At 42.1% G+C, this 126,576-nt stretch overlaps 2 protein-coding genes across 2 annotated transcripts; one reads left to right on the top strand and one right to left on the bottom strand.

Moving 5' to 3' along the window:
• Positions 1–5,769: 5,769 nt before the first annotated feature.
• On the bottom strand, positions 5,770–17,180 carry LOC145345603 (cellular communication network factor 6-like). Its single transcript, XM_080193437.1, has 5 exons — positions 17,170–17,180; positions 14,076–14,365; positions 11,369–11,623; positions 8,224–8,417; positions 5,770–6,045 (listed from the first exon to the last, which is right to left on the bottom strand). Exons 1-5 carry the CDS (start codon positions 17,178–17,180, stop codon positions 5,770–5,772), a joined length of 1,026 nt encoding a protein of 341 aa, XP_080049563.1.
• Positions 17,181–48,626: 31,446 nt separating this feature from the next.
• rfx6 (regulatory factor X, 6) lies at positions 48,627–122,645 on the top strand. The gene is made up of 19 exons (XM_080193323.1): positions 48,627–48,840; positions 49,534–49,690; positions 49,961–50,084; positions 50,402–50,463; positions 50,879–50,956; positions 53,660–53,687; positions 58,718–58,825; positions 64,693–64,770; positions 64,889–65,002; positions 66,458–66,507; positions 77,478–77,637; positions 77,730–77,874; positions 78,714–78,823; positions 78,931–79,048; positions 84,208–84,330; positions 89,115–89,321; positions 95,006–95,512; positions 97,607–97,819; positions 122,392–122,645. The coding sequence occupies exons 1-19, from the start codon at positions 48,627–48,629 to the stop codon at positions 122,574–122,576; spliced, it is 2,781 nt and encodes a 926-aa protein (XP_080049449.1). The 3' UTR covers positions 122,577–122,645.
• Positions 122,646–126,576: the final 3,931 nt, after the last annotated feature.

Below are 126,576 nucleotides of genomic sequence, written 5' to 3'. Positions count from 1 at the left end.
TAACTTATTTTTTAACAGTGACCCCCTTCTGGATTCTTCCACAAGAGGAAACAACCTTTCCACATCCACCTTATCAAGACGTTTCACGATCTTGTATGTCTTCAATCAAGTTACCTTTTGCCCTCATAAGCTCCAGCAGATTGAAACCTAGCCTGCCCAATCTTTCTTCGTAAGATAACCCTCCCATTCCAGGTATTAGTCTAGTAAAACTTTGAACTGCTTCTAATGTATTTACATCTTAAATAAGGAGACCAGTAGTGTGCGCAGTACTCCGGATGTGGTCTCACATGCCCTGTATGACAAATTTGTTTTGATCTCATTACAGGGAACAGTTTTCTTTGTTGATCATTTTTTCTGAGTGGAGTTGGCTGAATCTGTTACTTAATTATTTACTTTATGTTCTCTGATCAGAAATTGCTGAGGCCATTCATTATCTTTTTTGGTAGGTAAGCTTTTGTATCTGCATCAGGCTGCTGGCCTTGAGAATTCTTCCTGATTAAAAAGCAAGAATTAGATGCCACTTAAGATTCCTAAACCTTGAATCCAGCCCCATCAGTAGATAGCTATATGGCTTCAATGTTTTCCTTGTGTTTAGTTAACTCAACTATGAAAAAATTCTTAAGGCACGCAACATGTGTTGGTCAGATTATCATTTGAACCAACAATATCTGCAATAAAAAGCATAGTGTGGTGTAGAAATCTATATGCGTTCTCAGCCCCTTACTATATCCTTATATACCTATGATTGTGTGGCCAAATTCCCCTCCAATTCGATTTTCAAGTTTGCTGACAATACCACCGTAGTGGGTCAGATCTCAAACAATAATGAGACAGGATACACAAATGAAATAAAGAATCTGGTGAACTGGTGCAGCAATAATAATCTCTCCCTCCATATCATATAAAATGAAAGAGATTGTCATTGACTTAAGGAAACATTAAAGAGAATATGCCCCTGTCTACATCAATGGGGATAAAGTAGAAAGAGTTGAGAGCTTCAAGTTTTTAGGTGTACAGATCACCAACAACCTGTCCTGGTCCCCCCATGCTGCCACTACGGTTAAGAAAGCCCACCAACGCCTCTACTTCCTCAGGAGACTAAGGAAATTTGGCATGTCAGCTGTAATTCTCACCCACTTTTACAGATGCACCATAGAAAGAATTCTTTCTGGTTGTGTCACAGCTTGGTATGGCTCCTGCTCTGCCCAAGACTGCAAGAAACTGCAAAAAAGTCATGAATGTAGCCCAATCCATCACGTAAACCAGCCTCGCATCCATTGACTCTGACTACATTTCCCACTGCCTTGGTAAAGCAGCCAGCATAACTAAGGACACCATGCACCCTGAAAATTTTCTCTTCCACTTTCTTCCGTCGGGAAAAAGGTACTAAAATCTGAGATCATGTACCACCGACTCAAGAACAGCTTCTTCCCTGCTGCAGTCAGACTTTTGAATGGATTTATATTGCATTAAGTTGATCTTTCTCTACACCCTAGCTATGATTGTAACACTACATTCTGCACTGTCTTGTTTCTTTCTCTATGAACGTTACGTTTTGTTTGTACAGCACACAAGAAACAATACTTTTCACTGTATGTTAATATATGTGACAATAACAAAATAATAAATCAAATCAAAACAAAGTCTCCCTTAGTTCAGTAACATATCTGCAGGACACAAAGAGGACTTAAAACTTTTGGAGTTTTGCTAATTCAATGGAGTTAGACTGTACTAAACAGTACTTCTGAAGAGATACTACGACTGATAGCAGAGCCTCAAGGTTTTCTGGTGCAATGGATTGTGTCTCTGCCTCTGAATCAGAAGCTCTGGTTAAGTACCACCCCAAGACTTGATGGTCAAGAAAGGTATTTTCATAATGCAGTTAAACAATAACAGTATCAATCTGCAACTGTTTCCAACATATGCCAATGGCAGACAGTAAATGCAGGAGAGATTCGTGATCAACGACACCCCAGATTCTGTATCCCGCCACCCCCCCAACCACCCCCCCCCCCGACTCCAGAAGTCCTCAAGAACCCACCAGCCAACTCCCCCGGTAACCTCCTGATTCCTCCCAACCTGACCTGCTTAGCCTTCACCACCTGCTTCCTCTTCCCAATCCCTGATTCCCCGTCCTGTGTCCGATTCCCCTTTAACCTGATTTGCTTAGCCCCTACTATCAGACTCCCCAATCCTAGATTCCCCCTTCTCTAACCTTGATTCCTCCTTAACTAGCTCCCACAATGTGACTCACACCCAACCCCTGTGTTCATACTTGAATAGACCCAGATTTGATAACCCCTCCTGATCCAATCTGACCTACCCTCAATCAACCTCAGAAGGGGTTACGGAATCTGGGCATCGTTGATCAGCGAAAAGTATTGTTTCTTGCATGCTATACAGACAAAGCATACCTTCCATAGAAAAGGAAACAGAGTGCAGAATTAGTGTTACCATCATAGCTAGGATGTAGAGAAAGATGAACTTAATGCAAGGTAAGTCTATTCAAAAGTCTGACAACAGCAGGGAAGAAGCTGTTCTTGACTCAGTTGGTATGTGACCTCAGATTTTTGTAACTTTCTCCCGAAGGAAGAAGGTGGAAGGGAAAATGTCTGGGATGCGTAGGGTCATTAATTATGCTGGCTGCTTTCCCAAGGCAGCAGGAAGTGTAAACAGAGTCAATGGATGGGAGGCTAGTTTACGTGATGGATTGGGCTACATTCATGACCTTGTGTAGTTCCTTGTGTCTTGGGCAGAGCAGGAGACATAGCAAGCTGTGATTAAACCAGGAAGAATGTTTTCTATGGTGCATCTGTAAAAGTTGGTGAGAGTCATAGCAGACATGCCAAATTTCTTTAGTCTTCTGAGAAAGTAGGGGCATTGGTGAGCTTTCTTAATTATTGTATCGGCATGGGGGGGGACCAGGACAGGTTGCTGGTGATCTGGACACCTAAAAACTCGAAGCTCTCTATCCTTTCTACTTCACCCCCATTGATGTAGAGAGGAGCATGCTCTCCTTTACCTGTCCTGAAGTTGATAACAATCTCCTTCGTTTTGTTGACATTGAGGGAGAGCTTATTGTTGCCACAACAATTCACCAGATTCTCAATCTCATTCCTGTACTCTGTCCCATCATTATTTGAGATCTGACCCACTACATTGGTGTCATCAGCAAATTAGAAGATCGAACTGGAGGGGAATTTAGCCACACAGTGTATATGGCTTACATGGTGTATAAGGAGTGTAGTAGGGGACTGAGAACACAGCCTTGTGGGGCACCACTGTTGAGGATGATCGTGGAGGAGGTATTGTTGCCTATCCTTATTGATTGTGGTCTGTAAGTTAGGACGTTCAGGATCCAGTTGCAGAGGGAGTTTCCAAGGCCCAGGCCACAGAGATGAGATGAGTTTTGTGGGAATTATAGTGTTGAAGGCTGAGCTGTAGTCAATAAATAGAAGTCTGACGTAAGTGTCCTTGTTATCTAGGTGTTCCACGGTTGGGTGCGAGGCCAGGGAAATGGAAAAGTTCTGGAGGGGAATTTAAACCCACACTGTTTGCCTCAGGCAAAATGCTATTACTGAGTCAAGGTTGGGAACTTCCAAATACTGAGTATCTATAAGTGAATCTAGAGAACAGAATAATAAATCTGTGTATCAATGTGCAAAACAATCAATATTTCAATCTGGCATTTGCAATATATATTATTCAATATATATTTTCCTGTCAATATGGTGTAACCATTACAAATGTCCATATGTGAAGCCTATTTATCAAGATGCTCATTAAAATTACAGACAAACATATGAATTAGGAGGAGTAGGCCACTCGGCCCCTCAAGCCTGCACTGCCGTCATTCAATAAGATCATGGCTGAGCTGATTGTAACTTCAACCCCATGCTTCCTGTATAGCATTAACCTTTCACCTTTGTTAACCAAGAATCCATTTAGCTTTGCCTTAAAAATATTCAAAGACTCTGCATCTACTGCCATTTGAGGAAGAGTTCCAAAGGCTCGCGACCCTCTGAGCAAAAAAAACCTCATCTCTTTCTTAAGTGACCGACCCTTCATTTTTAAAAAATGACATCTAGTTGTTGATTTTTTGACAAGAGAAAACATCCGTTTCACATCCAATCTGTCAATACCTTTCAGGATCTCAAAGATTTTGACTAAGTCACCTCTTTTATACTCCAAAGGATACAAACCGAACCTTTCCTCATAAGACAACCCACCCATTCCTGATATTAGTCTAATAAACGTTCTCTGAACTGCTTCTAATGAATTTGCATCTTTCCTTCGATAAGGAGACTACTGCCCTGTACAACTGAAGCATAACTTCTCTACTTTTGTAATCAATTCCTCTCACAATAAATGATAACATTCTATTAACTTTCCTAATTACTTGCTGTACCTGCATACTAGCCTTTTGTGATTCATCGACTAAGACACCCAGGTCCCTCTATGCCTCAGAGCTCTGCAGTCTCTCACCATTTAGATAAGATTTTTTCTATTCTTTTTGCTAAGATGGACAATTGCACATTTTCCTACATTATTTTCCAGGTTTTTGTCCAGTCATTTAATCTATGTCCCTTTGCAGCCTCCTTACATCTTCTTACATCTCCTTACATCTTACTTTTATCTTCTTTTGGCATTTTTGAAATTGACTTTATAGGAGAGAATTTGTGCCGAACTGTAGGAAGTTCAACAGAAATTCAATTTAAAGAATACCACATGCAAAGAAAGTACTTTTACAGAAATACTATCCAAATCCATGCTATTTTACAAAGTGGCAATGGAGCAAAACAGGTCTTTGTACAATGAAGCAGGTACTCAGTCTTGTGGAAGTTGTGACATTTGATATATATCCTTAGGCATTTTGCCGCTGTAGAACTTATTCTCCTATATAATTTAGATGCATAAATGTGGAAATGGTGGAAGCAAATTCACATTCTTCTGAGACATGTACAATTGCTTTTTTCTTTCCCTCAGCTCTCAATACTTTCCTATCTACCTTTGTGTCATCTGCAAATTTAGCAACCATATCTTCGGTCCTTTCATCCAAGTCATAAAGTGTAAAAAGTTGAGACCCCATCACATCCTACTAACTAGAAAAATATCTATTTGTGCCAACTCTGTTTCCTGTTTGCTAATCAAACTTCAATCCATGCCAATATGTTATCCCCACACCATGAGTTTTTATTTTATGCAATAGTCTTTGATGTGGCACCTTATCAAATGCAGTGACTTTTATTAATTTTATCTTCTTTTGGCATTTTTGAAATTGACTTTACAGGAGAGAATTTGTGCCGAACTGTAGAAAGTTCAACAGAAATTCAATTTAAAGAATACCACATGCAAAGAAAGTACTTATACAGAAATACCATCCAAATCCATGCTATTTTACAAAGTGGCAATGGAGCAAACAGGTCTTTGTACAATGAAGCAGGTACTCAGTCTTGTGGAAGTTGTGACATTTGATATATATCCTCAGACATTTTGCCGCTGTAGAACTTACTCTCCTATATAATTTAGATGCATAAATGTGGAAATGTGGAAGCAAATTCACCTTCTTCTGAGACATGTACAATTGCTTTTTTCTTTCCCTCAGCTCTCAAACATGGCATGAACTATATATGGGCAGAATATTACAGCCTCACTCATCCCAAAACTGTAAAATCCCACCCGATGTCAATGGACCTTTGCATGGTCTGCCTCTCGCCCGCTCCGATTGCCGTGGCGGGTGGGATGATAAAACGCCGACCATAGTGTGTATTACAATAGGTTCAGATCTGAGAATATGTCCTCTGAGTCAATACAGGTCTGTTGACATTTGCAAGATATGATCCACATCATCTTCCACATAACCATTTCTCCATCAGTGCAGTTAAATTCTACTTTCACAGTTTTTTCTTTGTTAGGAACACAGCAACGGTAATCTGAGCATGTACCACAGAATACTGGTCTGTATGTTCTTCTACTTGTGCAGCCCGAGAGAGCAAATCTTTCAGGCTTGGAATTCCGGAAAGTCTGTAGACACTTCTTGCCTTTCTAAGAGGAAAATAAATGAAAAATGTATTGCACATTTGTGTTCATTAATCAAAATCCATTCAGCCAGTAGTTATGTTATTTTGCAAAATTATTCAAGACCAGATTTCTCTGCATGTAATTTAGCTCTTAGCTCTATTTTTTACCACCAATGCATACAACATTGCCAATCTTGACGAGGCCACTAAAAGCAATTACTAAACTGAATCAAAAAGTTCCAGCCCTTGAGGTAAGCTGTCTGACAACATTGAAGTGGTGATGCCAGAAATTGAACCATACCCAGATTTTTTTTTACTCATTGCTAAATATCCTATATGCAGTTTCAAAAAATACATCATTCTGAAGGATTTTTAAAATCTTTTTATTCTTCCTTCATGTAAAAAAATATGGGAATGAGTTTGTTTAAATGTTTAACTTAAAACATTCACAAATATTTTAAGAAAACTACAGGCATAAAATGTCCATAAAAGCAGGACCATTCCATACAGCCAAAATCCACCCCTTCAATTTATTCTCAATCATCAGCAAAATTGTTGTTGACAGTACTATCAAACAACACTTACACAGCAATAACCTGCTCACTGACATTCAATTTGGGTTCCTCCAGGGCTACTCAGCCCCTAACCCCATCAAGGATTGGTCCAGACATAGACAAAAGAGCTGAACTCAAGATGTGGGGTGAGAGTGACTTGCCCTCAATATCAGCCCCAGTAAAACAATAGGAAAAGTTAATGTTAATAAGGGAGAAAACTATCCACTAGTTGGAATCATACCTAGCACAAAGGAAGTTATGGTTGATGGATGTCTATCATCTTAGTCCCAGGTCATCACTGCCGGAGTTCCTTAGGGTTGGGTCCTAGGCCCAGCCATTTTCAGCTGTGTCATCAATGACCTTCCCTTCATCGTAAGTCAGGGTATTGGCTGAAGATTGCACAATGTTCAGTATCATTTGTAACTCCTCATATTCTAAAGCAGCTTGTGCTCATTTGTTGTCCAACCTGGACAATATTCAGGCTTGGGCTGATAAATGGCAAGTAACATTCACACCACAAAAATGGCAGACAATTGATATCTCAACCGAGAGAAAACTCAACCATCACTTCTTGACATTCAATGGTAATACCAGCATTGAAGCTCTAATTATCCACATCCTAAAGGACTAATACTGACCAGAAACCTAACTAGAGCAGCCATATAAATACTGTGACTACAAGAACAAGTCAGAGGCTGAAAATTCTGCAGGGAGCAACCTGCCTACTGACCTTCCAAAGCCTGTCCATTCTAGAAGGCATGAGTCAGGATTTGCTGGAATATTCTCCAGTTGTTTTTTTCAGTTAAACAAATGCACGGGAAACAATTGTTCCTTGCTGCATTCTCCACGCAACACCTCAAACAGTCAGAGTTTGCTTGCCAATCAATTAGCATCTTTGTCTCATGCAACAAAGGAAGCTGCACCAGCCTAAAGCTGAGTGGAATTGCCTGGGCAACAGGGATGCTCCAAACATGCCCCAAATCCATTTCTGAAATGGAATTGGTGTTCCCTTTGAAATTTGGTATTTTCTGTCTGCTCTAATAAATGCAAGACAAAAAGCTTTAAGGATATGTCTCTTTTTCAGCATGTCTCTATTTTCCAATTTAAGGAGCTGGAGATGTAGATGCAAGAAAATAAATCTCCTCACAGGGAGAAGAAGTGTAGCATTTTGAAAGTGGTTGCATTTTGAAAGTGGTTCTTTGAGGCTTGGTAGGCCAACAAAGGAAGTGGTACCAGCCTAAAGAGGAAAAGCTGAGTGGAATTCCGCGGGAAACAGGGATGCTCCAGACACACCCCAATCCATTTCTAAAATATTAGGTTGTGCAAGAAAGAAGAGACCGTCTATCTGAATTGGAATTCAACTGAGCATTCAGGTTCACACATTCTGCACCCACTTGCTTTCTGAAAAGTCTTAACTTTCAGCTCTTCTCCAATCAGCAATTTCAAGTCCTGTGAATTCATGGGTTCATTACCTGCGAATCCCATCTGAGACTACCTGAGAATGTCTGTTATCATCAGATGGTTTTTTTCTGTGGTCTTTGTACTCAAATTAATCTTTTCTTTTTCTTTCTCTCACTCTCCACGACCCACCTCCCCATCCAAAGAAATACTGCTGATGTGACTAGTAGATAATTTCAGAAGTGATTTACCTTCATATTTTTCAATAATCTTGTGTCACAAGGTCGAATAAAGCACAGTCTATTTTCTCTCTCAAGTTCACATTTGCTGTTGTCATTTGTCACTCTGACTGAAATTCCCATGTCACAGGATTTTGAACATGAGCTCCATGGAGTTGTTTGAAGCAGACATTTCTTCCGCCATACTACTGGTCTTGCCTTATAAACTGGTAATATAAACAAATGTAGGCCTGAGACACACCAACACAGATATCAATTTGCTTTCAGATGCAAATTTAAGGCCCATGGTATTGAAGATGAGGAAATGGCACAGAAAGAGTAAGGTGGCTGAAAGATAGAAAGCATTGATTTCAAGGACTGTGATGACTTATGCCTTTTGGAAAAGCCTGTTTTTGCATTCCTGTGTAATGTCCTCTTTGAGACCAGGGAAACTGCTGAGTATTCAGAAAGGAGTAAATAGATTTCCTAGCAAGCAGCAAGAATTGCCCATGTGCCTGAGGTCGCCATGTGAATGAAAAGCAAAGGGTAAATAGAGATTAAATTGCAGTGGTGTTGGGTGTTTGGGACAGACAGGGCAGACAACTTAGAATTCATGTATGAGCAGAAACGAGCAAAGTTCTCATAAATTAATCATGTTTCCGTTTGGCAGTTCAGACCAGATCCTGTTTCTGAAGCAGGTCTCTGAGAATCACAGCATCATAGAAGTGTTACGGTGCATAAGGAGAATAGAGCAGAGACTGTGTTATATAGTTGGAAAGGACAGAGGGCCAAAAACCAGGTAAATCAGGGAATTGTGATTTGGGCAAGACTTACTGCTGCTTTTCAGCGTTGACAGAGTCAACCACACCATTAAAAGGAATGAAGAAGGGAATCTCTTGGGATTCTCTGCCACGAGGAGTGCTGTGATCTGAGTGAGACAGTTTGTAAGTATGTGCCTTGCTGGTGTCAACTGCATCCACGGCAGGAAACTGCAGGTGGTGAATACAACAAGAACAGAAATAACTGAGCGGGAAGCAAGAGCCCCCAGCTAATGGAGGTTGAACTGGAAAGACAGTGGGATTGTATGTGGTGCCACGTTTGTGAGGAAAGTAAAGCAAGTGCTTATAACTACATGTTGCATATCTTTGGTGTATCGACTACTTAAAGTGAAATTTACCTCTATTATTTGAAATTTATATTTGAATTATGTTGGTTTTAAGGTGGTAAGTGAAATCTTATCCATAGATTTTCTTTTTGTTGGTGTTGTGGGGATTACTTGCTTTTAAAAGTTATCAGTCTCTGTGGGGAACCTTAACAGCATTTTTCTCGGATTAGCAAGACATAGCTTGTATTATGTTTTTGGGATCTGCCTATACAGGAATGATTTAGGATAGAAATGGAAAACTGCTAACAACAGCAAATTACAGACCATTACAAACTGTGAGAAAGAATGGAGAAGATTACAGGATATAGTGAGATTAGGACATCAGCAAACACATAGCAACTACAGTAAAATAGTTTAGAAAATAGCAGATGAATTTGTGATCTAAACAATAACATTCTCAGTGGATTGTTAGGTCAGAAATGAAGAGATGCACATAAAAAAATCTTTAAAAGGAAGAATGTAAAATAACATAAAAAGGATTAATGGGTTTTATATAAAATAATTGCATACAGAAGTCATTTCAGTACTGAAGCATGGCCAAAATGTATTGTTAATTCCTTCACATTACTTGAAGGCATAAAAGCTTTGTGGAACACAAGAATTAATTGGATGTAACCCAACTCACCAGTTATCAGAACCGAGGAGATTGTCCAATATACGCTATACAATATACAATAATTATTTCATCATTTTAATGCTAAATTTACATGGCTTAATAAAGCATCATTTGTACGATTAATACATGTTCAGCTAAATGAGTTATTTACATATCATAACCACGTCTTTCCAAATTCTATTGAAAGAATGATAGAGTAGAATTTTTCCAATGGGGTTTGTGATTTTTCATGACTGGCATACAAAGAGCACCCAGGAGACCCAGCCATTGGTTGGGGGTATCTAATCTCAAAAAAGAGTCAGTAATGGAGATGTTGCTGTCTTCTTGCCAAATGCCTGAGCAAATTTACCTTCCATGCTTTAAAACCCATCCATTCCTGAACCCCTCCCATCAGCCTCAAAATCTTTCCCCATGCCACTTCTCTACCTGCAAACTGCTAGTGGAATCCCATAAAATTCTGCCCATAGATTTGGAAGGAACATTCTGTAAAGTGATAATATGTTTTCCAAAGTTTAATATGGAGATGTTTATATTGCCACGTACATTACTTCTTTGCTCTTTCTAATTCCAAACAGAATAAAGCTTGCAAGTCTGCCAAATTATCATGACGTCCTTTTTACTTCACATTATAATTTTACTAAATGGAGCTGAAATTTGTGCATAGAGTTAATGATGTTTACCAGACTGAAGCAATTCATTTCACCAAACATGTTTGGCTTTGCTGCCATATTGAATCTTTACAAAATAAAATCTCCTCCTTGGATGGGACAAGTTGTCCTGGTTACGTCATCCACATAATATTTAAACAAAATTATTCAAAGAAAATAAACATTAGTGTTCTAAGCCCAGATTTCCAAAACCTCCCATGCCTTATATAAATAATGTAACTTAAAAAGTAAGCAGTCTTAAAAATCACCTTTTTCACAACGATATTTTTTTAAATGGAAATGCTGAAATTTCACATTCCTCAAATGTTAGAATCAGCTATCCAAAGGCTGCAGTGTGAAGTATTTCTACGCCAACATTACATGGTCTGTACTTGCTGGCAATTTTTATTTTTATTTATTTGGATTTTAATTCCCAGTTTGCCCGCTTGATTCTCTTTTTCTTTCATATCCACACATTTGCAGGCACCTTCAATATCAATGCTACTCTGTATTTTTTTTCAGAGTGCAGCTGCCAAATGGGGCCTATGAGTATTCCAGGCTATTCTATCTGAAGCAGAAACATCTCCTTTTTAGCTGGCTAATAATTGATAAAGTCAATCTCACGCCTGTCAAACAAGTAGAAGAGCTATCCATTTACTCGGCTGAGTATCATCAACTGTGCTATTACTTTGCAGCTGAGGTATATACATCTCCAAACCCTTGACTGAGTGAGCTTATTTAATCACCTACCGGACATTACTCTATATGTTGCTACCTGCTGATTCTTCACTCCAGTCTTATCACAAATAGACTTTTCACAGCAATATTCAGATATCTTTATGGCCTTGGGATTTCTACACCGGCCAGTTGCCAATTTCTTTGTACAGGTGGGTGTACATCCAAATGCACCATTCACACATGTGCATTTATAGTGACAGTGTGGCTGGAATGTCTGCCCATGCCTGTAATAGATTCCATTTGACTCACACCCGACTCCAAGAGTATCTAAAGAAAGCAGAGTAGTTTGAAAAATTAATGAGTAAATATATAAAATAGATGTCAAAAATAAAATTGTCAATCTCAATTTTTGAAAACCTGGAAAGAGATAAGTATTTCACTATTATCATCATGGGTTGTGTAACATTCTAACTAACTGAATTTTGATTTTTGTGGCTTGCAAAATTACAATAATTGGGTAGTGAACTACCATGTTGAAAATAGGAGAGAGAATATTCTAGATGTTGGAAAATTTCTGCTTACTTGCTATCAGATAAGACATTGTAAAAATGACAGAAAAAGGTTTTGACAAAACTTTCACCAGCTTGTTATGTATTTATCTAGAAACAGTTAGCCACATACTCAAAACCCACCATTATTAGATGCAACTAAATGGATATTTGGGAGTTCTCTCACTTGGTTCTTGTATTTGAACAGAAACATTGTTGAAACTCAGACAAATAATTTAAACATTGGCAATGCTTTATTGGGAATTCTATTGCTCTCCCACCAAAGTGGCTATGAGTAGGTGAAATTTAGTCCTCGTTATTACTACAAGTTGAAATTTGTTGTGCTAGCACAGCACATAATTAGGCAGGCAATTGTTGCAGAATTTCTTTTTTCAAGCACAGTGAAAAATTTGCTGTAAGCATGCTTTTGCCAGTGACTTGGAATAGTGAAATCTGAAGGCTGCCAATTTGTTTTTTTTTTGTTTTTATTCCAATTCAATCAAATCAAGTCCAATTCAGAGTCTCAACAAGTTGAGACATTCCCGATCCAAGCTGACAAGACAGGGCTCTCACCTCCTGTCTTGGGCTTGATCTACATGATCCAAGCTGATTGGAGTAGGTGTAGCTCCTCCCCCAAGGCTAGATCTCATTTGCATTTTAGCCAAAAGGCCAAGATGCCTCTTTTAAAAATTGCTTCAAATAAAGCTAAAATGTAACCTAATGACTTCAACCAAGCACAGCATGTTGATACTGCACTTGATCTTAGCCAAATCGGATTTCTTCTGTTACTGCAGAACAGGGGCTCTGTGTATGAGCATTATTGGTCAAGTTCTACTGTTTGAAAATGTGGCACGTGCATAGATTGCTATCAAGTACAAAAATAGCATAACAAATTGCATTGTAACAATTTGTATTTTTAAAGTACACGATATAGAGTGATTTTTCTTTGACCAAAATTTAATAGTAATCCAGAGTCACTCAGTATTTAAATTGAGACAGTAATCATGTCCATTTAGGAGCTCAGATGATGTGAAAGGCACGAGAATGATACCATTTGCACTTTATGATGAACTCCCAAAAAATTCACCAGTTATACACAACCTATTGAGTTTTCTTGTTTTTGTTGAAAATCTTACAGGAGTAGAATTAGAAGGAACTTTGATTTTCCTACAATATTAAATTTATGATGTGGGTTGTGGACCTCTTAATTTCAAAAAATAGGCCTTGAATTGTCCAGTCATTCAGTCGCAGAGTTCAAGAGAGGTATGAAGCTTAAACATCCCCCACATTAAAAGCTCTCCCAACTGTCTACCCAATATCATTCTTCCATTCAAGTCTAACTGGAAGCAATCCCACCATTTTAGTTTTTACTATTCATGCACTTTTTCTTCCTCCTACTTCCCTTGATCATCTGGCACCCATTTTATAATGTTATTTCAGCACACATGCACTACCCATGTCATTCTGCTACGGCATTTCACTCTTTCTCACTATTTCACTTATTGCATTATCTGGTCAAGTTAGTAAACCAGAAGGCTCATGATAGGCACAATTCACACTGAAGTACCTGTGGAATTTAAAGGATTTTGCAACATAAAATTGGGAAAATACAATGGCTCAAAATTTCCCGTTTCACCTGCCACAGGAATCATGGGGGGGGGGGGGGGGAGGGTGGAGAGAGACAAAAAGTTTGGCAGGCCATTTAAAAGTCCGCTGAGCTCAGGCAGGAATTTCCAGTCTTGGGGTGCATGTGGCCTGAAAATCCCACCTATATGTTTGGAAATTGGTAATATTCATTCCATCACATCCCGAAATTTTTTTCCATCTAATCGGGATATGGTTGTTGATAGTAAGACCAGTGTTTATTATCTTTTTCCAGGGTCCCTACCATCACAGGTGCCAATCTTCAGCCAATCTGATTCATCCCACATAATATCAAGAAACAGCTGAAAGGGCTAGCTACCATGAAGGCTACGGACCTTCTTAACATTCCCATTGTTTCATCAGTGTTGGGGATCTAAATCCTGGAGAGTTCCTAGCAGCACTGTGGATGTAACTGCACCAGATGGACAGCAATGGTTCAACTCAGCGGTGGCTCACCTTCTGAAGGGCAATTAAGGATAGGCAACAATTGCTGACCTTGGCAGTAACACCCACATCCCTTGAAAGAACAAGAAATTCATTACTTTCATAAAAATTGAACCAGGAACTATTGTTCAGTTTCAACTTACATGCACATATTCCAAATTCGTACTTAGGTCTATCACCAGAATAGTCACAGTACAAATTCTTGTGAGGGTCACAAGTGTCAGCTTCAGTGCAGAGCTCTCCAAATTGCTTAGCACAGGTTTTGCAACACCCACAGCCATCAGTAACCAGGCTTACTCCAGGTAAACACAAAGGTTTGCGTGAGCACTTGCACGGCCATTTGCAAAATTCTCTGCGTTCAGGAGTATCTTCGAATTCTGCTGTCTTCCTTCCAGTTTTGACAATTGCTCGTTCCACTTGACCCTGTTGTAGCCTGCATAAGAACTTAGAGACAGTTAAAACTCTTGAGGAATGTGATCTTGTCTCAAGGGCGTACTGTCCCTACTTCTAAAAATCAAAAGGTAACGAAAAAATAACATTTAGTCTCTTGTCCTTAGGAACAGCTTCCACTTGCTTGTGTTATGATATCGATGCAAACCAGGCAGAGTCGATAATACCGATGCATAAAATCAGGAAACTTTAAATGTAGGTGGATTGCACCCAAACCACTCATTGTCATCTTTTCTGCAGTCTTTTTATGCTGGTTTAGGAATCAATTCGCCTGAATTAAGTCCGGCTCACAAAACTGACCTCGCCCCCAACCAAAATGTCAAGATTCCACCTCCAATTCTGCTTTTCTTTCACACACAGCCACTAATTGACACATTTTAAGATTTTAATCTGAAAAATATTGAAGGAACTGAATGTGAAATCCAAGAACTAAATTAACATTTTGTCTGTTCGGCATCAGGTCAATCTTGAGAAGCAGCAAGAAAAATGCATTTGAGATTGATGATAAACATCACCCGAGTTAAACAACTCTACATTAGCAATGTTCCTGTAAGATAGTGTTTTTCAACCTGGGTCCCCTGGAATTCAAAGAATCCCAGAGCATCCCTAAGTCATTTGAAAATTATACTAAATTTTTTGAGATATATTGTTCTAACATTTAATGAAAAATAATAATTCCTTCATTTAATAGTGGTTTGCTTTGTTTTCATTACTATTTTATAAATTTGTATGGTGGGAGAAAGGGGAGGAAAGAGAGAAGGTTGAGATTCCAAAGAATTTCATAATATGTTATTGGATTGCTGAACCAATGTTGCAAACCACTGCCGTTAAAAGCAATGGTGAAGATTTTTGAATCATATACCATCATTTCACCACCAGGTGGACTGTTTGCTCTTTGTATAACATTTCCTGCAAATTGTTCTGCACATGGGGTTAACCTGGGCCATAAAGCTATTCCAAACAACTTTCCAATGAACTCTGGTTCACAAAAGCATAATAAATGCTTGCTTTGTATACAGGCCCAAAGTCCCAAATAACGTTCTAACATAGCTACAGAGAACAAGATGTCTATTATGAAGACATGATTCCTGGAACGTACTCCATAAAGGAGAGGCAATTACATCATTTTGCCACGCTCGTTCAAGACATGGGCACAGACATCACCTGTGAGTCAGCTCTAGCAGGTTGCTGAAAAACTACAAGTTCACCCACAATGTCTTTCCATCTGTGAGTTGATCCCGGTTGGAAGTATTCTTAGAGATTTAATCACTTGACTTGCTGCGTTAAATCGTCACGTGCAGTCAAATGACCCTTTTGTCCCAGCCCCAGGATTGTTATAACAGATGTTAAAAAAAACAAAGAAAATGGGCAATGTAGTATCACAATGGTTAGCACTACTGCCTCACAGCGCCAGGAACCCGGGTTCAATTTTGGACTCAGATCACTGTTAGTGCAGAGTTTGCATTTTCTTCCCATGTCTGCGTGGGTTTCCTCTGGGTGTTCCAGCTTCCTCCCACAGTCCAAATATGTGCAGGTTAGGTTGATTGGCCATGTTAAATTGACGATCTTTAGTGCCAGGGGGATTAGCAGGGTAAATACATGAGGTTTCAGGGATTAGGGCTTGGGTGGGATTGTTGTCGGTACAGGCTTGATGGGCCGAAATGCTTCCTTCTGCACTGTAAAAATTCTATGATTCTATAAAAATGAACACACTGACACAGATTTTCACCAATCAGGAATTTTCCTGGCTTGCTACACCCGCCTTAATGCCCCAGATAACAGAATCATTGTTCTGGGGATTGGGGATTTGAGGGCAGGTGTGCAGAAGGTGTGCATGAGGCAGGTGTTTGTTGGATCTGGGTCTCCCGCTCCAGAGTCAGTTCAAGTGCTCAGGCGGGCTAGTTAAAAGGACCACTCCAGTCCCCCGACACATTGTCCCAATTGTTTTTATACAATGTTAGGCCCTGTAACTCTCACATTCCCTAAAAACTCAACCCTACAGGTAAAAATAGATCCTGTGGCAAATGAAGCTGGAACTTCCAGATCTGGGGTCCCGGTGCCAATTTTAGATAAAGCATGGAGTTTCCAGATTCCGAATCTAGGTCTCTGTTTTTAACGCTGCTTTGATTTCTCTCCTCACTTACTATGCCAGAGGGTCAACAACGAATGGCTCTAATCTCAGAAAATGTCACCCACAATGATACAAATTTACAGTATATGGTTCAGAACAACCAGTGAAAGTTATATTTAAACGTAAGTAACAAGATTCTCAGATTCAACCGGGAAGTAAGGTTTGATACTGCTCAGCTCAGTTACTTCAGGCCAGTTACCTAGTTATTTTTTATCAGAAATTACAAAGGCTAACATGGAGAAGGCATGTTGTTTTGATCATTATAGTCCATTCACTTATGAAGACATGACATTACCCCACTGCAATTGTTTCTCAAATCATTCCGAAGTGTTTTTTGCTCCACTACTCTGGCAGTTCATGTCATGTATGAACAGAAACTACCCTTTTACTAGCTTGAATAAGTATCCTCGTGTTCCATTCTTGCAGTTTATTCAAAGGTAAATGTTGTTCTTGTTCTATGTTCAATGCCATTTACTATCTTAGGCCATTTACTATCTTACTATCCCAGAGACCTAAGGCTGGTGAGATCAGAGGCATCATGCACTCTTAGAGGGGAGAGTTCAGGAGTGGTTGCCTGCCTCTCTTCTGTCCTTTAGATGCTGACAGGTCTCCATCTGATTCCTTGAGAAGGGGCACCTAGAGGGAGGTTGAGGTACCTTGTCACCATCGTCTGTAGCTATAACAAAATCTCACTCATGGATACTGTACTGGGTTGCGCATTTGGACTCATCTCTGCCAGAAACAAGTCATTCTGCTGGACAAGCGTCTCCATAGCACATGCCACTCTCGCCACAGAGATTCGCCTGTACAACTTTATCAGAAAGTAGCCAGACTCCTCCACTTCATGTGTCACTATGTTGAAGGCCTCCCACATTTCTGGCTGACTCTCCCTGCCTCTTGCTGAATATCAAGCATGCTGTGTAGGATCAGTCCCAGAAGCTCATTATCTGACTCAGACTTTGCCATAGCCTTTTCCCCAACAGTTAACAGTTTGACTGTCTCTGTCTTCCCCTGCTGAGGAATGGTGTCTATGTAATAAGTACTAGAAAGTGAAATCCTGCCTGAACTAACTATTAAACCCACTGAGGTGTGTGTCTCTGGCTGATGGAGGGTGCAGGATACTGCTGTGATTACTCCTTGGGTGCTATGTCTTGTTCACCTTCACCTTCCCCTTTTTTCTGCAGGCTGTTGGATGTAGTGGTGTTGGCCTCAAGCAGTCTGGCCTCACTCTCTTTTGGTGGCATCGCAATTGTGAGAGGAGAAAGTGAGTGGGACCATGCGTCAGCCTTAAGTTGCTCAGTACAGACATTAAGATTTGTTCCTTACTGGATGGAGGCCAGGCACCAACTTCACCATCTCCACATTCTGGGGCATCCTGCACTTCATATGGTATCAGGCCTGCACTGCAGCTCCTGCTCGTCCTGGTCAAGACAGCCCAGACAAGTCCTCAAACGATACGGGCAAAGGAATCTCCGAAGGTGGCACAGTTTTGTTGTCAGCTGCCACCTCACAACTCACTGTCTAAGGTACTGACACATCAGTGGGTCCAGTAGGTGATGAGACTTCTGGGTCACTCTCTGGTGAGCAGGACACATCTGATAATGTACATTGGGTGGAGGAGGGAACGTCCAAAGCCTCTGGCATGCGGGGGCCTGCCGGAAGCGAGGACTCAGCTGGCCCCAGGCTACATGCTGGGCCTCTGAGATCACTTCTCCTTCAGCTGCTGGAGATGCAGCAACAGAGCCATGAAATGCAGGAGAGGCTGATGGCCACACTGAACCAACTGTGAGGCTGTTAAGAGAAATCCCAAAGCTTTCAGGCGGACAAGCTATTGCCTGTCTTTCATGCTTCCCAGGCCAACACAGCAAGGGTGGCATCTGCAGTGGAAAGCCTGGAGAAGGGGATCCTCACCCTGAGTGGCAGGCTCCAAGCAATGGCTGAGTCACAGCAGGCCACAGCTGAGGGACTGAACAGGATCTAAGTTCTGCAGCCCATGGCTGAGAGGCTCAGGAGCTTGCAGGAGACCCAGTGGGACAGCACTGAGACACAAAGAAGTATGGCAGCAGCCCTTGAGAACATGGCCCAGTCGCAGAAGGCCATGACTGAGGGGTTGCAATTCAGGGCCTAATCTCAGAGAGCACTTGCTGTGGCCATTGAGAGGTGGCCCCTGATTCAAGTGGCCATCACTGAGGGCTTGGGTAGGACACAGATGGTCCTTCAGGACTGGCAGTACCAGGTGATGCCAAAGCTTCTGGAGCTCACTGTAAAAGTACTACCATCCCATGGAGTGACCTGGGGGCCCACAGGAACCACAAGGGAGAAGGAAGGGTTCGAGCCCATGCCAGGGCCTTCCAGCCAGGAGACTGTGACTGTGGTTACACTTTCTGACTCCCTGCCTTCCTGATACTAGGGCATCTCCGGAATGAAGGGGATGTCATGGAAACATCCCAGACACCTAGAAGCTGGCCAGAGCCCACGAGGTCCAGGGCCTCCAGATGCCTGCCAAGGGCATCACAGGCCACAGGACGAGGTATGCAGCTGGCCCCCTCCACCTCCGATGTACATTCTGGGGAGTCACTGAGACGTAATGATAGGCCACATAAAGTTAGGAAGTTGTAGTTGCACTGAGATGGCATGTGTGAGTGGCCGCGCTAGTTAGAAAGATATTTAAGCACCTCAACGTTTTCTGTTCACAAGTTTTTACATTGGAATGTCGTATTTAAACACCGTTATTTCAATAAAATGTTTTTTCACCACACACCTATGACTAATTTGTCTCAGATTTGCCTTGAATAGGAATTCTCTTTCATTGTTGATCACTGGAGGGATGCTTCATATTGATGTCAGTTGGGGAGGCCCCTCGAAGTTGTGTCACTGAGAATAGGAAGCCATTGGTTCCCCAGATCCCATGAGCCATTCCCTTCCGTCTCTCAACCCACACGCCCTGGGCCCTGTAAGAGGGTTTCAGATCCCTTGCCCAGGGCTCAGGTGCCAGCGTGCATGTGGAGCTCAGATAGAAGTCAGACTAGTTTGCACCAGGGCATCATCTTAATAGTGCTTTGTGAGTCGTCATTACCTTTCTGCCTGCCAAAAAATTCATGAACACAGAGCACCCAGGCCCACCACTCTGATGTAACAATGTTGCAGGAAATAGAAGGAATTTGGGGGGTGGGGTGGGTGGAGGATAGAACTCACGGACACAAACCCCCAGTGAGTGAACTGCCTGGTGATCAGGGCCTCCCTTGCCGTCCTCCAATACCTCATTTGAGCTGCCAGCCCTCCAGCGTCTGGTCTGGACAGTCACCTCGGCATGCTCTTTCTCATCTGCCTCCTCCCATTCTTCCTCCAGCTGGTCATCCTCCCCAGTAATGCCTGGCTGGTCAGTCTCCACGTCCTCCTTCCCCACCTCCAAAATGTCACCTCTTTATAGAGCCAGGTTGTGCACATGACCACCATGCAGGAAGAGATCACAGGGCTGTATTGGAGGGCCCCGCCAGAATGGTGCAGGCATCGGGATCGCATTTTAAGGAGCCCGTTGCACCTCTCCACTATTACGCAGGTGGCTACATGGCCCTCATTATAGTGGGTCTCTGCCTCAGTCACAGGTCTGTGCACAGTCATCAGCCATGTCCGAAGCAGGTAACCCATATCACCCAGGAGACACTCCCACAGCCTGGGCTCCTCCTCAAATGCCTCCAGGTTGTCTGAGCTCCTGACAATGAAGCTGTCCTGCACATTGCCTGGGTCTCTTGTGCAGACATGTAAAGTGATCATGTTATGGTCACACATGAGTTGAACATTCAGGGAGTGGAACCCCTTTCTGTTCATGAATTTCCGTGGACTCTGTCAGGGGGCCTTGAGGGCGACATGTGCAGTCGATGACCCTCTATACATTAGGCATCCCCGCACTGGCTTCGAACCCTGCAGCCCAGGCTTCCTGATGGGCCTGGTCCAGGTTAAATTTGATGTACTGTCCAGTCTGGGCATACAGGGCCTCTGTGATCCGCTTAACACAGGTGTGCACATACATCTCCGCTCAGAGTCTGGAAACAGCCAGTCACATTAAAGTTCGGAACGGCCGTCAATTTGACAGTCACCAAGAGTGGGATAGAGGGGGATGTAAAAGGGGTGGGGGAGTTGCACTATTGGTTAAGGAGAATATCACAACTGTACTCCAGGAGGACACCTAGGAAGGCTCACACAGTGAGGCTGGGTAGAGGTCAGGAATAGGAAAGGTGTAGTCACAATCTTGGGGTTTACTATAGGCCACCCAGTGGGAGATAGAGGAACAGATATGTAGGCAGATTTTGGCAAAGTGTAAAAGTAACTTCACCTATATTGACTGGGACTCACTCAGTGCTGGGGGCATAGATGGGGCAGAATTTGTAAGGAGCATCCAGCAGGGTTCCTTGAAACAGTTTGTAGATAGTCCAACTAGCGAAGGGGCCATACTGGACCTAGTATTGGGGAATGAACCCAGCCAGGTTTCAGTAGGGGAGCAGTTTGGGAACAGTGACCACAATTCAGTAAGCATTAAGGTACTGATGGATAAAGATAAGTGTAGTCCTCAAGTTAAGGGGCTAAATTGGGGGAAGGCTAATTACCAACAATATTAGGCAGGAACTGAAGAATGTAGATTTGGGACAGATGTTTGAGGGCAAATCAACATTTGGCATGTGGGAGGCTTTCAAGTGTAAGTTGATAGGGATTCAGAACGGCACACTCCTGTAAGGATGAAGGATAAATGTGGCAAGTTTTGGGAACCTAGGATAACAAGAAATATTGGGAGCCTAGTCAAAGAGAAAAGGGAAGCATTTGTCAAGGTTAGGAGGCTGGGAACACGTAAAGCAAGTATGGATTACAAGGAAAGAAGAAAGAAACTTAAACAAGGAGTAAGGAAGGCTAAAAGGGGTCACAAGAAAGCATTGGCCAGCAGGATTAAGGAAAATCCCAAGGCTTTTTATACATTTATAAAAAGGAAGAGGGTAGCCAAGGAGAGGGTTGGCCCACTCAAGGACAGGGGAGGGAATCTATGCGTGGAGCCAGAGGAAATAGGCAAGGTATTAGATCAGTATTTTCTGTCAGTATTCACCAAAGAGAAAGACTTGGTGGATGATGAGTCTGGAAAAGGGTATGTAGATAGTTTGAGTCATGCTGAGATCAAAAAGGAGGAGATATTGGGGTTCTTGAGAAACATTAAGGTAAACAAGTCCCCAGAGCCTGATGGGATATACCCCAGAATACTGAGAGAGACAAGGAAGGAAATCGCTGGGGCCTTGAGAGAAATCTTTGTATCCCCACTGGCTACAGGGGAGGTCCCAGAGGATTGGAGAATAGCCAATGTTGTTCCTTTGTTTAAAAAGGGTAGCAAGAATAATCCAGGTAATTACAGGTTGGTGAGCCTTACATCAGTGGTAGGGAAATTATTGGAGAGGATTCTTTGAGACAGGATTTATTCCCACTTGGAAATAAGTGGACGTATTAGTGAGAGGCAGCATGGTTTTGTGAAGGGGAGGTCGTGCCTTATGAGCTTGATCGGGTTTTCGAGAAAGTGACGAAAATGATTACTGAGGGTAAGGCAGTGGATGCTGTCTATATGGACTTCAGTAAGGCCATTGACAAGGTCCCTCATGGCAGAAGGTGAAGTTGCATGGGATCAGAGGCCTCCACATCCTTAGGGTATCCATGGTCAGTGCAGGTTTGGAGGGCTGAAGGGGTCTGGAGGCTTTGGAGGAATCAGAGGTGAGCTGGCAAGATGGATACAAAACTGGCTCGGTCAAAGAAGACAGAGGGTAGCAGTGGAAGGGTGTGTTCCTAAGCGGAGGGCTGTGACAAGTGGCGTTCCTCAGGAATCAGTGCTGGGACCTTTGCTGTTTGTAATATATATAAATGATTTGGAGGAAAATGTAACTGTTTGATTAGCAAGTTTGCGGATGACACAAAGATTGGTGGATTTGTGGATAGCGATGAGGACCATCAGAAGATACAGCAGGATATAGATCAGTTGGGCAGAGATGGCAGATGGAGTTTAATCCGGACAAATGTAAGATATTGCATTTTGGAAGGTCTAATACAGATAGGAAATATACACTAAATGGCAGAACTCTTCAGAGTATTGATAGGCAAAGGAATCTGGGTGAACTGGTACACAGATCATTGAAAGTGACATTGCAAGTGGAGAAGGTAGTCAGGAAGGCATATGGCATGCTTGCCTTCATTGGCTGGGGCACTGAATTTAAAAATTGGCAAGACATGTTGCAGCTTTATAGAACCTTAGGCCGCACTTGGAATATAGCATTCAATTCTGGTCGTCACACTACCAGAAGAATGTGGAGGCTTTGGAGAGGGTACAGAAAAGATTTACCAGGGTGTTGCCTGGTATGGAGGGCATTAGCTGTCACGAGAGGTTGGAGAAACCTGGTTTGTTCTCACTGGAACGACAGAGGTTGAGGGGAGACCCGATAGAAATCTACAAGATTGAGAGGCATGGATAGAGTGGATAGTCAGAAGCTTTTTCTGGGGGTGGGGGGGGAGGGCACCCACTAACAAGAACACAGAAAATTACAGCACAGGAACAGGTCCTTCGACCCTCCAAACGGCAACGACTATGCTGCCTGACTGAACTAAAGCCCCCTACCCTTCTGGGTTCCATATCTCTCTATTCCTATGAATTACTAGGGGGCACAGGTTTAAGGTGCAAGGGGCAAGGTTTAAATGAGATGCACGAAGCAGATTTTTTACACAGAGAATACTGGGTGCCTGGAACTCATTGCCGGGGGAGATCGTGGAAGCAGATAGAGTAGTAACTTCTAAGGGGCGTCTTGACAAATCACGAATAGGATGGGAATAAAGGGATATGGTCTCCGGACAGGTAAGGGGTTTTAGTTAAGTTAAGCAGCACAGTCAGTGCAGATTTAGAGGGCTGAAGGGCCTGTTCTTGTGCTGTAATTTTCTTTGATCTTTGTTCTTGTTAGTGGATGCACCCCAATCCCCCCCCCACCCCACTTCCACCTCTCCTGACCCCGCCCACCCCCCACCTACACCGCCCCTGCCACCTCCCACCCCCCGCCTTTATGTGCCAGGTCCTGCAACAGGTTGCACAGGTGTTGCACTGTCTCCTTTCAGAGGCAGAGACGTCGGTGGCACACAGTGTCCGACATCTGCTCCAATGACACTCGTGCACAGAGCTGCCGAGATCTCTGCTCCCTCCTTCTCCTGCGCTTCCCCTCAGGGTGAATGGCGGCCACCTCCTGCCTCTGGTGGTCATCTCCCTCTTCTTCTGCAAATGCTTAGGGCTGGGCCTCCTGTCCCCGCAAATCTTTCTCCAACTCCTCCTCCTCAGCTCCAGCAGCAACCAAAAGAACAGTGATATCAATTGGTTGCATCGCAAAAGCCATCTCGTCACTCTGAAGGGTGGAGTGGGGAGGGGGTGAGGGGGTTGGGGGGGATTTGGAGATGCAGAGGAAAACATGTCGAGGTTATGGAACACTGCTTGCCCCTAGCACATCAACAGTCACAGTTCCCTGCCCCCAATTCCCCCAGCCATATGCTCCCCACAATTACAGCCTCCCTAATTCCTCCCCGCCTGATTCCCCCAGCCATATGCTCCCCAATTCCCCCAGCCTCCCCAATTCTCCCAGCCACATGCTCCCCACAGTCACAGACCCCCCAATTTCCCCAGCCACATGCCCCACACAATCACAACCCCCCCAATTCCCCCTGCCATATGCTCCCCACAATCACAGCTCCTTGCAAAGTTGAGACGCTGCAGCAGTGCAATTTGCAAGGGCTTTGTGCACATAGCTAGGACCCAGCAGCACCGCAAGACCCGAGGTCAGTGCTAGGACCCAGGTCTGTGCTGCAAGTCAGACATCGGAGACTCTGCAGAGTAACAGCAACTCCCACCGCGCCCCCCCCCCCCCCCCCCACTCACACAGCTATTACCAACCCAAGAAAGAAAATGGCTGCAACGAAAAGATACCCAAAAGCAGCAGAGAGCCGTCAGATGTTATGCACTTACCTCCTCACTAACCCTCACTGATGGAGCACCCAAGTTGGACTTTTATGGAGCATGTCTGTTTCGCGCTGATTCCGGATTGGCGAACGTGGTTGTAAAGGGGGAAGTGCTGGTAAAGTTGGGTGCACAGCCCATTAATTCAATATCAATACATTCCAATGCATTTAAGTGGCCACCGTTCCCGTTTCGGGTGCGGTCCCAATCACGTCCATTTTTAGGCCGGTTAAACCAAGGCTTTACCTGATGCAACCTTTCAAAACCACCTCAGCCTTTTAGCAAAGGTGAAGCGTGAGATCAAGCTCAGGATAAGGAACAAAGCCTCATCCTGTCAGCTTGGATCTTGTTTATCCCTCATGCAGGGACCATAATTGGATTTAATTTGAATTGGCTTTATTGATTAGAAATAAAATACCAAAAGGTACCAATAAAAATATATTTTTTAAATTGACTGATGTAATCCATAGTCTTCCATGTAGTGGAAAAGACGAGAAGGAACAAATGTGCAAGAAAATTACAGAGGGGTGCAAGAATTATAAAGCAATTATAATGGAGGTCCTTAATAATGTGTATATAGTCTGGGATAGTAATATAAAGGGCAGAAAGGGGCAAGAATTCCTTAAGTGTTTTCACAAAAGTTTTCTATAACAGATGTACCTAGTCCAATGAGAGGGGAGGCATTGCTTTAAAGTTTAATGTCATAAGTAGGGTTACATTAACACTGCAATGACGTTACTGTGAAAACCCCTTAGTCGCCACACTCCGGCACCTGTTCAGTACTGAGGAAGAATTTAACACGGCCAATGCACATCACCAGCACCTCATTCAGACTGTTGCAGGAAACAGGAGCACCTGGAGGACACATGCAGACACGGGGAGAATGTACAAACTCTGCATAAACAGTAACCCAAGCCAGTCAAACCCAGGTCCCTGGCGCTGTGAGGCAACAATGCTAACCACTGTGCCACCGTGTCATCCTGGACTTGGTTCTTGGAAATGAAGTGGGCCAAATGGGTTAAATATCAATAGGAGAACATTCATGGGACAGGATCTTTGTATCATATGGTTTAGGTTCACAACACAAAAGAACAAAAACCATCTAGATTAAGAATAATTAACTGGAGAGAAATCAACCTCAATGGGGTAAGAGTGAAACTGGGCCATATAAATTGCAGCCAAAGGTTGACAGGAAAAATGGTGACTGAATAATGAACTAGCTTCAAAGAAAAGATAGTTTGGACACAGTCAAGGTATGTTCCCTTAAAAAGGAAGTGCAGGGTAAACAAATCCAGAGCTCCCTGGATGAAAAAAGATAGAAATTAGCATGAAGAAGAAAAAGTGTGCTTATGACATATGTCAGGTGGACAATGCAATGAAGAATTAGGTTGAACATAGAAAAGTCAAAGGAGAACTGGAAAAGCAATAAAAAAAGCAATGAGGAGGGATGAAACGAGTCTGCCAGCTAATTTAAGATGGAACCCTAAGTCTTCTAAAGGCATATGAATAGTAAAAAGGTGATAAATGGAATAGGAGAGTCTATTAGGGACCAAAATAGGGATTTATAAATGGATGCAACTGGAAAGGTTGAGTTACTAAATTACTATTTTGCATCTATATCGAATAAGAGGATGCACCCAGATAGGTTTGCAGAGAAAATAATTAATACACTAGAAGCATTTAAAATTGATATGATGTATTAAATAGGCTGTACATAATTAAAGTTGATAAAATATCAAGGCTGAATGAAAATGCATCCAGGGACACTGTGGGAAATGAGAGTGGAAATCACAGAGGTATTGGCTGTAATTTTCAAGTCTTCCTTAGACTCAGGCGTGGTTCTGGAAGATTGGAGAATCGTGAATATAGAATCATAGAACATCTACACTGTAGAAGGAGGCCAGTCGGCCCATCAAGTCTGCACTGACCACAATCCCGCCTGAGCCCCATCCCCAAACGTTTACCATAGCTAATTCCCCTAATACTAAGGGGCAATTGGCATAGCCAATCCACCTAACCCGCACATCTTTGGATTGCGGGAGACAACTGGAGCACCCATTTAAAATTAAAATAGCATCCACAAAATTGGAGAAGTTATAAGAAACTTAATACATGTTTTGAGAATGGAGGAAGTTTTGTAGTAGTGTTCCTCAGGAGTCAGTGCTGGAATCTTCCTGATATACATTAATGACCTGGACCATGGTGTACAGAACACAATTTAAAAATTTGCGGATGATACAAAACTTGGAAGCATTGAATGTGAATTGTGAGGATGATTGGAAGAACATGGAGAGACAATATAAAATAAAGAATACAACTTTAACGGGAGCGCAGGACCAGAGGGACTTGGGATTTGGGTGTATGTCATTCAGGTTGGAAGGCCAGGTTGATAGAGCAGTTAATAAAGCATACAGTACCCTAGGCATTATTAATATGGGTACACGTGTAAGGAGATTATGCTAAGACAACAGTTCAGCCTCAGCTGGAGTATTAGGTCCAGTTCTGGGTGCTGAACTTTAGCAAAGGTGTGAAGGCATTCAAGAGAGTGCAGAAAAGGGTCACAAGAATGGTTCCAGGAATGAGAAACTTCAGTTCCGAGGATAGAAAATGAGACTGTTTCTCTTGGAGAAGAGTAGGCTAGGAGGAAATTTGATCATGGTTTTGGAATCCTGAAGAGTCTAGACAAATAGATAGACAGAAAGTGTTCCTACTTGTAAAAGGATTGAGAACAATACAACGCAGATTGAAAGTAATTGGCAAAACAGGAAAAAAGCAATATGAGGAATACCTTTCACACACAGTGAGTAGCTGAAGCCTGGAATGCAATGGAAGTAGGTTTATCTAAGCATTCAAAACGGAATTATATTGTTATCTGAAAAGGAAGGATGTGCAGGATTATGGAGTTTCGGAGAACCGATGCAGACATGGGCCGAATTGCCTCATTCTACACTGTAAAAATCCAGTGATTCTGAGGAGCTTTAAACAGGTGGAAGTAAACACAAAAGAAAAAAGAAGTAAACACAAAAGAAGATCTTTCATGTAATTACTTGGTGCAATGGCCAAGCAGACCAACAGGAACAAAGATTTTTAATAGACCAGTGTTTGATGGAAATGGGCACTGAAAAGCAGCAGCAGCCCTAAGGCTTCCTCTTAAAAGGCAACACCACTAAGCTTCTAGTTCAGGATGACTTGCCCAGATTGGCTTACACTAAAAAGCATTTAAAATAGCTCCAAAATGTTAGACAAAACAAAAGAATAAAACAAAACAGTAACACCAAATAGTGTCCAATGATTCTGGAAGACTGCTTAAGAATGTAGGGGGCGATTCTTCCATCCCGTTGTGCTGAATTTTCAGTGCCGGGAGAATCAACTGTCTGCTGATTCGCAGTATTCACACATGCTATCCCGCCGTGCGTGCATCTCCCAACGCCGGATATCTGGTGCCATTTGAGTCATGCTGGAAATCGGCGGGAACACCAGGTAACTGATTTAAATCTACTTTTAATGTCATTCAAACTGATTAGTGGACCTGGGACGGAATTCTCCAGGCCCGCTAGCATCTCCCATTCCGTCAAGAGTATTTCACTCAATGGGGTTCAGACTAGCTCCCCACTTTCGGGAACTGGCAGGACAACCATGCTGGAGTAAAAGGGGGCAATCGAGGTGCTGTAGGAGGTCGGGTGGCAGGGCTGGTGTTCTCTTGGTATGGGCACCCTGGCAATGTGCCCATGCCAAGGGGACACCTTGGCACTGCCCATCAAGCATGCACCTCGGGGGTGGGTCCTAGGGGCGGTACCTGCTCTGGGTGAGGTTTATGGGCAATTGGTGGGGTGTGGGTGTCCGCTGTCACTTCTCCATGCTGCCATTGCAAGAGGGAGGCCAGCAACCAGGATGGCTGGGGAAGGGGTGTGGTCAGCGGGGGGCGGGGTGGGTTTGTCAGGGTAGGTCTACCTCCTGGGAGTGGGGGGACTGTCATTGCTGTGGGAGATGCTGAAGGTTAGGCAGTCTGAGAAGTGGGGGTTTCGGGCTGGTCTGCGAATGGACAGGGAGTTGCGATCGGGCTATGTGGAGAGGCTGGAAGGACAGCACTGCAAGGGTCCCACGCTGGCCAGTGATTGACAGATCAGGACCACTGCACATGCACAGATGTCCAGAACTCTCAGACTCTGACGTGAACAACCACCCCACCCCCCCAACTCTCCGGCTTTTAATGATATTCCTGATTGCGACGTCTGCATTGCACAGAGTGTGGGAGATTCTTGTCTGAAGTTGCACTGAAAAAAAAGTGATTTATGCCAGTTTTCCTGCGAATTTAACACTTAGCACAATTTTGGGAGAATTGCAGCCACAAGTTTTTCATATAGATAGGAGGAAGTAGTGAGATTTGACCATCCTTAAGTAGATTGGGATGTAAAAGGTAGTTTAAGTCCTGGCAGGAATCATTAAAATAGAAACTAAAAACAAACAAAAGAAGTGAGTAAGAAAATGGATGAAATCGCAGAAGACACATTGAAGTTGCCCTATTTCTGACAGAGTGAAGTGACAGCATAAGATGGCAAAGGAAAGCATGTGCAATTACTTTATTGATCAGTCTGCGAATGCATTCAACCAGTCTAATGGAGTTATCGTTCTACTCAAATGCTTAAATATTTCATGTGTACGCTTAATTACAAGTTGAAAAATTTCTATGTTGCAGCTGTGTCTATTGTTTAAGACATCGGGCCCGATTTTTACCATCAAGTTGTGCCCGTTTTCAGGAGTGAAAACTTGGTAAAGTCGGGTGTGAGGCGAGTAGCACGATCCACACCTACCTCTGCATTGGTTCTCCCTTTAACAAGGCCCAAAAATGGCTGAAATCGGGACTGCATCCGAAACGAGCGTGACAGCCATTTAAATGCATTTGCATGCATTTGCATTCATTTAAATTAACTTAATGGGCTGCACACCAACCTTACCGGCACTTCACTCTTTACCACCACATGTGCCCATCCAGAATCAGGGTGAAACAGCTATGCTCCACATAAGTCCAATTTGGGTGCGCCAGTTAGTGAGGAGATAAATGCCAAGCATCCGACGGCTCTCTGCTTGAGATTGGGGAGTTGGGAGGGGGCGTGGGGGGCAGGAGAGGTGGTTCCGACAGCTCTCCGCTTGAGATTGGTAGGGTGGGGTTGGGGGGGGGAGGACGGTTGGTCCGACAGCCCTCTGCTTGAGACCAGTGACGGGGAGGGGAGGAGGGAGAATCCGCTGCCACTTTGCCTGAGATCAGTGGGGAGAAGGGGGGAGGAGCCTGCGATTGGTCTGGGTGGCGGGGGTTGGGGGGGATAAGGAGGTCAGTAATGTTGTGAGGGTGGGGCAATGCCTGTTGGGGACAGGGGGAGGCATTACCTGGCCCTGGAGCGATGTGGCAAGGGAGCCGCATTCTATCATTTTTTTCTGCGCATAAGCAGTTGGAGGCACCAATTGGATTTTGGGTGCGTTAAGCCCCACCCACAGGCTTGTGCTGCATGATTCGGAGATGCTGATACTTTTGCAGGCAGAGTACATATGGAGGCACCCGAGAACAGGCCTAAAAGTCGGATGTGAAACACTCCCAGTTTCAAGTCCACACGTAGAATCAAAATGGTAAAATAGGGCACATCATATATCAAAAATAGCCTCAAACATTAACAAGTACGATTCTGGGACTCTGCACCAGTGCACACAGATTGTAATCATTTCCTCAGTCCTATTCATATGTGGTAAGTAAGTCCTAAAATGTTGAATCTCGATGACTTATTGGCAGTGCAAAATTACATACAGTGCAGATACATTCATATATGTATATTTAAAATGTGTGTGTACATATATTACATGTGCATATATAAAATGTGTGTATATATTACATATGCATGTATATATATATGTATTTAAAGAGAGGGGACCTTTGCTTAATGCTGTAATGCCCTTCGGTATATTGGAATCAATGAGTAATTGTTAAGTTTGTAATTCTTTTCTTAACTGCTTCTAAGGGTATTGCTGTAATCTCCCGTGGCTCGTCACAATCAACATGGCTGAATGACATTGGGCTAGATTTTACACTATCCATTGAAGTGAATGGGTCGAAAATCATTGTTGACTAAGCACAGAGTAGAAGCATTTCCAGCAATTAACCAGGCAAGGTCTCACCTCTATTATGTGATATTAGCAAAAAAGTCAAATGTATTCACAGTGCTGGTGTATTTGCATGTTTATGTCTACCCCAGTACCAAGTTTTAACAAACCTTTTAAAGTGACAGGAAACTTATCTTGTATTATAATGAGAGATTGCTGAATAACAAAAATATATTTAATGATCTCTACCCTTCAATGATTGACATAAATATCAGATAAATGGCTGGGGATCATTAACCTGCCTTGCAATGCTGGGATTGATTAGATTTTAATCCCCTTTCAATATGATTTATCATTGAACTTCATAGATTGTTGAAGTCTTTTGTGATTTCCACATTTTGGCAACTTTACTTTCAATAAAATTTAAGCATTTATGTCTTTAAATGTTTAGTTCAGCCTTGCTATTTAATTAGAGTGATACATATCTAACTTAAGACTGATTTACATAAACAATTGATGCCCTGTTTAGTCATTTTTTTGCTGATGTGAGTCAATTATTTATATGTTTATTACTTTGAATCAGAAACGGATCATTAGCAATTGAATGCTACAGGCATTTGCAGCTAGGTGAAGGGTTTTTAGACAGTAGGAAGAAATTTGCCCAGCAGCTATCTCTAGTTAACATGAGAGGAATTTTCACTAAGATCAGCTTTTATCTGGCCAGGGAAATTAAAATGTCCTCTCGCCCAAATTAAGCAGTTTGCAAGTCAATAAATAACTTGCTTCATTTCCAATTGTCAACCCATTTGCTGGCGCTTAGTAATAATGCATCCCTCAATTCTGGATTCATCTCCTTGCTGTGCATGGAAGCCACCACGTGACACGCAATTTGAGGGGCAGAGTTGTAACTGAGTGGGTAATTTCACAGAGGGCAGTGATTTCTCCCAGAGCCTGAAGCTTGATCAATCTCTATTTCCAAAAGTAAGCATCATCACCAAAGAAAGATTGCTTTGAAGACAACGTTGAAACAGCGACAATGCAATAGAGACTGAGGGGTTAGTGCGAGGATGTGAATAGCTGCATACAGAAATTTTCTGCAGCAATATGCCATTAACGCAGAAGACTGGCTTTGCAATATCACGACGCTAAAATGTGTCGAAATACGTTTTGTTTACCGGTTTTTAGCCACGGTGTTTTCTGGAAATGGGGAAATCACACCCTAGATTAAAATATATGAACATTTGTTTCGGAAATTTGTTCTAAAATAAGGTGGGAACTCCAATATATGCGCAAGTTTCAATCAAAAATTTAGTTTTTTAAAATTGGCTCATTTCCAAAACACAACTTCCTGGGAAATACACCATTTACTTTCTGTAAGCAGGACTACTGTACATTCTGCCTCACATACTGCTGCGATCTGAAAGACTTTCAGTCTGAAAATCCCAGCAGATGCGTGAAGCGTTTTGCACCTCTCATTCCATCTCACTGTTTTTGTCCATCGGCCGCTTGGTTGCCAGAACTAAATCCCCGAACTAAATATTGGGAATATTCTCCATGGCATCGGTCACCTTTCCATCTCCGTGTCGCTTAATAAATTACAAAGCAAATCTCATCGTGAACGAAACAATCGAACTTGTGGCATTTTCAAACCAATTAATACTTTCAGCCATTGCAACCGCACAGTGGATAGTTTCCAAGTACCAAACGCAATTTATGGGCACAATTTAAACAGCGGTGCAAGGCAAAATGCAAATGAAATTATTCCATAAGTATTCTTCATAAATTGTCCTGTGTCTCAAAACGTACAGTTTTTTCAATATTTTGTTTAGCAATCTATGCGATGGCGGATCAAATTAAAATGAAACATTTATTACATTCAACTTATTCACAAGAAGACGAGAGGACAGCTGCAGACTTGAAACATATAAGCGTGGAATAAAATGTTTAAAAATCTTACAACTTACCTGGTAAGTATTGATGAAAAGCAAGATGCGAAGGAAGAGAGCCTGCATGGTGTGAATTGAGAGTACGAGTTGGCAGGAGCTGGGGACAAGCTGTGCATAAAGACGTACCTCTGTCTTAAACCCACAGGCAACTCTGTTAGTTTTCATATTTCTGTTCATTCCCAGCAATTCCCTATGACCTTCCTGTTGTATTTCCCATTCATAACATCTGTCCTGCCAGCAGCCATACTTTGGGCACGCGTTTTCCTATTTAGAATCGCTTTAGGAATGCCATATAATTTTAATTTAATGGGGAATATTACCTATCAATATTAATATCAAATTCACCTATGCAAATCTATGTATATATTAATCCAGACTAACTTGCACTTACACAACATCTTTAACACTTCACAAGGAGAGTAATCAGACAAAAAATGGCACCAAGCCCAAGGGGGAAATATTAAGATGGGTGACTAAAACTTGGCCAAAGGAGTTTGAAAGGAGAGAGAGTTGGAGAAGTTTAGAGAGGGACTTCTAGAGCTTAAGACCTAGATGGCTGAAGTTATGGCCATCAACTATGAAGTGAAGGAAAGGTGGTGAATGAGACTCCAAAATTGCAGTAACACAATTGTTTTCCAGAAATATGGAGATCTGAGGCTTTGAAGGGATTTGAATACAAGGCTCAGAAATTTTAAATCTATGCATCGGTGAAGTGAGATCTAATGATTCAGTTGAACAGAACATGGCAGTGAGTTAGGATGGAAGCAGCATAGTTTAGACTGAGATTTATGGAAGTTGAGTATCTGGCCAGAAAAGCATTTGGCTAATCAATTCTGGAAGTAATAAAAGCATGGATGAGGGTTTCTCCAACAAATGAGCTGAGAGAGGTTGGGAGGGGATTGGAATAGTGAGGAAGAAACAGAGTTCTGAGTGGGGGCAAACCCTGTAGCTCTGGTCTTCCCAATCTTTAACTGGAGGAAATTCTAACAGAGCCAGACCTGGACGTTAGACAAGCAGTCTGACAACCCAAAGTCATTGGAGGGATTGGGTGTGCAATGGCAATGAGATAGAAACTGTGCCATCAATTTACAGTCATGCAGTTCAAAGTATTTTCTGCATTTTCCAGATTTTTTAAAAATTAGTTTATTGTCCATTGCTAATTGCCCTCCATTTCAGAGGGCTTTTGAGAGTCAACAACATTGCTTGGATCTGGAGTCACATGTAGACCAAACCAGATAAGGACAGCAGATTTCCTTCTGTAAAGGACATTAGTGAACCAGATGGGTTTTTATGATGATCGACAGTAGTTTCATGGTCATTTTTAGATTTTTAATTCCTGATTTTTAATTAGTTCAAATTTCACCATCTGCCATAGTAAGATTTGAACCTGGTCCCCAAAGCTTGTGTGTGTGTTTTGTGTGTGTGTGTGTGTTGGGGGGGGGCACGCGCAGGTGTGGGATTTTGCATGTGTGTGTGTACTATTTTTCTTAAGCTGCATTAACTACACTAAATACAATCATTTTTTGTACAATGCAAAGAAACCTATTTGTGTATTTTACAGTCACAGCACATAAACAGTTAAGCAATCACTGAATTGGCCAGTATATGCTTTTTAAAAAAGTCCTGTTGCAGTCAAGCTTGGAGGATAAAAAGGGGAGCCATGCTTCCCATCCTCACCTGACCGTAACATATCATATAATCTACTTGCTACTTGTATGAATATTGTATTGACTGTGGTTTATTATTTATAACATAATTGTTACAAAATTTATTCATTCTGCCAAAATCAATAAACACATTTTTCTGTGTATCAGTCAGTGCACATGCAAGTGAGTATAAAGATCAGTTATATTGTTCAACATTGCAAGCGCTTTAAATTTTCTTTACTCCCTCCTTTGAAATTACTTTACATTAATATTTATCACTTATCCCAAATGTTTTCTTTGCTCATAAAGACCTTATTAGTAAACTTCTTCAGAAAAGAACAGGACACAAATGTGGTCATGAATAAGATTAAAGCTATAGGGTAAGTACGACAGTGATGTACGCAGTCCTCGTTGTTCATAAATTCTCCCATGAGGGAGTTGCATAATATTTAACTTTTCTGAAATAAACTTAACAATCAAAATATATTTCCTTAAACTGTACACCTACAGTTTAAGCAAAGGGATTATTTTAGAAGATTATGCTCCTCTCACAGTACAACTTGGAGCATGTTTTTTGCAGTTTTTTCTGCATAGATTTTGAAAAAATACTAAATACCAGATTCTGCCTTCATAATAGATGGTTTGTGAAGGCACATAGGTGAAATTAACACATCTTTCTTTTAAAACAAATTGAGTATATAAATTGTTTAAAATATTTTCTTGCATGTGACAGTGATAGTGGTAGATATTAACCAATTCATTAACGGAAAAAAAGCATCTTAGAAATGATAATCATATAAAATCTATACAAATTAAAGATAAAACTGCTTGAAATGTCATTATTTCAACATTGTTCAATTTTGAAATTATGATTACAAATAATTCAATAACAAATGTTTGGGATGAAATTAGACAGTATTGCACCCATCTTCTGGCCAAATAAATGAGTGCAAAGCAATCCAAATTATAGAGAAAGCTGACCCCCATGCCCATGCACAAATAGTGTTGATAATATACCCAACTACATGTCGCTTCCAATGCTGCAGCAATATCCTTTTCAGCTGCCTTAAGCAGGTGTTAGGTACATTAAATGTGCTAACAAGGGGCTTAATGCATCTTTAAGACACAAACTGGAAATTGTTTTACCTTGAATGTAGCTGGTGTTGAGTCTTCTGAACTCAGATATGCCAGGTCCACATGTAAGTTGGCCAGAAACTACTGGAGGCTACCAACAAAAGTATTTTTTTAAAATTCTGAAGCTGAATGTAAAGCTATGAGGGGTGGAAAAGTTCTTCGCAGCTTCACATGAAAACTGCACATGTCTATAACCACCTCCTATCACACCCTCTCAGTTTCCAACTGCCTCCCCCCACCTATCGCCATCCTACCTCCAGATTCACATGAGACACTCAGTCACCATCCCAACCAGTTTAATTCACTTTTCCCACAATTGGCATTCTGATTCTGTTAGAGCAACTGGCACCTGCTGCTGACCAGGACCGCAATAAAGAGGCCGGTGGGCCAATTTGTCTTTGTCAGAGCATTGGCATCATTAGGCACAGTGGTAATAGATTATATAATCTCTACAGTGCAGAAGGAGGCCATCAAGTCTGCAACCGACCACAATCCCACCTTATTCCCATAAACCATGCATTTACCCTAGCTAGTCCCCCTGGCACTAAGGAGCAATTTAGCATGGCAAGTCCACCTAACCTACACATCTTTGGACTGTGGGAGGAAACCGGATCACTGGGAGGAAACTCATGCAGACATGGGGAGAACATGCAAACTCCACACAGACAATGACCCAAGCCGGGAATCAAACTCAGGTCCCTGGCATTGTGAAGCAGCAATGCTAACCACTGTGCCACTGCTGTACACCGAAGCAAATTATGCCCCAATTTGGGCATGATCCCACTCTAAGCTCACATATTCAAGAGACATTTTAAGAAGTCTATCTGGAGTTTCCTTGCAGATCCTCCTATCCAGCCACTGTAACTTCAGTGGGAGATTATCCAAAATCATGTTTACATTGGAAAGTAATTGCAAATTCAAAAACTCAAGGAAATTCCCAGTGATAGAACTTTAGCAAATGTAAAATAAAAGTCATTTAGAGGTTAAATTCTGATTTTGTACTCCTAGCTCGGAGGCTCATATGCTTAGAGTATGTGTCAAAAATTTTGCCACAAACTGTAGATGAAAATCTTGTACTTAGAACCTGCTAGAATTTCTGATACATGCTCTTGGCAGAAGAGGTTTCCTGCCAGCCTCAGGAAGTTGGTCAAAAAATTATGTGTGGTGCGGTGTGCAGTGGAATTTCAAATATGCTCTATTGGTCAGCAAGACTCACTACCAAAATGTGAAGCTGGAAAATGAACTCTTGAAAGGTATGCTACTGTATTCAGAATTACTGGATTAGGAAATGAATGGTTCCAGGCCCTGTGAATTTATACAGTTCATAAAGTCATTAAAGAAGACAACTTTTCTGAGTTCCCGCATAATCTCCAATATCCATAAAGAGAAATCAGTAAATGTATTGCTATCTCTGTTTTTGCTTAAAACCCATGTTGAATTTCCAGTCAGAGACATGAATTGGGGAAGTGGCTTTCATGCTTTTACTAAGGAAGGTTTACTATGTTTGTGACTAGCCTTCAATCAACCATTCTAAATGTGTACAATGCAGTATCAACAGTAAGCTAAGGGAAGTCAGTGTTGCTTTTAGAAAATATTAAACTACTCATTAAAATATAGTTCTGTTTTAATGTGCCTAGCATTCCAATTTTCCTGTGCAGGGATTTTTATGATTGGGATGCATTGAGATGATAGGTGATTAAAATGCTACTGAGTTTAACTTTGTGTTTTGTTCTAGGTCTCCAGAATTTGATGGATTATTCCATCTAGTTCTGAAGACATTGGAGCCATCACACTGTACAGTACAATGCATGCTGTCATGCAAGGAGGGGTAACTGTGAGGAACTTTGGTGGAAAGCCAATTTTCCCCAGAATCTAGTAGATTCTTGCTCTGCTGACAGTGTTGTTTGCTTTACTGTGACCTATGCAAGTAAAGAGGTGTACTCTGTTCCTTACATTTCTCTTGTAACTGGCAGATGGAGAAGATCATGTCCACTGCAGATCTGGTGGCACAGAAACCAAACTACACTTCCAGGTATTGGTTTGCAAGTAGATAGAGTTTTTTAAGTCCATGCCAGCAAAGACTTTCACCATGACAGTAAAGAATGAGATGCCCCTGTAGTTGTTGCAGTTTCTTCTATTGTATTTGTTTTGCATAATGTGCTGATTTTTCATCACACATCTGCAGTGAGATGAAGCCTATTTCCAACAGGGAAGGAGAACATTGTGTGACTATAGATGGAACTTTCCATGCTTGAGCAGTTGGATTGGGATTCAATCCTTGCTGGCTGTCTGTCTATTTCTGAAACAGTCTTTTGCTTTCTTCATCTCTATTAAAGGGCTTCTTCATTTAACTCATCCAGAACAAAAAGCTTTTGAAGTACTTCAATTGTTGATTGCAACATTTCATTTTTGTGCTCAGCCTAGTGGGACATCTGTTTACTTTTATGTGGTATCATGTAAGCTTTGTTTTTTGCATCAATGACAGATGTAATCTCAGCCGAGTAGGTCTCAAACCAATCCTTGTTGTGGGTTCTGCCTCTTCCAAATGATGCTACTGGATCAGCCAGGCTCCTTGCTGACAGCTTTGCAATTTGTAGGCCCATCTTAGCAGCTGCTGTTTAAGTCATTTATAATGCTGTTGTTCAGTCTTTTTAAACTTCAGCCCAATTCAAGCCCAACCAGTGGCTTCAGCCCAATCAATAAATGGTCAACAAATTCAAATGCATAAATTCAGTTTCAATATAAAACATGATTGTTTCCCTGACCCTCTCGCTCATTGCCTTCCTCCCACTCGTTGGGCCTCATGCTCTCCAATCCAACCCCACCCCCATTCACCAACTCTCTTCTACTCGCTGCTCTGTTGTAGGTAAAATGTTAGAATCCGTCATCAAGGAGGAAATAGCGAGGCATCTTGAGGGGAATTGCTTGAAAGAGCAGACGCAGCACGGTTTCGTTAAAGGGAAGTCGTGTCTGACAAATTTACTGGAGTTCTATGAGGATGTGTCTAGGGTGGTGGATAGAGGAGAGCCGGTGAATGTGGTCTTTCTTGATTTTCAGAAGGCGTTTGAGAAGGTACCTCACAAGAGATTATTGCAGAAGGTCAGGGAACGTGGAGTTGGGGGTAGGGTGTTAGCGTGGATAGAGGACTGGTTGTCAAATAGGAGGCAGAGAGTGGGGGTCAATGGGTGCTGTTCGGATTGGCGGTTGGTGACTAGTGGAGTGCCCCAGGGGTCGGTGCTGGGGCCTCAGCTATTTACCATTTATATAGATGATCTGGAGGAGGGAACCGAGTGTATGGTGTCGAAATTTGCTGATGACACCAAGATTGGTGGAACGGCAAATTGTGCGGAGGGTGTGGAGAGTCTACAGAAGGATCTAGATAGGCTGGGCGAATGGGCCTGGAAATGGCAAATGGAATTTAATGTTGGCAAGTGCGAGGTGGTCCACTTTGGTAGGAATAATGGTAGGAAGGATTATTACTTACGTGGCGAAAAACTGCAGCAGGCGACAGTGCAGAGGGACCTTGGGGTCCTTGTGCATGAGTCGCAAAAACCCAGCTTGCAGGTGCAGCAGGTGGTCAGGAAGGCGAATGGGATGCTGGCCTTCATAGCGAGGGGGATTGAATATAAAAGTAGGGAGGTCTTGCTGTGGCTGTATAGGGCATTGGTGAGGCCGCAGCTGGAGTACTGTGTGCAGTTTTGGGCGCCGTACTTACGCAAGGATATTTTGGCCTTGAAGGGAGTGCAGAGGAGGTTTACTAGGCTGATGCTGGAGTTGAGGGGGTTGAGCTATGAGGAGAGGCTGAATAAACTAGGCTTGTACTCGTTAGAGTTTAGAAGAATGAGGGGAGATCTCATTGGGATGTATAAGATGATGAATGGGATGGATAGGATAGAGGTGGAGAGGCTCTTCCCGCTCAGAAAGGACAGTAGGACTAGGGGGCACAGCCTCAAGATAAAGGGGGGGCGGTTTAGAACGGAGTTGAGGAAGAATTTCTTCACTCAAAGGGTGGTGAATCTCTGGAATTCTCTGCCCGTTGAAGTGGTGGAGGCTGCCTCGCTAAATATTTTTAAGACGCGGGTTGATGGGTTTTTGATAAGAGAGGGGATTAAGGGTTATGGGGAGAGGGCGGGAATGTGGAACTGAGCCACGACAGATCAGCCATGATCTTATTGAATGGCGGGGCAGGCTCGAAGGGCTAGATGGCCTACTCCTGCTCCTATTTCTTATGTTCTTATGTTCTTATGTTCAAACAATCTCACTCCTGCTCACCGGCTCTCAACCCATTAATGCCAAGTATGGCAACCTATTGTTGGAGCCTCTGCCTTTGCTCTTCAGTTATCCACCATTTTATTAAAGGCGATAATTAGTTTGTTGACTAATTGTGGTAGTAAATAACTACTAATTGTCTATAACAGACAAAAACATAAAACCCCTTGCTGAATTGTGATCCAGTTGAACGAAAATTGATCCAAGTAACCATACTGTTATTATCAGCTTCAGTAACGAACAGTAGGAAAACAATTGACATGCCTGCAAAATTGGAAATAACAAAATGCCAAGAAATACTGACGCTGCAAAATGATTTTTCCAGGTCAATGACCAGAGACACTGATTAACAGGTTCTTTCCAGTGTTAAAATACAAGCAGTTGGAATACAGGCAAGTGGACAATTTGCAAAGGATCATTCAAAACCTGCTGAGGAATATTTATACATAGGAACAATTTCAGAACTGTGACTGCATTATGGGGAGGCGATGGCTTAGTGGTATTATTGCTAGGCTATTAATCAAGAAACTCAGCTAATGTTCTGGGGACCCGGGCTCAAATCCCATCATGACAGATGATGGAATTTGAATTCGATAAAAAAACTGGAATTCAGAACCTACTGATGACTGTGAAACCATTATCGATTGTTGTAAAAACCTATCTTTTTCACTTAGGGAAGAAAATCTGCTATTCTTAACTGGTCTAGCCTATATGTGACTCCAGAGTCACAGCAATAAATTCTCAACTACTCTTGGACAACTAGGAATGGGCAATAAAGACTGGCCAGCTAGAGATGCTCAGGACCCATGAATGAATGAAAAATAAAACTCCATGCCATGTATCTCCTCTTTCATTTTTTCCAATTTGTTTTGAAGTCAAGAGCTCATTGCTCTTTTCATGATGAAGTTTAAACAGTTCATCAATTTTGGTTTTTAATTCTGCATTCAACCAATTATTCTGATTTACCAACAGTTCAAATCCTCAGTCAAGTGTTGTACTTTCAGTGACAGATTCTCAACTGTTCTCACCAACTCCTGTTTTTCATCAGCAAACTGCTTGTGAAATTTGGTTTTCTGTGTTCATCAGATTTTCCTTCAATTGTGTGTTATCAGCAACAAGTATTTGATTTTGGCCACAGTAGCTCTCAGGAACTGGTTAGGGTCGGCATGATCTACCACTTGCTGCAATACAGTTGTCAACACATTACTGACTCCACTAGCTAAATCATTTGCCAGAATAAAATCTATCCCTTGAATTGGTGATTTAGGAATAGTTCCCATCATAAAAATTCCAGTTACGATGTGACTTTGTGAATTGACTTAATACAAAGAAATAGGTTGATAAATTCCATTAATATCCTTAGTAAAACTTCTTCATTCATAAAACTGTCCAGAACACAGATTGTATCATCAGCCAGCATCAATGATTGATCAACTACTTCACCAGTAATCAAAGAAAAACTCTCTAGGTTTCTCTGAACCATATCCCTTTTTCTCATAGGTTCTGAGAGAGCACATTTCACCTGTACCACTGATACGGTTTTAACATCCATTTCTTTCTCTGATGCAACCTTTCCTGAGGCTCCTGTTATTGCGATTCGTCACTCACTTAGTTTCTAGCAATCTGAAGATGTCCTATATTGTTACAATGGAAGCACTTAGATCTCTGAGTCTCACTTCCACCCTCAGCATACTCCTTTCTGGTCTGAAGAGCAGTTTCTGGGGAATTCCCAGATGTTCCTTCTCTTTCCTGGCTACTTCTTTTCACTTCCCCACAATTTATCATTCTTGGGTCTGTGGGGGCGACAGATAAAGAGTTTTGATCCATGGACTAGCTCATAATTGTCAACAATTTCCTATCTAACCATTTTAATTCTCTAGTCTTCAACATAGGTTGTAACTACTGGAGGAAGTGAACCTTTAAATTCATTCTAAGAATCTCATAGGTTGTCTTTACCTTTAATGTCCACATCCAAAGGTCAAAATTACTTTGTTTTACCCTGTAAAACTTAATATAGGTTTACATAGGTTGTTTCCTTGTGTTTCGAAATTCAACTGTACACCTCAGAGAACAACTCTGGCACACTCAGATTAGCTTTTTATTTACTGTATCGTAATCCACAGCTACGTAACAACATAAAGAAAGATGGGAGCACAAGTTATCAAGAGGACACAAAGGGCAGGATTTTCCAACTGCACTTGCCCCAAGACCAGAAGATTCTGCCTGTGGTCACTGGACCGGACCTTTGCATGGTTCGTGTCCCACCTGCTACAATTCCCATGGCGGGCAGGGTGGGAAAACGCCACCCAAAGAGTCTACAGAGGATTTAGATAAGTGAGAGAGCAAAAATTTGGCAGATGGAACATGATGTGGAAAATATTAACTTGCCCAATAGGGCAGGAAGAATAGAAAAGCTGTATATTATGTAAATAGAGAGATTTGCAGAACTCTGAAATACAGAGCAATCTGACTGTCCTGGTATATGAATTACAACAAATTGGTCTGCAACTGGTTACTTATGGATGTGACAATCCTCAGAGGGATTTAGATAAGTGAAATTAATAGACAAAGATTTGGCAGATAGAACACAGTGGGGGCAATCTTACTATTGTGCACTGCTGGCCAATGGGCAGGGTGAGCCAAGAAATCAGGTTCGCGCCTGATTTCTCATCTCTTGTGATTTTGCCAGCATCATATGTGCGTGCGATCAGCATCCTGCCCATTTCTGGCAAGAGCTGAATAAGTTATTTAAAGTCAATTTGCATGTGACTTTAATGGAATTAGCGAGCCTGGGATGCTATTGTCGGGGATCACTTGATGTGTGGCTTCACCAGGAGAGCTTCTCTATTATGGGAATCACAGTTGGTACCAGCAAGGTGGACCAGTCATGATGACCTCTTCGGTTGAACCATTCAGACACACTCAGGGAGGTCAAGGGCAAGGGTGAGTTCCCTTTGGACAATGTCACCCTGGTACTCTGCAGGCGATTGGTGGGAGAGGGAGGGGACGATCGGTCAGGGCAGGAGGGTGGGGTGATATTTCTGGGTGGGGTGGGGCTCACTAATGGCTGTGGGGCCCCACAGTAGCTGGAGGGGGCTGGGTTGAGGTTGATTGCAGCAACAGGCCTCACAAGTCTCTCAGACTTGTCAGCTTCTGTTAGTTGCCATTGCGCATGTGCAGCCACAGAAGTCTGAACATGTGCAATGGTACCATTTGCTTCTACAGCAGGCTTACTGACAATTTATACCCTTCCCCCTTCCCCTATAAGCGAAAAAATGGTTTAGCCCATTTTCTTCCTGTACTAAGTGGATAAGCTACTGCATTTGAATTCACCCAAAAGCGGGTCAGATGCTCTCCCATTTTCACACCTGTCCTGAACTTAGAATTCTTTTGATAAGATCGACCCCAATATATTTATTGCAAAGGGAATGGATTATTAAAGTATGGAAGTTGGCTATATGGCTGATTAGTGATGCAAGGTGATACCAACAGTACAAATTCAATTCCCGTGTCAGTTGAGGTTATTCAGGAGGCCCACTTTCTCAACCTTGCTCCTCGCCTGAGGTGTGGTGATCCTCAAGTTAAATTACCACCTGTCACAGCTGTGGTCATCTGGGACTATGGTAACTGTAGCTTAATTTGTGATTAAAAGACTCAGAGCATTTACCTTAGCTAATCCACTTAGCCTACACTAGGGCAATTTAGCATGGCCAATCCACCTAACCTGACCACCCTTGAGCTGTGGGAGGAAAATAGAGGGCATAGTGGAAACCCACGCAGATACAGGGAGAATATGTCAACTCCATACAGTCACTCAAGGCTGGAATTGAACCCAGATCCCTGGCACTGTGAAGCAGCAGTGTTAACACTGATCATATGCAATGAACTTTTCATCTGCTCCATGGACACTAATTGTGTCTGTAGTTCCCCCTGTAGCCTTGTGGTAAAGATCACCAAACTCGTAAATCACAAACCTAGGGCAATGCTGTGGGGTTCTAGGTTTGAATCTCATCATGTTTGATAGTCAAATTTGAATTTCATTAAATAAATCTCTCTGCCCTGTCATCAGTCTGACCCTCAGTAGTGTTTCCCTTGGTCTCACAGTGATAGCTGCAGGTCTCCATTGGATTCAACCGCGATATCCTGTACTTGTGCTGTCCTTAATTAGACAGTGAAAGAGCAACTGCAAGGCATACAAGTTAGTCTGTATTTGCTGATGCTGCAATTGGAAATGGTAAACACCCTATACATCCAGTTTTAGTGCCCGGGCCCTCACTGAGAGTGATGCCCAGGTATCTACCTGCATCAAAGATAGCACAGAGAAAAAAAAAGCAGCACTATTCTCGATCCTTCCTACTCATTGCTCCCTCATTCCTGTTGTTCTGCATTGTCTGGCTGCCAATCTCTACTTGACTGGGGAGTGGAAAGGATGGGATAGAGCAGCAAAAGGAGTGGTGGTGACTCTGGTGATCAGTGGGGAGTGGGGAGGTGTCAAAAAGAATAGGAGCAAACGATGGAAGGAAGCTGACAAGGTGCACTTTACAATGGCTCAAATTATTTGGTATCCAGATCATTGGAGGTTGGATGGAAGTTGCAGGATATGTGTCAGGACCCTGTGGAAGTCTTGGTGCACACATATGCTGAGATTGCTTGGGAAGCTTAAACATCCAGTGGGCTGGTTTCTGCAGTGTTGGCCCCTCTGTGAATGTCTCAGATGCTGAGTTAATTGTCTGAGACTTGGACCAGATAAATAAGATCTACTTGAATCCTTACTCAGGAAATGTTATGCTGGTCTGGTTAATTCTTAACCTACCTTAGTAATTGGCCAGTGTCACACTGACATTGTCCCAGTAATACCCCCTGACTTGACTACCACCCCTAATCTGACTAACCAACCACCTGACTACCTCCCCATCTAATTACATACCCATCCAACCCATCTACCCTCCCCAGCTGACTATACCACCAGCCAGACCTGAGCATATCCACACAGCTAACTACCAACTCATCTGCTCACTGAAAGACTTGGGCCTTTAAAAACTTATCTGAACACAGGAGCTACTGTCATAAAACATGGGTTTGTCTTTTCTTTGTCCACTTTTTCTCACACTCAATATTTTCACTGTGAATGCCTGTGCTGACCCATTGATGCTTCAGCCAGGATTGGAAAACCTGCCTGAATAACCCTGAAAGAATTGGGCCATGGATTTCTTTGCGGACAACATCAACGTGCACAGTAATAATGAATGGAAGATTTGGGTCATTGACGTCAGTGGTGGGAGAAATTGAGCATGTGGCAAATGGGATCAAAGCTTATGGGGAGAAAGCAGGATTAGGCTATTGAGTTGGATGATCAGGCATGATCGTAATGAATGGCGGAGTAGGCTCGAAGGGAAAAATGGCCTCTTCCTGCTTCTATTTTCTATGTTTCTATGTGCCATTAGCAGAGTGGATTCCAAATTCCTGTTTGACAGCATGAATGAGAATGGACTGGCTTCATGGCTAGGGATCAAATTGCCAAGATTCCACCCATGGTTTGCACAAATAATGATGAATTTTAAGGTCCAAGAAATGATAAATAATCAAATCACAGAACATACAAACACAAGTATATAGGAATCACAAACAAGGAGTAGGAATCTCATACATACTCTTCCATTTCAGAATATATTGGCTGATCTGATAGTAACCTCAAATTTGCAACCCACTGACCCACCATAACTTATTTCCCCCTTTTTACCAAGAATCTATCCACTTCTGCCTTAAAAATATTCAAATACTCTGCTTCTAGCACCTTTTCAGGAAGAAGCGTTCCCAAGACTCATGACCCTCTGCCTCATTTCCGTTTTAATTGGGCAGCCCCTTATTTTTACACAGTGATCCCTAGTTCTAGATTCTCCAACAAGAGGAAATATCATTTCCACATGCACCCTGACAAAACCCTTCAGGATATTACATGTTTCTAAGTTCCAGCAGAAACACGCCTAGTCTGTCCAACTATTCCTTATCAGATAACCCACCCATTCCAGGTATTAGTCTGATAAACCTTCTCTGAACTGTTTCCAACACATTTACAATAAAGTAAACAATGCTGTACACGATTTCCAAATGGGGTCTCACTAGTCCCTTGTACAACTGAAGCATAACCTCCCTATTTTTGTGTTCAATTACCCTCACAATAAATACTAACATCCTATTAGCTTTCTTAATTACTTGTTATATCTGCATTCTAGCCTTTTGTGATTCATCTTGTGGAACATCCAGATCCTTCTGTACATCAGAGCTCTGTAATCTCTCATCACTTAGATAATAGGCCTTTTTTTCCCTTTTGCCAGAATGGATAATTTTGCACATACCCACATTATAGCCATGATTCTCCCATCGTGACTCGCAACTTTTCTGGTGGGTCACTGTGGGAGATGCGTCGCTGACCTTGTACCAGGATTTGCACATATGCCAGGAATGCATGCACATCTTCCAGAGCCGGCAAGCAGTCATCAGTCAGACCACGCTGGAAATTGGCGGGAAGGCATGAAAGTAATTTGAATATTTTTAAGATGTATTTTAAATATGTTTAGTAGGTCATTATTGGGAGCTTCTCAGTCCCGATCGAATCTCCCACCCTGCCAGGAGTACTTCATTCTGGTAGGGTTCAGACTAGCTTCCCACATTCGGCAATCTATTGGGAGACCCTGCCAGAATGAAGAGGTCCCCAGGGGGGAGTGGTGCCCCATGGGCATAACACCCTCGCAGTACCAGCCTGTGCCCTCTGGCACTACCCAAGAGGCACAGTGCCCATGCCCAGGCAGCACCTTGGCACTGCCCACTGATCATTGGGCAGTGCCAAGGGAACAGGCCTATTGTGGGCAGGGACTCGGGGCAGTCATTGGAAGTGGAGGGTCCCGATGCCACTCCGCAGAGAGGATCAGTCTGGGATGGAGTGAGGACAGCGATTGGGGTAGCTGGGGAAGGGGGTTGTTTGCTGGGAGGCCTGCTTCTTGGGGAGGGTCTGACCCCAGGGAGTGTCAGCAGGAGGGTGTCTGCTGGGATGAGGGTGGATGTGGGGATCGCCACTGCTGGGGGGGGAGGTGGGCTGGATATCAGGGCACTCCGGGGCGGAGGGGGGCAATCAGGGCTGGCCCAGGAATTGCTGAGAGGGCCACGATCAGGCCGTGAGGGGGGGCGCTGGAGGGGCAGTACTGTGGGGGTCCAAGCTGGCCAGTGATAGGGATAGTCTGACAGATTGGGACCACTGCGCATGCGCAGAATTCCAGAACTATCAGACTTTGGTACGAATAGGTCCCACACCCCTGGGTTTTTAATGATGTTCATGGCTGGAGCCTCTACAGTGCACAGAGTGCGGAGATTCAGGTGAGAAGCTGAATGACAAAACAGTCAGTGTTTAGAAACGTTTTCCCACCAATTCAGCACTTTTGGGAGAATTGTGGCCTATATTCCATTTGCCAGATCTTTGCCTACCTATTTAACCCATCTTTGCCTACCCATTTAACCATTGCTGCCTCACAGCGCCAGGGACCCCAATTCAATTCTAGCCTCAGGTGACTATGTGAGTTTGCGCATTCTCCCCATGTCTGCGTGGGTTTCCTCCGGGTGCCCTAGTTTCCTCCCACACTCTAAAGATGTACAGGTTACATGGCCATGATAAATTGACCCTTAATGGCAGGGAGATTAGCAGGGTAAATATTTGGGACTACAGGAAAAGGTTGTAGGCCTGGGTGGGATTGTGATCAATATACACTCAGGGCCAAATGGCCTTCTTCTGCATTATAGGGATTCTATGATTCTATGTTATAGTTTTGTAAACTCCTTATGTCTTTTTCACAACTGACTTTTCTACCAATGTTTATGTCATCAGCAAAATTAGCAACCATCCCTTCAAGCTCTTAATCTAATATGAATATTAGATTCATTGATATAATATTAATTATATAGTATAATTATAATATTAAGTATAAATAAGGCCAGAGGTGGAGAGAAGAAAAGGTCTGAGGAGAAAAAGTAAGTAATATTGGGAGAAAGGCAGGTTTCAGAAACCAAAGCTGTATTAAGGGATAAAGCAATGACTCACCATGGTATTTTGTGGAGCCAGATGGATAGGACAATCCGGCGAAGTGAAAAGTAGATACAAAATCAATTAGCAAGATAGGAAATGAATTCGAAGTATGTTGCTTGCTCTTTAATTTGCCACCTGCGATAATCTTGTGTCAGAACATTGTTCCCTTGAAAGACAGTACTACTTTGCCCTTCAGCAGTCTTTCCGTAGAAATTTTTTAAAAGTCAGTGATTTGTTGATTCTCTGTAAGCCGTTCTCTATCCTTGTACAATGGGTTCAGTTATCTACGGCCAGATATCAAAACGTATGATAAACACAAATGTGAAAAGCACAATCAGAAATGATTGTTCCCTCCAGTTAATCATTAATATATATATTTCTTTTTGGAGGTGGGGGGAGGAGGAATCTGCTCTCCACATTTCCTTTAAATGATAAATAAACGTGATTCATCACCAGGACGTAACTGTGGGTTTAATTAAGAAGGTTGAGGTACTCACCTTCACAGTAAGAGCTCCTCAGATCAAATTCACCCATCTGCTCGTTAGTGCAGACTTGGTTTTTGATATCTGCGCTGAGTAAACAAGCAGCCGCGCTAGGAGGAGTTTAAATAGTTATTGTGACTGACTGGTGCACCCTACTTTACATGTTGTTCACCTCGGGATGGTTCACTGCACCGGAGCAGCTTCGGTATAGGCAGTGACTGGAATGATCTCAAACTGATGAAACCCAAGTGTTTTTCGATTGGAATATTGAGGATCGGACTGAGGAGTTTGTCATCAGATGTTGTGAGGACCTGGAGAGGGATCATTATCCTACCCTTTCAGAGAGATCATGAGTCTTTGATTTGATCCCAACGGCTCCCCATTACAAAGGGAGGGGGAAAAGGGGACTCGGGCAGTCCATACTCGCCTTGACGTTCGCCATGAAGATGCCCATGAAGAGGATGCCTGAATCCCAGGGGTCATCCGTGGTTCACCTGCAGCCTCCGCACAAGTTGGCGGCTCGGGTTCCAGATGAGCCCTACATGACTCTGATCGGCGAGCACTTGGCTTCGTTCGCGGAAGACTGCGACGGCAGGGAAGAGCTGGGGAAGAACTCGATGTCATTGCCTGCTTGTGGAGAGGAGGAGATAGGGACTGAGCTCGGTATTAAATCAGGTGGGATTCCAACCAACAGCCTGTGGTAAAGAATTGTGCTGCTGTACACACATCAGATAAGCTGTTGGAAAAAGGGATTATTTAGAAGCGCTCTCCTTTACTGTGAGTCAAGTGCACAGAGTGTAAAGTTACAATTCTATTTAATCCTATTCTAATTAATCACACGACCATATTTTTAAAAATCAGTAAAATAACAAGAGGAAGAATTCAACCTCGATATGTTTTAATTGTGTTAATTTTATGGAAGTCTGGAATAAACCCGAATCAAATTATCTGGGCCAAATCTATCCATTCCTTGAAGTGATTTAAAAAATAATGATTAACGGTCGCAATATTATATAGTTCTGTGTAGTCCTGGTAAAAGAAACATCAAAAAGGGACCAATTGTACTCTGCGCTTTAAGATTTTGAATAAGAGACAATTTGTTGTGTTTGAGGAGCGACATCCATAGAAAGACAATTCTTATTTTAGACTTGTTTTGGAAATTGATGGCAGGTGGATATAACAAGATGCGGTGGCGATGAAGGAAACCTGCGCACCCAGCAAACAATGTAAAATAATTCAAACCGCGGTTCATACAGCAATGTTGAGTCAAACTCTAAAGTGCCGATGAACACAAACAGTGAAACAATTAATTGTAAGTAGATCGAATTGCGTCAAAAGGGCTCTCTGATCGTTCGCTGTTCCCACCAGAATCAGAAAACTGTAATGAAATCGCATCGTCCGAAGAAGAGGATGGGAGTATTTCGGAAGGAAAGGCATTCTTGAGCGAGAAACAGCAATGCCAGAAGAAGACCATAACTCAGATCATCCGGGACAAGAAGAAGCAGACACAGCTGACACTGCAATGGTAAAAGACAGGGCACCGGGCTAACAGCAGGATGTTTACTGGATCAAATCTTCTCGGGTGCCCTGCTTCAGAGCTGTGGATAATCCATTGTGAACGAAATCGCGGTATATTTTATAAATAGCTAATTGGTCGTAATGCTGACGAGTTCGTTAAAACAGTCTGAAGCAAAGGACTGTTCACAATACATCGGATTTGATTTGCTTTGGGTTAGATATGTCACCGAATATGCTTAAAGCTCCTAACAAACATTTGTTAATGTCCTTTTATCAGGTTGGAAGAAAACTACATCGTGTGTGAAGGGGTCTGTTTACCCAGGTGTATCCTCTATGCACATTATTTAGATTTTTGTAGGAAAGAAAAATTGGAACCAGCCTGTGCAGCCACTTTTGGCAAGGTAAGGCACGTTTATTCACCTACATTTATACTAGTGCTCGATTTTAATGGGAAACTGTTAGTACTCGCTCTCCACAATTAAATTTGAACTGCATCACCCTCACCAGCGGACTCTCCCCATCCTCCAGCTTGATCCCAATTCAGCTGATTTGTATAACAAATAGATTAAAATAACCAACTACTTTTCAAACCAGCTGTTTTATATAATGGCAACAGGCAACCAACTTCCCAAGTCTCCGTTTGGGCATCTTGCAACGAGAGAAGACATTTTAATTTCTTCAAAAATAAACTTTTTAGATCATCCCATTTTTTTTCCAGACAATACGCCAAAAGTTTCCGCTCCTCACCACCAGAAGACTTGGGACAAGAGGACACTCAAAGTAAGTCATTTGGATATCACTGTTTGGTGACCTCCGCTTCTTTCAGTTGCCAGTGTTATCAATTTCATTGGTTGCATACACTTTTGGACTTGTCAAACCGGGAAACGTTCTGGAAAGTTATCATCTGATTCACATAGCGGCGAATTGCTTGAGTTATTTTTACATCAGTCTATCGATGTTGTCACCAGTTCTGTCAAAATGAACCCGCTATAAATCCTGATCTTGGGGGTCACAGAGCCGTTGTTACCTTTCCCAGTTCCTTATATATCAATGGAATAACATTGTGGAAAGGCTCACAGTCACACAGGCCAGAAGGAATTGACGCAAGCCATCGCTTTTGACCAATATTGCAGTAACTTGTTTCCTCATTGCCTTAAAACAAAGATAACGTAGAAATCGTGGCGCTGTCTTGCAGATATCACTATTATGGAATTGGCATCAAAGAGAGCAGTGCATATTACCATTCGGTCTACTCTGGTAAAGGCTTAACAAGGTAAATTTATCCTGTATAACGTATCAGTTTAACATCATTTCCCTCTTTCGTTGAAAATGATTATTAGTGTAATCAGGAACTTGCTTTATTACTCATCTGTGTCCTAACGCAAATTATATTTGCCAAGGTGAAAGCTAACAGGATTAGTGCAATAACTGAGACATCAAACAAAGTTCAATCTGTTTCTGGGCTGTGAGAAACCCAATTCTCAGAGATTGGAGGAACACTCTGCAGGTGAATGAGACAGAAGATCGAACAGACTGCCTTTAACTACTTTTGTGATACCCTGCATTACCAAATCAAATGTTGGATGCTCTGTGCTGATAGTACAAACAAATGGCGCTCAGTTAGGTGGACAATTATATTGCCATTAATGGAATGTCGTACAGAGGAATACCCAATGGACCCAGCTGGTGTTTCAGCTCCACAGAGCATCCTCCCATCCTACTTCACCCAACATTATCAGAATAACATTTTAGTCCTTTCTCTCTCTGCTGTATTTGTCAGCTTCGCTTTAAATGCATTCATATTATTTCCCTCAACTACACATCTAGTGTGACATGTGAATATTCAAGTAGTAACATAATGTGAATGGCAGATTCGCAATCTAATTGGGAAGTATAGTGAAGCAAATATCACTTTTGCTAAACTGATGGACCCTCATCAGGTTTTTATTATATTGAGTTTACCTCTTAGCTGGTGAAAAAACACAGATTTGCAATCATGCAGTTCACTCTCCTAAGAAAATCAACAACCTCGTCCAGGGAATCTGTAACTCTGGGCAAATATGCATTTAAATGCTGTTTCACCTGCTGAACTTTTTAATAATAATGAAGAACTGGCAGCCCACTGAACTCTTGATTAAATATTAAAAAGTAAAGGCTGGCAGATAGGTAAGATTCTTCTTGAGTTTAACATTGTATGTTTTCCTTTCTAATCTTTTCCCTTTAATCCTCTCCTCTCAACAAAACTTTCATTCTTTATTGGGGTGTGGTTTGGCAACTACCATTTGTTACCTGAGATCTTATGCAAATGGTCATTACATAAGAATTGACATTGAGTGCCACCAGCTTATTTTCCCATGTGAGTTTGCACATGAATTGGTCCCTATTGTAACATTCATGTCGAGACATTTACAACTATGCACTCTCTGCTAGATTGTACTCCAGAGCAGTAGCTCTGGCTGATTTTTCCTTCCTTGGTCCAGAGGCCAAGCAATAGCTGTGCATGATACCAACTAATTCAGCATAGTCTGAAATTGAATGTGGATCTTTCTATGCCAGCAAATCGAGTGAGGAGAGAACCATTCATATTAAAAGTTACATTGCAGTCAGTGTGAAATTCAGCAATGTTAAATACCTCCTTGAAATGTTTTTGTATCACTTGCGGCTGGCACAGTGGTTAGCACAGCTGCCTCAAAGTGCCAGGGATCTGAGTTCAATTCCGGCCTTGAGTCACTGTGTGGAGTTTGCACATTCTCCCTGTGTCTGCATGGGTTTCCTCCGGGTGATCCGGTTTCTTCCCATGGTCCAGAGATGTGCGGGTTAGGTTGATTAGCCATGATCAATTGCCCGTTAATGTCAGAGGACCTAGCAGGGTAAGTACGTGGAATTATGGGGGATAGGGCCTGGGTGGGATTGTTGTTGGTCCAGGCACAATGAGCCACATGGTCTTCTTCTGCACTTGCAGGGATTTTAAAATTCTGAAGTGCCCTAAAATTAATGATATAAATGACTGTATAAAAGATTACTTCCTCCATGTGGACTGGTTACTTCAGTGGAGAAATCGCAATACAATTAACTTACAGGGCTGTTGATCTCCAGAATGCTGCTCCATTTACTTGTAACAACAGCAACAAAATCAAAAACTTTCATTTGTAATATCCATTTCATGTAGAAAAATGATCTGACATGTTTCGCAGAATTTTAAAATGTATCTTAATTGGAGATGTTATATTTATGGGCACACAATTGCTAATACTTGAATTTCATTGAACTGCCGAGAAATCTGGGTCAATTCTCTCCTGCTCCTGCATCTCATTGACTTACAAATGTATGTTCAAATTAATAATGCTATTTATATGTTTTGTTGGAGATTTTCACGGTGAGATTTCTTAATATATTGCATTCTGAAAATGCGAATCTATTGTAGAACATTACGCAACGTGAAAGGTAAATATGCAGGGTAGAAAAAAGAATGAAGTAAGAAATCTTCAATGAGACAGTAAAAAAGATCAACCTTGGGTGGCGAGGTGGCAAAGTGGTTAGCATTGCTGCCTCACAGATCCAGGGACCTGGATTCAATTCTGGCCTCAGTCACTGTCTGTGTGGAGTTTGCATATTCCCCCAGTGTCTGTGTAGGTTTCCTCCAGATGCTTCGGTTTCCTCCCACAGTCCAAAGATGTGCGGGTTAGCTTGTCATGCTAAATTGCCACTTAATGTTGGTGTTTAGCAGGGTAAATACATGGGGATAGAGCCTGGGTGGGCTTGTTGTCAATGGGCTGAATGGACTCCTTTTGCTGCGATGCTATGATTCTATGACCCCGTTCCCTTTGAGGAATTGACAAAATGTTAATGAAACAAAGCATTCTTGTTGGAAATAAAATAAGACTTGTGATTAAGCCATTTGAAGAAGTTCAGGTTTATAAGAGTTATCTAATTGACCTTGGATAAAATACAAATTAATATTTTTCATTATTTACAGATTTTCAGGAAGCAAGCTAAAAAGTGAGGTATGTATCATTAAAGTCACGTTAAGAACCTTCAGAACTCTTTATCCTGAAGTATCTGTAAATGCACAACTGCATTATTGTTAAGACAATAAAGGATAATACTGATGGAAATAAGACTTCTCTTTCTCAAACCATAGTATACAACCAGATATTGATTTCAGCATGCAGTAATTACTGAGCTTGATAAATGGCCAAAAAGCAACGACTGTAAATAATGAATTTAAAACATGTGTGGCAGTGCTTGAGCAAATATTGCACAATGTTAATGTGCAATGAAGACTTTAAAGGTAAACAATTTTTCATCAAAAATAAATGATTGCCACATTCTGTCTGTTATATGTTTTACATATAAAACAACAGATGGCTCAAGGTCGGGTGAGGGGGGTGGGGAATTGTGCTTTACAGGCACATATGGCGTTCATGAGCACGATATAGTGCCATAAGCATGGGTGCATATATAAAAAAAATGTTGGAGCAAGAAGGAGATCAACATCTGCCTATACATTTCGAGACCAGTTGCATTGAATTAATATAAATGATGTTTGTAATGTAAATAAGGGGCTACTCTTTCATTTTCACAAACCCAGTGCTATATCAGGACGAGTTAATTGTGCAGAGAGAAACCGTAGGAAATAAATAATAATGGGTGTTTTCCATCACACAAGTATAATGTTTGCTTGATATCAAGAAATATACAAGAATGTAGAATATAGGAAAATAAATTATTGACAAGCTAAGGGCCACTGAATCATTTCTTCCCATTGCTCCTGGTATTTTACTAGCAGCAGTGTTGCATATGTCAGATGCTTAGGCTGTCAGGGCATACCCTGTTTGCTTGATTGCAGGTTTGGGGCACTCCTCCTGTTCAGACAGCCTCTGACCTCTGGTCATGGACTGGCTGCATTCCCAATGATGACCACTGCTCCCAGTGGTGCTGCTGGGTCTGAAGAGCTACCAGCTCTCTGATTGGGAGCACTTGTGGTACTTCTTGCCTCCTGCCTTGAGGAGGTAACAAGGTGCTCCCTGGGCATTGGCAGTATGCCCCTTGGCAGTTCCAGGGCCTAAGATGGCACTGCCAAAGTGCCAATGCCCGGGAGCACCCGACTCCACCTTCCAACCCTCTGGGCAGCCTTGATTACCACCCCCCCTGCATTCCAGCAGGGTCGGCCCACCAGCTTTCCGCAAGTGGGGAGCTATAGTAATCCCCACTGGTGTGAAATGTTCCTGACAGGCGGGGAAAGCTAACAGGCCTGGAGACTTTAGTCCCAGGCCTGCTAATGCCATTTAAAACAGATGCAAATGAAGGGTTGCACATATAATGCACCTCTGCGGAACCGATGTCGCTTCAAATCCAGCGCTGGGAGACACGCTCAGGGCTGGATGCCCAGCGTGGAGTGCGTCAATCTGGCGCTGCCTAAATCTCCCTGCCCGCTAACTAAAAAATTAGCACAGCTGGTTGGGAGAATGCCCCCCCACCTCCCCACCTCCCCAACCGCAGATCTTTAGCCTTGGTGATATCATAGCATGAAGACCCACCTAAACAGACCCAACTGCAAATATGATGTACATAATAATGTCTTAAATAATCAGTAACAATTGTACAAGGCATGCCGTGTTTGTGAACCCAACTCTCCACTCACCTAATGAAGGAGCAGCACTCCGAAATCTTGTGATAACAAATAAACCTGTTGGACTTTAACCTGGCTGGTATTATGAGACTTTTTACTGTGCCCGCCACAGTCCAATGCCAGTGAGGGTCTGGGTGGGATTGTTGTTAGTGCAGGCTCAATGGGCCGAATGGCTTTCTTCTGTACTGAAGGAGTTCTATGATTCTATTTGTCTTCAGGATAGAAAACGTAAAAAGCATCCCAACAATACTTGAAAATCAAGAGGCAGAGGAAGGGAGATCATTATCACTAGGGAAAAAATACTACAACAATTAATGGGACTAAAGACTGACAAGGCCTCTGCACCCAATGGTCTGCATCTTATGCTCTTAAATGGCTGCAGAGATAGTGGGTGTCCTGGTTGTAATCTTCCTCATTTCTCTAGATTTGGGAAAGGTCCCACCAGATCAGAAAATCACAAATGTAACACCTTTTTCATGAAAGGGAAGAAAGCAGGCAACTATAAGCCAGTTAGTCTGATACCTGCCGCCGGTAAAATGCTAAAGTTCATTATTAAGGAAGTAGTAGCTGGAAATATAAAGGATCATGATACAATCAGATAGAAGCGATGTGGCTTTATGAAAATAAAGTCCTTTTTGACAAATGTATTAGAGTTCTCTGAGGATTAACAAGCAGGTTTTATAAAGGGTGACCAGTAGATGTAGTGCATTTGGATTTCTAAAACGCATTTGATAAGGTGCCACATAAGAGGTTATTACACGGTCTAACAGCACATGGTGTTGAGGGTAATACATTAGCATGGAAAATTGAGGTTGTCCACTTTGACATGGAGAACAGAAAATAATATTATTTAAATATGGAAAGATTGCAGAATTATTTTGTACATAGGGATTTAGATGTCCTTGTACATGGATCTCAATTAAAGATGGCATGCAGACACAGCAAGTCATTATGAAGGCAAATAAAATGTTGGCCTTTATTGTCAGGGAGATGGAGTATAAAAGTATGAACGTCTTGCTGCAACCGTGAGTTCACACCAAGAGTACTGCATACAGTTTGCTCTCCTTATTTAAAGAGGGATATACTTATACTGGAGGCAGTTCAGAGAAGGTTCATTATGTTGATTCCTGGAATGAAGAGTTTGTCTTATGAGGAAAGGTTAAGCAGAGTGGATTTATATTCAAAGGAGTTTAGGAAAATAAAAGGTGATCTGATTGAATCATATAAGATTCTAAGGGGCCTTTACAGGATTGAGGCTGTGATTTTTTTTCCCTTTAAGGAGGAAATCTAGAATTAGGAGGCACAGTTTAAAAACAAGGTGTCTCTCACTAAAAAAGGAGATAAGGAGGTATTTATTCTATGAGGGTACTTAATCACTAGAATTCTCTTCCATCGGATACTGGATCTTTAAATATGTTCGAGGCTGAGTTAAAAAGATTTTTGATCTAAAAGGAAGCCAAGGGTTATGAGAATACAGTTAGCAAGATGGAATTGAGGCCATAATCAAATCAGTGATGATCTTATTGAATGGTGGATCAGGCTCAAGGGGCAGAATGGCCTACTCTTGCTCCTATTTCTAATGATCTTATGATAATCACCATATTTACCCTCAACATTTGGAATGCTGCCACACCCAAAGTTGTAAATTGCTAAGAAGGTTTATTTTTTAAATGGTCTGTAAGTTGAGTTCAATTAATTGTTGGAAAATTGATTGAACACTAACAGTATAACAAATTCAAAATATTTTTTGAAAAAGAGGAGGACACCTACTTCATCTGCCTTAGAGGCAGCTGGCCAAGGTGTCCATAGCAGCAATATTCCCACCAGTGCACACACATTACATGCAATGTGTATATGGCTACATAGTGTATGCTGTTAATCCTTATTTCATGTAAAGCTTGCAGCATTTCAATCACCTATTATTGCTTTCAGCTTGTTGGTCTTTTAGCTGCTCGTGTAGTTAACCATACATCTTATGCTATGTGTTCTAACTGACATATTTACTCCTAGATGCACCACATTTCCATACTCCTTAGGTTGCCCATTCCCATATCTTTCTGTTCATATGTTATAAAAGTAGTCATTCTAACTTTGGGTGGGAGCTAAGATTTTCTGTTTCGTGACATTGTAAACATAGCAAAAAGATTTTGTATGCTTTATTTCTATTTTTATTCTTAAAAATATTTGCAGTTTTAGCAAGCATGAATAATATTTTTATACTGCTTTATCATATCTTTCAGGATGTTCCAAAGCACTTCACATACAGTGAATTACTTTGTAGGACTACCTCACTTGGTACCAGGTCCCAGAAACCATATTGACATTCACAATTAATTAAATCATTGTTACCCACATTGGTTGAAAAGAATGTCGGCCAGAATTCCTTGCTATCTTTAAACAGTGTCATAATATCTTTCATGTCCATTGAAGCAGGCAGACAATTTATACACCAATTTTGAATCTTCTCTTATTCTTTCTTCATTTCTCACCTTAAAGCATTCACAATAGATTTATTGCGCACATTGATACATTGCCAAACAAAATGAGATTAAAACTAAAAAAAAGTCTCAATTTACAAACTTCACAGGATCAACTAAAACAACTTCATTTTTGAAATTGAAACTATAAAATTTGATCACAGAAAGCGAGTTGACAAAAATGGATTTTGACACAATATACAATGTATTTATCTTTTCAGCCTCACCTTTCTGTGGGAGAAAGGAACCTACTTTAGGATGCCAGCAATCTTGTTTTCTGAACAAATTTGTTAATTATTAAAAACTTCATGGGTAATTTAGCAGGTAATATTGCAATCATTACCATAATGTTAAATGGTCATTAGAAACAGATGTTCCCAGTTATAAAAGGAATTTTAGAATATTTATATACAAATCAGAAAATGATGCAGAAATGTTCATAATGCACATCCATTAACTTGATCCAAATTTTATTAATATTAGCTTTTCACCAACAGAGTGACTTAATGCAACTCACTTTATCAAAGCTTTATACCCACTCACATCATCACAATATGTTGGCAACCAGGGTAGGCACAGACTAAAAGTTGGACAAGCTGTTACAATCGGACTTGGCCATGATATTTCTGTTACACTAAAATAAGAAACTTATAAACAAATGCAATTAATGTGCCAACAATTATGGATTAGAACTGGATGCATCAAGGTTAGTCCAGTTATATATCAAATATTAATTGAATCAAAATGGGTTATCTGCACATCTAAAATTATTGATATATAATTTTAAAATAATTACCTTTATTTTGGCACAGTAAAATATTGATTTTGAACAGGTGGCAATAATAAATGCTTCAGCATTTGATCGAATATTTAAAAATCTTTGTACTGTCACAAAACTAATTGAACATTTTTGATCTGTTTACAGGGAGGCTTTACACGGAAATATTCACTCAGTTCAAAAACTGGAACCTTGCTCCCCGAGTTCCCCAATGCACAGCATCTTCTTCTTCATGGACCTATCTCAAAGGAGAAGGTAATATTCTGAAAGGACGTATTGACTTCAATTATTTCACAAATAAATATAGGACAGTAAAGATGTATTATCATGAGAACCCAACTAAACTATTGATTAAATACTGAAGTATGGAGGATTGGTGGAACTGGAAAGTGTTGTACCTTCGAAAAGTGTGATTTATGTTTAAAGACCTAAAGGTTTCTATCAGTTTTTAAAAATGTGCATATATATGCCTAGAAATTGAAGTTCCCCTCGATGATTTTTCAGCTTCCTTGACTGCATATGAACCACCCACCACGTTGGGTCAGACTGCTCTATTTTTGTCCAGGGCATTCTCCAGAATGATTCAGGAAACTCATTATAATATTTAAATAAGGTATTTTTGCTGGCAGTTACAAAAAGGTCTGCGCCTAACTTGCCATGAGACAAAGATGAACAGAAACTAATCGTCAGCAAGATCTGTACAGAAGCACTATTTAAAGGCTCACCCTCTTCTCACATGTTAGCTGCTGTTCCTTTCCTCTTGGGCTGCTGGTTAACTTTTGGGTTTTCGTTTGCATTTTTTCAGCTATCTCTGTCTCTGGTTTATGATCTCTGGTCTCTCATGAGGCAGTGTTATGGTTCAGAAACTCCAAAGTGTTGTATGCAGCCCGCCTGAATCATAAGTCTTGCATCTTGAATTTGGCTAGGATAAGCATGATAGGTGTCACTGCAGATATAATTCAAATGACACACTAGGGAGCTTTCTTCAAACAAAGTTTATCTAAGAATACAGTTAACACGTATAGCAGAAAATTAGCAAGAACTTTTATCAATTACAAACAAGAAACAAAATAATCATTATAATGTATAACCCTTAAAAAATGTATCTAATGTGTTCGAAACAAACCAAAACCCTTGCCATAGATGAACCCTTTAAACAGTTCAATACAACAAAGTCGTATACGGTTCAATACAACAAACGTGATACTGGGATTGAGGTCGTTAGTTGATTTCTGCAGTCAAATGCTCCTGAGACTCAGAACAGTTTGAAGGTAAGACAGCTTCCCAAAACCAGAGAGACTCTGGTCCGCATCCAACAACAATAGATTTTCACCCTTCAGAAAAGCAAGATCTTGCTTTCAGCTAGCAACAGAATCTTCAAAGGGAAAAAACAGAGAGAGAGAGAGACTTCTCTTTCAGCTTGATGCTTCTGACAACACTCCAACTCCCAAACTGAAACTGAAAATGAACTCCGGTCACCTGACCTGCCCATAGTTTCTTTCCTCCTCCCAACAATTATATCACCTAAGGCTTAGTATAAATTGAAAAAAAACTCTCAGGGCTCGAATTACCAAAAATTTATGCCTGTTTTCGGCGTGAAATCGCAGTAAATTCGGGCATTGGGCCTTTAACGCAATCTGCACCTGAAACCGAGCAGATTGCACCTTTACCGACACCCCATTTGGGTGCGGATCTGGTCCATGCCCCAATCGGGCAGCCCGACGATTTAAATGCATTAGCATGCATTTAAATCGACTTAGTGACCCAACTCTACCTCCAAACCCCATTTTACCGTCTTCGGATGCGTTCCGGATCTGTGCTGTTACCAACCTGCAGAATAAAAATCTGAAGCGGATTCCTATTCTGCAGGGAACCTCCGTAGTCCCCCCACTGACCATCTTGGCAGACCCACCACCCACGATCCAAAGCCCCTGGGAGGCACCCCCCTCCTGCGATTGGACGCCCCCCCTTCCCCCCCCCAGGATGCAGGCCCCCCTCGGCGGAGCACACCTCTCCGTGATCCACCCAGCTGGGAGGCAGACCCCCTCCCGCGATCAAACCCCGACCCCGGGAGGCAGCCCCCCGGCAGCACCCCCCTCACCCCCCCCATGGCCAGACCTCCCCCCACTACCCAGGAGGCAGGTACCCCCCCCACCCCACCCCCATGATCAGAGCACCCCCCCTGGGAGAGCACACCCCCAACCTACCTGGATTGCTGCTCTCCCTCCACCATCCTTCTGACCTGCACTCGTTGATGTGGAGATGCCAGCGTTGGACTGGGGTAAACACAGTAAGAAGTCTCGCAACACCAGGTTAAAGTCCTGTTGGACTGGTGTTGTGAGACTTCTTACTGCAGTCGTTGGACAGCCTGCAGCACCTTCCTGGCCTTCTGCTGGCGTCTGCCGGAGGAGGGGTGGCACGCTCAGATGGATCTCTGGCTGGGGGGTGCGTGGTGGAGATTCTGTCACGTCACCCTCCTCCCATCCTCCACCACCACCGCATCCACCCCCCCCCAAAACCAGACATCCATCTGAGCCCACCCCCCACTTCTGGCAGACGCCAGCGGAAGGCCAGGAAGGTGCTGCAGGCTGTCCAACGACTGCAGTAAGAAGTCTCACAACACCAGTCCAACAGGACTTTAACCTGGTGTGGTGAGACTTCTTACTGTGTTTACCCCAGTCCAACGCTGGCATCTTCACATCAACGAGTGCAGGTCAGAAGGATGGTGGAGGGAGAGCAGCAATTCAGGTAGGTTGGAGGTGTGCTGTGCCGAGGGGGGCCTACCTCGGTGGGAGGGGTGGTCTGAAGTGGAGGGGAGAGGGAGTTGTTGATTGATTGCGGGGAGGGGGGGAGGCCCCGGGATGCTTCCCGGTGGGGGTGGATCGGGGTGAGGCTGCCTCCGAGGGGTTGGGGGCAGGTCTGATCGAGGGGGGCTGCCTCCCAGGGGGGTCTGATCGGTGGGGGGCACCTGCCTTCCAGGGGGGGTCTGATTGGGCTTGATTCCCCCCCCACCCCTCTGCCCCAGCTCTCTCTGTTTTGTCTTTCGCACCCGGGCTTTCTGTTTCAGATTTTTTTCGAACTGCCCATGCACAGTTCAGAGCTCCGATCGCTCCGGCAGCAGTAAGCCCTGCCTACAGTGCAGACCGGACCAGAGCTGGCAAAAAGTGTATGGGTGGGCTGGAATGAGGATTCCGGGTTTGGATCCGTTTTACGTCCGGATCTGGCACTTAGCCTCCAACTGGTAAAATCTGGCCCTTAAAGGTATACTGTCGCTTCTTGGATGATTTTAATGCTTTAAAATTCATGGGAATTTCTTGTGAAGTGAAGGTTCATAGTTTCTTGTAGTCACATTTCTAAAAGGTTCATTCACAAATGTACATTAACTGGGACAAGTTACATACTCTGGCTTCCTGATGTATCACAGTTTGTTCCTAGTCTGGTTCATCAACTGTCTGAGCTGATAGTGGTTTTAGTAGAACTAACTGAATAGTTCCTAGCTAATCAGTTAAACAGACACAGATAACATGGTTATTTCCATGTGACTTTTCCTAAGTTCAATTTTTTTTCCAAATAAAAGGTGGGGTGTTCAGATTGATTACATATTCTGTGTTGTGGTTTAAGACCTCTGATTATTTGAGACTGTCATTGTTATAGTTTTAGGGTGACCCATTCAAAGCAGATAATATCCTTTCAATTAGTTTCAAGTCAGTTGGTCACTGCCAGTGTGCTGGAGTATTGCCAAGAGGTTCGGACCTTATCAGGGGTGGGCTTGATTGGGGGCTATACAGGGAGGGGTAATGGGGGGAGGGAGTCATGCAGGCCAGGGGCACAAAGGGGTCATGTTGGGGGTCATGATGGGGGGGCATGTTGGTGGCCAGATTGGGTGACCCATTGGGAAGACTCTGATGCTGGCAATCCATGTTGGAGAGAGCATAGAGAAACATGCCACCAATGGTGGGGTGGGGGGGAGGAGAAGAGGAAGGGGATACCCCAATGATCATGGGAGGAGGGAAGGGGTCTTCCAGTGCAGTGAGATTAGGGCACCTTTATTCAACAATGCCTGAGTATTGTGGCTGAATAGGCACCACCAACGTCCACAGATTTTTCCCCTTCCCAACAATAATATCACCTAAGGTTTTGAGTATAAATTGTAAAAAAAAACTCTTAAAGATGCGCTAACCTCATAGCAGGTATATAGTTTTTTGGATGATTTTATTGCTTTAAAGTTCATGGGAATTTCTTGCGAAGTGAAAGGTTCATAGCAGGTTGTAAAGTTTCCAAAAGACAAAAAGTGACTAAATGTGGAACGATTGTGGTCCAGAGTGTGTCTGACGGACAGTACAGACCGCTCCAATTTTCTAGCTGAGGTGTTTTTGGGAAAATTCCACCCATCATTTATCTACTTAATGACCAGGTGATGGTCTGGTTCAAGAGAATGCTGGTGACTAAGGTCTAAATCTTCCCATTCCACCTGCCATGGGATTTGTCATGGGTGGAATGTAGAATTTGATGGACAAGCAAAAGGTCTGTTGACCTCCTGGCAAATCTCACTCTTGTTGTTCCTCTTTTCGAGGCTGGTGAACTTACTGAATCTTGCCATTTTTTTCTGAATGAATTTTAAATCTTATTTGAAAGCTTACTGCATCTGCAATTCCTCTCATTTTTTAACCTACTTCTATGGGTGGATTTCCCATTGTCTTTGCTATTCACGTTATTGATTCTTAAATGTCTCAAAAAAATTCCCAAAAAGTCTGAGACTTTTTATTTAATCAAAGTTGTTGCTTTTCCTTTCAACACACAGTTTCCCTTTCTGTGTTTAACCTATTTGCTTTTTCTTTCCCTTTTCTTTGATTTGAATAAAATGTTGTCTAATCTTTTATATCTGAATACCGAGGAAGGCTCAGGGCAAAATCATTGACCGGATTGCTCTTCCCAGCTGCAAATAGATATTTTCCAATATTTTCTCCTTCCACTTCAGATTTCTGTCTTTGCAAGTTTTGCTTTTTCTTTGTGTATTAATAACTCCAACACAGAAATAACTCCAGACAATTCTAAATTATACCACCACCATGCAACGTGTTTATTGAATAAATGTTACTCACTGGGATTTCTAGGTTCACTTATATCTCTCTGTGATAAAATTCAAGTGGTTGTCGAAGTGGGAGATCAGAATCAGAACATCAGAACTGAGCACAGGAGTAGCCATATGGCCCCTTAAACTCGTTTTGCCATTCAATAAGATCATGGCTGATATTTTCATGGACTCAGCTCCATTTACCGCCCGCTCACCATAACCCTTAATTCCTTTGCTGATCAAAAATCTGTCTATCTTAGCCTTAGAAACATTCAACGAGTTAGCCTCAACTGCTTTACTGGGCAGGGAATTCCACAGATTCACAACCCTTTGAGTTCCTCCTCAACTCTACACTAAATCTGCTCCCCCTTATTTTGAGACCATGCCCTCTAGTTCTAATTTCATCCGCTAGTGGAAATAACCTCCCTGCTTCTATCTCATCTATTCCCTTCATAATCTTATATGTTTCTATAAGACCCTCCCACATTCTTCTAAATTCCAATGAGTACAGTCCTAGCCTACTCAGTCTCTCTTCATAAGCCAATCCCCTCAATTGCAGAATCAACCTAGTGAATCTCCTCTGCACCCTCTTCAGTGCCAGTATATCTTTTCTCAAATAAGGAGACCAAAACTGTACACAGTACCCCAGGTGTGGCCTCGCTAGCACCTTATATAGCTGCAACATAACCTTCCTGTTTTTAAACTCCATCCCCCAGGCAATGAAGGACAAAATTCCATTTGTCCTCTTAATTACTTGCTGCACTTGCAAACCAACTTTTTGTGAATCACGCACAAGGACACCCAGATCCCTCTGCACAGCAGCATGCTGCAATGTTTTGTCATTTAAATAATAGTCCATTTTGCTGTTATTTCTATCAAAATGGATAAACTCTTATTTATCAACATTGTATTAATGATAGGGAAATGCACATTTAAATAATTTATCCTGCCGAAGTCAACACTTAAACATTGAGTTAATGCAATATGTTACAGCAAGAACTCCAGTTTGTCATTCTAATATCATTTACAGTAATTTGTTTGAACACAGGTAGATACACTAATTATGATGTACAAAACTCATTGCCAATGTATCCTGGATAATGCAATCAATGGAAACTTTGAAGAGGTGAGATAAATTAAAAGATGTTATGGTTTTGACTTTCTTTATGCATGCCTAAGAAACATTTAAAACACATTGAATCCAAAAGATATGATAAATGTATTGTGTTGCACATGGTTTTCAGATTCAGAACTTTTTGTTACACTTTTGGCAAGGGATGCCTGACCATCTTCTTCCATTGCTGGAGAATCCTGTCATCATTGATATATTCTGCGTATGTGATTCCATACTCTACAAAGTGAGTACTGCATAAATCAATCAGAAATATATAAGAGCAGCAGCATGCCGTAAGTGTGACCCAATTAAACACCCCTGTAGCACAGGAGTACGTCAGAACCCAGTCCTCTTGTCTATCCATTCTCAGGGTTGAAGTTTCCACCTTGGCTCCAGTCACCAATCTGGACGCAAATTGTACATGGAGAAATGCTGTTTTGTCCAAAAGTAATGTTCTGATTCAGACATCTGCCTCAATGAATATGCATGATTACAAATCTAAAATCTTCCAAGACACAGTGCAATCAGTCAACAGAACAAAGTCATGTGATGGAATGCTCCCTACTTGACTGGATGGGTGCAGCTCCAACAATATTCAAGAAGCTTGACACCATCCAGGACAAAGCAGCCTGCTTGATTGGCAACACATTCACAAATATCCATTCCCTCCCCCACTGACGCCCAGTATCTGCAGTGTGTACTATCTACAAGATACACTGCAGAAATTCACCAAAGATCCTTCGACAGCACCTTCCAAGTGCACAACCACTTCCAACTAGAAGGACAAGGACAACAAATACATGAGAACAGCACCACTTGCAAGTTCCCCTCCAAGCCACTCACCATTCTGACTCAGAAATATATCGCCGTCCCTTCACAGTCACTGGGTCAAAAGCCTGGAATTCCCTCCCTAATGAAATTGTGGGTCAACCCACAGCACATGAGCTGCAGTGTTTCAAGAAGGCAGCTCACCACCACCTTCCCAAGGGCAACTAGGGATGGGCAATAAATGCTGGCCAGCCAGTGACACCAATGCCCACGTTTGAATAAAGAAATGTTTTGTTCCTTGCATTAATAAATATTAATTGATGTACTTAAGAGTGAAAACCTGGTGCACTTATATTATCACAGTTTAAAGTGGATTTATCACAAAACTATAAGCATTTTAATAACAGTGTCTAGTCCAACACATGAGAACACCCTGATTTTTAATTACAGATAATTACTTCAAACAAAATTGTACTGACCATTTACTGGCTTAATTGGTGTACACTAGTCAGTTTCTTCGTAAATGTTTTGTTTTACTATTTCAAAAGTTTTAAAATGTGTATACTGGTGCCTTTGTGCCTTTTAAAAATCAACATATTTCAAAGAGTTTCTCAAACTGAAGGAAACGGGTACAATTAATGACACTTCACATGCTCAAATTTAAAAATAAGAGGAAAATGACACTCAGTCATACAGAAGAAAATGAGATCAGTGCAGTCACTGAAGGCTTCTCCTTCACATATTGAATTACACAGTAGAGAAACAGGGCCATCCAGAATTTTGATCCAAGGGTTTGTATTTTTTTAACTGATATCTTGTTAACTATGCATTCATAGAATTGGAAGATATTTGATCAGATTTGCTGGTGATCTTTAAAATTCACCGGCTTTGAGCAAAATAAATGTGTTGTATTCTTTAACATTTCCTCAAGGTCCTGACAGATGTGCTGATTCCAGCAACAATGCAAGAAATGCCGGAAAGGTAAGAGTTCATGCATAATGGAAAATTAAATAGAAAAAATATTTTAGCTATCACAAAATGACGTCTCAATAATGTGAATATGATGATGACATTACAAAGCTACATTCTGAAGAGAATTCAATGAGATATTGACTGTGATTTTCCAGTGGTGTCGCGTATGCCACAGAATGTATTTGGGTGGAGCGGGGCCAGAGAATTGTATGTGAGTGGTTTAGCATGTTCTGCACAGGCACCAAACTTTGTCAGTATCTTCCCACCCACCGCTCCCAGATGTAATCTGGTTCCTGCCCAGTCAGGGAGCATTTATGCAGAGTCTGTTTGAGGCTGGATCTTCCCTGCTCTCAGGATTTTCTGATCATCAGGCGAGCGAGAACCTGATGGGAATCACTGCGGTCTCCACAATTAGGGAGCAGGCATGATGGCAATGCTGGGGGGAGGTTTGGAAGCTAGTGAAGCTCCAGTGGTCAGGGACATGGCTGGGCATTGCCCACCTGGCAGTGCCAGCCTGGCAGTGCCAACTGTCACTCACCCTGGCAGTGCCAACGTATCCTTTCTGGGACCAATCTGATTTGTGTCAGTAGAAAGGGACTGGGACGATTGCAAACCCTCTGGCACCTAGTACAAAACCTGTTTTTAGGCCCACACACAGTTTTCCGGGACTTGCATGATCTATGCCAAGTACATACGAGGCTTGAAAACTGCCCCCTTAGTCATTTTTTTGGACAATTTGGCCCGTTTTATGTTTTCATTAGTAAACCTCATGTGTGAATATTCATTGCAAAATTACAGAACACCATTCGTTGCATTATTAGGCGATGAAAGAAATATTCTTTTATAGACTTATTTCTTTTGGATTTACAAATTGGAAAATTCTAAATGAAAGCTATTTAACTGCCAATTGAGCACTGAAAGCATCTTACAACCAATTAAGCACTTTTAAAGTGTTATCATTGTTCTAATGTAGGAAATGGAGGTAGCCAATTTGTACAAAGTCCCAGAAACGGCAATATAGTGACTAGGTAATCTGTTTTCGATGTTGATTGATGGATAAATATTGGCCATGACACAGGGGATAACTCCCTGATTTTCTTCAAAAAATTGCCATCTACCAGCATGGGCAGATGGAGACTCATTTTAACATCTTATCTCCAACAGTGAGCACTCCCTCAGTACTACTCTAGAGTGTCAGTGTAGGCTTTTGTGCTCAAATTCTATTGTGGGACTCGAATCTGAAACCTTGTGGCCCATGTGAGAGTATTATCATCAGACACACTATTGAATTTTTTTCAAAGGAAATGTTAATTATTTTCTATCGTACTGTGGCTGTAGCTAACCAGTTCATTGCTTTATGGCAGTCAGAAAGAAAGATTTATTCACGCTATCAGAATATGCATGTACAAACAAAGAGTTTAAGTTTATAATTACAGCAATACTTCCAATGTCAATTAAGTACAGAAAAATCAATGAGAGATCATTTAAAATGCAACCTTCAGAGATTTTGGGGATCTCAGTTTCAGCATTATTCATTTAGACCAAGCTCGTCTATACACAGATTGCAAGATAATGTAAACAGTTCTACTTAGGTTCAGTATCTCCGCTTTGTGATGTTAAGTACTGGAACTCCAATATAAGATTGACATGAGGATGCTGCACAAATAGTGCATTCAGATGTTGGTACGCAAAACCCTGGAATTCCCTCCCTAACAGCCCTGCGGGTATAATTCAGTGACTGCAGAGGTTCAAGGAGGCAGCTCACCATCATCTTTTCAAGAGCAAATTGAGATGAGCAACAAAGGTTGATCTAGCCAGCAATGCCTGCTGCAGTCCATGTGGTGTAGATACATGGATGAAGCTCCAGGATTTTGACCCAGTGACAATGAAGGAATAGCAACAGTTTGGGATGTTGAGACATGGAGGGGATATTGCAGATGGTGGTGCTGCTATGCCTTTGTCCTAGATGGTAAAGATCATTGATTTGGAAGGTGCTTTTGAGGGAGCCTTGGAGAGGTACTCTAGTGCCTCTCCACTAAGACCAAGAGTGCCAGGAGTGGAGGGAGTGAATGTTGAAGGTGATTGATGGGGTATCAGTCAGGCTACTTGTCCTGGATAGTGTTGATATTCTTGAGTGCATTTGGACCTGCACTCATCCAGGCAAGCGGAGAGTATTGCATCACAGTACTGTCTTGTGCCTTGTAGATGATGGACAGGATTTGATGAGTGAGGAGTTGAATTAGTCTCTGTAGAATTCACAGCCTCTGACCTGCTCTTGAAGCCACAGTATTTATATAGCTAGTCCAGTTCAGTTTCTAGTAAATGGTAATCTCCAGGATGTTGATAGTGGAGGATTCAGTGATGGTAATGCCACTGAATGTCAAGGGGTGATGGTTGTATTCTCTCTTATTAGAGATAGTCATTGCCTGGCACGTTATGGTGCAAACGTTACTTGCCATTTATCAGCCCAAGTTTGAATGTGGTCCAGATCTTGCTCCAAATAGGTACAGATGGCTTTAGTATCTGAGGAGTCACACATGATGCTGAACATTTCCAGTACTCAGCAAACATGCCAAATTCTGATCTTATGATGGAGAGAAGGTCATTGGTGAAGCAGCTGAGGATAATTGGGCCTAGAACACTATCCTGGGGAACTCCTGCAGTGATGACCTGAAATGATGAACCTCCAGCAATCACAACCATTTTCCTCTGATGCTAGATTTGATGGGAACAGTGGAGAGTTTTCTCCCTGATTCCCACTGATTCTAGTTTTCCTTTTTTATTTGTTCATGGGATATGGATCAGGTGAAGGGGCAGTGCTCCAAAAGCTCATGATTCCAAATAAACTTGTTAGACTTTAACCTGGTGTTGTGAGACTTCTTACTGTGCCCATCCTAGTCCAACACCAGCATCTCCACATCATAACTAGATGTGGTAGGATTGCAGAGCTTAAATTTGATCTATTTGTTGTGGTTGCATACCTCTGTCTCTCTTGTTACTTTGGTTGTTTGCCATGCACTACTCCTGTGCTATAGCTTCACTAGATTGATATGTCAACTTTAGGTATGCTTGATGCTGCTCTTAGCATGCCCTCTTACACTCTACATTGAACCAGGATTGATGCCTGGACTTGATGGTAATGGTAGAGTGGGGGATATGCTGGGCTATGAGTTTACAGATTGTGGTTGACTACAATTCTGTTGCTGCTGATGGTCCACAGCACCTCATGCAAACCTAGTTTTGAGTGGCTAGGTCTTTTTGAATTCTATCTCATTTAGCACGTTGTATCATGGAACACCAATGGGAGGGTACCCTCAACATGAAGATGGGACTTTGAGTCCACAAAGACTATGTGGCGGTAATTCCAACCAATACTGTATTGGATAGCTGCATCTGTAACAGGCAGATTGGTGAGGACAATGTCAAATTTGTTTTTCCCTCTTGTTGGTTCCCTCATCACCTCCTGCAGTCCCAGTCAGCAGCTATGTTCGTTAGGTCGTGGCCAGCACAGCCTTTTATGGTGCTATCGAGCCACTGTTGGTGATAGTCATTGATGTCCCTCACCGAAAGTACATGCTGTGCCCTCGTCACCTCAGTGCTTCCTCCAGTGCCATCCTCAGTGCAGTATCTGAGACTGATTGGATGAAATGCAATGCTATCTGAAGAAAGTGATGGCACTAGGAGAAGCATTGCTTTTGTTCTGTAACTTAGAGAATTTTAGAATCCAAAATGGATATTTTGACCACTAGTATACATGTGTTTGTGGACCACTTTAAATAAATGTTGGCAACTGAATTCTGAAAGTTTTGGGATCACCACTTATTAGCGTCTGTGAGATATAACATGGGGACCAGTTAGCGTAGTTGTCTAGATAACTAGCATTTGGTTCAGGAATAACACCAACAGGGTTTGATTCTTGCTTCAGTTGAAGCAAACTTGAAACCTGTCTTGAAGGCATACAGCCACTGCCAAGACAATGGCTGAGGATGAAAGGTCAACAATGGGCTGAATAATACACAGTGAAAACAAAGCTGTATCGTATTATTTGGCATGATGATCTTAAGTCACATTTCCTGATATCGTCACCCTAAAACACAATAATATGCCGGGTGGGCAACACTAGAAATCAGGAAAATAAAAGCAAGATACTGTGGATGCTGGAAATCTGAAATAAAAGTAAAAAATGCTGGATAAACACAGCAGGTCTGGCAGCATCTTAGAGGAAGAAACATTCGAATCTCTATGACCTTTCCACAGAACTTTCTGTTAAACAGTCTCAGGGACTTGAAATGTTAATTGTGTTTGTCTCCACAAATGCAGCCAGACTTGCTGAATTTATCCAGCATTTTCTACTTCTACTACCATCCACCTTGTTCAAATTGATTTAAATTGATTTGTTTTCTTTGTTAAAGTTATGTTTGACTGGAATAATATACACTGGGAGTACTAAAACATTTAGAGAGTGAAAAGCATACCAGAGGGGGATCTTGTTCATTTTACACTGAATGATTGTAAAGGCGGGTTGAAAGTCACCAGCTGTTGTTTGACCTCAGCAGCGCAGGCTGCTTTGAGGACTGTTACCATTTGCTTTCATTTTGTTATCATTTGTTGTATTTCCAGAGGATCCCTTTGTTACTTTGAAGCTTTAAGGAGTGGAACCATGATCAGGAGGGGATGAGGCTATCCCATTGCACTTGGGGTATGGTGATGCCTGGGATTATGGTTTGCCCAGGCTAGGGTAGAGTAAAGGATCAGGGTAGCCAGTGAGGTTAAATCGAGACTTTACATGATGCAGTTTTTCAAAGCATTCTTGGCCTTTTGGGTAAGATGAAGCATTCGATCAAGCCTGGGAGGGGATGCAGTGCCTAATCCTGTCAACTTGGGTCTTGTTTGATCAAGCCCAAGATGAAATACACAGTCTTGTCTTGTCAGCTTGGATCTTGTTTGTCCCTCATGCAGGGACCATAATAGACTTCATTAGAAATAAAGTACCGAAAGGTACCAGAAAAAGAGTCTGCAGAAAAATGCAGTTAGTGCCTCATCTGCACCTCAGCATGTTAGGTTGTAAGAAGGTAGGGATATTGGTCTCAGTGGGGGGCACATTCTCCAGTAAGGGCGAGAGAAAGATGAAGAGAAGGAGGAGGAGATTGAGAGGGAAAGAGTGAAGACCAGATAGTCAGGGGCAGGATGGTGCATGAGAGTGAGTGAGAGTAGCTGATGAAGTTGAGATACTGTAACGTTGGAGGCACAGAGCAAGGACTTCTGCTGCCAATCAAGCAGGGGCATATTTACAATGAAACACACCATGCTCTGGCATGGGTCCCAAGCTGATGGGAGATGGAGACGGGTGCAATGAATGAGTTTCAAAAATTCTCTCCTGTTAATTCTCAGAAACAAATAGAACTTCCTCCATGCAGACACTAGGGGCCAAATGGCTTACCTCTGTGCTGTAACAATTCTGTGATTCCTCCTGAATTTGACTGGAAGATATTAGCATGTGAATGCAAGGTCCCCCATGCAGCCATGGCTGACTTACTGATTGTTCTGTTGTTTGAAAAACACAGTGAAGTCATACAGCAGATCACTGGCTGATTCCACCCTGCATTTGTTGCTGATAGGCTCACTAGGGAGCTATCAGCTGACGATTGGCTGGATAGCTCTCTCACATTTTTCAAAGCGCAGACTTGTTGCAAAGTGAAACAGCTCTCCAAACTCGTGACCCTGTTTGACGCTTTTCCATGGGGATGTTTGATCTCTACCATTCCTCAATCTTCCAGCCTGGAATACTTGAGAGCTGGGTGCATGGGGCACAAACATGGAACTTTCATTAATTCCGAAATGAAACAACATTGAAAGTTAGCTATATGTGCAGAGACCAGAAAGGCGAGCCAAAGTCACCATAGTATTGGATCCAACAGTCGGGGTTTGACAAAGAAGGATGGAGGCAGCAGGTAAATTCATGTAACAATGTGGAGTGTACACTAAATGGGCTAAAGAAATGAGAATTTGTAACTGCTTGGGAATCAGACTCTTCCACAAAGTTAGTTCAGCTCATTCTCAGCTATTAATCTATAGCTGTGAGTGCATGGATTTGGTTCGCACCAAGTGATCAGTTAACTCTGATCTAAAAGGGACAGAGTAACTTTGCAGGTACCTCATTGAGAAACTTGGGTGTGCCCTTCCCGCCAGCAGGCCCTTCATTCTTACAGACAGAATAGAGATGCTGAGCAAAGTGATCCCCTAATCCACCTTTGGTCTCCCTGTTATTTGAGAAAACCACACTGTCAGTAGCAAGTACAGAATGTAGGGTAGGGAAAAGTAAAGGTAAATCTCTTGTTTCACCCAGAAGGCATTTAGAGCTCGAAAAGATGGAATGGCAGGAGATGAAAGGTCAGGGGTTATATCACCTGCAATCAAGTGGGAAGGGAGCAGGTGTTAGAGACGATGGAGCAGGGGCCAGGGTTTTATGGTGGGAATAGTCACTTCGGAATGCTGAAGGGAAGTGAAGGGTAAGATGCGTTTGATGATGCAATTTCCATAAACGTATCAGAAATGGCAGAGAATTATCCATCAAATACAGAGACTTGTGGGGTGAGAGATGATAAAAATTAGATCTCCTGTAATGATTCAGTAGGGGGCGGATTTCAAATATGACCTGCCTAAATATGGAGGCATCATTACCATGGAGCTATCTCAGGAAACAACTCCTTTTGAGACAAGTTTCTGCTCAAATCACATTATTAGAGAACTACTTGCGTCAGAATTTTCTTTGGAAGAAAATAACCCCAAACTCTGACATTAAGTACAGGGAGCTCTCTTGGAGAGAGTGAATCTGATGGCCTCTCAGAGAAAAAGTTTACAGGGGAACTTATTCAGGACTGCTCTGAGGGATCTCATGCGATTGACCTGAGAGTGAGCAAGATCTTATTAAGAAAATGATCTGAGGGTTTCCATTCAGCAAGTCAGTCAGGGTTCTTATTGAGAAAGGAGATCTAAGAGTTCCTCGCTGAGTGTTTGGGTCTAAGACACTTGCTTAATTGAATGAATGAGGGAAGTATATTGTATTTAAAGAGATGACTTGATGTAGATCAGGGTTATTGAGGAAACAGACCCAGAAAGCGAGTGGTGGAATCACTGTGAGCAGTTTGCAGGGAATCAGATTGAGTGAGCTGTTTGAAGAGATCACATTCAGGAAACAAGCCAAAGAAAAGGCTCATACTGAATTGTATTGGTTACTTGCATACAGCAAAGGCAAGTTGCATGTTCACTCACATGACTTCACAATATTTATGTCTCTACCATCAGCCAGATAAGAGGTAAGCTTGAATTTCAACAGGATAACTTTTCATACTGACATGTTTCTGCAACTGATGAAGCATTGATCAATTCGTGAATACTTGTTGATTTGACCTTTATGTGACCCAGAGGACAACCAGCAATGAAGCTGAGCACAGAACTCCACTAGCTGTAAATTTGCTACTGCAATTGAGTGTAGAGGCAGAGAATAAGTTACATTCAACTGTCTCTAACAGTGCTGGAGAGAATTCACTCTCAAGTCACAATTATCTCTCTGTGAAGTATTTAAGGGGAGATAACTTTCAATTGTGTACGTAGTTAACCAAAACTAATAGCTGTAAAGATGACTTGTGTTGAATTTTTTTGCCGCTGGAACTTTCCAGGCAGTCTATGGAGACCTCAGTGGCATCATGCAGCTATTGCACACCATTGCATTAAGGGCTTTCCCAATGCAGTGTTATGAAGGGCAGGTCAGTACGTGCATTTTCATGGACTGCCACATTCAACATGAATGAGCCAGAGATATTGCAGCAATAGCAGGTTTCCCTTGGCTTCAGGGAATGGTAATGATGCTAACAGACCAGCTGTGTACATTTGGTATGTGAATTGGTATGTGCTCGATACCCATACAGCATTAGAACATAGAACATAGAACACTACAGCACAAACAGGCCCTTCGACCCACAAGTTGTGCTGATCATATCCCTACCTACCAGGCCTATCTATAACCCTCAATCCCATTAAATCCCATGTACTCATCCAGAAGTCTCTTAAAAGACCCCAACAAGTTTGCCTCCACCACCACCGATGGCAGCCGATTCCACTCACCCACCACCCTCTGAGTGAACTATTCTCCGGAGCTCACAGGTGGCAGACAATTTTTTTTGTTATTCATTGGATGTGGGCATCACTGGCTGGGCAAGTATTTAAAGCTCCAATCTAATTTTAGAAGGCACATGTAGGCCAGACCAGATAAAGATGGCAGATTTGCTTTCCTAAAGAATATTAGTAATCATTAGTTTTTATTACAATCAACAATTATGACTTTTATAGTCCAGACATTTTAGTGAATTCAGATTTTGTAATCTACCATGGTAATACGAATCCTGGTCCCTAAATTTTGCCCATGGATTACATGTGCAGTTACAATGTCACTATGCCACTGCCTTCCCAGATGCATCTGATGACTTGGATGGCTGGTTTCTGGGTAACAAGGGCAATCCTTTGAAGAGATCCTGTGCAGGCACCTAGAGCAGACGTGGAGGTGAGCTGTAATGACAGCTCCAGTACTATCAGAGCCATTGTCTAGCTGACATCTGGGCTGCTAAAGATAAGGATCTGATGCCTGGACAGATCAGGAGGAGCATTGCAGTACGTGTCATCCAGAATTTCACTGGTGGACACTGTATGCTGCACTCTGCAGCAACCTAACCATTGAGAGAAGGGCTGGCCCAGAGAAAGATACCAGTCATCCCTCTGATGATGAGGTTAAAGAGAAGGTAAGGGCCTGCACAGGAGTGCATAAATGGCCATGACACATGGGAGACCATAATAAGGCAGAGGTTTTATTACTTCAGGCCTTCCTGGCCTCTGAGACGCACCCACTGCATGTGTCTCAATGTCATTGTGTCTACACTGCAATCTTACTGAGGAAGTCATGTCAGCACATTCATTTTCTCAACATTTGAGGTTTCTTCATGACCAAAGTTCACCACCGACAATTCAGGAATCTTTTCTCCAGACATTTCAGAAATCGATTGTAGATAAACTCAACCTCTACATGAGGGATAACACATAGAAGGTTTATTACAAATGGGCAATGGTCCTTTTCATGAGAACATCTACAGACGGCACCCATGCAACCTGGTGTGTGGCCACTGTAAGTTTTTTAAATTCTTTTCCACATGCTGCAGCGCAGTGCTGTCCCCTTACTTACTGCCACATTGCAGAAAGTCTGCTAATCTGCTTGTCCCATTGCCCTGGATGACTTTGGTGGAATACTCTGTGCAGCTGAGGCCTGAAGGGCATCAGCATGTTAGAAGATTCGTGCTGAGTGGCAGAAGCTCCTTCTGTCATTGCAGCAATCAAGGAGGATAGTGCCAGTGATGAGGAGTGGAGGAGAGGCTACCCTCATCAGAAGTGTCCTGAGAAGTGCTTCCAGACGACAACAGTAACTGCCCACCCTCTGCCACAAGGAGTAGCTGTTCCTCCCTGCCTTGTTGTAAGTTCCCAGGAGCTGACTCAGCATCCTGGCTCCCAAACCCTCTGTCGCCCTGATTCTGGGCCCTTGAACTCAGAGCCAGGTCATTGGTATGCAGGTCAGAGCTGGATTGATTGCATCAGTGATGCACTCAGTTTGCACCCCCCCAGGACTGTCACTGACTGTCCACGGAGGAAGCTTGGCATGCTGAATAGTGGATGACTGCAGTGCAGATAGCTTCAAAGAACATCCCTACAGTCTAGGATACACAATGTCTCTGGTGCATCAGCTAAATCTCCATACATCTCAAGCTGGACATCTGCTTCATAGTCACTTTGTGATTTTTTTTGCCCAACCTCAATTTTTAGGCTGGTGCAAACAGTTTGGATCAGGGTGCCAAAGAGAAAGAGTCTTCACCCTTGATCTCAGGCAGGAAAGTGAAGGGAGGTGGGGGGTTTCAGATTTGGAACGCCCTCCCCACAGTAACCTGGGAGACCAGTCCCTCCCTTCCATCCCTCAGCCTATATCTTGACACTGAAATTGCTCCCATCTCTTCCCCCATGAACCCCCATGTCATCCCCTACCGTCCTGCCACTGGGATCCATGGTACTTAACTGAAGGGCAGTCGCGGGACTTAATCTCAGGCATGGTGCTGCAGTGTCTCTTCCAGCCACTGCAATACTGTACCTGGAGGAACTGCTGAGCTGTCAGCCAATCTGATAGGCCAACATTTCTCCACAGCTGGACTTCCATCCAAGGGCAGATGAAAGTCCCACCTGCTGCCAATCAATGCTTATTTGAGTGTAAAATGGCAGCAGACTTGACATAGTTGGTGGATGCCAAGCTCTCGCCATCCTGAAAATTCAGTCCTTTGTGTAAATATAAGCATAGTAAAGCTACCTTGTAATAAGTCCTGTAATTTGAAGTATAAGTGTTTTTATTTGTTGGTTGTGTTTGAGAGGATGGTTGGAAGTCAATTTGTGATGGGACCCAGCTCCGCCTATTACCCCTTACTGAATTATTGTCTGATGTCTGTTATCATGCTTGGAAATAATGTAGCCTATATGTTCTGGTGAAAGATACTTTTCCTGGTTGATCTTATTCTTTTCTGGTGTAGTTTATTCTTGGGACTTCTTTCATTTCCTCTTCTTTCTGCTCTTGTGCTCCCACCATAAATAGGAATATTGATAGCTCGCCTGATGGTAAAGGTTGCATGACAGAAAGTGTGAGTGTGTGAGACTCCTCAAATAAGGCAGTGTTAGACAAATTGATTAACAATGGGGTAAAAGGTTATGGGGATAGGTAGGGTAGGCAGAAATGTGAGATTGAAGTTACAATCAGATCTGCCATGATCTACTTGATTGGCAGAGCAGGCTTGCGAGATTCAGTGGCCTAGATACTTTGGTCTGTCAAAGAAACTTGTTCCAAGAGGTTTAGGGACATTGCTTAAAATTTGCCAGTTCAACTTTTTTTTATTTTTCAGTTTGCTGGCAGACATCAGAAATTTTGCAAAGCATTGGGAGCATTGGATGTCTTCATCATTGGAAAATCTTCCAGATAACCTCTCTGAAAAGAAGCTGCCTATCGCGCAAAGATTTGTGTCTTCTCTAAAACGGCAAACTTCATTCTTACATCTTGCACAGGCACGTGTTGAGTAACATTTGAATGTTTGAGTGTTTTTTGCATTGTACCTCCAGAATCTCTGTGAAATAACTTTATGTGTGCTTCTGCTCAGATTGCTAGACCTGCTTTGTTTGACCAGAATGTTGTGAATTCCATGGTGGCTGACATTGAAAAGGTGGATCTAAACAGCATTAGTTCACAAGCTCTTCTCACCATATCCGGTGGAACAGACCAGGATTTTGAACTGTATTCTGATTGTAAGTACAGACACCTTGTTATGCTATAATAGTCAGTTTTAATTAGCACCATCGTTTAGTTCAATTGGTTAGACAGCTGATTCATGATGCAGAGTGATATCGCCAGGAATGGTTCCCTCCAGTGGGGTTTATGACTGCTGCCCACTAACGAGGAATAGGCATCCTCACCCTGCGGGGGGGTCAGAGGCCATTGTCACCCATCTCGGGAGGTCAGAAGCAAAGGGGGCTGCCCCTTGAGCAATGCCAGCCTGACACCATGACACTTCCCATGGGGCAAACTGGCACTGTCCACTAGGCACTGCCCTGATAGTTGTTAATGCAAACTAATAAACCTCTTTGGCCAGTAAGGAATCAACTTAAGTTGTTCAATCTCATACCAGTATGTAGTGAATTACTGTTAGAGAATTTAGCAGCCTTGAATTTAAAATTAAATTGTTCTGTAATTTTGGTTTCTGTTTTCCCTCTTAATTCAAACTTTACTTCAGACTTTCTTTCTGATTATGATTTGATTCTAAATCACCTATTCAAATTCACCTTCCATCTCTTTCTTTCTCAATCCTTCTGTCTTCCGAATGCCCATTGCCTTCCCCATATTATTATAAGCTGACTCTTCCAGCAAGTTACCCCTCAAAAACATTTTGAGCTGGTGGGTGTGGGAAAAATGAATGATTAGTGATCTGTGCACTGGTTCATCAAAATTTGACCTATATAATAGAATCCAGCATATATTCAATCAGAAGTTTTCTTATGCTTTTGATCGCCTGTTGCCATTTGAAACTGACTGCTCTGAGTTTTCGAATAGTTAGAGCAATCTCATATTTTCCTTTTTTACATGCTAGATGACTCTATTACAGTGTTTCAAGAGCTGAAGGACCTGCTGAAGAAAAATGCTACTGTGGAATCATTCATTGAATGGTTGGATATAATAGTAGAGCAACGAGTTATCAAGGTATCTTTCAGATTTGTGATATTTGTATAAGAGTTAGAAACAGATTTACTTTCAATATTATTTGGTTTTCTAATATTGTGACTTTTAACTTACTGTTTGTTTTTAAGCCAAGTAAACAAAATGGAAGGTCCCTTAAGAAGAGAGCCCAAGATTTTCTTTTGAGATGGAGCTTTTTCGGAGCCCGTGTAATGCATAACCTCACTCTCAACAATGCTTCAAGCTTTGGTAAAACTTCATATTTTCATTTTTTTTACACAGATCAATATCTGTGAGTACTTATGTGTGGTATTATGATGAGACTGCACAGCAGTGTTTAGTGAGTTTCATACTCTTAATTCAGGAGCTGCAGTCTGAATCTGCTCTCAGAAAGACACACTGTTCACTGAAAGTGAATCTTCAGGAATCGTGGAAGGATCAGACCTCTCAGGCAGTGAGTCTGGAATTGCCAGTGCTTGCTGCAAGTGCCAGTTTGATTTTTCACCCCCTAGTGTCTTCAACAGAGTTTTGTCATTTCATTCTCCTCAGCCACTTATTAATTCCTGATCTTTCAAACAGCTTTCAGGTATGATTCACAAACACAATCTGCAACCTTTACTGACTGGTTGAAGACATAACTCCAGAACTGAGGAGAAATTTCTTCACCCAGAGGATAGTGAATGCGTGGAATTCACTGCCAGAGAGTAGTTGAGGCCAAAACATTGTCTGATTTCAAGAAGAAACTAGGTTTAGCTCCTGGGGCTAAAGTGATCAATGGATATGGGTGGCATGGTGGTACAGTGGTTAGCACTGCTGTCTCACAGCTTCAGGACTTGGGTTCGATTCCCAGCTTGGATCACTGTCTGTGTGGACTTGCACATTCTTCCTGTGTCTCTGTTGGTTTCCTCCAGGTGCTCCAGTTTCCTCCCACAGTCCAAAGATGTGAGGGTTAGGTTGATAGGCCATGCTAAATTGCCCCTTAATGTCCTGGGATTTGTATGTAAGAAGGATTAGCAGGGTAAATATATGGGGTTTCGGGGAATAGAGCCTGGGTGGGATTGTTGTCAGTGCAGACATGATGGGCTGAATGGCCTCCTTCTGCACTCAAGGGTTTCTATGGCCTCTATGATATGGGGGAAAGGAAGGCTCAGGATATTGAATTTGATGATCAGCTATGATCATAATGGATGGCGCAGCAGGCTCAAAGGGCCGAATGGACTACTCCTGCTTCTAGTTTCTATGTTTCTATGGCAGAAATCTTAATAATTATTACAGTTGGTGCTAAACAGGTAAACAGTTGGACTGAGAGTCAATCCTATTGCGTGTTTATAATAAAAGTAAAGGTTTGAAGAGCAGCACTCTTCCTTTTGCCAATAGATTCAACACAAGCACAAAATGGGATTTACTGTTTTGTATTAGCGTGATTTTCTTATCATATGGACTGGAGACATTTCATCCCTTTAGTCTATCTAATTTCCCTTTCATAGAACTCAAAAAGCACTATGGACCTGACAGCATTAATGTATATTACTGACTAAATACAGTGAAACTGGAATCACTCAGTGGATCAGATGGCATCTGTGGAGAGAGAAGCAGAGCTGCAAAGTGTATCTCTAACACCACAGGAGTAGCTGCTATGGGCAGCAGAGACCTCAAGGTGGCAGACACATACCTTCGGGGCACTTCTGGTGTAACCTGTTTGGTGTGCCATGCGTGGTTGGGTGCCCTGCATGGGTGTGCCATACCTGAAGCTTTGAAAGTGGGCAGATTGTGACATCAAACAACTTGCCAGGCTGATTTGACGCTTGTTTTGCCAATTTAGAATGTGTATGTTCAGCGAATGTCCAAACCTCAACTCACCCAACTGAACATTCATTCATTCAGCAATGAATCTCCCAGTGGCACTGTTTAAAGGGTTAGCCATCCAATTTGCAGGAGACATGCATTTGACTTGATTTTGCAAAGCTTGTATTATGTTCTTGAAGAAGTTTTACTGCTTTCTTTGGTTTTGAAGAAAGTGCTGCCGTGTTTTGACATGGAGGCTGGAGGACTTTTCTGCACTGTGTACAGAAAGCCTGCTGGAGTACTGGGGCCTGTACTTGAAGCCCTGCTTAGTCTGCAACATGCAGGAAGATAGAGCTGAATCTGCAGAGAGGGGAGGCATGCATTGAGGAAGGGGAAAGAGACCTTCGCACAGATGGCCCTCTCCACCAAGGTTTTTCAGATAGCAATTCTCCTACCTTCACCTTAAGCAACAGCAATGTCTGAGTCACCTGCAATTTACCAAGGAAGTGGTCACAGAATTATATCAGCTCCTTCAACAAGATTTACACCCTCACAGCAGATTGAGGACAGCTCTGACGATGCCTGACAAGGTCACTCTCAACATCTATGCAGCTGAACGGAAGTGGAAGTAACGTTTCTAAAATTTCCCAGTTTACTATCATTTTGGCATCCCAGAGTGGTTCTGTACACCAGATGAGAAGATTGTCTCCTCCTGTCATAGATAGTGCAAGGCACTGACTGCACATGTGGGTCTGCAGACCCATTGTAAATAATGAGGTGTACTGTAAATGAAAAGTATTCCACACCATTAATGTGCAATTGGTGTGTAGAAATTCCCAAGCCATTGTGTTTCTAAATGCCTGCCATTCTGCCAGTGGCCAGGACACCTTCAATTTAAGACAGTCTGCTATTCCTGCAGTCCTTTGACCATGATGATGAACGAGAAATTGACTACTAGAGACAAGGAGTACCCCATGTACATGGCTTGTGACTTATCCACCCACAGTCTACACCCCAACCTCCACTATCTGAGCACAATACAATGTTCCTACCAAAGGTGTCACCAGGAACATTGTGGAGCAGTCCATCAGCATTCTGAAGCAATGGTCTGCAGTCTGAATAGCTGAGGGAGCCCTATAAACTTTCTGGAGAATGTGTCTCCAAATTTGTGATGGTCTGCTGCATCCTCCATTAGCCTGATATTTTGTGTGTGCAAACCTTGTCACCAGGTGTAGGGAGGTGGCAAGAGGGACCCCTTTGTCCTGCATGGGTTGTCTTTGAGTATCTACCAAGACTCAGCTTCCCTCTGCACATCAGCTTATCACCATCATTGTTCCGCAATTCTCCAACTTGCAATCCATCTGGCCCCATCACACAGAAATACTGCAATAAAAGCTACCAACAAAAGTACTTTGCATGATAATTTTAGAGCTTTAACAACAGCATAGGCCATTTGAGGTAAATGGTCTGTTTCTGTGCTGTCCATTCAATGTCATTTCTTATTCATAATTAAAAAGCTCTTCTGCATTCCTGATAACTTTTTGAAGTTTACTGTTAGCTGCAGCTCTATTGCACCAAGTACAAAATCAAATTGTGGGATGAAAAGAATAATCCTATAAATTGGCACTTCCAACAAGGAGTGGTGCTTATATTCAGCGCATTTTTGGGAAATTGTGGTCTGAGCACTCAGAATTTCCCATCATGTATTCCCATGATGAGAATTACCTCCTGCTGGGAATGCCAAATCACTGAATATCCCTTTATCTTCCTAAGTTGATCTCAAATTATTTGGTTGAACGTATTCTGGCCAACTTCACTCCGAGGATTTACTGCACGATTTGTGTTAATCTATACTTCAAGTTATTTTGAATCAGTGCTACATAGATATTATAACTGTGTTGTTTAAAGTGTTTTATCTCTGATTTACCTTAATAAAATCCAATGTCTAGTATATTAAGTAGTACTGAGTAAAATTAGACCCCTTTTTATTGAGTCATCCTTCAAGAGTATTTACTCCTATTTAAGGATGTGTTTTTTTATATAGTATTTATTACAACTCCAAAATTTTAAAACTAGCAAAACATGCAAGTATCTGCTGAATCCTGCAGATGATTGAACAATGGATACCATTGTGGACGAACATAATCCTGTTCTCACTTAATATTTATCCCTGCACAATTTCATCAGAGAGGGTCAATGAGTAGTATTCACAGTAAGGATCCTGACTGACTTGGTTATTTCCACATCCAAAAGTCATTTGTAAAGCACAGTGTTTGGTTTGCTTGGGGTTTGCTGAATCAGTGCCAACTTAAGAGCAAGGAACTTAAGGGCAGGATGTTGAGCTCCTATTGGGGCCAGGAACAGAAGTGGGCAGGAACAAAAAATAGCCCTGCCAACTGGCATGATGTTTTCTGACATCATTCTACCTTGGGCATTTTGCAGAGATGGGGTCCGAGGGGGAGGGAGGGGGTTGAATGGCCAGGATTCCCAGCCACAAAAGTGGAGAGCCAAATTAACTCATTGAGGCCAATCGGGAGGCTGAATGGTATTTCCAAGTCATTCTCTGGGTTTCCAGGAGCTAACAGGTTCAATGTATGTGCTTCAAGTTGAGTTCCTCGCAGCTCCAACGCTTCATGGACCAACGCTCCATGAAGACAGACTTAGAGCTCCTCTCTGCCTGCTTTTGTAAAGAAGCTGACATAAGCCACACTTCTTCTAAATTTAAGATTGAAGATATGAAAGTAGGTTGCCTCCATCTTGAAGCGTGCATTCCCTTACCTATCCTGTATTAGGGCCTACTGCTCCTTTTAATCTGGAAAGCATCTGATTCCACCACCCTTAACTGGGTGATGATCCCATTCCCAGGTCAATTAAGAAACTGCCCCTGTGAAAATCATGACGAGTGACTTTTTTCCCTGGCGTGGTTTTGGCATCAGAATCAGTCCCAACATCTGTTTCCTACCCCCCCAGAAGGGAACATCCTCCCAGAGAGTGTGTTGGTCTGCACAATTAGCCATTCAGGGTAGCTTATGATTCCATTTCTAAACAGTGGCCACTCAGAAGAACATCAAGCACAGCCATCATTGAAGAATAAGATAGACATTTTCCCCCGAAGAGTCAGCACAGCATTAGTTCCTGACCCCAGTCTGGGGTGCTAATTGTGGAGAGATCACCGACTCAACTCACAAAGGTACTGTGCACATCTCACTACAAAGTGCTGTTCATAATTCATCAGCTGTAAAAGAGGTTTTTTTCTGATTCAGGCATAGTCCCTTTTTTAGAACAGGCACCTAGTGTCATTTTTGAAGGTTTGAAGAACAGAAAGTGTCACGCAAACAAATACGCAAAGTATAAATATGTACCTGCTTTGTGACTGAAGTTTGCCTTCCTTTCATCAGTGTTTTCCTTTCATGTAATTAGTTGTTAAACAGTGTGTGGGGGCAGTAAACAAAGTAAAAGGCAGGTGAGCCTTACAACAGATTAGGGTCTGAATTAAAAAAACAGTGCCATGTTTGAGGTAGAAGGGGGTCATTTGCAGTTAAACAATGAATTTTATTTTCCTTGCTTCTTAAAGTGAGCAGATGGTCATTGAGATAACTTTGCTTCATTCACACCCTTCATAGGTTCCTTTCATCTCATTCGAATGCTGCTAGATGAATATATTCTACTGGCCATGGAGACACAGTTCAACAATGACAAGGAGCAGGAGTTACAGAATCTTCTGGACAGATATATGAAAAATGCAGGTACTTTAGCTAAAGAGGAAAATCATACTTATCATTACTTATGAAAATATAAAAAATTCCAGCAATGCTTTTCTGTCACCAAGAAATACAGCAAGAAGAGGGTTGCCTTGCTTATACCATATCTATTGAAATGGGGCAGACATAGAGGCAGGGACAGGTGGCATCATTGCTTGAGTTCTGAAGTTTAAATGTTGATTTTTTAAAAGTCATGAGATTTGAGTATCACTGTCATTTATTATCCATCTCTAATTGACCTTGAGACGGTGGTAGAGCTGCCTTCTTGAATTGCTGCAGTCCCTGTGGTATAGGTACATCCATAGTGCTTTAGGGAAGGAGTTCCAGGATTTTGACACAGTGACAATGAAGAAACAGTGATATAGTGTTATAAAGATGTGCAGATTAGGTTGATTGGCCATGCTAAATTGAACCACAATGTCAGAGGGATCAGTAAGGTAAATACATAGGGTTACGGTGATAGGTCCTGGGTGGGATTGTTGTTGGTGCAGATTCGATGGGCCAAATGGCCTCCTTCTACACTGTAGGGATTCCATGATTCTATGATTCTATGTTTGAAGGGGAATTTAAAAGTAATTGTAAGTTTTAAAAACTAATACCACCATATTATAAGCTGCAGAAGTAAGGCCCAAAAAGAATCCGAGGTCACCAGAAACCTCTGACACCCCCCCACCCCGTGGCTGGGATCCTCCAGCACCAGTGCAGTGAATGGAGTTTTAGCTGAGCGTCAAATTCTCTGATCTGGCTGGCAGCGGCGGCGAGGCAGATGAGATTGGAGAATCCCACTCTATGTTCATATAAACTTAAGACCTTTAGTACAGTTACTTTTCCAGACAGCCCATTAAAACACTGAACTGTTTATCTGTTTTATACTGTTCTTTCAGAGATTCCATTGCATCTTGTCGTGTAAAAGAGTTGAAGCTCAGCAAGATGAGATTTCCAACTTTGAGTCTGAATTGAATGCCTCATTTGTTAGGAGCCTGACTTTTGAAAATTATTCCTTGATTATCTTATTATGCCAATGAATGTCTATATTCTATCAGAAGTTGCAAACTTACTAGTTTAGGTGGGTGAGGTGCCAATTCCTCCTATAATAAGCTTATCATTATCCCAATGACCCCTTTAAATAGACCATATATTTTAAAGGAATTTTTGAACTATATCTTAACTCCATTGATCTATACATCTGTGAAAGAAAACCACAGGTTCTAATTAGTCACTTTTTTTTGTACATATGAGTGTGAATGAGTGTTAGTCTAGGCTACTTGGTAAGGTCCAGTTCTGTCATTTAAGACTTGTTACAACTGGTCTCAGCTGGTGATCTTTTTGAAAGGTGAGATATATGATATAGTCACATAAATAATACGATAACATAGATCTGCAGTCCTTACTTGTCCCATGGTCATGTTTGAATAACACAGTATTGATGTCAAATTTAATGTTGTAACAAATATGAGCTGTTGCTAGGAGGAAGAATTAGTAACAAATTAGTAGAGGTATCATGGTGGTACAGTGGTTAGCACTGTTGCCTCACATAGCCAGGGACTTGGGTTCAATTCTGGCCTCGGGTGACTGTGTAGAGTTTTCACATTCTCCTTGTGTCTATGTATGTTTCCTCCGGATGCTCTGGTTTCCTCCCACAGTCTAACGATGTGTCGGTTAGGTGAATTGGCCATGTTAAATTGCCCCTCAGTGTCAGGAGGACTAGCAGGGAACATACATGAGGTTACAGGGTTAGGGTCTGGGTGGGATTGTTGTTGGTGCAGCCTCGATGGGCCAAATAGCCTCCTTCCGTGCTGTGGGGATTCTATGATTCAAATAGGTAAACATATAGTTGATCAAACAAGATTTGCCAGTCACAATGAAGAATGAGAGAAAATTCTTCATTTACAGTGGATCAATGTATAAGACAAATTCCATCTATCTTGGACTGTATTATAAGAACCATAAAAACTAGAAGTAGGCAATTCAGCCCCTCGAGCCTGTTATGCCATTTAATACAATCATGACTGATCTCATCTCAGCCTCAACTCCACTTTCCTGCTCATTCACCATAACCTTTCAACGCATTACTAATTAAAATTCTTCCACCTCATCCTTAAATTTATTCAAAGTCCCGGCATCCACCACACTCTGGAGTGATGAATTCTACAGATTCACGAGCCTTTGAGAGTAGTCGTTTCTCCTCATCACTGTTTTAAACCTGCTACTCCTTAACCTAAAACTATGATCTCTTGTTCTAAATTGCCCAACAAGAGGAAACACACTCTCCACATCTACTTTGTCAATTCACCTCATCATCTTGTACACCTCAATTACGTATCAACATGGTCAATACAGGAAAGCAATTACGATGGCAAACATTGAGCCATGCATTCTGATTTATACAAGTTTTTGATTTGATTTGATTTGACTTATTATTATCACATGTATTAACATACAATGAAAAGGATTGTTTCTTGCGCGCTATACAGACAAAACATACTGTTCATAGAGAAGGAAACGAGAGAGTACAGAATGTAGTGTTACAGTCATAGTTAGGGTATCGAGAAAGATCAACTTAATGCAAGGTAAGCCCATTCAAAAGTGTGACAGCAGAAGGGAAAAAGCTGTTCTTGGGTCAGTTGGCATGTGACCTCAGACTTTTGTACCTTTTTCCTGAAAGAAGAAGGTGGAAGAAAGAATGTTTGGACTGCAATTCTCACCTCCAGGGAGACAGTTGCCAACTTGTTAATTAGGCAATTGATGAATTTGCCTAATCAAGCTATGTTGTTACCATGGAGACAGCCATTCCTTCATGCACAAAGGCCAAAACATTTGGTTCTGCAGTGTTTCCGGGGCCAGCACTATGACAGCTTTTATTTTCATTATTACTTGTGGGATATGAGGCTGCTTTGAGCTTATACCACCTTTCTCTGCCTTTAGCCACATTTTATGCTTTGCCAGGAGGGACCCTCCACTAATGTCATTTAAGGAATCAGCCCACCAATTAGTGGCTGAAGTGCTTATTTGCTTTTGTTGCAGTTTTGATGGAAAAATTGTGGTGTATTACTAGAGGTGTTCTGGTTGGTTGCTGGATTAGGAAGGGACTGTTGCTACATCCTCACAGGAAAATTAGAGGAGTTATATGAGAAAGCCCGCTTTTGTTGAAATATGACTTTAAGGGATGTCAGCATGATATCACTAGGAGGGAAACATGCCATGTGTCCTTGTCTTAGTTTCATTTTTGCTTTAAGCAGAACACAGACAGACAACTTTGATATCTTCAAGCATTATAATTATGCATAACTGTTGTCATGAGCCTAGTCTTAATGAATGAACCTATAACATGTTTATCCAATCCCTGACAAATGATTAATTACTTAATTCTTAGACAGCAAATAATCTCAAGGTGTTATATCATTACAACAACACAACATGGTGATCAGTGGTGGCGGCATATTAAGTACAAATATGACAGGGTGAACAGTCTTAGATAAGGCTATGTGGCATGAGACAAACCTCAACATTTTGGTTAGATTGTAACAAGGTTGCTGCATCAAAAAATATTGAAAATGCAGTTGGTGACCGCAAAGAAAAGCTTTGGAGACTCAGTATTGAGCTAGTCTTCAAGTAAAGTGCTGGTAAACAGACAGATCCCCCGTGAGTGGAACAGTGCATAGAGAGGACCAAAACAGGGTTAGCTCAGTAGAGAAAGGTAAATGATCAGTGTGTGGGCCAGTTTTATACTGGGCCAGGGTAAGTCAAACAAAAATGAATAAACCATCATAGACATCGGGTCAGACAAAATTGCAATTATAAAGGATGGCTTCAGGAGTTAAGAACAATAAACTGAATAAAAAGCAATGATGCCATTATTCCATGGTATCTTCCCATCACAACTTGTCTGCATTGGTGGAGTTTCAGAAAAATGCATGAAAGCGGCTACAGAGACACTCAGCCCAAGTACTATACTTCTTCTATGGTGCAGAAGGAAGTCATTTGGCCCATCAACTCAGCACCGGCAACAACCCCACCCAGGCCCTATCCTCATAAGCCAAAGCTAGTCCCCCTGACAATAAGGGGCAATTTAGCATGGCCAATCCACCTAACCCGCACGTTTTTGGACTGTGGGAGGAAACCGGAGCACCCAAAGGAAACTCACGCACATACAGGAAGAATGTGCAAACTCCACACAGGCAGTGACCCACGCCAGGAATTGAATCCGGGTCCCTGGTGCTGTGAGGCAGCAATGCTGCTCACCACTGTGCCACCGTGCCGCCCTATGCACTGGCAATTTTCTTGCTGCTCCTTCAGTGTGAAGCAACTTTATCAGTTTGAGCATTGGCTTGGGAATTAGCTACAGCCATGAAGGAAGAATGCTAGTTCAGCCATAAATCTTCTGCTTTAGATTCCCTCACTGAGTCATGGTAAATGCTAGATCAGAAGCACTTTGCTGAAGTATTGTGGATCTAAATGGTTCAGAATTCAGATTAGTGTATCTGACTTGATCCTCATGTGTTGATCATCAAGAAACTGACACGTGTCAAAAAAGACTTTTTTCATCTCACAGTTGCTTCTTCTCCCAAATCACCTCAGATTCTGAATCTGACCTAGAAAATTCCTAGAATATTCCAGCACTTCCCACTGTTTTTCTAATTTGTGATCTTTTTGTTTTTTCTCTTCTCTCAGTGACGTAAGTAAACAATTTTCATGATAACTTGGCAACATGATTAGTCTTCCCAGCTGTTTCATTTCATTATTCAGTGTTTTTCGGTTTACTTCAACAGATGCGAGTAAAGCGACATTCACTGCATCACCAAGCTCCTGTTTCCTTGCAAACCGTAATAAAAGCACGCTGCTTTCTAACGATGCCGTGGTAAAAAATGAATCTCTAGCAGAGCAGCCATATCCATCTCTACCAGCAAGCCAACACAATATAGCGACCAGTCTGACTCCATTCCCAAATGCTGAAAATGAAGCTCTTCAAATGGCTGGTAAGAAAGTGGCCCTGTTAGTTTATCAGTACTGTCATGTGATTTAGATTACAGGCCTTTATAACTGATACACGATGCTCTGCATTCAAACCAGATTCTGTGGTTGGTTCTAAATGACCCAATTAAAATGCCCACTTCAAAACCAAGTTTTAGGGAGGGAGAGGGGAGGGGAAAGGAGGGAGGGGTAATCCTACCGCTGTCTTATCCAGCTCCATATAAAAAACCTACAGGCTGTTCTTTCTCTTGATGGAATGAATGCCATCCAAAGCATTCTCTCCTTCAACATTTCTTTAAACCCACCTATCCAACGACAGAATGATGCCCTCAGGTTTGTTTCACAGAGGGACCAAGACAAGTTTGTCCAAAGCATGGCCCATGAGCCAGATGTGGCCTGCAAACTCCCAATGTGTCTCCTGGAGGTCATCTTCAAAATGGCAGTAAGTGGATTGGGAGATTCTGAAAGAAACTGCTCCTCCAATCACAGGCCATTCCTTTCCCACATTTGTCATAGATAAGTTCACTCATGAACCTATCAGCAACAGACATGGGAGAGAAGCAACACTGACGATATTGAGTGCGCTCTTGGCAAATCAAGAGAGAGAGAAAGAGACAGAGGGGCTGGCTGTCAGGTCGGATGGGGGAGGCAGAGGCTGACAGCTGGGCTGGAGGAAGCTGTGCCACGTGGGGAGGAGGCTGCCATGCCTTGTTCTGCAGTGCCTGGTCAGCTGGGGGTTGAGATTGCCATGCCAGGCCAGTGGGGAAGGGGAGAAGGCTATCATCCTTTTCCATGTGGGTCCAGAGGCCAAAGGGGAGCCATGCCAGGCTCTGTGGGGTAGAAGGCTGCTACGCTCTGTTGGGCTAGTTGGAGGAGGAGGCTGCCATGCCGTGCCATACCATGCCCGGCCAGTGAGAAAGGTGTTATGCCATCTTGAGTGGGGAAGAAAGCTGCCAGGCCATGCTGAATGGGGAAGGATGCTGCCATGCAATGTTGAATGGGGAAGGATGCTGTCATGCCATGCTGAATGGGGAACCATACTGGGTGGGGGAGGGCCTGGCTGCTGGGCCAAAAGAGGCTGGGTTGCAATGATGCGGGCAGGCGGGGGTTGAGTAGTGAATGCTGAGGGTGAAAAGACTCATGACTTGGGGTTTTGGGAGGAAGAATAAAGTTCTCAAATGGAAGAACTTTAGATGATTATAGCTAGGGCATCTGCAATGTTTACCTCTACTTCTTTTAATACCCTGAGATGGAAACCATTTGGCTCTGTTCATTTGTCACTCTTCAGGGCCTTTAAATTGTCATTATTGTTTTCATGCTTATGTTACTTTTACTGAGATTTTGATCCTTGGGATGCTCAGCATGCTAACTTCTTGTTCTATTGTAAGTAGTGATGTATCCTGTGCTTAATATCCAGGAGCACTTATACCACTCTGAACCTGGTGCACATGTTAGAGCTAATGTTCCTCTCCAACATGCAACAAAGGGGCGAGATCCACTCACTTTCAACACAACTTCACCATTGCCATATGTGTATGCATGGAATTAGTCCATTTGTGTTCAAGGCTTATTAAAACTTACCAAATCTTTTAAATTCAAGCTAAACAATAATGTGGCTAATAAACCTGACCAAGTCATTTGATGCCCATTTCCGACATGTTGGGCCCTATTTTATCATTTTGATTCGAAGTGCTGAGCGGACTTGAAACAGGGAATGTTTCAGATCCGACTTTTAGACCTGTTCTCAGGCACTCTCACACGCACTCTGACTGCAAAAATATCAGGTGATTCTGATTTGTGCTGCAGAAAAGGGTTATAGTGCCCAAAATCCTGCAGCTCCAATCCACGCCTCTAACTGCGCATGTGCAGAAAAAGATGATAGAATGCTACTCCCCTGCCACATAGCTCATGGGTTGGATAATGCCTCTCCTGGCCCCCACAGACATTACCCCAACCACCCCATCAATCTCAAGCAGAGAGCCATTGGACACCTGGCACTGATCTCTTCACTAACTGAAGCACCTGAATCAGACTTTTGTAGAGCATGTCTGTTTTGCACCAAACCTGGATAGCCAAAAACAGTGGCAAAGGGGTAAGTGCCAGTAAGGTTGGGCATGCAACCCATTAAGTCAATTTTAATGCATGTGAAAGCATTTAAATGACCGTTGCGGCCATTTTGGGCGAGGTCCTGATCGTAGCCATATTTGGGCCTTGGTAAAGGGGAACCGGCGCAGAGGTGGGTATGGATCATGCTACTCACCTCACGCCCAACTTTACCAAGTTTATGTGTCCAAAAATGGGTGCAACGTGATGGTAAAATCGGGCCTGTTGGATCTTTGCCCTTCAAAGGACCTCATTGATCAGTATTTGCTGCCAGAATCTGTTATTTTCCCCCATTTTGTTTGCTGTGTAATTGATTTGCTGTTTTAGATGCTTTGCATTTATTAACTATGCTTAAGTTACACTGCATTTAGCATCCATATCTGTTGTTCCAAGAATATTTCCTACTATGCTGTCTATATGAGTATCCCCTGAACCTCCACTCAGTAGTAAATGCAGATTTTAGAGAATTGCTATGCGAAAGAAATAAAGTCAAATTCCATATAGTTCACCTTCTAATATCCTGGCAGTTAGATGTTACAATGAGAATTGAGTTGTTGACTCATCACAGTATAATCAGCCAATCCTAAATTAGTTAAAAATAATATGAGAGATATAAAAGAAAAGTAATTGAGATGTTAGTCATACTCTTGAAGGACAAGGTGATTAAGTGGCCTGGGAAAAGGGTCACAGATATAAGATTAAATGTAGCAGAGTTAGGATAAAGAGTCACAGAATATATTTTTACACAGGGGGTTGCAAATCTGAGGAATGTATTATCAGAGTTAATGATTGAAGCACAGAACACTTATGCATAGGGTAGGTCAGTAGTTAACTAGAGAAGAAGGGAATAAATAGACAGGGGAATAAAGCAGACAAGTGGAATTAGGACTACTGATACACTAACTATGCATATGCTGATAATGCAAACTCATTATTTGCTCCCAAATCACTAATTGGAGAAACATCTGCCACACAAATTGGTTGTAGGGATATATTGAGCCTTAAACATGTAAGAATCCCTGCTGTTGGTTGAGCCTCACAAAAACTAGGCTTATGCCAATTCTCTGTGGTGAGCATTGACAGATATATTAAAATGTGGTAAAACTGTTAGACATTGACTAAGTCTACTTCAGTCATTATATTACCACACTTTGAAGTCAAAATTGCACAAGAGTTTGCACATGGGACACTGGATGGCAGATTTATTTTGACAGACATAATGCAAACAATATTCAGGATTAAATTTGCAACCTCAGCATGAATATCCTTTGCTTGCTTACAATTTCTTTCAGGGTCAAAAACAGTTGTTTTTTCCGTCCTCAACAAATATCAGTTCTCGTGACAACACTGAACTTTGTTTCGGTTTAGTGTTGATGTAGCTATTTGCTATCTGAGAGATTTTGATATAACACATGCAAAAATAACTTTCTGATCGCAATACATTTCTTCCATTAAAATAGTTCAATTCCCATCCTGGTTGTTTACAGGATAAAATATGCATAAAATATTTAAATAGAATGTTTTTTTAATTCATCATGTTGGTCCCTCATATTGACTCCACATAAAATCTTGAGTGTTTTAAAATTTGCCATTGTGCTACATAGAAACATAGAAACTAGAAGCAGGAGTAGGCCATTTGGCCCTTCAAGCCTGCTCCATTATTCATTATGATCATGGTTGATTATCAAATTCAATACCCTGATCCCCCTTCCCCCCATTTTCCTTGATGCCTTTAGCCCCAAGAGCTATATCTAATTTCTTGTTGAAATCACATAACATTTTCGCCTCAACAGCTTTCTGTTGTAGTGAATTCCACAGATTCATCACTCTCTGGGTGAAGAAATTTCTCCTCACCTCAGTTCTAAAGGGTTTACCTCTTATCCTCAAACTATGACCCTTAGTTCTGGACTCCCCCACCAAATTAATGAGTTTTGAAAAGAATAGAAGAGAAAAGCTTTTTTTAAGGTGCAGCTCGCAATATCAGATATAAAGGTCTTACCATTTCTGAATGAGAAGATTGTTCCCTAATTTCATTTAGAGTGGCAAACTAAAGTGTATTCCAATCAATAACATGTTTCAGTATACTTAAAGGATGCTGTAGAATTAAACAAGAGTAGGTCTGAAGAAGCCATAAGCATTCCAAGGATGGCAAACCATGCGGACAAAAACAGACTACCTGCATTGAAACAAATTACATGAGACTAAGGACCATGTATGGAATTCTGACAGGTCTGGATGTGTTTTTTTTTTCTGATTGGGGCAGGAGGGCAATCAAGAAAAGAGGACCATAGTTTTAGAATATAGGTTAGGCTATTTAGGACTGAGTTGAGGAGAAACTTCTTCACTCAGAAGGTGATGAACCTATGGAATTCCTTACCACAGATGGCTTTGGAGGCTTAGTTACTGAATATATTTAAGAAAGAAATCAATTTCTAGACTCTAAACGTACCAAGGCATATGAGGAGAGTGCAAGAGTATGGTATTGAAATAGGGGATGAGCCATGATTATGTTGAATGATGGAACAGACTTGGAGGGCCGAATGGCCTTTTTATTAAGTTTCTAAAAGTGTAAGAACATCCATATCCCCACTTTTAGAAGTTCTGATCATACCCCATGGATTCAGGAGCTGAATGCAGAGGCGCTAGATATGTGAAAAATGTCAAAGAATCCTGACAGTAAAGGAGGACACTATTTGGCCTGTCAAGCCTGAACTAACAACAATCCCACCCATGCCCTATCCTCAAGTACTTACCCTACTAATCCCATTGACACTAAGAGATAATTTAGCATGGCCAATCAACCTAACCCATATATCTTTGGAGTGTGGCAGAACCCAGAGGAAACCCATGCTGGTAGGGGAGAATGTGCAAACTCCACACAGTTATCAAGGCCAGAATTGAACCCAGATCCTTGACACTGTGATGCAGCAGTGCTAACCACTGTGCTATCGTACCACACCCATATCAATGTCAAATTTGTTCTGAAAGTTGTGACTGTAAGACCAACCCCCTCAAAATTAGATTGCCTTTTATTCTCCTTCCGTAGCAATTTCTAAATTCATTCAGAATTTTCAAATTTTTCCATGTTTTGCAACAGAATTTGTCAAAAAAATTAAACAACTAAAAAGAATAATTCAGTTTCATTCAATCACTACAGGCCTTTAAATCTATGAAGGATCAAAAGATCATAAAATAATTGTGGATGAGAACGTCCATTTGGCTATTTTAGATAATCCATTCTGTGTAGCCCCAAATGTCACTTTTTGCAGTATTCATTTTAAGAAAAGGATTCTCTGATTTTTTTACATCTTACCCAGCAGGATAAAAGGTTTATTGAAGAGGTGAGATGCCTGTATAATTTTTAACAATGTTAGCATCCCATTGAATGTTTATTTGATGCTATTTCTGATGGGAAAGGAAGACAAATGAGCATGGAAATCTGTCAGCAACAGGTATAGTTGAATTTGCATCAGTTGTGCCAGGCAAGGGAAATTTAAGGACAAGTGTTTCAGTCACACACAGGCAGCCTGCTATGTCATGAAAATTACAGGTGGTATAAATGCTGCTCCTATCATTTTGTTTGCAGATCCTATGGAACTTTCTCACAATAATGGTCATGTGATCACCCCACCTCTATCTCCTACTTTGGGCAACCGAGGAAGTGTAATCAACCAAGGACCAATGGCTGTTCGAACCCAAAATGGCAGCTCAGCATTATCTGTCCACACACACTGTCACACCTACCCAGACTCCCTCTACCAGACATTATCCCCACCCAATCAAAACTACTACGGCACTAATTCCAACTATCAAACCATGTTCAGGAATCAGACTCACACCTCTCCTGCAGTCTATCACCATCGAGCGGATTCCAGTCGCTTCAGTTCTTTCAATGAGCAACCTGTGTCAAGGGACTATTTTAGCAGCAGCTGTGCCGTGTCACCCTACAACTCCAGAGCTCCATCTAATTTTGGGGCATCTTCAAATCCGCAGGAAGCACACAACATGCAGTTGCTGAACGCCGGCACCTATAACTTCTTGGGGAATTCGGTCGCATGTCAAGGAGCATCATTTCCTGCCAATGGCTCCAATGGTAAATATCAAAAAATAAAGACAATAACATCTATTCATGTGACCAGCTTCTTTCCTTCAGGGTAAACCTGTAACTCTGCACATGTGGAAGGAAAGCAATATCTGCCTTTCGGTCAATGAATGGACTCAAACTCCCTTGTCTGAGCTGAAAAATCTGTGGATCTGCAGTTATTCGGCATTCATCATTTTTAAACCTTACCTGAAGAATTAAGGCAACAGAAAAGTTAGATTCATATTCAGAACATTTGTCCCATTTTGAAATGTGGGTAGGAGGGGTAAATTTCTAGTTCTATATTTGTCAAAGTCCCACATGTTGCAAATACTTCAATGGCAGAGAAAACAATAATTTAAATACACTTGCCAGTGGAGTTTCTATTCAATGATGGTCATATTTGTTAGTCTCTTATTATGAGTATGACTTCCTCAACTCAGGGCAAACGTTTCTCTGTTAATTAAGCTAACCCCAGTCAGCCTGCCTATATAGTTCATGGAGACTTGCCTCCTCAACTTGCCCTATGGTGGAGAGTGGTGTCACTGAAGCGATATATAACCAATTCTCCCTCTCTTGCTCTCTCCTTCAGTAATGGAGAGAGTTGTTTATGGTCCTTTGTGGACTACTGCTAATTACCAACAGGTTCAAGAGCTGAGGAAACACAGGAAATTGACACAAATCTATGCCCCTTTATCAGTCGATCCCATTAACTACATGATTGTGCTAATCAGTAAAATTAGAGTCAATGGTATTGTGAGCTGCTATCAACTAATATAATACATATAAAATTAGAACAGAAATTGCAAGAAATACAAATCATGCACGTCAGCATGTGAAAAAGAAACGACAAAAGTTCAAGCTGTTTCTCATTTTTTCTGCTCAGTTGCAGTTTTCTTAAGCACTGAATCTTATTAGAGCCAAAATCGACAACTTTATTTATCATCACCTTTGTACTAATTCGGGCTGATTTAAAATGAACCTCAACTGTGTTAAAATGTTTACTGAAGAACCCTAAAAATTCCCATAAATCCTTATATCACCCAACACCATTAAACCATTGGGTCAGTACTAAGGCTGTTGTGTCAGGTGGCACAATAGTTAGCACTGCTGCCTCACAGCACAGGGACCCAGGTTTGATTCCCGGCTTGGGTCACTATCCATGGAGAGGGTGCACATTCTCCCTATGCCTGCATGGGTTTCCTCTGGGTGCTCCGGTTTCATCCCACAAGTCTGAAAGAGATGCTGGTTAGGTGCATTAGCCATGCTAAATTCTCCCTCAGTTTACACAAACAGGCATGGAGTGTGGTGAGTAAGGGATTTTCGTGGTAAATTTGTTGCAACGTTAATATAAGCCTATTTGTGACACTAATAAATAAACTTAACTTGAGTGATTGATATAAAAATAAGAAAAGAGTAATTTTTGACTTGATGGGTGAGCATGTATTGCAAATGCTGGCTTGCATAGTGTGCAATTTTCCAACCATTTTCTCTGGAAACCAGGAGTCAGAAAATTAGTCAGCAGGTCTGCTTTGACGTTTCTACCCAACAGGCATCGTCCACCTCCTTGCAGAGCTCGGAACCAGAATTGAGTGTTGAGCATTTCTCTGACCCAATTAGGGTACTGTCTCAAAGTAAGAGCCTTCTCTATTTAAGATGAAGATGAGGAGTTTAGTTAGGGCAGCATGATCAGCACAGGCTTGGAGGGTCGAAGGGGCCTGTTCCTGTTGGTACCTTTCTTTGTCCCCTTTGTTCTTTGAGGAATTCTTCTCTCCGAGGGTCATTTTTGGAATTCTCTATCCCAAAGAGCAGTGGAGACTAGGTCAAAGACTGAGTTGGATATATTTTTGAAATACAAGGAAGTCAAGGGTTATCGGTGGCATGCAGGAAAGTAGAATTAAGCCAAAATCTTATTGAATAACAGAGCACACTTGAAGGGCCAAATGGCTGTGACTCCTGTTCCTATTTCTTATGTTCTTATGGGTGCCAGAGATGCGGCACAATGTCAAAACCAGGAAATTATCCAGGCATCAGGTTTCCAACTGTGAATTGAAAATCAAATCCGTGAGTCAATATTGATTCAATGTCTTTCTTTTTCAACTGCAGGATATTATAGCAACAATAACTACCCAGAATCCCACAGGATGGGGTCCATGATTGACCAACACGTATCTGTAATAAGTAGTGTTAGCAGCATTCGCTCAGTAATTGATTACAATGATATCCACGATCCACTCAACATTCTGGATGACAATGGAAGGAAACAGGCTGGATCATTCTATGCAGATTCATCACCACTAGTCTGTCGAGCTCCTCTAGGTGAGTTGATGAAATATAGATCATACCTTAAACCATTTCTATGTTTCTGTTTACAGTAACCATTTACAATGACCAATGTGTACATATTGGCCCAAACAAAGCTGTACTCACCAGAGCCCTCATGGCTCACACAACTGGAAAATGCATTACTGCTCACCAGTGGGGGTCAGGAGATATACTCAGGTCTCCTCCAGCCAAAATCATCTCCTCGTTGGTCCTCTGTGTAAGATGATTTGTCAAAATATATATATTTTTACATGACCTTTTTCAAGGGCTCAGGCGGGATCCCTTTTCGCGGTCTCTTTCTGTCCTGAGTAGGGTCATCTGATGTACGTTGTAGGAGCAATAGATACCTGTTCCACTAAGGTACAGAAAAAGCAGTACAGGAAAGCCACACTTTGAGTAATATAATTCATTTTATAAAAAGACTAGTTGTTCTCATTTTGTTGATGTTCAATAAGTAATTAAGGCTTGGATGCTCCCACCTGCAATGCTTACAACCTGATACCATTTATCACCGTATCCAGGTTACGAGGTGATAGAGAGCCTGGGATTGAGGAAATTTCTGGTGTGCAAGGTCCCTCTCTCTGACCTTGCCCACTCCACTTCTGTTATTGATCACATGTATAGTGGACGGATGTTCTGCCTAATCAAATCCCATCAGAAGTTAATGACACAGGCTGTGCCTCAAAATATCCATGTTCAGCCTGATTGCTCCGGGACACATTTATATTGGAGGCTAATCTGCATCAGAAGTGTGCCTCTGACCCCATGGAAATTGACGGCCAAAGCATCTATATTACAATACACTAACTGGTAAAGATTAATGGGTTCAGTGTACTAAACTTATTTTGAATTGCTGCAAAGTTTTGATTGTGATGTTTTCAAATGTTGCACAAAAACTGCATTTTGGGTTTATTCATTTTACTAACTAGATTGCCATAATGCAAAGATTTCAATTGTGTTACAATGGGTTCATTTTTTAAGGTGAGTTTCTGAAAGGAATGACCCATACATCTCCTGAATAAGGTGAGGAGATAGACTGGGCAGATTTTCACAGTTTTCTGTCTGGGACCTGAAAGAAAAGAGGGGTGATAGCCCATATCATTTCGCTTCCACTTCTTTACATTGCTATGGAGTTTTGTGGCTTCCTATGAAGTATGTATCTTGAATTGAGTTAAGAAATTGAGTCCTGAGGCATGGAGAGGAGAGCTTGTGCTTCGAGTGAGTGCAAACATAGTGCTTTGTTGCAATGAGGCAGGAGAGGATGAGCCGTACCTACTAATTTATTTTTCAACCTTAGTTGATGTGAAGGTTGATTCACAAAATTGAACCTCAGGCTCTGTTGTCATGTCTGTTCAGGTTGGAGGCCTGGCGGGATACTGGTGGCCCAGCCAGAAGTTGGATGTGTTCTTTCTAAAGAGGCAGCAGGAATTATAATCAGGAAGTTCCAGTGTTTGGCATATCTGAAAGGCTTGTGATAGAGTTTGAATTAACACGCCTGTTTTGAGAGCACTGGAAATAGACAGTCGGCTGATGTACATCAGGACAATTTCATTGGTTTGAGCATGCAATCACATGTCTGCTTCTGTCTGATACAGTAGAATGCAATTCAGTTACACTCTGCCTAAAACATGCCAAGAGAAGAAGTGGGACAAAATTATGATCACTATATTTTTACACAGAAATGTATTAATATGCCAGGCTGCTAAAAATCAACTAATGTCTTTTAGGGAAGCAAATTTACCTGGTCTGCTGCACATGTGACTCCAGAGCCACAGCAATGTGGTTGACTCTCAACTCCCGTTGTAACTCGGGATGGATAATAAATGCTGGCCAGCATTGCCCATTTTCCACGACTGAGCACAAAAAAGACTGAGATTCACTTCTCCTCTTTTTTTGTGGAAGAGAAGATCATTTGACAGTTGGCCTGAATTTACTATTGCAGGGTGTGAAAACATGGTAAAGTCAGTGTGAGGCCATTAACGTGATCCGCGTCCGCGAAGATTGCATTTTACCGAAACCTGTGAATGGCGGTGACCCACTTCGTGCCTAAAACAGGTGCAACGATGATTTAAATGCATTTATATGCATTTAACTTGAATTAATGAACTGCCCGCCCAACTTTATCAGCATTTTCCCCTTTACCACCGCGTTTGCCAATCTGGAACCGTGCCGTATTGGACCTGCTAAATAAAAGTCTGAATTGGGCACTCCAAATGCTGAAGAGCACATTGAGAGCTTCCAACATCTCTGTGACTCAGATCAGAGGTGGGAGAGAGGAAGGAGGCGGGTCAGATCATTCTCTGGTTTGGTGGGGGGGGAGGGGAGTGAGGCTAGATTATTGTCTGGTTTTGGGGGGGGTTGGAGGGGTATAGAAGGAGGAGGTGGATCAGATGTATCTCTGGTAGAGGCGGGGGTAGGAGACGGCCGATCATTGTCTGGTGGGGTGGGAGGAGGAGGCGGGTCAGATGTTCCTCTTCGGGGGGGGGGGTTGGGTGAGGTCAGCCCATTCTGTGGAAGAGATGGGTGAGGCCAGATCATTGTCGGGGTGGTGGGGGGGGGGGATGCCCAGAGTGAGGCCAGATCAGTGTCTGGGCTGAGGAGGGAAGCGGGTAAGATGTATCTCTGGGAGCCGGGGGGTGGGGGGGGGGGGTGGTAAAGGAGATAGGCCCAATTGCTCACTGGTGGGGGGAAGGGACGGGTGGCAGATGGATCTCTGGCGAGTAGGTTGAGGGCAGATGGATCTCTGGTGGGGGCAGGGGGGCAGGCGGTCCACTGCCACTCTGCAGGTGATCAGTGGTGGGGGAATTGGGGCAGGGGTGGCAATCGGTCTAGGTAGCGGGGGGAGGGTTGATAAGGGAAACAGCAATGTGTGTGGATAGTGGGGCGGTGGATAAAGGGGACAATGATTTGTGTGGGTTGAGGGGAAGGGGACAGTGATGTGTGTGGGTAGTGGGGGGGTGGGGTAGATAAGGCAGACAGTGATGTGTGTGGGGGCCATCGCTGCCGCTTTTTGCTCCCCAGGCTGCTTTCTCTGCTTTCTGCGGCCTGGGAGCGATGTGACATGGGTGCGTTTTTTCAAATTTTTTCCTAACTGCGCATGTGCAGTTCAGGGCTCCGATCATTTGGGCCGTGCTAAGCCCTGCCCTCAGTGTGAATAGGACCCGTGATTTTTTTCAGGCTGAATATGTATGGGGGCGCCTGAAAGCAGATCTGCATTACGCCCAGATTCAGCGCTTAGAATGAAAATGATAAAATCGGGCCCAGTGTGTAAGGTTAGTATCACCAAATATACTCAATCACAGTACTTATTGCATTGAAAGGACCCCTGGATGTCATAATTAATAGAACAGTCTTAGTTTAACAAGTAATAACAAAACGTTTATTTATATTTTGCCTTTAACATAAAAAATGTCTCAAGGCACCTTTCCATATAGGCAGTAAAAGCCACTTGTCAAGGATCCATTTACGCTGCTAATCTGCAGGGGCCATGGAGCTTATTCCAAAAGGAGTTTTTATTCATTAGCGATCATTGTCCTGGGCTGTACTGGATGTGTTCTTTTGGAAATTATTTAAATACGAAGATTTTGAACTAAATCTGTTGCCATAATTTCTTTTTGCCTGGTGCTTAAAATGGTGGCAAACAAGAATAATTTAATCTGAATGAAGTATATTAAACATTTCCTGGATTCTGAAGTGAATATTCTGATATAAAACTTCTGAACAATAGCAAATAACATACTTTTGGTACCTTATACCTGATGAAGAAAAAGAAGAACTTAGGGGTGGGGGAGAAGCAGTTGCTGAGTTAAATGCTACTTTCATGTATCAACAACAATTTGCAGTGCCTTTGATGTAAAAAAGGCACAATGCTCATCGGAGGACTTCGAAAATTTATTTCCATTAATAAACTAATGGCCAAATGAAAGCATGATGAGGTAATTTACTCCCATCCAAATGATCCGCCTCAGTGATGAATAACTTTCACAGTTGATCCTTCAAGTGCTGATCCATGGTTTAGGAGAAGGAGAACTTGAAGTCCCAATTTGGACAGACATGACGGTAAGTTTTCTCCATTAATACATTCTACTGAAATATGCACACAATATTTTGAGATTTGATTCAGCTTTAAGTACAGTTCAGCCAAAATGATAATTTCATAAAATGTGGATGATATTCAGACAAGTACAGAATGAGAAGAATCTATTAATGCCACCAGAACCACCAGACCTATACAACTTGCATTGCCATAAATGTTCCCTAACTTAATTAGTTCATTCAAAAAATCATCAATAACTCCCATTCAAATTTCCAAACTGTATTTGAAGATTTTGACTAAGTAGGCTATCGAGCAACAAAAAAAATCAGAATATAAATCTAGCATTAAAATTACATTATTTACACTGACAAATTAAAGTGACAGATGTTATAACAGAAAGGTAAATTAATGCCTTTTAATGCTTGATAATAGAAACATAGAAAATTGAATCAGGCATAGTCCAGTTGGCCCTTCAAGCCTGCTCTGCCATTCATTTTGATCATGGCTAATCATCAAATTCAATATCCTGATCCCACTTTCCCCCTATTTCCCTTGATCACTTTAGCCCCAAGAGCTATAGCCAATTTCTCCTTGAAGTCATACAATGCTTTGGCCTCAGCTACTTGCTGTTGTAGTGAATTCCACAAATTCACAGCTCTCTAATGAAGAAATTTCACCTCACCCAGTCCTAAATGTTTTCCCCCTTCAAACTATAATGTAAATCAATAAATAGATTAATGCATTAATAATTGATTTAGGGTTGCCAAAAGGAATTCTCATTTGATTCTTAGGTGGGCTGAATGACTTTCTGTGCTTTTATGAATGACTTGGCTGGGATTTTCCAGCCCCGTTGTGGTGGGATCCACTGTGGGATATTCAGCAGGCCAATCAAAAGTCCATTGCCTTTCTGTGGGCCCAGATGATCCCAGCAGTGGGCATGGCCGGAGAACTCCACCCGATAATTCTATCTCCCGTAATTAAAGCGGCATTTGTAGGAACACAGAAAATGTTAACATATGGCTATTTAGCTCAGCAATTCCATTTCTTTTATGGTTAACCCCCAGCCTTATGATATCCCTCAATATTTCCAGAAACATAATCATTTCTTGAACTCCTTACGATCTTTTATTCAACATCCTGCTTTGGTGATTTATATTTATATTCTTACGACCTGTTGTAGAAAACAATTGTGTCTAAATTTGCTTTTAACCTGATTATTCACATCACGCTTTGAGTTTACGCTGGGCTTCTTCAGATCACCATCGTAACTTTAGCAGAAGATCCATGAATACCCCTGAGAAACAATGTTAAACATCACTTACATTTTTTCTGTGTGGTTTCTGTGAATCTACCACCTAAGTTAGAATGGACAATCAGGAGAACCTCTGTTGAAATGTAACCTCTCCTCCGACACCCCAGTTTTAAACTAGTTGAATAGTAGTGGTCGTGATTTATAAATAGAACCTAAACGACCAATATAGAATTCCTTTCAGAGTCCACATTATGAAATGAGAAAATCTTGTTTAATGAACTGTAAGTAAGACAATAAATGACAATGTCCTTTCTCTCTATCATAGATGGCCACCAATATACCATGAAACTCAAGGGTAAACAGTGCTCCAATATCTTCAGTGGTACCAAACATTAGCCCATGAAGGCTGACTCACAAGAACCAGACCGCCTTCAAGAAGCTGGATGGACAAATATGAAAGAACTGGTCATTAATATCAACACTTATTTTTTTCTCACTCTGCTTGACTAGGTTGGTCTTTCATTCAAGCCCCTGCAATGTTCAAATGATTTATGCCTTACTATAACAAAAATCCCGCATTCACATTCAGGGCCCTATTTTACCATATTGATTCTAAGTGCTGGGCAGACTTGAAACTGGGAATGTTTCGGATCTGACTTTTAGACCATTTTTGAGGTGCCCTCATATGCACTCCGTCTGCAAAAATATCAGTGCATCCGAATCATGCTGCACAAGCCTGTGGGTGGGGCTTAACGTTAACTTGAAACCCTGCAGCTCCAGTTGGTGCCCCCATCTGCACATGCGCAGAAAAAAATGATACAATGCTGTTCCCCTGCCACATCTCTCCCAGGCCAAATAATGCCTTCCCCTGGCCCCCACAGACATTGCCCCATCCCTACAACATTACTGACCCCTTATTCCACCCCCACCACTCAAACCGATGGCAGGCCCATCACCCTCACTGATCTCAGGCAGAGTGGTAGCGAAACCCACTTTCACCCCTCTGATCACAGACAGAGTGGCAGCAGACCATTCTTTCACCCTTTCCACCAATCTCAAGCAGAGAGCCATTGGACCCCCCCACAGATCTCAAGCATAGAATCATCAGACCGACTCCCCCCCCACCCCACGATCTCAAGCATAGAGCCACCGGACTCTTGGCACTTACCTCATCAGTAACCCTCACTGACAGAACACCGGAATCGGACTGATATGGAGCATGCCTGCTCTGTGCCAATTTCGGATGGTAAAGGGGGAGGTACTGGTAAAATTGGGCGTGCAGCCCATTAAGTCAATTTAAATGCATGCAAATGGCTGTCGCACCCATTTAGGCATGGTCCCAATTGTGGCCATTTTTGAGCCTTGGTAAAGGGGGAACCAGCGTGGGAGCGGGCGTGGATCGCCTCACGCCCGACTTTACCAAGTTATCGCATCTGAAAACGGGCGCAATGCAATGGTAAAATCGGGCCCTCAGAGTGAAATAAATTGGCAGAGTCAAATCAGTTCGGCTTTCTGAATTTTTCGGGGGTCCATTCAGATAGGATTGGAATTGTTACATCTGATTGTACAATCATGTTGCCGCTTTAGACAAAATTCAGATCTATTTGACTTATCTTGCTGGGATTGAAAACTAATTTCAATGTTTGCAAGGTTGAAGGGGAAGGAGAGATCATCTGCTGAGGCTGGTGATCCAACCCAAACTTGAAAATAATAATTGAGTTGTCACCCCAGAAAGAGTTACCGTAATGTCCTCACCTTTTCTATAAGCTGTAGGTAATCTATTAACGTAAGTCCTTAAGAAGGAGGCATAAGATTGCCATGTCAAGACAATAAAATAATTTGCTGTGACCTGAAAAGGCTCTTGCATTTTTGCTCTGTAGTTGATGTCCATTTCCAAGTTTTCTTACATGACTAGTTACCTAAAAGAGAATATACTAATTTAAAAATACTTAATGCAAAATGTATTCTATGGCAGATAAAAGAATTGTACAAGTAATAATAGGTAATCAAAGTAAATAGAAGAAGACAACAGAGTATCTATTTTAACATTTTTATCCGTTCATGAGATGTGAGCATCAGTGGCTAGGCCAGCATTTATTGCCCATTACTAATTGCCCTTGAGAAGGTGGTGGTGTGTTGCCTTCTTGAATGGCTGTAGTCCACAGTGCTTTTGGGAATTGAGTTCCAGTCATTTGACCAACGACGGTGAAGGAATAAGTGTAGAGGTGCAATTCAGAATAGTGTGCAGCTTGTTAAGGTGGTCATGTTCCCAAACAAATGATGCCCTGTTGTTCCAGGAGGCAGAGATCATGAGTTTGGAAGGAGGTTTGATGAGTTGCTGCAGTGCAGCTTGTTGATGTGTGCCAGTGGTGGAGAGAATTAATGTTTAAGGTAGTAGGTGGGTGCCAATCAAGCAGCTTTTTGGCCTGGATGGTATTGTTGGAGTTGCATTCACCCAGGCAACTGATGAGTATTCCATCATATGCCTGCATTGTGCCTCAAAGATGGTGAACAGACTTTGTGAAGTCAGGAGATAAGTTACTTGTGCAGAATTCCCAGCCTTTGACCTTCTCTTTCTGTCACATTATCTATTTGGCCTTAACTCTGGAATTCAGTTCCTGTGTCCATGTTTTGACCGAGACTGTAATGAAGTCTGGAGCCAAGTAGTCCTGGCAGTGCTAAATTAAGTGTTGGTGATCAGGTTGTTGCTTAGGTTGATGATCAGGTTCTTGCTCAGGTTGGTGATCAGGTTGTTAGTGCTGCTTGATAACACTGTCACCAACACCTTCCGTATGATTGAGAGTAGTCTGATGGTGGGCAGTGGTAGGAGGTGGGTGGATGGAGGTGTTTGATGAGAGGGGATGGTAATTGGTCAGGTTGGATTTGTCCTGCTTTTGGGGGACTGGAAATGCCTGAGCAGACTTAACATTGTTGTGTAGAAGCTGCACTGGAACAGCTTGGCCAGGGGCATGGCTAATTTTATGCACAACTCTTCATGAAAACAATTAGGATATTGTCAGTTCCCGTAGTCTTTGCTTTTTCCAATGACTTTACCCATTTCTTGATATCATCTGGACTAAAACGAGTTAGCTAAAAATGGACATCTGTGATACTTGCAACCTCATGAGGAGACAGATATGGATCAGTGACTCAGCACTTCTGGCCTCAGATGATCAATGTTGTCCTATGCACCAGCATGCTGGGCTACCCCATCATTGAGAATGAAGATGTTTGTGAAGCCTCTTCATCAGGTTATTTGCTTAATTGTCAACTAACATTCACTGCTGGATGTGGCAAAACTGAAAAGCTTTGATCTGATGTGTTAGTTGCAGTAACACTTAGCTCTGTCACTGTGTGTGGAGTTGCTGGCGTTGAACTGGGCTGGGCACAGGGTGAAGTCTCACAAAACCAGGTTAAAGCCCAACAGGGTTTACTTGGAATCACATGCTTTCAGTGCGCTGCTCCTTCACCTGATCAAGGAGCAGCGCTCCGAATGATGATGATTTGAAATAAACCTGTTGGACTTTAACCTGATGTTGTAAGACTTCACACTGTCACTGTTTAGTATGCTTCACCAGCTGGCATCTTATCTCCAGGTAAACCTGCTGCTGCTAAGCTCTCCTGCACTCTCTATTTTGCTGGGATTGGTTCTTTGACTCGATGTTAATGGTGAAGTGAGGGATATGCCAGCCAGTGAGGTTACAAATTGTGGCTGAATGCAATTCTGTTATTTCTGATGCACTCATGGATAGCCAGTTTTAAGCTACTTATTCGGTTCTGCATCTATCCCATTTAGCACAGTGATAATGCCTCATAACACAATGGAACGAGACCTTAAAGTGAAATTCATACAAACATATCAATTAAGAGCATGAGTAGGCCATTCAGTCCCTTGAGCCTGCTCTGCAATTTAATAAGATCATGGCTAATACGATTGTGGCTTGACTGTACTTTCCTGTGTACCCCTATATGCTTTGATTCCCTTATCCATCAGGAAACTATCTAACTGAGCCTTAAAGATATTCAATGACCCTTCCTTTACTGCTTTCTGTGAGAAAGAATTACATAGACTAATGAACCACTGAGAAAAGAATATACTTCTCAGCTCTGACTTAAATGGGAGACCCCCTTATTTTTTAAAACTGTGTCCCTTTGTTCTAATATCTCTCATAATGGGAAACGTCCTCTCAGCAACCACCCTTTCAAGTCCCCTCAAGATCTTACATGTCTTACATAAAACCACCTCTCATTCTTCTAACCTTCAGTGAATATAGGGCCAAGCTGTCCAATCTTTCCTCATAAGATAACCCTTTATCCCAGGAATTAGTCAAGTGAGTATAAAGGTAAAATACCGAGGATGCTGGAATCTGACACAAAAACAGAAAATGCTGGAAAATCTCAGCAGGTCTGACAGCATCTGTGGAGAGAGAATAGAATGTTTCAAGTCAGGATAACTTTTGTGATGAAGGGTCATCCTGATTTGAAATGTTGTGTCTAATCTCTCTCCACAGATGCTGTCAGGCCTACTGAGATTTTCTAGCATTTCCTGTACCAGTCAAGTGAACCTTCTCTGAAGAGGCCTTTAAGTAAGGGATCAGAAATCTACTTAGTACTCCAGATGTAGTCTCACCAATACTTCGTACAACTGTAGCAAAGCATCCCTACTTTTCTATTCCAATCCCCTTCCAATAAACAGCAACATTCTATTCGGCTTCCTAGTCACATGTTGTACCTGCACACCAACTTCTTGTGTTTCTGTACCAGGACACCCAGAGCCTGATTTTACTGGCATCAAAATGGGCCAGGCTCACAAAACGGCATTCTCCGTTGGTCTTGGGCAAGATCTTATGAGCCTCAGACAGGCGCGCCGGTAAAATTCCAGCCCTGGACTTTTTAGCACAGAGTTCTACAATCTTTCTTCATTTAAATAGTGACTGCTTTTCTATTCTTCCTGCCAAAGTGGACAAGATAACATTTTCCTACATTGTACTCCTTCAGCCAAATATTTGCTTACTCACTTAACTTATCTAAATCCCTTTGTAAACCATGTCCTCATCACAATTTACTTTCTTACCTTTGTGCCAACAGCAAATTTAGGAATCATACATTAAGCCCCTTCATCCATTTAATTATAAATAGTTGAGGCCCCAACACTGATCCCTGTGGGCCTCCACCAATTATAGCTTGCTAACATGAAAATTGCCCAGTTATTCCTATTCTCTGCTCCCAGTTGTCTAAAATATCCTCTACACGTGATAATATGTTAACTGGTGCACCATGAACCCTTATTTTGTGTAGTAACCTTTGAAGTGACTTGGGTATATTTAACATCAAATGTCGTTTGGAAATCCAAATACACCATATCTGCAGGTTTTCTTTTAACTTATGTTAGTTCCTCGGAGATCTCTAATAAATGAGTCAAACATGATTTCCTTTAACAAACCATATAAATTCAGCCTGATGCATTAAGATTTTCTCAGTGCCCTGTGACAAAATCTCCCTAATGATAGCATATTTCCTATGGCTGATATTAGGTCAACTGGCTAGTGATTTCTGGCTAATTATTTCCCTTCTTTCTTGAATAGGGAAGTTACGTTCGCTATTTTCCAATCTAATTGGATCTTTGCAGAATCCAAAGAATTTTGTAGAATTGCAACCAATGCATCTACTACTCTGCAGTCACTTCTTTTAAGGCCCTAGGATGCTGCTCATCAAGTTCTGGGGATTGTTAACTTTCAGTTTTAGTAGTTTTCTCAGAACCCTTTCCTTGTTGGTTATAATTTTTTTTAAGTTCCTCCTTCCCTCTCACCTCTTGATTTACAAGTATTTCTGGGTTGTTATTTGTGTCTTCTACAATGTAGATAGTCAAAATTATCTGTTGAAAACTTTTGCCATTTCTTCATTTTATATTAATTCTCAAGACTCACTCTCTAGAGGAATAGTAACTACTCTCTGTAGTTACTATTTTCCTTTTTAAATATTTGCAGTAACTTATTATTTGTTTTTATTTTTCTAGCTATCTTTCCAAAAAACTCTAATTTCTTCCTGATTTTACTTTTTTTGTCATTCTTTGCTGCTTTCTAAATTCTGTTCAATTTTCTGACCTGCCACCAACTTTGCAGAATTATATGATTTTTCTTTCAATTTGATGCTGTCTTTAACTTTCTTACTTATTTATGGTTGATGCATCCTTCCCCCAGAGTTTTTGTTTCTCATTGGAATCTAACTTTGCTGAGCATTATAAAATATCTCCTTAAATGTTCACCACTGGGTTGCTACTGATTTACCCTTTACTTAATCTTCCAGTTTACTTCAGCAATCCTGCCTTCATACCCTTGTAAATTACTCTTATTTAATTTTAAAATACTATTCTTAGACCCTATCTTTTCTCCTAAAACTGAAATTCAATCATGTTATGGCTATTGTCTCTTAGAGGTTCATTTACGATGACACCATTAATTAATCCTGTCTCATTCAACATTCCTAAGTCTTGAATAGACTGCTTTCTGGTTGACCTGGAGCATGGCTTCTTTAAGAAATGGTCCCAGAAGCACTCTATGAACTCATCTTCTAGGCTACCTTTGCCAAAATAGTTCATCCAGTCTCTTGCTGAAATCTTGTTCCCGTTCATGCTGGTGGGATCAAACAGTCCTGTCAATGATGCACCCTGTACCACAGGTTTCCTGGGAATGAGGGGTACATTCAATGGGAAACCCCCTTGACAATGATGGGACCATAAGATCTCGCTGCCAACGAGCGCATGCCACCTCCTGCTGCCCTGAAACACATTGCTGAGAAGGGGAAAATTCCAAACAACTATGTAGATTAAAATCAGCCATGATATTGGAGTACCTTTCTTCCAAGCCCCCATCATATAGCCCATCCTACAGCTTCATTAGTATTAGAGGAGGCCTATACATAACTTGCACAATTAGCTTTGCTATTTCCTATTTCTTACCCAAATGATTCCACATTTGATCTTTAGCACTAATGTTACCTATCACTATTGTAGAAATGTCATCCTTGATTAATAGAACAACCTCTTTTCCTAGTTTCCTGTCCTGCTGAAATGTCAAGTTACCTCACAGCCATATCTCTCGAATCACTATCAGGTCATACGTATTTAATTTTATTTGAACTAATTCATTTGTTTTGTTATGAATGCTGAGTGCATTCAGATACAGAGCCTTTAGTTCTGTCTTTTTGCTATTTGTGTAAACATTTGCCTTATCAGTGGTCACACTCATTAAGTTTGTATGCTCTGTCCCTTCCTCTGATCATTATTATCCTTATTGCTGCTTTGTCTCAAAAAGACTATTTAGTGGTCATTCCCACCAGTGGCAGATGCATCTGCAGCAGGTTAACTAATGAGGGCGGGGTTTAGTAAGTTTTATCCCTCTTGTTGGTTCCTTCACCACCTGTTGCAGGTCCATCATGACAGTTAGATTCTTCAAAGCTCTGCCAGCTTCACGGACAGTGGCAGGTGGGGAGTTTGGCTGGGACCATACAACTGTCACACTGTATCACAGATGTCCTAAGGCAAACTCATGGAGGACAGAAACCTCCCATGGAGCAGAAGTAGTGCTGCTACTAAGCCACTTTTGATGACAGGCATTGAAGTCCCCCCCCCCGCAGAATATGTCAGCCAGAATTTTAATAGCCAACTGCCACGGGAATTAGAGTGGGCGAGGGACAGACCATGGAAAGGTCCATTGAGCTTGGACGGAATTTTATGGTTTGGGATGAGCGAGGCCATAAAATCTTGTCCATTATTTTCCTTTGTTATCTTCAGTGCTTTTTCAAAGTTGCGTTCAATATAGAAGAGTACAGATTCATCAGTTGAGGAAGCCGGTAATCAGCAGGGGTGTTTCCTTTCTCACATTGAATCTGATGCCATGAGACTTCATGTAGTCTTGAGTCAAGGTGAGTACTCCATAGGGCACTCTGTCCTAACTATATGCCAGTGTGTCACCACCAGTGGTGCTTCCGTTGTTCCAGTGGAACAGAACATAACTAGGGAAGGTGAGGGGTGTGTGTGGGACTTTGGCTGCAAGATATGATTCAATGAGTACGGCTATATCAAGCTGATGCTTGACCGGTCTGCAGGACAGCTCTCCCAATTTTGGTTCGTGTCCCCAGATGTCAGTGACGAGGACTTTTCAAGTTCTATGTTGCTGTGTTGTTTCAGTGCCGAGGTTGATGCTACTTGAGTTGTCGGGTTTTGTTCTTATTCGACTTTGCTATCATAGTTTGACACAAATAAATGGCTTGCTGGTCCATTTATGGGGCAGTTATAGGCCAACCATTTGCTGCAGGTCTGACATTGCACGTAGCCAGACCAGGCATAAATAGCAGATTTCTTTCCCTGAAAGACATTCATGAATCACATAGGCTTGTTTGACAATCCAGTAGTTTCATAACCATCATTATTGAGTCTAACTTTGTATTTCAGTTCATTAATAAATTAAATTTAAATCCCACATGTTGCACAGGGGAGATTTAAACTCACGTCTTCCATCCTCAATAGAGCTGAATTGGATTGGTCCTTCTTACTAAAGTTAAATTTTTTAAAGTTTATTTATTAGTCACAAGTAAGCTTACATTCACACTGCAATGAAGTTACTGTGAAAATCCCCTAGTCACCACAGTCCGGCGCCTTTCGGGTACACAGAGGGAGAATTTATCATGACCAATTCACCTAACTAGTCATTAATTACTAAATAAAAACAACTTTTATGTCACTACTCTGGAACTGGGAGTGTTTTTTGGGTACGTGTGGGTACTCTGCTCATAAGGTCAATTCCAATGTTGACAGCCAACTCCATCCAAACAACTGCCAAAAGCATGAATATAGTCCTACACTATTAAAAATAGCCACAGATTCCCATTGTCAAAAATAAGATAAGAACACTTTCACCTTGATGAATCATTTCGTTAACGTTGGCCAAAAGAAAGTGACAGAACATGAGAAGATCACCAAGGATGGATGCTCAGGCATTAACATCAGAGTCAAATTGGTTCTTACCTACACAACCAAAATCTATTTTCATCTCAAAATATGACAAAGCTAGTAAATTGCTTCAGGTATTTTTCTTTATCTGTCTAGTTCATTGGGAATGAAAATGAATGCCAGGAAATGTGGTGATTGTCTGTTGAGTCTGATTTGGAGGGATTCTTGATCATTTGAAGAATCAAAATGCATATTCATACTGTCAGCTGTTGGCTCGATTTTACAGCCTGTTGACGTGAAAATCTGAAAATAAGCACCAGCTCCAGTGAAATCAGAAATAATTTCTTTACACAAAGATTTATTTACCATTGATTCAACGTGTGGCTGGCAAAGCAGATGAAATCTTTACCATTGAGAGAATACTGATTTCACCACCAAAGGCACTGACCATTTTATTAGGATTTCAGATTGTAACCTCTGAAATATATAAACATGAAACTATCATTTGGAAGGGAGAAAACAAATGAATGAAATGCACAAAAGAATGAAACATAAGTCCTGGAATTTTCTGTTCCTGTTTTCGTCTGGCCGGTTTGGTGACAGGAGCAAAAATTCCTGCGAAAACTCCCAACTCGCATTTCACTCCAATGTAAACATGTGACACGATTGTCCCCTCCCCTCCATCAGTGACAGGGCACAATACTTAACGTTCAACATCAGGAATATTGAATCCGTTGACATCTAAACATCAGGCCTCTACACCTGAATCATCCACCCATCATCAGAAAATCTATTCACTTTGGCATGAAGGCAGAGCAGCATGAATAACAACTGGTTTCCCAAGGTGTGCACATGGCATGCAGACCTCTCAGGGAAATGCCAATGAATGCATATCTTTGTGGATAGAGGGCCATGCCCAGCCAGGAAGAGGGCCATACCTGGGTAGTGCATGGGCACTGCCCCTAGTATTGACCCCTGGCACTTCAGTACTGCAAACAGACCAGAATGTTATTTATAACTTCTCTCTGCAGACCTAAGTATTGCTGGCCTTCTTTAGTGATTGATCTGCTAGCTTTTCTGAGGCTGCCCCCAGACATATTCCCAAACTGCTGGCAGGATTGAATTTGCTGGTGGGAATCTGGTGGAACCAGGTTCTACACCAAACTATATTTCCTTTGTGGAGCATGCTTCACTCCACAAAAGAACAGAATTTCCAGCTTTCTTGATAAATGCGAATGTTGTGCTAAAGATGGTAGCTGCTTAACTGAATGAGGTAATATTGAAGCTTTTGAAACAAACTTTTGACAAATTTCATGCTTCGATAAATCAAGTGACAAATATGGTTCAGGAAATTAATTTGACATTTTATAATTCAAATGCAATCAATGTAAAGATAAAGACAATTGATTAATGTTTAATGTCAAACAAATGAGAGCTATCATATGTTGTGGAAGATCAATAAAATGGAAGGCCTACTTGATACTTCACATTTTTAATTAGATGAATTTACATAACTCTTCTGTAACAATTTTATCTAGTATTTGTTGTGGTGGTGGTAGGGCAGAGAGAGGACGGTAGAAGAAGGAGTGCATTGTGGTAAAAGAAAATGGGGTTGCAGTTGGATAAAAGGGAGATGGTGGGCAAAGGAGAGGCAGATGCCAAGTAAATCCAGAGGAATTATTTTAATTTGTTACCTGGTTTTGCCACTGAATATCTTTCCCAAATGGATGTCATGCAGTGCAATGTGGGACTTGATCTTCAATAGTCTTGTAATGTTAGCATCTTTTATAAACTTAATGGGCTGTACACTAATGGGAATGAATGGATTGGGTTATGCTAACCCAGTTAGGCGAAGTAATGGCCTCACGTTTCCGCATCTAATAATATGGAAAGCGAATGCCCAATGCGCTATTGCCATTGTGTAATAGGTCTATGCATTTCATTATTTAACAGATCTTAGTACTCACTGAAGGTGTGCAGAGGTAATGATTTCACCCATTTTTTGGTACATTTATCTGTTAACAATGGTTGGGATTCTCCCAAAAAATTTCACGTGAAAATTGGAGTAACTCCCATCAGTTTTTTTAGCGAGATTTTCAGAATGAATCTCTGACACTCAGTGCATTAGACAGTGCCCTAGCGGGATTCCCTTTGAAAATCAGGCGGTGGGGCCGATTCCCACTGGAGAGGCTGGCAGCATAGTGCCAAGTGGGTCACTGCGTATGTGCCAATCTGTCAGCGCTGAGATTGGTGCATGCACAGTGGCCCTGCATTGCCGGCCTCACAATCACTGACCAGCCCCACAATCCCCATCACTGGCCTTCCTGAGCTTCCCCTCTACCCCCCCTCCCCCAGTCACTGGCTTCCTGGACCTCCCCAATTCAGCCCCTATCATCCACTCCCCCTCTTCCGCCGGCCAGCCATGATCTCCCCAACCTCTCATCAAACCGCCCTGAACTCCTGATTCTCCCCCACCAACTGTCCCGACCTCCCCAGCAGCCCCTCCCCTTCCCCCCACCCAGATGACCAGCCCCTATTACTGTCTCCCTCTCTCTGCCAGTGATCCCAAATGCAGAGTGGCAGTGGGACCCCCCCAACCCCACCAATCGCCCCCCCCATCACAATCAGTCCAGCTTCCAATAGGCCCTGACGCCTCTGACCCCACCCCTTGGCACTGCCCAATGCCCAGCTGGCTTTGCTAATGTGCCCCTTGGGCATTGCCAGTTTGCCCCTTGGGCTGTGCCAGGGTACCAGGTTGGCACTTTCAGGCTGGCATTGCCCAGAGGGCATCCCCTTAGCTCAATGGCCTTTGTTCCTTCCAGCAGGGTCGGCCCATGTTCCCCATTCATAGGGAGCAGCTGTAAACCCTGCTGGCATGAACCACTCCTGGTGGCAGGGGTGGGGGGGGTTGGAGATGCTAGCAGTCCAGAGCTTTCAGTCCCGGACCTGCTAATGACATGGAAATAAAGATTTCCATATTGTAATCAGCTCTGTGCCAATTTCCGGATCCTGCATTATTTTGTAATAAAGTGTGGCAGAGTTTCCAGAGCAGGTTGTTGAATGTGGATTGGCCTGAAGCCTCCACACTGAGCTTGAAGCTCTTAATAAAAATATTTCTTTTTTCAGCTTTGTAGTAACAGAGCATCAATCAGACAGGGAAAAGCTTCAAGGAAGAGTTGCATAATTGTAACAACGTTGAGTTAACACAGCATGGCGGAGGTATGCACTCTATTGAATGCCCTCTTCACTTGTTTATATTTGTAACCACAAGAAGTCCTCACTTAAGGTCCTCCTGCACGACCTCATTTCATATTAATATTGATCTCCAATACCATGCATTTGCATTGCATTGTTGCTATTTCTGTTCATGGTGCCGCACACCTGAATGTCCAACATACTCCCATATTCAGCCTACAGGTGAGGTGGGGAGCAGGCAATCTTGGGAGTGGTTATGAACCTTAGACTTTCATTAATTCTGGGCCCAATTGACACTGTCCTTACTGATCTCCAGTCTTTTTAAAAGATGCTGGTTAAATATTCACCACCTCTTATACAATCTAATGAGGTGGGGTGTGTGATGCACCATTTTGTAAATCACACAAAACATCAGTTATCTCCCAGTGCCATCTTTGTTGTCTTGATTGTTATGGCACAATTTGTCGATTTCAACCATAAAATTCTTGCATAATGATCCAAAAAAAGATCCAGTGATTTTGAATTGTTTTCTGCTGAAAAGGGACAGTTAGCACAGTGGCACAGTGGTTAGCACTGCTGCCTCACAGCGCCAGGGACCCGTTCAATTCCTGGCTTGAGTCACTGTCAGTACAGAGTCGGTGTGTTCGCTGTGTGTCTGTGTGGGTTTTCTCCGGATGCTCCCACAGTAAAAAACATGTGCTGGTTAGGTGCATTGTCCATGCTAATTTCTCCTTCTGTGCACCTGAACAAGCACTAGAGTGTGGCGATGAGGGGATTTTCACTAAGGGATTTTCACAACTTAAATCAAGATTGAACCTATTATGGATGTGAACCTAATTTAAATATATTACATACATGCAGTTTCATATGCTGACAAAGAACTTACCTGTGGGTGTAACCAAACTGGATGAGATCAGGGAAATGATCAAGAACAACACCACCCTGGCTAAACTGCAACAAAGTATGCCCACACCCCAGCTGCTGTTGAAGAATACTGGAACTTTGAAAAGGAACTTTCCAGGGAAGAAAAGATAATAATTCCTGCAGCACTGAGGAATGAAATGCTGCAATGCATATATGCAAGTTACCTCAGCATAGAAACTTGTAGCAGAACACCTTAAGATGTTATGTATTGTTCTGGAATTTGAGCACAGGTTGGGGAAATGGTGAATGCATGTGTAGTGTGTCAGAAGTACAGCAAACCAGTTCAACAACAGTGTTCCGGAGATGCCCTGGCAGAAATTTGGAGTGGACTTGTTCGCATTTGACAGCAGTAAGTATCTACTAGCAGTAGAAGGTTATTCATTTTTTTTTGAGTCCATGCTGCTGAGAAGGGCATCAATAATAAATTACTTGAATCAATTTGTACTCACCATGACATTCCTGAAGTGCTCATCTCAGGCAACCGTCCACAATTCTCAGGCACTGAGGTTTACAAATTTGCATAGACACTGGGACTTTTGCCACACTACGTCAAGTCCCAACTACTCACAATCCAACAGCATGGTGGAACATACCATGCAGACTTTAAAACCACTGTTGAAGAAAGCAAAGACGAACTGAAGGTTCCCCTACCTGGTCCTGCTATATTTCAGGAATACTCCATTAGAGGGTCCATCACCAGCACAGCTCCTGAAGGGGAGAAAACTAAGAACTTCTCACTACACTCTAATGGCTACTTCCACTCTCAGTGAGCGACAACATGCAGAACCTGCTCAAACTGCAACAACAGGAACAGGAACACTATTTTGATCCAGGCACGCAACCTCTGCCTGAAGTGAACATGGGAGAGACTGTGAGGATTCACCAAGAAGGCATCTAGAATCCTGCTGTAGTCTCAGGAATCACAGCAGATCCAAGGTCTTACATTGTGCAGACTCCAAATGGATGATAGTACAGGAGAAACTGAAGATTCTTATGGAAGGCAAACAAATGGTGACCCTTCTCTGAACCAGAAAATGTAGCTGAAGATGAAGAAGCAGAATCCACCATTTAATTTGATTTATTATTGTCACGTCATTGAAAAGTATTGTTTCTTGAGCGCTATACCGGCAAAGCATACCCGTTCATAGAGATGGAAATGAAAGAGTGTAGAACATAGTGTTACAGTCATAGCTAGGGTGTAGAGAAAGCTCAACTTAATGCAAGACAAGTCCATTCAAAAGTCTGACAGCAGCAGGGAAGAAGCTGTTTTTGAGTCACACTTTTGTATCTCTTTCCTGACGGAAGAAGGTGGAAGAGAATATGTCCGGGTGCATGGGGTCCTTAATTATGCTGGCTACTTTGCCAAGGCAGTGGGAAGAATAAACAGAGTCAATGGGTGGGAGGCTAGTTTGCATGATGGATTGGGCTACTTTCAATGAAGCAATAAATAACCAATCAAAACCTGAGAGTCCTAAATGGAGTGAAAGTGTCCTTCAAAACCAGCTGTCACCATTCAGAACATACAGTGCAAGAATTGCAAAAAAAAATTCAGAGATGAGTAAAAGATGAAACGGACTGATCAAAACGAAGTGTGAAAGAGTAGATAAGAGACTGTGTGTGCTTGAGTAGGCCATGCTCATTGTCTATTTTGTTCTCAGAGAAACTAGCCTGAAGCTCTTTGTTTAAAAAAGGGAAATGTCATGACAATAGTTAGATAACAGTTCATTAATGTCTTTTAGGGAGGAAATCTGCTGTCCTTACCTGATCTGGCCTACATGTGACTCCAGAGCCACAGCAATGTGGTTGACTCTTAACTGCCCTCGGGCAATTAGGGATGGACAATAAATGTAGGCCAGCCAGTGACGCCCATACCCCACGAACAAATAAAAAAGAATAGGGTGATTGAGGTAGTGGACACCAGTATCAGGTGTAATACAGTATACATTGAACTACATGGGGTCACTGACCTGGGGGGGGTCAAAGGTCAGATGGCACATGTTCGGGAAGTTAGTAGCAAGGCTGCAGATGCCTTGCAGTTGTGTGTTCATGTTCTGATTTTTTAATCCATTCATAGGATGAAATGTGTTATAATTTATTTTGCAGTTATAGTGTCAATCATCCTGCAACATAAAAACTGACGATATGGACTTATCTTGTGGAAGAATTACAACATTGTTAGGCCATTGACAACATCTCTGTGGAATGGAATTAAGTTACTTCATCCAATATGAATGCTGTGTAGAGGAAGTTGTAGCCAGAATGTGTTACAATCAAATGTTATGTAGAGCCTATTGAGAAAATCCAAGGGACAAATGTAGAAATGGACAAGCAAATTGGATCTGATAAGCGAGGGGATTAAGGGTTATGGGGAGAGGGCGGGAATGTGGAACTGAGACACGACAGATCATCCATGATCTTATTGAATGGCGGGGCAGGCTCGAAGGGCTGGATGGCCTACTCCTGCTCCTATTTCTTATGTTCTTATGTTCTAAACAATGTGGATGGTGCAAAGTTGTTTGCCTTTCATGCAGAGGCATTGCCTACCATGATCCTGAAAGAAATGGAACAGGGAGCTATAAAGAGGGAGAATGTTCTGCAAGAAGAAAACCAAAACATTAGCTCAGAATCACTTGTTGATGCCTTGGAGCCAGCCTTGCTGGCTCTATCAGGCCCTGCCCCGCCAGAGTGACAGTGTAAACCACACATTGTGTGTGTACTACATACCAGAAAATCAGGGGAGGAATTTTCCAGCCACCCTTGCCCCAAAACCGGAAAGTCCCACCCAAGGTCAACGGACATTTGCATGATCTGCCCTCCCGCCCACTACAATTCCCGATATTTCAGTGGTTGAGTTAAAGAAAATCGATTTAGCTACTGATAGAAATTAGTAGAAATTAGTAGATTAGGGATTACAGGGGAGAGCTGAAGAACCAAACCCTGAAGCCAAAATTAGTCTGGTGGAATTTTTCGCTTCCACCAGTAGCAAGAATTGTGGTGGACGGGGACGCTAAATTTGGTGTGATGGAAAATTCAGTTTCCCACTGCTGGCAGGGTAGTTTGGAATTTTGTTCTTTTGACTTTGAGTGCAGGTTGAAGACGGATTTCCCGCTAATCTATATCACACATTTCCTTTCATTTGCAACTCATGAACACTCATTAAAAGGGCAATTTGCCTAATTACATTCCCACCCCAAAATATTAGATGCCCAGCCAGTGGATAATTGGAGCGGTCTGCTTCTGGACTGTTCAGGTGGCATCTTCTCATTGAGGGCCTGATTTTACCGTTTTCATTCCAAGTACTGAATCTGGGCGCAATTCTTGGAAATCTGCTTTCAGACACCCCCATATGCATGCAGCCTGAAAAAAAAATCACGGGTCTGAATTGCGCTCTGGGCGGGGCTTATTGTGCCTGAAATGATCGGAGCTTTGAACTGCGCGTGCGCATTGAGAAAAAAGGTTGAAAATCGTGCCCTTGTCACATCGCTCCCAGGCCGCACGAAGTGGATAAAGTGGCCCGGGAGCAAAAAGCGGGAGCAATGGCCCCCACAGACATTGCCACACCCCTACAACATAACTGTGCCCTTTATCCACCAACTACTTGCAAACCAGACCGATCATGACCCCCTTGCCCCTGTTGCCCCCACTGATGACCCGCAGAGTGGTAGCGCCCCCCCCGCCCCTCCCCATCTTCCCTCGCACCAGAGATCCATCTGGCCTTCCTTCCCACCAGAGAATGATCTGGCCTCCCTCCTCCCTCCAACCCCCGTCCACCAGAGAACAATCAGGCCCCCATTCCTTACCACACTCCCCCTCACCAGAGAATGATCAGGCCTCCCCACCACCAGGGATACATCTGACCCACCTCCTCCTCTCCCCCCCACCAGAAAATGACCAAGCTTCCCTTCTCCTGTCCCCACCCCCCACCAGAGAATGATCTGACCCACATTCCTGCCCCACCCCAACTGCCCACAACCAATCTGAGTCAGAGAGTTGTCAGAAGCTCTGAACGTACCTCTTCAGATGCTGGAGCGCCTGAAACAGAACTTTGCCGAGCATGTCTGTTTCGCGCTAAATTTGGATGCATGAATGCGATGGTAAAGGAAGAAATGCTGGAAAGGTTGGGGGGGGTGGGGCAGCCTAATAATTAAATTTAAATGCATGTAAATGCATTTAAATTGCCATTGCGCCCATTTCAGGTGCGATTTGGCTCGCGGCCATTTTCGGGCCTTGATAAAGTGAGCATCTGTGCAGGCGCGGATCATGTTAATGGCCTCACACCCAACTTTATCAAGTTTTCAGATGCAACGCAATGGTAAAACCAGGCCCTGAATGTTGGCTGAGGTGAGTAAATGAATGTGCAGCTCTCCAGCTGCTTGGACCACATCTAGAGTACTTTGTACAGTTTGGTCTTCTTGGTCAGGATTTTCCATGCAACCCATCCTGTGTTTCGTGGTGGCAGAAGCGCATTGCCATTGGCAAGCAGCGAGTCTTCTGGTCTCACCATTGTCAAAGGGGTTTCTCATTGAATATGTCCGTCACTTCCGTGAAACAGCTGGCATGGTTGCACGATCAGCGGGGCCAGAAGACGCCACTGACACAAGCAGCTGGAAAGTCTTGGCCCTTATTTAAAAAAGGACATCATTCAGAGAAGGCTCACTCCTCTGAGTGCTGGATATAGTGAGGTTAACTTATGATGAAAAGTTGGACAGGTTGTGCCTGGATGCACAGGAGTTTAGAAGAATGAGAGATGGTCCTATTGGAACATGTAAGGTCCTGAGGGGACTGGACGGAGAGAATGCTGAGAGGATGTTTCTAAAAATTAAAAAGTTTAAAAATAAAGGATCTCCCATTTCAGATGGAGATGAACAGAATTTCTTTCCCTCAGAGGGTTGTGAATCATAGAATAGAATCATAGAATCCCTACAGGGCAGAATGAGGCCCACCACTGACCCAGCTTTTTATCTTACCCAGGCTCTATCTCCAAATTATAGTGTTGTACTGCTACCCCTTCAATGTGGCCTCTCCCAGTTCCTAATGATGTTACGATACCAAATTTGGTTTTACCTATTGACACTAGACTCTAGATACCATGAGCGAGATTCTCCGGCCTCCCAGTCACGTTTTTCCCGCTGGTGGGAAGTGGCGCATTGTTTGCGGGATTCTCTGGTCCAGCCGCTATCAATGAGAATTCGAATTGACGTCACCCCACACCGGCAGGAAATGCGTGAGCGGGTGTGTGCTGCCAGCAGGATCAGAGAATCCTGCCGGCGTGAACATCTGGAGAATTTCAGCCTTTATTTTTATAGTTAATCAGGTACCGAATGCAGAGTATATAATGTGCATTTACTTCTCATATAAACAAGCAAATCTCCGTACCAAAGTTTATTTCATGGATGTAGTGACATTTTACTTTTTTTCTTGTTGATTACAACCTGTATCCAATCTCAAACAGTGTTACTTGATGTTTGTAATTGCCATTGTCCTTTTATAACATCAAAGAGCTGCTGATTTGTGCTTACCTCTTTCTGCTTTGTGTACTTTCTTTCATTTCCAGTTTCCATTACAGAGGATTCCATTATAAACATGTTTTTAAGCTTCACTGAGATTTCCGGCACCAATAAAAATGAAATGACATACAGAAATGATTACTCAGTCTGGTCACATTTTATTAATAAAATATATTTAGAGCATTGAATCTTTAAGTACCATATTTTATTGCTCATGACAATCCTGAAGGACACCATCCAGTAATGAGGAGTTATTAATCCTGTGGCTGAACATTAACCATGCAAACTACTGCAGTTTACTGCACTTCAATGCAGTCCATTCCCGAAAGCTTGTTTGATCATGTCTGTATCATACATGTATGGTTGCATCATGTAATAATGGCTCATTGCCTCCAGCTAAAACAATGTCATATTTAGTTGCTGGTAAATCAGGTATTTTCTGTATCAAAAATTGATTTATCTCATAACATAAATAATTGAGCTAAGCAATAATTTAGCTCAAAATTTCAAGATAATTTGAAGTAAACAATTTCAAGATTGACAGTACACTGTAAACAGCTTTTCAAAAGAAGTATAGTATAACATTTCAGCAAATACTTTTATAATGATAGGATAAAGAATTTATTTTTGAGAGAAAGTGCTTTCTGGGATCTGCACCATAGTATGCTGTTAAATTATGGTCTTTATTTTTCTTTATTGCAGCTTCACATATGCAAAGTGTGATTTCTTCATCTTCTTCCCAGTGCATGTACAGCAACAACTCAGGTCAATATAATTCTCAGGATACAATAGATGCCCACAGACAACCTGGGGAGGTGACGAATATGGTATCATCTCTACCCCCAATTAACACGGTGTTCATGGGGTCGACAGCTGGAGGGACGTAAAAGTGTTTGACTATGCATTCAAAGATTTAAACTATCAAATATGCAGTGTATCTCAAACAAAATACACATTACTGGGATCATCTGAACAATGTTCCAGGAATTTTATTGCAGCTAATAAATCCAAAAACTGTGGGGATATTTTGATTGCATGCTTCACTCCTTGCCAAACAGAAAATGGCATCACAATGTGGAGTATACCTATGATAGACTTTGCCAATGCCAAAAATGAAGAATGTTGCTTAAAGTGATAACTTAGTCTTTATTTCTAAAAATAAAATAAAGCAAATTGGACAGACATTAATTTTGAAATAGTAAACTTGTAATATTCAGTTTATAATTATTTATAATTGTGTAACATGCTGTAATCAAAATCTGTATGTAATTATTAGTTAAGAATGCAATGTCACTTGTTATTGGATATTCATTGATGTCGCGTATTTATTCTGTCTGAGTGCTACTGTTTATTTTCTGTAAAGTTCAATTATGCCTGTCCTTTTGGTTTCAATGACTTTTTTCAGCATATTTATGCATTGACACATTAATATGTCACTAAGTTCTTTTCCTTGGGATATAATTTCCTGCAATGGCAACCTCGGCAATGTATGCTATTAATAATGCCATTTTATATGGCAATCTCACTGTTAACTTATTCCAATAATTCCTGGAAATATGTAGAAATTGTTAGATGTGAGTGTGATCTTAGAACATTGGTAAATGTGAGGAATGGAGAAGCAGTTGATTGTTAGACAGGAGTCCTGATTTCTTGGGATTGTTGATGCTTGAATGACAGGGGTGTGATCCATTGAGCAGGGCTTTGGTGTAGTGAGTAGAAAATGGCATTCTGAAGGTGAATTCACTCACCTTCACGACCATTGAACCTGGCGTTGCTCACTCGGCATCCCAGCAGTGGGCACCAGGTATCCTGGCAGTGGTCAGTAAATGCTCTGGTGGTGCCAGTTGGCCACCACCTGTGTGTCAGGAGCAGTGCCAATGGGGTGGGGCCTGGGTAAGGTGTGCGGTTGGAGAGTCGGTATAGTCATCATGGGCCACATGGGCTCCTTCTGCAGAAAAGGAATTCTATGATTCTATAAAGTTGGATTCCAGCAATTCTAGGACAATCTCACCACAATTTCAACGGTGATTAGGACTGGGCAACAAATGATGGCCTTGCCAGTCACAATGAATAAATGTTTAAAAGGCAGCAGGTAGACATGGATTAAAGAGCAATTTCCCTATGTCATAATATGCTGTCAAGATGCTACTTAAATAAGTTAACCTAGCAATCACTGTGGATAGAGCAATGGGATCAGAAGCATGAGCAGTAACGATTATCTCATGCATACACAGTAACTAAACTAAATCAAAAACTGAGGCTGTCACCAGTAGCACTATTTGAGAAAGTTCCCATATTTTAAATTCACTATAAAATGAAACCGCTTTATTCGAATGAGCTCTGAACGGGGCATACCTGCATAGCCAAAAAAGTACCTTTGAAGAGCTGTCACAGTTATACCTCAACCATTTATATAGGTGCTGATTTACTTCAACTGATTCTCTTAACAGCTGTTGGGCTTGCAAAGGAACCATTGCTTAAAGGATCTTCCAGAGGAATTTACTTTGGACTGAGCAGCACATAAGTATATGAGAAGCAATGAAATATGAAGTCAATTCTTTCAACAGAACATGCAATACTCTCACACATACTGTTGACATTTCATCATTTCCAACACAGCACTTGGACCAGACCTATATAATATGAGTGAAATGTGCTTCACTTTCCAGCTGGCATGGTCAGCACTCTTTGGATGGGTAGAGTTTGACTGGAACGTTTAGTTTGCACAATGTCCATTGCAATCAAACAGATCTGATTAGCTCTGATTTCCACAACTCTGTCTTTTCAAGCAACTTATCTGGAGAAAACTTACTTTAAGAAGTTCAAAGTTTATTTATTAGCGTTGCAAGTAAGCTTACATTAAACTGCAATGAAGTTATTGTGAAAATCCCCTAACTGTCACATTCCAGCACCTGATGGGGAGAATGTGCAGACTCCGCACAGACAGCCGCCCAAGCCAGGAATCAAACCCAGGTCCCTGGTGCTGTGAGACAGCACTGTGTCACCATGCTGCTCTTATTGCTTTAAGGAAATCATTTTCAGATTTCAGTCATACAGAATGTAATTTGGAACTTCTGGCAGGGCAGTTTTGATACCTTATAAAGGTAAAAATATGATTGGATCAAAGAATTGTGAGAATGAGGGGCATGGTTGGAGAGGCTGGGCGTGGTGAGGGAGTTGGAGGGGAAGATCATGTAGCATAGTAGTAATGCCTCTAACCTGGGACCAGAAACTTCAGGTTCGAATCCTATTGCAGGACTTAATGAGTTTCATGGTGGCGGGAGATGGTGTGCCACTGACTGGCGGCAGGATCTTGTGGTCCTGCCATTGTCAACGAGATTTCCTGTTGAATGCACACTTCGCTGCAGGAGTGCGCTGTTGGTGGGACCACAAAATCTGGCCAGCATAATCATAGAATACCTACAGTGCAGAAGGAGGCTATTTGGCCCATCAAGCCTGCACCAATAACAATTCCATCCAGACTCTATCTCCGTATCTCCATGTATTTACTGACAACCCCCCTAACACTAAAGGGCAATTTAACATGGCCAATCAACCTAACCCACCTAATCAGCAGCAAGATTTCGACGATTGGATGGAGGGTATGTGCTTTGCTAACAAAATACATGGATAAGTCTTAGGAAATTTGATCATAGTTAAAGGAATTTGAATAAATTGAAGTTAATGTTCCTAGTTATTCAAAAGAAATGCCATGAGGAAATATCAGTTACATTTATGATAGTCTCATATTCATGTATGAAATGTGTAAAGAAGAAATCCATCATTGCATTATTTTAATATTTCTTTATTAATATGGATTAAATTATAAACATTATTAAAACAACCAAAATATACAAAAGTAGTTATCACAAAGATTCAGTAAATAGCAGTAAATATGATTCTGAGTTCTGGTACTCCAAGTGAGGTATATGTCAAGAAGCTAATAAGAGAGTTGAAATAGGTAGTTCATGACTAACAAAACTTACTAAATTTTTGGAGGAACTAACTCAATTAGGAGACAAAGAAATGTCTTGATGATATAGCTCATATGGACCAATAGAATTTATTGGACAAAGTTTCACACAAGAGACTATAAACTAAAAGTAAAGTTCAGTAAATTGAAGACAAATGATAGACAGGTTAATGAGTTTGGTACAACTGTAGAAGATAGTGAATAAGGATCATGGTATGTACTTGATTGGAATAATTGATTAATGGCCTCCTGCAAGGATCAGTTCAGGCCTCACCAATTCACCACATTTATTCACACATAAATAACATAGGAAGTGATACATCCAAAATTGCTGATGACACAACAGTCCCGATTTTCACTCCCAGATGGGATGCAGAGAGATGGGAAGATACTCAACTCCACAGTCCTGAACTTTAAAAGTGACTGCCTTGATATACAGATTTTTCTGTCTGTGGGGTGAAGGGGGAGGTGTGCATGACCTGGGAAGAAGTGAGGATGCTGCTAAGTGTGAGGGTAGGCTGAGCAGATGGCCTGCATCGAAACGGTAGCACTATGTCAACAAATAAAAAATAATGATTAACACATTTTGAAAATGCCTCCAGCACTTAGCCCTCACCCTCCACATGCTGCCCATGGCCCATCCATGCCAACCTATGCCAACTCATATCCTGTACCCATCTATACGGTCCTGTCTAGCCCTTATACCAATCTATACCCCTCCAACCTCAAGGCTCTTTATGGCCCCATGCTACCTTTGTGCTAACTCATGCCATCCCACACCCTCCACCCTGCATCCCTTACCCTTACACCTACCATGACAACTCACCATGTACTCACCATGGGAAGACTTTAGAACCTATGTAGAGATTAGTCAAAATAAAATGTTATTAAGTTCTGTGCGTCTGTTGCAGATT

Source organism: Carcharhinus amblyrhynchos, chromosome 7, assembly GCF_965287045.1.
Source record: "Carcharhinus amblyrhynchos chromosome 7, sCarAmb.v2.hapA, whole genome shotgun sequence".
In the NCBI taxonomy this organism is placed as follows: Eukaryota; Metazoa; Chordata; class Chondrichthyes; order Carcharhiniformes; family Carcharhinidae; genus Carcharhinus; species Carcharhinus amblyrhynchos.
The sequence above is the reverse complement of the archived record's forward strand: the minus strand, read 5'-3'. Positions and strand labels throughout refer to the sequence as shown.

What these genes read in the sequence shown, in the direction of transcription:
- LOC145345603 (XM_080193437.1), bottom strand. An exon ending in AACATATAGAGTAATGTCCG is followed by an intron (nt 8,418 to 11,368) that starts GTAGGTGATTAA and finishes TTATATTACCAG; the next exon opens with TTTATAAGGCAAGACCAGTA. An exon ending in GATTATTGAAAAATATGAAG is followed by an intron (nt 6,046 to 8,223) that starts GTAAATCACTTC and finishes TTTTCCTCTTAG; the next exon opens with AAAGGCAAGAAGTGTCTACA.
- rfx6 (XM_080193323.1), top strand. Translation starts at nt 48,627, where the DNA reads ATGCCTGAATCCCAGGGGTCATCCGTGGTTCACCTGCAGCCTCCGCAC. An exon ending in GGGACAAGAGGACACTCAAA is followed by an intron (nt 50,464 to 50,878) that starts GTAAGTCATTTG and finishes GCTGTCTTGCAG; the next exon opens with ATATCACTATTATGGAATTG. An exon ending in CAGATATATGAAAAATGCAG is followed by an intron (nt 84,331 to 89,114) that starts GTACTTTAGCTA and finishes TTACTTCAACAG; the next exon opens with ATGCGAGTAAAGCGACATTC.